We start from the raw sequence: 144,179 nt of genomic DNA, 5'->3' as shown, positions 1-144,179 counted from the left end.
ACCAGAGTAGTGCTGAGGCTGCATGTGCTACAGAAATACCAAAGAGTGCAATTAAGCCACTGTTGCCCTCAGAGAAATACCACAATACCAGAAAACTTTACAACTGCTTCCACCAGCATTTCTGTTTGCATGACTTGTGAGGGAGGTGACGACACATTATTCTGTAGAGGTGGATCGATGGACTGCTGAAGCCTTGGTTTACAGGGAGCAACAGAGGGCTACATTGATCATCTTTTGGGGACACAAACCTTTGTGCGATTCATGTAATGCTTGTTACAATTTTACCCAGAGATTTACATCTTGCCAGATGCCTTCGTGGTGTGTAAGCTTGCGGAGCTTGGTAGAACTAAATGCACAAGTTAGACAGAAAAATGCAAAATTTTATTGATTTTGTATTGTAACTTGTAGTGGTTTGCCATTTTGTTCTCGACATGTTTGTACCATTTGTAAAACTAAACGTAAAACATGGTAGCCCTACACTTGATTATCTTGAAAATGCTTTAGCGAAGTTTGATGATGGGTTATTCTTCTTGGGTAATTTGAGATTTCAGTTTTTTAAGCCATCTAATAATATTGTCATGTGCTTGTTGCGTTGATAACAGAGACATTGCATAAAATTAATGCAAGTTGACCTTGTATATGCGCCTTTTGCTGATAGACACAGATACTCTCATTTGCTTATTTGGCTTGGTTCTCAAATTTATTTTACGAAAATATTTACACAAATCAAATTGTCATCCTAGCGTTCCCTTTTCTAAGGCCAAGGGTGTGCAAGCAAATTCATATCGTGGTTAAAAAATGTCTTCTTTGCAATTTTTTGGTAAAAATCTTTTAATCTGGACCAACGATTTGAAATGATTAGAAATTTGATGCTTTCTGATTTGAAATTCTAACCAAATTGGCATCCGAAGTGATTGATATCTTCTGAATTAGTGTTTTTTGTCCCTAGTAAGTATATGTTTATTCGATTTTGTCATCTGGTATATATGTAACATCTGTTTCTGTACTCATAATTTGCAACTTTAGTTTTTTTCCTATTTACATATGGTGATATTCAACTTCTAGCTGGATAGAATTTTCTTTAATTTCTCGGTTCTTTGAAGCACATATACACTTTGTTCTAAACAAATACTGGTGGTCCAAATGAAAGGGACTATAATTCAAATGAAATATTAAGTGCCTCATCAAACACCTGCCTTGGCCTTCTGATATCATTTTACAATTACAAGTAAAGGTTTGACAAGTCTAGTTTCTGCAATGAAGTAAAAGTATGCATGCATGCCCAGAGTTGAGGAACAAGAATATCCTTGCTTCCCTGGCATGCCACATTAGAACCAAGAATGAACTAGAACCATACATTGAAAATACGAGTCAGAACTCTACAAGCTGTAAGAGGTGAAACAGACTTTTGAAGATTGAGTGTTTGGAATGGGAAGTGTGGAATCTAGAAATTTTGTTGGAATAAACAAAATGCATTAACATGTTTTAACAACATCAACAATGCTTTTTATTGTGAGAACTTAGAAGTCCACTTGAAAATAACTTTTGAGGTCAACAAAAATACCGAGGACAATGCAAACTTGTATCGGCAACTGGTGATTGAAGAGGCTGACAAATGAAGCATATATGCTAATGCACTTACACGAATATTATGCATGTTTGACTTCAACTAGATGTCACTACAATTTTTACAAGTTACGGAGTTCAAAGGAATTTTTAACATTTGCTCTTTGCTCAGAGGAACTTAACTTTTCCCTATAAGTGGGTAAACTTCTGTTTATTTTGTATGGTAGAATCATTTGTTCTGATCAGCGAGGTACCTTTGCAGCTCACCAGATCTGTGCTGCTTTACTTCTATAAAGTAGTGTTCTTTTGAACATCAAACTAATTACCCTTAATCAAAGTTAGTTGAAAATTTTGAACTCACTACAGACTTTACAAGCCATTGAGATTGGAGGAAGTTTCCATCATCTGCTCTTTTGGAGGAAGTTGCCCTTTTAAGTTCTATCAACTTTGCTTGAGATTTTGGCGAATGTGTTTGAATTTCGTGGGAAGATTGGCCAAAGTTTGCATGACGGAAGAAATAATCTCATTTATTCTATTGGAGGGATGTATTCGAAGGTAGGGCTTCATCCAATTCTTTAACAATGACAAGGTCTGGATGTCACAATAAAATCTGTACGGTGAATGAGTACTTGATTTTTTCACGGTTTACTTGAACCTATGCCAAAGATTTTAGAGCCCACAATGTACTCCTGATAATAATTTTGGAGAGCATGAATGAATTTTTGAATTATAGAAAGCAACTAACAACCAAGATGCTTCTATAATGGTCACCACAAGTGACTTGAGAAGAACGAATCAGAATTTGAAATGATCACGAATCAAAAGGAAATTGTCATACGTGCTTGAAGAACAGATCGTAAAATTGGAGTATCAACTATTTATATGGGCGGCTAAAATAATTACCTTTTGGGAATACTTTCATGTGCTAAAACTAAGATGTGGATTTCATGGATTTCCATGGTTGTGAAGGGAAGGGACTTGCAACAATTGATGAATCTGAGCTCATGATTCGAAGGCTTAGATTATTGATGAATCCAAGCTCGTGATTGGAGAGCTCAGATTAGCTTTTATAATAACCAATTTACAAAAGTAATGAAATACTAAACTTGTTTTTACAGAGAAGGTCAACAAAAGTAGAGTTGAAGGTGTTGAAGGGAATCAACCTACTAATTTCCCTCTCTAGGGAAGTATGATCCTCTCTTAAGAAAGTTAATGTAGCAGTTGGGGTACAAAGTTGGGTGATCTTACACAATCTCTTATACTGTAAGCCATAGTTCGCAAACCTGGCTTTGCAAAAACACAACAGCTCCAAATTATAATTATAATTCCATTAAGAACCTCTAGATGCCTGAATATAAACTACATTTAAAACCAATGCGAAAGAACAAAAACCCTTGTATTTCAACAATTTTTTGAGTCTTTGCGCCCAAATGACAGTCATCCCATATATAGTGAGTCTGTATAGCTTTCAAAAGGCAATTTATTTGACAAGAAAACATAAAAATTGTTTTTGTCAGACTAAAGCTACTAATGGTTATACATAACAAATTTTGGGTACATCACAAAGAGTAATTAATTGTACTTATAACTTTACAAATATAGGAATGATTTCTTTTGCTTCCATTATTTGGTAGCAGAGAAATAAAATTGGTAGAGCTGAATAGCCTCGGCAAATAGGAAAGAGAATGCGGAAGAACAATATTGCATTGTTTGTTCAAGTTCATTTGACACAAGTTTTTCAAGAGTAAAAAGGGGGAACCAATATACAGGTTCGAAATATAATACGGCAGACAGCAGTTGTTATGGCATGTTTCTATTCCCTAATAAAAAAATCTTAGAAGAGGTAAAACAAGAAAGAGCAATATGCATGCAACAAATAGAGTAGAGCTGGAGTTCATGTGAATGAAAAGGAATCAGTGAGACTGTATTAGTTGAACATCTCCACATATCAATCCATTTCTTCATTGTTCTTGTTGAAATAAAGGAGAATGTATATTTTAAAAAATAATTAAATTCTTGCCAACTCTCACATTTAGATGTTATCATATATTTGTTTCCGTATTTCTTAAATTTTTATTAGTGTGATGAACATTAGGTGTTTTGCTTATAAGTAATAATTTAAATCTGTATGACAATATATTATTATTACTTTTTTGATAAAAATAGGGAGGGATTATTTTAGTGTGTTTGAACATCCAAGAGCTAGAAAGAGTAAAAACAAGCCTTGTGCTAATAGGAGAAACAACTAAAAAAGCCCAAAAACAAATTCCAATCAAATTGTGATAAAATTTTATTAGGATTCAAGATAAAAGAAACCATGAAACTAGATCTTGGTGACACCTTAGATTCCAACCCTACCACAACCCTCAGGTGAAGCTTGTAGAACAGTAGACATGACATTCAAACCTTGCACTACTGCCACAAGCTATTTAGAAGCAAAACTCATTCCTTTTCCATAATTAGTCAAGGATCCAAGACAAACATTGTCTCTTCCTATTATCAAACAAGATATTCCTTACCAATTGTAAGTGTAAAGTTGTTTGCATCTTGCAACATATTTGTTCTTTTAACTAATAGATTTTTCATAATCATTTGAAGGTCAAGGAAGAAAGATGAAAGATCCTAAATTCTTGCTACAAGGCTCATAGCTCAAGTTGAAGAGCTTTTATGCCTTTCATCACCAATGGGTTTCGAGGATCTTTGAAAGAATCTAGACTCACACTTCCTCATCACCATCCAATAGAAAAACCCTATTGATATTTGCTAGAACCAACAAAGAGAAATCCATGTCCTTAGAAACCAAAACTCACCAAAGACCGTCACTACACAACTCTAATCAGAGATTAAGTCTACACCACAACTCATCAGAGATCACTACAACACCACAACTCATAAGAGATCATTAGATTTGCAACCTAGCTGCTCATCTCATGAGAGGCAATTGCTACATCATGTTTGGGCATAGAGTCAATAAAGATAGCCACCCTAAAATGGTGATCCCCAAAATTCTTAGATTGTTGTGGCGTGAAGCTACTTGGGCGATATTGAACAAAGAAGGGAATGAAAAATGGAGTGTAAATTATGTTTGACACTTACCCATACAATGAGGGATCTTGTGAGATCCTAGAGTAACGCCTAGGATCAATAACATAAGAAGTCATGCATGCAAAATTAGGAGAAACTAAACCATCAGGGCCATGAAAGAAATAGGAGATTGAACGCATGTGACATGCATGGTGGGGTGAAGGGGAGAAGTTGTTCTAATATAAAGGAAATGACAATACCAACCCAAGTGAGAGGAAATGACAAAAGGATAACACAAGGAATATAAGCACTCCTCAAAGAATAGGAGGCAATTCAAGCCGGCCAAAGAATACATTGTGAGTGGTCATGTAATGGTAACCTTTCCAATGATGAACATGTGGCAATTATTCCACTTACTATAGCTAAAAATCGAGCTTGACAAATTCTAGAGTTGGCCATGGTGTTAGTTGAGCAATTACCTCTGCTATAACCATGCATGAAAGAAACACTCCTTTAGAATTCATGACAGTGCTTTTCCATCTAGCTATTTGTTTGAGTGTCTTAGTATTTTCTCAAATGTAGATTTTAGATATAACACCTTTGGGTTCCTTTGGCTTGACCAATGTAATGTCCCCATTTTAGCAGTTGACCAAGTGTGTGCGCGTTAGCCTTGTTCTACATGGTCCCGAGGGCTAACGAAGGGTTTAATGGGATCTTGGAGTGTTTTTGCCTAGTCATTTCTAGTTTGGGCCAAAACGAAGTTGATTTACTTAGTTTCAGGCATACTTACTATTTTTAGTAAGTCGGCAGGACACAGTGCAGGTCAATTTTGGTGATTGGACTCGATACTCCTCGGTGAGAGCTTTCCGATGAGCTATCACTCGCATTATTCGGAGTCCGATTGCTAATACATTTTAATGCCTGAAGTTTTATTAAAGTAACGTCTAATTTAATTGTAAAATATTAAAGTGTTACTTTAATATATATTTTATGGTGATGTGTACCCAAGGGAGACATAAGGGGTATTTTAATATATGTTTTATATTACACATCTTTTATCCCACATTGCCCATATGAGTTGAGGGGACCCGTGGGAATAGAATAAAAGGAAGCATTTGTGGCTTCATTAGACAGGTTGAATATGAGAAGAAATTGGTGTGTGAGTTGCAGCTTTGTTCTTGGCATTTGAGGACGTCTATCCTCTCTTGTAACATTCTAGACGTCATTCCCTTGGGGTTTGGCCTTTGGAATTCTTTCTTATTGGCTTTAGTATCAGGCAGTTTAGTTGCATTTCCGGCTACAGGCAGATTTGATATTTTGCTCATATCTTCTTCACTACTTGTCCGACGCTTATGCCGCTTGGAGGGAATGGTATTATGAAGGTAGTGGACTGATTGGAGGACAAAGTATTGTAGCAGCAAGTTCGTAAGCATGGGCTGGAGTATTATGACAATATTGCTGAAGTAATTAGTGAGTTGATAAATCTGCCATGTATTTGGTTTTATAAATTCTGAAAATAACATTTTATTAGCAGCAGTTCATTTCCACTTTGCATATTGTTGTAGTTTCTCTTTTGTTTATGTTGTATGATACCAATTCCATGCACGAAACACAACAAACAAATAAACGTTTGATTTCCAGAGTTATAAGGGGTTTTAAGAGGTTGCATGCAAACTGTTTGACAAAATTCATTTCAGCAAATTGGTTTAGTTTTATGGGACATCCAAGGGTGTCCATTACAGTGGTATCAGAGCTATAAGTCTTGCCATCCTGTGGAGGTCTTATAGGGAATTTGGAACAGCCGGATAGAGGGAAAAAGTAAGTAAAAAAAAACACAGGCTAAGCATTTATGTTTGAGCATGCGACAGGGGTCTTATAATTTCTGCGATACCAGAGCAAGACAAAATAGGATTTCAGACTTGCAAAGCAAACAGTCTAGTACATCCGTGCAGGGGGACATTGAATTCAACCATACAGACACAGAGGAGGTATTCTGTGATCAGGACAATAATATGGGTGATCGAGATGACAGGAATACAGGATTAGGCGGAGGCAGAAATGCTGGTCCAGATCAAGGGGAGGTACTGTTCCGACAGTTACTGGATACATTAGAGCAGGGGCAGCGTATGCAGCAGGAGCAGAATAGGCGAATGGACATGATGTTGCAGCTCATGGCTAGACAGATGGGTGTCAATATTAATCCAGGTGATGCCAACAACAGAAACAATAACAACGAGGGAAACAATAACAACGGGAGAAACAATAACCATGAAGGCCAAGGCAACAACAATGGTCCTGAGAATAACATTAATGGTAATAATGGACACGGCAACAATGGGAATGAGGCTGATAACTTTAGACACGTTGCACGCCCAGCACGGACTGTGAGCTCGAGACCTCTTCTACCCACTTTTCCACCCAGAGATCCGGTTCATCCAGTAAACGAACCGCAGATTACCGAGTTACAGGATCAATTCAGGAGGGACTGGGAGGCTAGTGGACCAGAGTTTCAGGCAGATATTTCTCTTAGAGATTATATGGACTTGAGGATGAGACACATGCCTAAAGCAGGAGGGAGGAATCAAAACTTTGAGCTGAGGAAGAAAGTTGGAAAACTTTCTTTACCTTATTATGATGCTTCAGGGAAGATGACTGCACGAGCTTGGGTGCAGAAGGTAGATACATACTTGCAGCTTAATCCTATGCCTGAGGAGGAGGCTATCAAGTATGCGGCTATGCACTTGGATGGCGTTGCACATGAATGGTGGCATCATGGCATGGTGACTTTGGGGCATAATCAGATTACATCCTATGAGGAATTCACCGAAACATTGATTGGGAGATTTGACACTAAGGATCCCGAGTTACATTTCAAGGAGCTAGCACAGTTAAAACAGTCAGGTTTTGTGGATGCTTACATTGTCGAGTTTCAGCGCTTGTCTGTACTTGTTACTGATATCTCTCCTAGGAGATTGGTGGTGTTATTTTGTGATGGTCTTGCTGATCCATTACGAGGTTGGGTGAAGGGACATGATCCACTCACGTTAGCTGAAGCAACTAAAAAGGCACGAGATTTAGCCCCTTCGGTATACAAAGGAAAAAACCATTCAACAGATTCTTCCTACCGCAAGGACAAAGACAAAAAATCATTTCAGAAAAAGAGTATAGCAAACCCAAAGAAGGATCAAAAGGACTAGACAATGAAACCTTGAATGAACTTCGAAAGAAGAAGCTGTGCTTCCATTGTAGAGAGCCTTGGGACTTATCTCATAAATGCTCTCTCAAGGCTAAGGCAAATCAAATGGAGTATTTTTCAGCAGAAGAGTCAGAGTCAGAAGGGGAGGATCAGCACTCCGATTCAGATGAGGGTAACACTATAGAGGAGAGCAACATTCCTAAGGATGATAGATCGTTGGCACGCTTGACAGGGGCCCAAAAGGCAATCACATTTAAGGTCAGGGGTACTATCCAAGGGCAGAAAGTGATATCTCTTATTGACACTGGGGCTACACATAACTTCATAGATGCAAAGTTGGTAGCCAGGAGAGGGTTACAGACAGAGGAGCATGATGGGTTTAGAGTCATGGTGGCTAACGGTGATAAGTTATTATGCACTCGGAAGATATCTAATCTTTGCATCAGGTTTGGAGATGGCTACGAGTTGGAAGATGAGTTCTATGTTGTGGACATGGGAGATTATGATGTCATCCTCGGCATAACATGGATGGCTTCACTAGTTGAGTTCACACTCAATCTAGCGAAATTGGAGATGAGATTCCAGCATGAGGGGAGAACTGTGGTACTTAGAGGGCTTTCAGATGGAGGTTGCAGAATAGTGTCCTTGAGGAGAATGCAGAGACTTTTTCGTCATGATGACATAGAGTGGGCAGCAGAGTGCCACATTATGCCAACTTCACCAGAGCCACAAGAAAAGAGTCATCCACTAGATGTCCAGAAGATACTTGATAGACACGCTAAAGTATTTAGCGATATTCCTCATGGGGTTCCTCCTGACAGAGGGATGGAACATGTTATTGAGCTCGAGGAGGGAGCCAAACCAGTTATGATTACTCCCTATCGTCATCCTAAGAAACACAAGGATGAGATAGAGAAGGCGATTAAGGATTTGTTGGAGATGGGGCATATCAGGCCCAGTAAGAGCCCTTTTGCTTCAGCAGTAGTATTGGTAAAGAAGAAGGATGGGACAATGCGCATGTGCATCGATTACAGGGCACTGAATAAGAAAAAAATTAAAAACAGGTATCCCATTCCTAGGATTGATGAGCTGATTGATGAGTTGCATGGGGCATGCTTCTTCACCAAAATTGATTTGCGATCCGAATACCATCAGATCAGGATGAGAGCAAAGGACATTGAGAAAACAGCCTTCCGATGTCACTATGGCCACTTTGAGTTCATGGTTATGCCATTTGGTCTAACCAATGCACCTGCTACATTTCAAAGTTGTATGAACCAGGTATTCAGGAAGCAGCTGAGGAGATTTGTCTTGATCTTCTTTGATGACATCTTGGTCTTCAGTAAGACCTAGGAGGAGCACTTACATCATCTGGAGGAGGTGTTATCTATTCTGGAGAGAGAGTCATTGTATGCCAAGGAATCTAAATGTGAGTTTGGCATGACTGAGCTCCTTTACCTGGGGCATATCATTAGTGCAGATGGCGTTCGGGTTGATCTCGAAAAGATTAGAGCTATTGTAGAGTGGCCTACTCCCACAAACCTTACACAGCTTAAGGGATTCTTTGGTTTATGTGGTTTTTATAGAAGGTTTGTTAAGGGATTCTCACAGATTGCTACACCCTTGACAGATCTTACCAGGAAAGGAGCCTTCGTGTGGACAGGGGCAGCACAGAGGTGTTTTGAGCATTTCAAGCAGGTAATGTCTTCATGTCCAGTTCTAGCTCTACCGGATTTCACAAAGCCTTTTGAGCTTCATTGTGATGCATCAGGTGATGGGATTGGAGCAGTATTGATGCAGGAGAAGCATCCCATTGCATTCGAGAGTAGGAAGCTCCGAGGAGTTGAGAAAAGTTATTCTGTCTATGACTGGGAGATGTTGGCCATAATGCATGCATTAGCCAAATTTTGATCATATTTGGTAGGTGGACATTTTGTGATCAAGACTGATCACAACAGTATTAAATACTTCATGAGCCAGCGTGATCTTAATGACCGGCAACAAAAATGGGTGACTAAATTGCAGGCTTATGAATTTGACATAGAGTTTGTCAAAGGTAAGAAAAATGTGGTGGCTGATGCCTTATCTCGGAGACCTCACTTATGTGCTCTGGCAGAGATTTCAGGAGATTGGAGAGATCGGATTATAGCAGAGTATGTCGGAGATGCTTGGGCTTCTGGATTGATTTTAGGTACCATACAGGATGATCACTATGAGGTGATAGATGGATTGATCAGAGTTCAGGACAGGGTTTATTTGATTCCGTCATCACATTTGAGAGAGGCGATATTGAAGGCATTTTATGATGCACCCACAGCAGGACATCCGGGGGTCTTCAAGACCTACAGGCAGATCCGAGAGCGGTTTTCATGGAAAGGGCTCAAGGATGATGTTCAGAGGTATGTCAGGGAGTGTATGGTTTGTCAACAGAATAAGGGAGAACACACATTTCCTGCAGGTTTATTACAGCCCTTGCCCATTCCTGATAGGAAATGGGAAAGTATTTCGATGGACTTCATCACTGGTTTACCACGAGTGCAGGGAAGGGATTGCATCTATGTGGTGGTGGACCGCTTGACGAAGTTTGCTCACTTCTTTGCTATTCCGTCCACTTACACAGCAGCACAGGTGGCAGATCTTTTCTTTAAAGAGATATTCAGGTTACATGGGCTGCCCAGATTCATTGTCAGCGATCGGGATAGTAAGTTTATGAGTGTTTTTTGGCAAGAGTTGTTTAGGTTGTGTGGTACAGATCTTACACCTAGCACTAGTTATCATCCGCAAACAGATGGGCAAACAGAGATTGTGAATAAATGGGCGGAAGGATATTTGAGGAACTATGTAACTACACAACAAAAGGCTTGGATCAGATGGTTGCATATGGGAGAGTATTGTTATAACACCACTTATCATATGTCCATCAAGATGACTCCTTTCATGGCACTCTATGGTTATGAAGCACCTAGCTTCATGGATTTAGTTTTGGGGGACAGTAGAGTGCCCAAAGCCAAAAACTTATTGCAGGATAGTCAGGACATCCTGAAAGTGCTCAAAGAGAATATACAACAGGCCCAGAATCAACAGAAATTGTATGTTGATCAGCACCGAATAGAGCGTAGCTTCGAGGTAGGGGATATGGTTTACTTGAGGCTACAACCATATAGACAGTCATCGCTCAAGAAGAGCGGAGCTGAAAAGTTGAAACCTAGATTTTATGGTCCCTACAGGGTGATTCGCAAAGTGGGCAAAGTCGCCTATGAGCTTGAGCTTCCAGAGGGCAATCGAGTGCACAATGTGTTTCATGTGTCTAGGCTTAAGAAAGCCATTGGTCAGAGTGTAGTGCCTTCTGCAGATTTACCCCCTTTGGATGAGGAGGGGAAGCTTGTGTTAGTACCTGAGGCTATTGTGGATACCAGAGAGAGGAAGCTTAGAAACAGGATAGTGAAGGAGTATTTGGTCAAATGGAAAGACCTGCCGGAGGAAGATTCTACATGGGAGAGTGAGCAGGTTATTCAGCAGGCTGGACTGAGGTTGCTTGAGGACAAGCAATTTCAAGGGGGGCGGACTGTAATGTCCCCATTTTAGCAGTTGACCAAGTGTGTGCGCGTTAGCCTTGTTCTACATGGTCCCGAGGGCTAACGAAGGGTTTAATGGGATCTTGGAGTGTTTTTGCCTAGTCATTTCCAGTTTGGGCCAAAACGAAGTTGATTTACTTAGTTTCAGGCATACTTACTACTTTTAGTAAGTCGGCAGGACACAGTGCAGGTCAATTTTGGTGATTGGACTCGATACTCCTCGGTGAGAGCTTTCCGATGAGCTATCACTCGCATTATTCGGAGTCCGATTGCTAATACATTTTAATGCCTGAAGTTTTATTAAAGTAACGTCTAATTTAATTGTAAAATATTAAAGTGTTACTTTAATATATATTTTATGGTGATGTGTACCCAAGGGAGACATAAGGGGTATTTTAATATATGTTTTATATTACACATCTTTTATCCCACATTGCCCATATGAGTTGAGGGGACCCGTGGGAATAGAATAAAAGGAAGCATTTGTGGCTTCATTAGACAGGTTGAATATGAGAAGAAATTGGTGTGTGAGTTGCAGCTTTGTTCTTGGCATTTGAGGACGTCTATCCTCTCTTGTAACATTCTAGACGTCATTCCCTTGGGGTTTGGCCTTTGGAATTCTTTCTTATTGGCTTTAGTATCAGGCAGTTTAGTTGCATTTCCGGCTACAGGCATATTTGATATTTTGCTCATATCTTCTTCACTACTTGTCCGACGCTTATGCCGCTTGGAGGGAATGGTATTATGAAGGTAGTGGACTGATTGGAGGACAAAGTATTGTAGCAGCAAGTTCGTAAGCATGGGCTGGAGTATTATGACAATATTGCTGAAGTAATTAGTGAGTTGATAAATCTGCCATGTATTTGGTTTTATAAATTCTGAAAATAACATTTTATTAGCAGCAGTTCATTTCCACTTTGCATATTGTTGTAGTTTCTCTCTTGTTTATGTTGTATGATACCAATTCCATGCACGAAACACAACAAACAAATAAACGTTTGATTTCCAGAGTTATAAGGGGTTTTAAGAGGTTGCATGCAAACTGTTTGACAAAATTCATTTCAGCAAATTGGTTTAGTTTTATGGGACATCCAGGGGTGTCCATTACAACCAATCCACATTGTTCTATTAATAGCTTTGTTCTTTGAATGTTATTGTTCATTGGTTCTTAACATTTTCTTTATAAACATCCATCATATACCTTTACATTATCGATCAAATGAAGATTCTTTCACTCTTGACTTTTCTTGCTCCACTATTAACTTCAACGGTTGTTTATTTGATGGATGGAGGCTAGATTATCAAACAATGTTAAGGGCTTTGGTGGTGTTGGATGCTTATTTAGAATTGTACTTGGAATCAAGTTTCTATACTTTATTTTGACACTTGAGCTAGATTCATGTGGGTTTGTGTTCACTACACTATTGGTCATATCAGAGATCTCTTTATTAAAAGGTTTTTACTCCCCCCTACCTCCTCTTCCTATGTTATTCACAATGGAATTGATGGAGATGCGTGCATTGATCTTTTTTACAATATCTCCCATTTTGCAATTGTAGTGACCTTATTCTCGAGGACTTCAATGGTTGTACCTAGATCAGTTACACTCCACTTCATGAGAAAGTTTATTGTTCTTTGTGTACTGAGGACATTGAGATTGGTGTGTTTATCTTATAAAGATCCTCAAGTGACTTTGTGGTCAATGATCTTTTTGACAACATCTCTCATTTTGCAACCGATACTGACCTTATTCTTGAGGACTTCAATGACCATACCTAGATTAGTCAAACTCCACTTCATGATAGTTTTCATTCTGTGTACTAAGGACATTGAGATTGGTGTGTCCAACCTGCAAAGGTCCTCAATTGACTCTATAGACCTGCTCACCAAGTATGGCAGATATCTTCTTCAAGTTTGTGAGTCCTCCACCCTTGTGACCTATAATTGGCTCCAATTCATCCCAGATCTCTTGCCTTCACCTGTAGACCTCATTGCGGTGGGGCCAATGTTGTTGACTATGTGTTAGCCTCCCAATCCTTGATTCCCTTCATCTCTTGATTCTCTATCACCCCTCTGCCCTTTGGCCAATCACTCTCTCCTTTGCTTCTCCATCTCTCACGCCATTTCCCCCTCACCTCCACCTTCTCCCCCTATCTCCTTGCCTCCTCTTTCCCTTTTCATTCACCCCTCTCTCTATACCCTTCTCCACCTTAAGGATGGTGACCTTGCACTCTTTTCCTTTTATCTTAGATGACTCCTTTCAACAGACACTTCCCCTTCCCATTCCCTAACCTAAGCTCCCATGCCTTTTTCTTCTGCCTCTCCATTATTATTTGGGAGGTTTCCCTATTGTCCTTCCCTCATTTGGTTGTCCCCTTCGACCCTAAGACTACACATTCTTGTCCTATGAACTGTTGGTATGATACAGACCATAAGGCTTTTCATTTACACCTTCACCCACCATCACCCCTCCTTCCCCTCCCCGTGGTTGTACTTTTGTCTCCTCTATGGTAAGAAGCATCGGTTCATTTCCCATCACAACATTGCCCTTCGCTCCTCCTTCCTTCACTTGTTGAACTCCTTGCATACTATATTCCCCAGCCACTCCACTCCTCCTGGGCTCTTGCAAAGAACCTTATTCTCCCATGTTTCCTCTCTACACTATTTCCCTAGCCAACTTACCCCTCCCCTCATCTTCATGTCATTTTTTCAACTGTTCAACTATTTTGGGGGCTATTAGATACATGAGTATTAGCGGAGGTGTTGATGAGGAGAACACTCAAATTGAGTTCTTCAAGCTTGGGGCCACTATCCTTGGTCCCCTTCTCTTAAAGCTCTTCAACTGTGTGGTTTTCTCATTGTTCCCCCCTTCTTGGTCCCATCATGTTATCCACCTAATTCATATAGTGAAACTTGTCTCTGATCCTGGTAACTACAAAACTATTATGGCCATTATCACCTTCATAAAGTTGTATGCTATGACCCTCAATATCCTTCTTTCTATAGGGCTTGATCAACATTAGAGCATGACAAGGGGGCAGGCTAGTTTCAAACAAGATTATCAGACTATGGACCATATTTTGACTCTCTACACTATCATCAAGGAGGCTTAATTGCACTCAATCACACTCCTCAAAGGTCTATTGTTTCTTTGTTGACTTCCTTAAAGCCTTTGACATGGTCCTTCGGTGAGCACTTTTCTAGAGACTTGGGGCATTGACATATCTAAGATGATTATCACTACCATTAGGACTCTGCGAGTTGGTTCTTGGTCATATTAGGACTCCCACTGGCTTCTCTAGCTTCATTAACAACACAATTGGGGTGAAGTAGGGATGTTCGCTTTCCCCTACTCTGTTTGGGATTTATTTTGATGATCTCAAGGACTTTCTTCATGGTTACCTTCCTATGGGTTATGTTGTCCTTCTTCAACGTGTACTGATTCATATATTGCTCTTTGTAGATGATGTGGTTCTTTTGAATTCCTACCTTGAGGGCTTAAAAAGATAATTATCTATGAACTTGGGTAAGACTAAGGCAATGGACTTTAATTGCCTTAAGACTTCCCATCTTTAATTCACTTTTGATGGTTCCAAGATCGAGATTGTTTCAGCTTTTGCCTAATAAGGTGTCATGTTCTTTGGTTCTTGTTTCAACCTAAGGTATGTTACATAGCTGCATCTACAAAGGGTTTGGTTCTCTTTCTCTTCTCGAGAAACAGTGCTTTCGGCATCATTTCTAGGACATTGCACTTCTTGACACTCTTGTACACCCCACGAGCCTATATGGGTTTTTGGTTTGGGGGCCTTCTCTCTTGGTGTCTGATCAGTCCTCTATTAAGCGGGTTTAGATCCTCCTCCTTCAATGGTTTAACAAATGTAGACTGTTCACTCCTCACAATATTGTTCGACATGTGTTGGAGACCGCCCCTTCATTCTTGAGACCATTTTTGACCTCGTTTGGTTTCTACACTCTCTTCCTAGCTTTGCAGATTCTAAGGAGGGTCACTAGAGATATTCCTACCTTGCTTACTATTCGTCGAAGTCACTTGCAATTGTTCCTTCCAGTCACTACCACGGTTGGTTTGTTGAGGTTGCCTCCCTTCTGAGTATATGAGGATCTCGATTGACCATCTTCTCACATTCTAGTACTCTTTGAATGCCTCTTCCGATCTTCTTCCCCCTAGGCAAAATCTAAACAAATGTGTCAAAGATGAAATTTACAAATAATACATTCACACTACCCCCAAGGGGGCCTTCAACTGAAGATGGCATTCTATGTTGAGAACTTCCTAGCGATTAAGGATGGCATCATCGTTTGCCCTTCTTACACTTCTCAGCACTGAAAAACAATCCCTCAAGATTACTCTTTGGTTCACACCATCTCTGTATTGAGATTGACTACTTTTTAGATAGAGGTAACAAGATTCATCATCTGTGTATTATTAGTGAGGTGGAGTCTATGGAGCATTTTATCTTTTGTTGTCCTATTTATTATGAGATTAGAGGAAGGTTATCTATCTCTTCAAAGAGTTTCGCTCCATCTCATCCTTCTACAAGTACATGGACTAATGTTCTGTGGCTCTTTATCTTCAGGAGGTTGCCCTCTTGTGGGACTACACCTCTCAACACCCCTTATCGAATCAACTCATTACCTCTTTTTCCTTGGGAAGGTTGGTGGCACCAAAAGGCACTTGATCTACCTTCCTAACCTAGATCCACGAGACCCAAGAGGATCCTATTTATAGAGATCTAGTTCCAATTCTAGCTCCAACAACTCTTTAGGTGCGAAACACCTCTAGAGACAAGACATCAACACCTTCGATATCGACATCTCTCTACTACCACACCTATGGACTATCCCTCTGTTCGAGTTTTTTTCTTTATCTCTATACACAAAGTAGATTAGTTTGAAGATAACAAGAATGTTAGAAGCATGCAAAATCACTTTTCATGAATATATACATAAATAAGAGAGATCACTTTTCATGAATATAAAGCTCACAAAGCTATCTACAATAATGATGGATGAAAAGAATCAAAATTAGGCATACGTGGGAGATATTTGACAAGATATTTGCAGGACAATAAAAATTTTCTTATTAAAGATATACCTGTGAATTATACAATAGATATTACTTTTCTATTTATAATATATTATGAATTAATGCCTCTTTATTATCATATCAAAAGTAAGTTATTTTAATTTAAAGAGTACTTTATACGTAAAAATTTGACTTGTGTGCAAAATATCTCCTACATATATATTAACGAGCTTAAGGAGTTTGTTAATGAATGGTAAGGCACAACACCTGGTGAAGGTTTTGCAAATGAAGTTGCAAGCAAAGTGGGTTAAACTATGGAGGAAACTTTGTATTAAGTGAGCTCAAGATGGAGTAGTACTGGGATGGGTGACCTCTGAGGAAGTTCCATTCACCTTTGTGAGCATCACCTAGACTCAATGAGTGCTAAGTGTTCCATTTATTCTCATGAGAGATGGATTCATGTGAATCACTATTCATGAAACATGGGTAAATGAGTTTGACTAAAAAACCTACACAATTAAATCTTGATAGCAATATCACAATTTGACTTGTTGTGGAAAATATTTCATAGTTATAAATTGATGAGCTTAAAGGGCTTTCTAGTGAATGGTTCATAAGGCACAACACTTGGTGAAGATTTTGCAAATGGGGTTGCAAGCAGAGTGGGTTTTGTTGGTTTCCAAAATCATAAATTGGAAATCCAAAAGCTTGCCAATTCTCCAATAGGATTCCAAATTAGTTTTGGCCAATGAACGAGAATAATTTAAATTCCCTTACACTTCAAGCTTTGCTACACCTAGTCGAGGTGAACCATTGCTTCAAACCTAATTAGTTGATTCAAAGCTTTTATAGCGAATTTGAACTTTGTGAGTTCACCGGTTGGCAAAATCCTTGAACTCGATCAAGATAAAGTTGAATGTTGAGTGTTTGAACTCATTCAATATTTATGTAAGCTTATCACTAATTAATTAGATTCTTGCAAGAAGGAAGTATATAGATTTTTAACTTCAACTATAAATCCAATATTATATTCCGATGATTTAAATGACCAATGCCTTTTCTCATTTGGGCAACAAATTCACAATGAAAACTATTACATACAACTTAATGAGAGAATATTTATCCAAAATATCATCAATTACTCCTGAGCACTCCAAAAGATAATTTTTATATGCAATTCTATGTTAGCAAAAAGGAATTTAGCTTCTTAGGTGGGAAGTTCGAGTAGCCAGAGACAAGGAAAGATATGTATATTTCACACCATCTCTCTTTGCTGAACATAAAATGTGAAAAATACCCTATGCAAAAGAAATTCTTGTCAGAATAATTCAATAATATCTTTATTAATTATAAAGAATGAATCAACATTCTAATTATAATCTTTTTACATAAAATAAAAGTAAACAAAATGAAATTTTGTTAATCATTAAAATTTAATATTTGATTTTACAGTACAAGTCATATCTTTTACTCCTTATATCTCCTTACAAATCTGCTTCTTCTTATCTTTTTGTTCTCACATCTTTTAAATTCTTTATATCTTCTTTATTTCAACTAAGAATGCTTCTCTTGGTGAAAGAGGACATCTCTCGCAAAGTGCACACACTTTCTTAACTTTATTTTAATTAAACCAATTAATCTGATGTTATCACTGAAGATATGCGGATTTCTTCTGGTTTTCCTCGGAACCTTTACATTTTCTTCCTTGCGATGAGTGTATCATAGAACACATTTGGCAAGCATCACAAATCAGATTTATTGACGGGATTAGCTTCTCCAACGACTTCCTGAGATTATGGTGATCTGGGTGCATAGAGCGGTCCCTCCAAGATTTTTATTTCGCACAATTTCTCCTTCACATGGCATTCATGAATATATCTTCTTCGATAATCTTTGAGGCTCGTTCTCAGTCTGATAGACTTTCCTGCAATTATCTTTCTTGTACCCGTCTATTGGGTTTTCCAGCACTCCTACCGCTGCCCTTCATTTTTTGTGCCATGCTCCGGGTGGTGCTTCTTCGCTTCCTACATAAATCATTGCCTTCTATGGTAACATGGAATTTCATTTTGACGTGGAGCCTCTAATTTTTAGTGCCTTCTCCCGTCTAATATCTTATCTCTCCATGTTATCGTTTGAAGATAGAAGAATGGTGCCAAAAATTTGCTTGATTAGCTTGCAACCATTGTTAATAACTATGAAATTTGATAATTCTGCATTTGCACATAATCACCCGCAAGGAGTATTTATTTATTGTCACATTTCCCGGCGGGAGGCTCCAACATCTGTTCTCCATGTACTCCACTAGTTTGATGCTTGCTTGGCATGTTTGTTCCAATTTGTGTTTTCTTGACATGATAGCTTGCAGGACATATTCTTCCAATGCTAAGCAGGTCTTCTTAAAACCTAGAGGAGAATCAATTTGTAGCAAGCAGTATTCCATGAACAAATTTGAAAGAAATAAGTTGCATGTTCAATGGGGGCACACTATCCAAATTCAGGGGAATCCTCAGACCAGAATTCGCCAGATCATGTATATCTACTCTGGACAATCTACTGGCAATATCTAACAAGATATTCAACAAATTTTCCCCAGATATTAATGGTGAACACATGGATGACGACAAACTAAGTGGTGACTGAGATTAAGATGAGGGAAGTTGTCGCAAGGAACATTTGGAATTTGAAAAGATTGGTCCAAACATATTATTTACTTTATTTATTTCTTATAGTCTATTTTAGAAGTCCTAAAGTTAAGAAGATAGTGTCATAAGTTGCTATGTTGAATCTATGCAATGATTATGGATGTTACTAGCTTGGTGGAAAACTCATATAGAGAGTTAATATTTGGCAGTTTATATTTACGATGGAGTTCACTATTGACAAGTGGTGTGAGTTAGGTGTTGCATATGGAATGGTGACCGTTATGGTTGAGATATTCTGGGAGTTTCTATGTACAATGTGTCATTGTTTTAGCAAGTTGACACCACATGCCTCTTTGGTGATAGAGATGGTTTTGGAAACCATGGATCTTTCCACTTGTGTTGAGCTCTATAAATATGTAGTGTCTTAGTGCATCTTGTATGGTTGTTTGGATATCTTTTAAGGAGTGTTTATGTGCCAGATATTCTCTAGAATTCTCGATCGCTGTAATTTCTCTTGATAAACGTTGGCTCGAGGATTTTATTGTAACTATTGTTATAGTTGATAATACAATTGAGTCTAACTTTTGGAGGGTGGGTTTTCTCCTACAAGGGTTTCTCCATGTATATCTTGTGTTGTGAGTTTATTTGTTGAAATCTATTTTCATATGTGTTTTATCTAGTTTCCAATAGCTTAAGGGTTTATAAGAGCTTTTTAGCATCATCTCTCTTGTTAGATTTAGCATTTGGAAGCGTTTTCACACTTTGGCTTCCTTTTAATTATTATCAGAGCTTGGCCATCTTTGTTATTGTTGTTGGGTAGACAATTTTTTTTGTGTTGATCTCATTTCAGTGAGAGTTTTGCAAAGGAGTTTTTTCACAATCTTATTGCAGGTTAGATATGCCAAGCATGTCTCATATAGTAGAGATGGATAAATTTAATGGCAACAATTTTGAGTTCTGAAAATGCAAAATGGAGGACATGCTCATAGATAGAGATCTACTAGGATGTGGTTTCTTCAACGAAACCTCAAACAACATCAAATAATGATTGAGATAAGATGGATTGAAAAGCCAAGGGGTTAATAAGACTCTTTCTAGATGATTCAATGCTCCTGAATGTCCATGAAGAGAAGATTGTAGTTGTTCTTTGGAAGAACCTTGGTAATATATATCAAGGGAAATCCTTGGTAAATAAGTTATTTCTGAAAAAGTTGTATTTTTTGAGAATGGGGGAAAGAGGTTCTATTGTTGATCACTTGAATGCATTTAACAAGCTAATTACCTAGTTGAATTATGTTGGTGATAAGATTGATGATAAAAATAAATGCATGCTTGTATTATGTTCTTTGCCAAACTCATGGGATTACCTAATTATAGCTATTGGAAGCACAACAACCACTTTCAAATTGGAGGATGTGGTTGGTTCGTTGTTATCCGAAGAGATGTGAAGAAAATCTTCTGAGATGACTAAGAAGACCCTAGTTTCTTGCGGTAGAACAATGAAGAAAGACAAGAAGATGGATAAGAAGGGAAAATCCAAGTCTCCTGGGAGATCTAAGTCTCCTCGTAAAAAGTCCAAGGTGAAACGTTAGAATTGCGGAAAACCTAGTCATCTCTTAAAAGAGTGCAAGGAGGAGAAGAAAAAGAAAGGTACAAATTTAATTTCTGTGATTCTAACTTTAAAAAATCCTCTCAAGATGATGTAAATGCTCTTGTCATAGCCTTGGAACACATGCATCAGAAGATGTGTGTTTGATAGATTCATTTACTTCTTTCCACATGAAATCTCATAGAGATTGGTTTTCAAAGTATGAAGAGTTTGATGGTAGGAAGGTGTATTTGGGAGATAACTTTCATCTAAATATTGTTGATCATAGTAGAGTCAAGATCAGGTTCCCTAATGTTAGAGTGAAGGGGATTGATGGTGTACTGCATATCCCTTGTTTGGCACGAAACCTACTTTCAGTCAACAAGATTGGTGATGCAGATATGCATTTTCTTTCCTCAAGTGGGGGGTGCAAGATGACAAGAGGCTTTATGGTGCTTGCTAAGGGTGTTAGGATTGGCACCTTGTATAGGTTGGATGCATCACAATTCAGTGCAATAGTGCTTCTGTAAGTCTAAGAAAAGGGCTTTGGATTCTTCATCCTTGCCATCAAATCAAGCCAAGAAGAAGATTGTTGTTTCTATATTTGATGGTCATACTTTTTGGGTACTTAAGGGTGCAAATGCTTTGGAGATGAAGCTCCTTGTAATACCCCTCCTTTGCTATCATCATAGACTTAGTTGTTAAATACTTTTATGATGGTGTCATATGATGTTTCTTAGAAAGATGTTTATTATGGTATTATGATAATAAGATACCCATGTTAGAATATGATGTTTTAGATTAAGGTAAAAACAGGTTTTGAAGAGACTCAAAACCCTTTAACAAAAGCTAGAAATAAGCATGAAGCACCACCAAGTTTTACAAGGACCTAAAACTTGAAGTTATAGAAAAAGACATACAAAAATCAAGTTTTACAAGAACTTGAAACCACAAATTTAACCCAAACATAAAAGCATCCAGGTTTTACAAGGACTTGGCACCTAAAGTTTGAACAAAGTTGGAAAATAAAAGGAAAAACTAGGAAAACCACATGGACCAGCGACCACAACTACCACCTACAACATCTCTTTAATGATATTCACCACCTCTTTACCTGCCTTTGTAGTACTCTAGATAATAATAACCATAGGTAAATCAAGAGCCTCTAGAGCCTCAGTGACTTTTTTCCTCATGGTATTCCTAGTTCTCTAACTTGGTCCTCCTGGACTCCCCACCCCAACATTTTCTGGAGACATAATCTCCTCATTTCTCTTCTTACCTAGATTGGTCGCCACTACACACAAACGAGAAGTAACTTGTTCCATTCTTTGCCCACTTTCCTTGATTAAGTAATGGAGTTCCAATTCATACTCTTTAAGTTTGTCAAGAATGTTACCAACTTGTCTTTCCAGATGTGCTCTTATAGCTCATTCATGGTCCAACTCTTTCTAAATAACCTTAACTTTTTTCTTGAGCACCATAATTTCATTGTAAAGCCAAGAATCACCTTGAAGGGATGTCATTGCTTTAAGCTTGATGGTATGAAGGAAGGATAATTTTGTTTCATGAGACTCTTCCCTGCACCCTTCGTCAGCCCTAATCATAGTATCAATAATAAGTGTTTCTATATTAACCTCAATCTTAGTGTTTACATCCTACTTGTCCATAATCTCCTCTTTTTTCTCTTTTCTCAAGTTGTTATCCTTCATAACAAGGACTTTACCCTGTTAGAATATGATGTTATTTATATTTAGGATTTACTATTATACTTACCCCATACTTGCATGTGTGTGTGTGTGTGTCTTACATTTATGTTTGACGTGTCTGATATGATTGAGGGGGGGAGTCGTAGTCACCTACTAGTCAGTATCTACATAATGTATCACTCCCCACCATTGTTTGTTTAGCTTATATATATATATATATATATATATATATATATATATATATATATATATATATATATATATATATATATATATATATATATATATATATATATATATATATATATATATATATATATATATATATATATATATGCTCGTATTTTATATAGATTTGAAGGTATCAGGCACCAACTTTCCTGAATTGTCAGGATGAGTGTGTCCTATCAAAATAACTCAATAGTAAGAATGAGGAGATAATGTTTAGGTCCAATCCCAACCATAACCTAATTACTTATCATAAAAAGGAGGACATGTATCTAACTTTCCACCATTTTTTAACTCGTAAGTCTATCTTTGCTCATGTTGCTCGATTTTGAGTTTTGGTAATGTTGTTTTTATGTAGATTTGTCTGTGATTTATTTGGTAAATGATTTAAATATAACATGTGGGTTAATCATATAATATTGAGAATTATTGAATATTATTTGATTAAAAAGAAAATATTTAAATATGAGAATATTTAATTAATTGAAAATTAATTAAATATGTGCTTTAACTTAAAAGACTTAATTTGGAAGTTGAATTTGGGACATTGGTTAAAGAGAAATTAAAATATGATGATATTTAAATCAATTAGAAATTAATTAAATATGTGATTTAGTTTAAAAGATTTAATTTAAAAATCTAATTTGAAAAGTTGCATTAAAAAGAATTAAAAGATTAAATTTTTTTTTTAGAGGTAATCAGTCAAAGCCTAGATTATTCATTATTTAGTTTATTACTATTGTTAGATTAATTATTATTATGCGTTAATCTTGAGTAGATTCGAACCCTAGACCTCCCTAGTGAGAGACTCACAATTTGTCGATGTGTTGTAGGCTCTTGCCTCCAAATTAAAGATTTAATATGGCTATATTACAATTGTTTAATTAATAATAATTAAATTAGAGTTGCATTTAAATAATAAAATTTAATTATTATTATTAATTTAAATAATAGATTATACTTTAAATAGTGCTTGAACTGATTAATAAAGTGGAGTAAAATAAAATAAAAGAATATTTTAATTAAAAAGTTCTTTTAAGTGTGCATGAAAGGATTAAATAATAAAAGTTTATTTTAAGGAGAGGTCTTTTCATATCTAAAAATCAAAAACCCTAGGTAGAATTAAATTCTTCATTAAGAGACTTGAGCTCATTTCTACACACACAAGTTTTGGGGAGCAAAATTCAGAATTGGAGCAAAAGAATTGTTGAAAGTTTCAGAGGGTTTTGATTTGCATGTGTTCACAGATTGTCTCAGATTTTAGTTGTGTCTTTGGGATAGGGTTTGAAAACCCAATGTAAAATTTTATTGAAAGATTTGTATATTTTGTGTCTTCCTGAGTGCTGGCTAAATGCTTATTAACTTATTGTATTGATTTTTGTATAAAGAATTATGTTGTAGATTTTGAAAAGGAAAACTTATTAATCAATAAAACTTAATTGCGAAAAAACTATAGAAAGTTATTATGACTCTATTCTTTTAAAACCCTTTCTAATATAGGGAAAATTCAATTATAGAAAATTGGAAGAAAACAACAAATTGAACTACTAGGGTTTCAACTTTAAATTTGTCATTAGAACCATGTGATTATCATGAATTTTCTAAATAAATATAAATATTCTTCTTATATCTAAAATAAGTTGGTTGCAAAAGTTATTGGAAAAAACAAAAAAATCAATTGAGAGGAAAGCATGTTGTGTGTGTAAAAACAAATATGTTAACTATAGAAAACTAAGTATATTATGGTTGCATGATTTGAGAGATCAAAGACGTGAAAATATTAATTGCATGCTTTTTTTTATTTTATAAAAATATATTTTAATTTTATAAAAATATATTTTAATTTTATAAAAATATATTTAAAGTTTTAGATTTATTTTATTTATATAAAAAAATAGTTTAGTAAACATTGTATCATAGTAAGTTATTTATCTTGAGTTCCTAAGTGGCGCGTTACGTTCCCAACTGAGAAGACAATGTTATGGCATCAAAGGCTTGGTCACTTTAGTGAGAAGGGTCTTAGAGCTTTGAAAAATGAGTCTTATTGAAGGCCTTGATGATTCTAATCTGGAGTTTGACTTTTGTAAACATTGCATTTGTGGTAAAAAAAATCGTGTTTCCTTTTATTCTAGTTCTCATAAGTCTTTTGGGGTTTTGGATTATATTCATTCTAATGTGTTTGTTCTAGTTAATGTTCCTTCGATATCTAGATCTATAACTGTCTCATTCATAGATGATAATAGTATATTTCCTTAGAAGTAAATCTAAAGTTTTTATTTGGTTTAAGGAATTAAAGTCCTTGGTAAAAAATTAAACTAGTAGAAAAATTAAGTGTTTGAGGATTGACAATGGCGGTGAGTTTTGTTCAACAAAATTTGACAAGTTTTGTAAGGATCATGGAATTGAGAGACATAAGACAACTCCATACACTCCACAACAAAATGAAGTTCTAGAGAGGATGAATATAACATTATTGGAGAGGCTAGGAGTATGTTGAGTGGTGTTGAGCTTGAACAAAAGTTTTGGATTAAAGATGTAGCAACTACATGTTATTTAATTAATAGGTCTCCTACTTTAGCACTTGTTGAGAAGACATCCATGGAAGTGTGGTCTGGCAAGAAACCCTCTTTGAGACAAGACTAGAACCAAGTGAAGGAAAGTTACAAGGCTAGAGTCTTTGGTTGTGAAGCATATGCTCATATGCCTAGTGAGAAAATCTCATAATTGAAGAATACGGTAGTTAAGTGTATCTTTATTGGCTATGGTGTTTGTGTGAAAGGTTAGAAGCTTTGGGATCCAATTGCGGAGAAGCACTCTAGAGTAGAAGTGTGATATTTCATGAGCTGAAACCTTCCATAGTTGATTTACAGCTAGAGAAGGAAGAGAAGTAGAAAAAGTAAGTAGTTTGTATTCCTACTACCCCTTAAGAGGAAGAACTATGAGCTCCTAATGGACCTAATATGAGGAGAGATTAAGTAGCTCTAAAAGTTTTGTAAGAGAGCAAGAATCTCAACCTCAAATTTTGAGGTCTACTCGTGATACGTAGAGATTTGATAGATACGGTTATTCACTTGAAAGGTTTGGATATTCTTTGTTGGATTCTAGTTGTATATTTTCTTTGATTTCTAACACTGATGAACCAAGGACTATTAGAGAGGCTACGAGTGTGAATGATGCAGATTTCTGGATGGAAGCCATGAATGAAGAGATGGCAACATTGAAGAAGAATGGTACATGGGATCTAGTACCTTTGCCTAAAGGACGTAAACCTATTGGATGTAAATGGGTGTTCAAAAAGAAATTGGGTCTAGATGGCAATATTGAGAAGTATAAGGCACAGTTGGTTGCGAAGGGTTATTCACAGGTGGAGGGAATTGATTGTGGTGAAATATTCTCTCCTATAGAGAAGGTGACATCTATTTGATTAGTATTATCACTTGCAACAGTTTATGATTTTGAAGTTGAGCAAATGGATATGAGGACTACATTCCTTCATGGTGATTTGGAGGAGGAAATTTACATGTCACAATCAGAGCATTTCATTTAAGAAGGTAAAGAAAATCTTGTTTGTAAGTTGAAGTCTCTGTATGGTTTGAACCAGTCTCCTAGAATATGGTATCAAAAGTTTGACACCTATGTGTTGTCCTTGAGATTTTTGAGATTTAAATCTAACCATTGTGTATATTATAAATATGAAAATGGTCACATTATTATCATAGTCATTTATGTGGATGATATGTTGTTTATTGGGAATGATAAAAGAATGATTTCAGATTTGAAGTCTTAGTTACAACATAGTTTGAAATGAAAGATCTAAGTGTAGTTAGATATATTCTTGGGATTGAGATCATTAGAGATAGAGATAAAAAATCTTTGGATGAGCCAAAGAGAGTATGTTAAGTGTTGGAAAAATTTAGCATGACAACTTGCAGACAGTTAGTTGTTCCAGTGTTATAGGGAACAAAGCTTTCTATGGATGATTGTCCAAAATCTCCTACTGAGATGGAGGACATGTTGAGAGTACCTTATGCGAGTGTTGTTGGCAGCTTGATGTATGTTACGGTCCATATGAGGCTAGATATTACCCAAGCAATGGGAATCCTTAGTCAGTATATGGCTAATCCTGGAAGGGTGCATTGGGATGTAGTTAAGAGAGTGTTCAAGTATCTAGGGGACACGTCTAAATATTGTTTATGTTTTTATGGTAATCCTATTGTATCTTGACATTCTGTTTGCATTCATGGATATGTGGATTCAAATTGGGCAAGTGACATTGATAAAAGAAGGTCTACCAGTGATATGTTTTTACGATGTTTGGTAGTGCAATTAGTTGAATGAATAAGAAGTAGGATGTAGTTTATTTGTCTATTATGGAAGCAGAGTATATGGAAGCTACTCATGCTTCTAAAGAGGTCATTTGGCTTAAGAGATTGTATTCTAATATTGGTTTTGATGTAGGACATATTACTATCTTTTGTGACAACCATTATGCTATTTTTTTAGCAAAGAATGCTAGTTTCCATGCCAGAACAAAGCATATTGATGTACAATATCATATTGTTTGTGATATGGTGGAAGATAGAAATGTGACATTGGAAAAGGTTGGTACTTTGGAGAATGTTGCAGATGCATTGACGAAGCTAGTAAGCACTAAGAAGTTCCGATGATGTGTTGATTCTACAAGCCTTGGGGCCTTGAGCAAGTGACTAAGTTTTTAACTCTTGAAAAGTCTTCGACAAGTAGGAGAATGTCTGGATAAAGGTGTCTCAACCGTTGAGTCCAAACATATTATTTACTTTATTTATTTCCTATTGCCCATTTTAGAAGTCCTAAATTTAAGGAGCCAGTGTCATAAGTTGCTATGTTGAATCTATGTAATGATTATGGCAGTTACTAGCTTGGTCGAAGAGTCATGTAGAGTTAATATTTGGTAGTTTATATTTATTGTGGAGTTCACTATTGACAAGTGGTGTGAGGTAGGTGTTGCATACGAAATGGTGATTGTTATGGTTGAGATATTCTAGAAGTTTCTATGCGCAACGTGTCATTGGTTTAGCAAGTTGACACCACATACCTCTTTGGTGATAGAGATGGTTTTAGTAACCATTGGCTCTTTCCACTTGTGTTGAGATCTATAAATATGTAGCCCCTTTGTGCATTTTGTATCGTTGTTTGGATACCTTCTAAGGCATGTTTACGTGCCAGATATTCTCTAGAATTATCTCTTGTTGTAATTTCTCCTGATGAACATTGGCTCAAGGATTGTATTGCAACTATTGTTGTTGCTACCGATAATACAATTGAGTATGGCTTTTGGAGGGTGGTTTTTTTCCCGCAAGGGTTTCCTCACATATATCTTGTGTTGTGAGTTTATTTCTTGAAATCTATTTTATACATGTTTATCTAGTTTGCAATAGCTTAAGGTTTGTAAGAGTTTTTCATAATCATCTCTCCTATTAGATTTAGTATTTGGAATCATTTCCACACTATGGCATCCTCTCAATTGCTCAAACAAAGTTTGTTGTCGATCATCAAAAGAATGTTGCAACTTGTGCTACAAAATTTGTTGTGGAGATGAGTTTTTTTGTAACTCCAATACAGAAGAATTAGATCTTTGTTGCATCCAAGGATTCACACTCATTCCTAGGAAATTTAATGCATTAAGAGTGCGCTCTCCATTATTTCCTTGCCTCCACATAAAAGGTGTATTTGTGCAACCATTGTCTTCCTTAATCCATAGTGGACACCTCTTTGAATGTGCTTGGATTGTATGCTTACAATAACATATTGTGGATTGCTCACTTTATCAACATATATGTAAGGTAAGATATAAGATTAGTCATATAATGAAGGATTAGATAGGATGCTTGAATGGAGGCCATAATTTTTGCGAAAATTAGGGCTCCATTGGTGGCTCTTGTTAGGGACATATGATCCTTGTGGGCATCATGAGATTCCAACTATCTCTAGAGAAGCAAATCATTCCAAACTAGATGCAAAGATAAAGTGGGTGGCCCTGGGCCCCCCAAGAGTGAACACTACTCCTTTCCTCTATCGAACGTTGAATTCTAGTTATGTAACACTTTGAACCTTGCTAAATTAGATGTCTCATTCTTATGGATAGCATTTATTGCTTTATTAACACGGTCTAACTTTTCTTCAGCCTTCGAGAAGTCATCAGGTGCACCGTGGTGTTTTCTAGATATAAGATCTTTATTGTCATGCATTTGATCAGTTATACCAGCATCTATATCAATCTTCTTTTCTTGATGGAAATCCTAGAGCTTTGCTAGTTCTCTTATAGGATTTCTCAATCAGTTCTATCCAACGAACAAGAATGATCCAAATTCCTCTGAACTTCAAGCTTTGCTACACCTAAGTGGGTAAACCTTCACCCCAAACCTGATCACCTGGTTCAAAGGTTTTTTTATAGTGAATTTAGTCTTTGTGGATTCTTAGTTGGCAAAATATTTCAAAACTGTTAAAATAAAGTTGTATGAATGCTTTAATATGTGTTTGCGAAATGGATGTTATTTGAATAAAATGAATAGTGTTTATGAATTATGGATATGATTGAATATCGAACTTCAAGACTTTAGACATTAACCAATTTTCTTAATATAAAATGCAAACCAATCCCTTATTCTACCTAGGGTGAATAGAGTCAAACATCTCCAGATTCTTATATACAACACTAAAATGACAATACTTACACCATTCACTACTTTATAGACTGAAGCTTCAATTAGCAATACAAACCTTAGTCTAGTTGAATTTAATTTCTTTGGGAAAACCAACTAGACAAAACTTACATAGACAACATTTCATATGCAATTTCTGATGATTCAAAACTTGTATTGAAATCAATTTTTCAACTTTAGTAGCAATTAATATTAAAATTAAAATTACAAAAGATAAATTTAAGAGAATATTACGAACTTCAATTTTCAAGACGAATAAGCAAATCAAGGTTCTTGGATTAAATTTGTAAAATGAGTACAAATGGTCTTCACTTATTTACAATAATTAGCATGTCCAAAATGCAAATGATATTTTATTCTTCCATTTAATAATATCTCCTTATGCTCCTTTTTAATATTATTCTCTCACTTGTTGCTTCTTCCCAATGTCTTATTTTTTTTTAATTTAATTCTTCAAATTATGCTCCTTTCTAATATTATTTGCTCACTTGTTGCTTCTTCGAAAATGGCTTGTTATTTTTTCAATCTTATTTTTCAAATAAGATAATTCATACTTTTACCCATTTATTGAGGACGTAACTTCTCAAAATGAAAAGTCATATCTGAAAATATAGGCTGCACCTCGTTTGAATTTAATAGACCGGTTCTACTTGCTAGTCTCTTCATCGCACCCCTTTTATGTTGTAATCATTTTAAAAGTGACACGGCTTCCTAAATAAATATGAAATTACCTAACTTGGTTAGTGCTTTTGTTTGGTCTGCATATTGTGCGACCTGTGAAGATATATCACCGACTGCCACATACAATGGTTTGTTTATTAAATCTGCCTGTGTGCGCATAAGACGCCTGGAGATGTTGAACAATTTATTACTGCCACGCTGGATCAGCGTCCACTTTATATTGTTCGACGGTAGATTTGTTGCGACCTTATATTATGTTTATTTTCTTTTTTGGTGCGTACATATGTGATCGCTGTGTATACTCAACTTTCATCTTTGCATATATCCGATGCTTTGCTTTAATTTCTTCTAAATTTCGGAGTATTTTTAATTTTTTTCACTGGCACACTAATAAGCTTCATTGTTTGTCTTCATCTTGTGCCATGCTTCGGTGTTGCAATTTATTGCTTCCTATTGTCTGCGGCAGTTAGACAAGGATGTGAATTCTCTCTTCATGAGGCCCCAAAGCACGATGATTCCCAAGTAATAAACACTTAGACTTCAATTAAGGAAAGAAAGCCTGTGCGGTTTCTCCAATATTTTCAATTTGTCCGCTTTTATATGCCTTAATCTGTGCTCCAAAATCCAATTCTATTCCTTTCTATTTTGGTCACACATGGCCCTGTTACGCTTTAGATCGCTGTTGCACAGTCATCGCTATGATAGCCATTGATTTATCTTTCTTACTCTATATTGTAAGCCAGGGCTCTACTTGTTACCGTCGGTCCGGTCAAGAAGTCCACGTTCCATCATGTCGGGGTTGGAAAGCCAAAAGAAATAAGTTTCCACTTGTGGCTCACCATTTTTTAAGTTTTGACCTGTGACTATATGAGTCATGATGTTCAAGGAACTCTTCAACATCAGTTTGACATCCTAAAGGTGAAATTTCATCAAGAAACTTTACCGTGGCTATATTTTCATAGCCGGCTGGTCTCAATTATTGATCCAGCACTTGCAGGCATATTTTGAATTTCTTGGTTTTTCTGTTCTATAGGAAGAGAAACTTCACGAGAAGCAATCTGGAAAAACAACTCAAGGTTTTGATCATCAAACACTGATATTCTGCGTTAAACAAAGAGAGCAAGTAAATGGTAACCCCTACAAGCTTGCATATTATGAATATTTTGTGGATTCAATGCGAGGCACAAACAAGCAACGGCAAAGCCATATGCAATATCTCTTTACTTTCTGCTGCCTCAACCAGTGCAAGAACTGATGCAACACCACCAACTGCACAGATGCTCTTTATTGACTTCTAAACTCATTCGCAAATTCTTGTCTCCATATAACGCTGAGAACCTTTCTGCAACCCAAATATCACGTGGAGAACGAAGAATTTTCTCATATCAGGCCGATTATACATCATTGCCATGGTATAATCTGAAAACACCATAACATTTGTTGTTGATTCATCGTGAAATATGCTAGCATTGGGAACATTGAATGCAGTTTGCTGAGATATGCTTTGGATCCTAAGTGAAAATGTGTATAAATCAACCAGGTTTAACCATTAATGGGAACTTTGCAGTTAAGTGCGCTTAAGCTGGAGTAGTATTGGGATGGGTGACCTCCCAGAAAATCCAGGTGTTTCACCTCTGCACGCATCACCTAAATTAAATGAGTGCGAGGTGTTCCATTTATTCTCATAAGAGATGGATTCGTGTGAATCACTACTCATGAAACACAGGTCAATGAGTTTGACTCAAAAACTGCACAGTTGAATCTTGATAGCAATATCACAATTTGACTTGCTGTGAAAAATATCTCTTACTTATCAATTGATGAGCTTAAGGAGCATTCTAATGAATGGTTCATAAGGCACAAATTTGGTCAAGGTTTTTGCAAACAGGGTTGCAAGTAGAGTGGATATAGCCATGGGGGAAACTCTGCAATTTAGCACGTTCAAGTTGGACTAGTACTGGGATGGGTGACCTCCCGAGAAATCTTGGTGCATCACCTCTATGAGCATCACCTAGATCCAATGAATGTTAAGTGTTCCATTTATTCTCGTGAAAGATGGATTCGTGTGAATCACTACTCATGAAACATGGATCAATGAGTTTGACTAAAAAAACTATACAATTAAATCTTGATAGCACAATACTAAGTATAATTTAAATTTCTGAACTTATGTGTCTAATTTTATTTAAATTTTTGCTATAAATTTCTAAACAACTTTAAGTTTTCCTAATTTAATTTTAAATATAAGAATGATGTAACTAGTCTTTTAAAATTTAAATTTCAATTGACTTTTGATTTTTTTTAAATTTAAGATTAATTGTCTTTTAGTTTCTATAATTTAAGATTTACAGGAATTTATTTAAATTGTTTGTATACTAAAATGTTTTTCGTTTCATTTTCTCTCTCTTCCTAGTTGATCTAAAATGTCAATACACAAATCACATACACAATTATCATAGAAATGCTCTCTATCGTATAAGAACAATGTGTAAACAATATTTGATGCCTAGTTAACATGTGAAAAGGAGCTGACCTATTGTAAAGTATTCTACTTGAGTGACATTGATGTCAAATAACAGGACCATCCTTAACAATCATAATCTTTCCCTTTATAATAGATTGAAAGTAGAAAAGAGTACTTAAATACAACGGTGTCTATTAAAAAATAAGATCTGAGTCATCCTTTCACATGGATCATTCTAAACTGGTATAAATATAGGGTTCTTTAAAATTGTGCTACCTTCTGTATGCATAAAATATTGATGAAATTGAAAAAGAATGTTTCATGTATGCTCATTTCATGGTCCTGAAATTTTCTTCGTCAAACCGTTGCTCCAATACACTCTTCATGAATAACAAGTTCTAAAGAAACAAATGCATTACAAAAGTGAGAAAATTGTGAGTACATAAATATTATTCTTCTGATATTGACCATAAATTTCAGCATGTACAAAAATTATAAAACTAAAAGAATCGGTCTTAAAATTAGTTTATGCCAACTACTTAGAAACCCAAAAAGCACAACCTATGAATTCTAGCTTGCTTATTTTTTAACTTCTCCATCCCACAAGTTTCAAACCAAGTACTCTGACAATGTCAATCACGTTTGCATACATAGAGCTCAGAGCTCATGTCTTTAAGGCAATTACTTACAAACACCACATCTGATTTGGTAGTTTAGCTTGTTGAAATGTTAATAAGACACCTAACAAAAATTAAAACAACCAAGTCCACAAAACAGCTAACAATAGGCAACCTTATAGCCAGAAAAGCTATAAAGGTCTGGTCAGATACGAAAGCAAGCTTCATTAATCTCAGTCTACAATACATTCTTAGCTTATAAATCTACTAGAATGAATTTAATAGAAGCTATTGGAGCAGGTAATGTAAAACTATTAGTTTGTCACAGGATAAGACCTTAAAAGTGAATGCAAGCTTATGATTTTTGAGATTTTACTGTTATAAATTTCTCCAAAAGATTGCCTACCTAACTCTCAATGTTGGACAGAATTTTAAAAATACAGAATACTAAGGCGTATACACCATTGTTTTTTCATCCATTGTATCTAAAGTTTATAAATACGTTTTTCTTGATCACACTAAAAAGAAAAACCACTTGATTTGACACTCATGTGGGACCAAGTTCCAACACGAGAAAATTGTTAGTCAACGCTGAAATGAATTAATTTCCTCCTCTTCTACATATTGCCAACTAGACTCTGAATCTGTGCTTGAACTTTCCATATCACAGGAAAACATACCATGACCAATGTCATTCTGGCATTCTGAAATGCAACTAAGCTCCTGACTGAGATATTCAGCATCAGCACTGACCGTATTGCTGCAATTTCGGTTCTGCATTATATCCTTTTTGCCTAAGTCCAGTCTTGGCATTGAAGTGTAGCCAGCAGACAATATTTGGCTGTGGCATTCCGTTATAAAGTCAGTGTCACTTTCACTTTCTATACCATAAGATTCAGCAGTAAAACTATCGTTGATATCGTGATATGGATTGGATGTTGGTTGAGATATATCAATTGATTGACTGGGCATTGAAACATCAGGTACTGAAACCAAACTGAGCATTTCTAATCGAGACAGGATACTTGGATTTCTTATCAGGGTATTTTCTTCAGAGCAAGATTCTGTTGCAGGAACAATGCATGGAAACTCCTCGTCAAATGTCATATAGCTTTTCAGTCCTAAATGTAAATTGGGAAGATATTCAGTGCCATAAGCAGAGTTTACAATGTCATGGATGTCTTCTGATGCAAGCATACGTGATGCCTGTTTTTCAAAGTAGTTGGACATGACAACAGTTTGATAGTCTTCCATTTCACCCCCCAAAGCATCTCTGCAATGAAGAACACCAAGGCAGTCTTGAAATTGATCTGTATTTGGATAAACACTTTGGTTGCTAAGTTGTCCACCCTGTATGGCTTGGCTAATATCTTGATTAGACTTGTAACACTCTGAATTCATATCATCCCTGACATTCTCCTCTACCAGAAAACAGTTATATGTACCAGACTCATGAAAATTGGTCTCAACAAATTGCTTCCAAGAATCTCCTGCTGTTATGTTTGAATGATGACTACATTCTTGTAGAGCTTTGAATCTGCAAAGAATTTTTATTCTTTCCACTCTATCCTGATTGGATGTAATCAAATTACTGCTCCTATTAGATTCTCCAGGACATTCCTGAGAAGAAAACATAATAGCTGCCTGTTTCCATATTTCATCACATTCTTGAGGTACAACATTCCTTAGACAATTCATGTTTTTCTTTGTTAAAGGACTCTCACAAACATTTTGATGAGAAAGTATTGGTGTTTGGTCAATGACATTTAATTTTGGATTAGATTCATTTTTTATAGAACATTCAGAATTTGATTTGCCCCTGGTCTCAGAAGTTACACTTTCTCTCTGCATTTTCTCCTGAGAAAGCAACAGACTTGCCCAATCCTCAAAGGTTCCATCCCATTGGCCAGCTCGGACATGATTTGACTTGCAGCTCTCTGGATTCAGATCATTGGCTATAACCTCCCCTACATGAAGAGAGTTGTTCAATGAACCAGAAACATCAAAAGTGGCCTCAACTTGCTTCCCAGAATCTCTTCCCACCATATGTGATTGTTTATATTCTTGTAAAACTTCACCAAAAATTCTAAAATCTTCTATTTTAGGACTTACCTCCTGTATATCATGGTCAAAATAGCATTCATTTCTGCTTACTCCAGATATTCCAAGACTTTTCTCACGAGAAAACAAACTAGCTGCCCGTTCCCAATGGCTATCTTCATAATCTACTTGTGACGTAACATTGATTAGAGAATTCAAATTTGCCTTTGTTTGAGACTCCTCACTATGTTTTCTGAATAATGGTAGTATTGTAGACTGTTCTGTGACATTGCTGTCTAGATTGAAATCATGTTTTTCTGTGATCTTATAAGTTTCCCTAGAACCTTCCTCACGAGAAATCAGAACAGCTGCTTGTTCCCAAAAGGCCCTTTCATCAGATGCTTTAGAAATGATATCTGTTGGAGTGATGAAGCTTGTATTCATATCAGGTTCCTCGTAATATTTTCCCTGATGCATTGATGTCTGGCCTGTGACATTTCTTTCTTGATTCAAATAATCCTCCACACGACATACAGAGCTTGTTTTCTCTTCGAACATACAAGTCTCCCTAAGACCTTCCTCACGAGAAATCAGAAAAGCTGCTCGTTCCCAAAAGTCCCTTTCATTATATGATTTAGAAATGATATCTGTTGAAGAGATCAAGCTTGTGTCGATATCAGGTTCCTTATGATCTTTTCCCTGGTACATTGCAGTCTGGTCTGTGACATTTCTTTCTAGATCCAAATCATCCTCCACGTAACATATAGAACCTGTTTTTTCTTCGATCTTATATATGTCCCTAAGACCTTCCTCACGAGAAATCAGAACTTCTGCTCGTTCCCAAAAGGCCCTTTCATCATATGCTTTAGAATTGATATCCGTTGGAGAGATCAAGTTTGCATTCATATCGGGTTCCATATGATCCTTTCCCTGGTACACTGCAGCCTGACCTGTGACATTTCTTTTTGGATTCAGATCATCCTCCACAGGACACATAGAGATTGTTTTTACTTTAATCTTACTAGTTTCCCTAAGACCTTCCTCACGAGAAATCAGAACAGCTGCCCGATCCCAGAAGGCCCTTTCATCATTTGCTTTAGAAATGATATCTTTTGGAGAGATGAAGCTAGTATTCATATCAGGTTCCTTACAATATTTTCCCTGGTACATTGCAACCTCGTCCATGGCATTTTCTTTTTTATTAAAACTATCCTCCGGATAAGTTCCCAAGCTTGTCTTCTCTCTGATATTGCAAGTTTCTCCTCCGATAACATCTAGAACATTAAAGGGGAGAGATGGTAAGAGTTATTTAGATAAGATACATGATGACATAATTTGTAAGATTCAAATCTAGAAAGGAAAGAAACCTTCCCACAAAATGCAATAAAGGCCAATTGCTGTGGCAAAGTGAAATTTTTGACACACAAAATAGGGAATAGAGTATTTTCAAAACACAACCAATCTAAATAAAGAGATTATATATTTTCAATCTTAATAAAAATTATTTCAGAGGAAAAAAGATTAAATTCTTTTTCATCTCAAATGACAGTTCACACATTTTTGAGTGGTTCAGCATAGAAGGAAGTCATACCACTAATATATGTTAATTAGACCTACCTTTGTTAAACTTTTTTTGCTTTAGCACCTCAACCTCTGTTTTGATGTGCTTCATTTCACTCTTTGTGGTAGACAAAGCTGCATGAGCTTCACTCCACAAATTCTTGTAAAGAAGAATTGCAGCGTCCCTTTCCTTGATTTCAAACTCAAAGTCATCTCTCAACTTCTTCACGAGTTCATGCAATTCAGAGATTGCCCTTTTCGACTCACTCTCTTTTTCCAGATCAGAAAGCTTTGCTTTTTTGTAATTAGTCCCCTGCAACTGATCATATTCAGAAATAACGTCAGTCATATATGAACCATCTTCTGCAACATGAGTGCCTCTCAATGCAGAACAAATGTCAGACAACTTTGACACTTGTGTTTCATAATCTGCAGCATCAATTTCTCTATAATAGCATTCGGCCAACTTTGAAACCTGGAGAGTCAATCACAAATCCTATCATCAATAAATACATATGTGAATCCAAAGGGCAAGCTGTAGTACATATAAGATCAAAACCAGATGCAAAACTGTGGCACATCCTGGGGAATGAATTTCAATTCCTATCATTAATAAATGTATATGTGAATCCAAAGGGCATCTTCAGGCAAGCTATAGTACAAATAACATTAAAACCAGATGCAAACCTGTGGCATGTGATTTTTCTTAACAGATTGGCATTTGGTGTTTGGAAGTAAAACTATATGAATCAAATAACTCTGCAATTTCTTTTTTAGACAGAACTATCAATGGATAGAGGAAATGAAGAATCAACAAGTTCAGAAATAAAGGAAAATGCCAATTAGGATTTAGAAGGCGATAAATCAATCTAATCTGATGTCCAAAGAAGCAAAATAATGATGCATAAAATTTCATTTTTCATTCCTCCTTTTCTTCTCATGTATTCACTTCTAATTTCTAAACAATATTATATTTTGCAATTTCTCAGAACCCTCTTGGCTCCATTTTTTAATGCTTTACTCCTCTGCTATGCTTTCTGATTATCCTATAGAAGATGCCTTCTTACACATCCATGCAATATAACAAAGGCTGCAATAAATGACATGAGGAGATAAATCCAACCAATTTGATGTCTAGACTAAAGAAGCAAAATAATGATGCATAAATTTCATTTTTCCTTACTCTCCTCTATTCATTTCTCAAGCCTGTTATATTCTGACTGAAACCTCTTTATTCCATTTTTTTTATGGTTTGCTCCTATGAAAGATGAGTGTTTGGGTATTCGTGCAATCTAACAAAGCTTGGAGCCATAAGGGTGCAATAAATGACATTGTTCAATACTTGATGAATGGCATGGGTGGATACCTGGTAATTCATCAGATAAGGAAAGTGAGTCCTAGTAAGAAGGGAATATATAAAGATGTTGTAAAGGTGTTGTGGTTAGTATGGAGAATGGAATGAAAAGGGTGGAGTTTGTCAGGCAAAATATCCAAAACCTGTGGATAAGATAGGGAAGAGGGGTTCTGTTAAGAGCAGTGAGGGTACAAACCAAGAAACCCCTAAGATTAATGAGGTGTGAGACAAATGAAAAGGGGATTGGAAATGTTTTAAGGCCTTCTCCAAACCATCAGTGAGGCCTTCCCTGAAGTAAGAGATCCCTACCCCCTGCTCCCAAAGGATTTTGCATTACATCAATCTAACTCTGCTTCCTTAGAAGAGCTGGTTGAGTATCTTAATCTTCTTGCTCAAAATGTTGACTCTCCACCAGGCCTTTGAGGGTCACCATAATCTCATCAAGAAGTTCAATGTTCAGATTAATAGGCTTAAAAACAAGAAAAAGATATTGACAAGAAACAGGAAGGGGGTATTAACCTCTCTTCCTTGCAGGTTGCTGAAAACTTCCAGAATTGGGATGCTATCCTCTAATTAATAAGTAGGATAAAGCCTTTACAAGATAAACTGAAGAGAATGGCTAAAGATTATGTACACATTTCCAAGGTGGCTGGAAAAGATGATAAAGCAGACCCTAGCTCTAGAACTAGGAGCCATAGAGAAAAATGCCATGAGGAGAAGATTGCACTTGAGGGAATTGTTTATCTCAATGAGAGCTTCTACGTGTCGGAATTGGAAGCTAATTATACTCTGAACAATTTGTAATTTTCTGTTCTAATCCTTTGATTTGTTTTCTGGTCTCTGATGCTTCTCAACTCTTGTTATGTTGCTGGCCGACTGTTAGTTTGCTGTTATTTTCCTTTTTGTAAAGGGTTTCAGGATCCCTTCAAAACCTGTTTTTAACCCCTTTTATCAATAACTAAAATTTGCAGCAGGCCAAGAATAGACCACAGAGTTGGCTGGATAGATAGCAAGTGGGTCAAGGTTATAAGTCTGAAACAAAATTTTATTGTTGGTTTTGAGTGTGATCCTTTTCTCAACGGTTATGGCCTAAGTTGCTGGTTTGGATTCTGGTACGGATGCAGGTTCAAGATTCAGTTTCAAAATTCATCCAAATTTTTTGCGGGTTGCATTTGGAATCGTTTTGGGTTCATCCCTGCAAAAAATATTTTTTTCCAAAAATTATGTATGTGTGTGTATATATATGCAACAACAACTAAGTCCATACGTCACTATGCTATTAGTAAAGCAACATAGCAAAATGCACCACCATATCTATGTTTCAGTTCAACAGGATATTGATTGCATCATTTAGCCATACATACAACATGATACACTTGCTTGGTCACATGCATGGAACATATTTCCATATCAAGGGGACAGGTGACAATGAAAGTAACTTTCAAAAGATACGTGCAGTTATCTGAAATCTTATTTTGTATTGGTTAGAGGATTTCTAACCAGGCTAGATCAGAAGTTGAGATTCAAATTTTAAGCCATGCATTCAAAGATGTCATATCTTTTTTAAAGACATTCCTCTATAATCATTGATATGGATGTCACCTATTATCAATTTGGATTTCCTCTATAAGAAAGTTTTCATTTTCATTCACAAATGCATAAATGACATAGAAACCATCTTTTTTGGTCTTTTTAGTGGTCAGTTTAGGGTTAGGAGGACCGAATAGACCAAATTAGGCGAAAAAAACACTTCAAAAAAGTCTAAAAAATGATTTGAGATCTAATTCAGCCCAGGTTTGGCCGCTGGGCAGAAAATTCTTCAAAATTCACTGCAAATTCTGCCCAGGTTCCTCTGACGGAATTTGCAGCAAATTTGTAGCTCTGCAAGAGAATTTGACAAGGACCAGACTTTGTACAGAATCGAACCAGACTTTGAGGATTGCTGGAGAGAATCTGGTAACTTGGGTCATGGCCCAAATAGTTAATATTCCACACCTTTTTTATTTTGCCAAGTAAACTAAAGCTTGATAATATGCTTTTTGTAAACTTCAGAAGTTAGTAGACTCAAAAATGTTGGAAGCAAGAAATAACAATGGCAGAATCTGCAGTTTAGGATCCATACTTCATCCATATTCTTCTGTTCAAATACACTATATATTAGCATGTTACAACCTACAATTCCCAAGCACCAAAAGGATACAAAATAACAAATCTTGCATCAAAGCGAGAGGACCTTGTTGCTGATACTCGAATCATTGTCACAATGAGATTTGTCAGGCTGAGAAGCAGCTTGGATACATTTAGCTGAAACACCAGCTCTATGTGTGAGATACTTGGAGAGACTGTGAATGACAGAAAGCAATATTTCAACATCAGACTCTGCCAATCTATCCGAATCGCATGAATGACCAGCAAACAGCATGAGAGAAGAATTCCAAATGTTTTCTACAAGCATGTGACAGTCTGTGACAGACTCCAACTGATCTAGTCCACTTTGATCCAGTTCTGGGTTCAGTAAACAATGCTTGGAGTTTGCAACAGAACACTGGGCATCCATCAATTTTCTAACAGCTGAAATATCATCAGATCTGTCCTCTTGCGTGTGCATTTTCTGTGAATAACCAAAACCAATACATGAAGTCTGTCCAGCTGGATTTGAAGCCCTAGAAACTATTTCATCAATTTTTCTTTGAGACCACCAATCTACACTGTCAAACTGACAACAATCATCATGGCTGATCGTAGCATGAATACCACATGGTAAGCAGTCACACTTTCTTTTCCCACATTTATTCTTGCTCTCTATAAGAACACCTGTGACCTGAGGTATAGAGACACTTCCTGTGTTTTCATAAAAAGGATAAGAGGACATTTTACTTCTAGGTAAGAAGGAATCTTCTGTCAAACTGCCCTGATGTGGAAAAAAAGCAGTGTCAGCGGAAAAATCGCCTTGGACAGGACTACACCAATCGTCAGTAGCTCCTTCAGAAGACAACTCAGAGACCTGAATGGATGCCTGAAGTTGATTGTGAGGCACCTTGCAATTCATTTTTAAATTTTCCTGGTGGCTGTTGCTGGAGGTACTCCTACAAGTCGAGCATGTGAATCCCCAGTTGTTTTCTGAACCAGAAACCGTCGTGGAGCTCTCCAAGGAATCTAAAGCCATGACCATACAGGACAAATATTTAAATAATGATAAAAAATAATAAGACATACCTGACACAGAGATATTTAGTTTTAAATTTTTAATACAACCCCGCATTTAATAATACAAACTTGAATAGTATTGTATGCCAATTCAATAGAGGATATAAGAATTTTATTAGTATAAAGAAGCACAGAGTACAATCACTTTAGAATTCATCAACTGATTTAAACTTCTGCATATTCTAAACCTGGAGTAGCAGGCATCAATGAAGGAAGAAATCACAATGACTTTAGCCTGGAGTAACAAGCATGTAAAATTATTCCTTATGCTTCTTACCAATCATTTGTATTCTTGATCTGTACTCAGAAATGGAATAAGCCAAGGCAGAATGCTATTCGTCTTTGCAATTATGTTAAAGGTATAAACAAAAAAGATTCAGACAATGGTTAGAGATTTATTTACATCCTAGAGATAAAATTGGTATGTAAGCCTAGAATTTTTGCTGCCTTACATATTTACGCCGCATGATCTGCAAAATTTTGAATTGCAGATTTCAAATAACTGTGGTTTTTAGCACCAAATAATACATTTCAGAACAAATCCAGCCCTAGATGCAGGTTACTTTAAATACAAGAGGACATGCAATATGTTGGCGATTTCAAAGATGAAAGCTACTGTGAAATATCTGTGCCAAAGTGAGAAGTTAGATTCCATTAAGGAAAGATAAACTTTATGCTCACTGCAATTCCATTATTCTGATTATTCGTTATTCAGGAAAAAGTTAAAAACTAACAAAAGACACTGAAATCTAAGTAGAATAAATTTTGGGGATGTCAAATATCAGCAATTGTATTGCCTTAGCATTGGCATTCAAAGCTTTCTCTGATTGAAGAGATGATCTGCTAAGGAATGCAGATGACATAGAGTGAATAAATTTCAATTCAAATTGTTCTACTGATAATCCTGCTGTATGCAATGAATTCAAACTTGCCTTGGATAACTGGTGATACTATCCTTAGATTGCTCTGTGTTGCTATTATTACTGATTAAGAACAATCCTTATACTGATTATATGACTGATAGAGTGATTGCACGTATGACAGTGATTAAGATCACATATATAGCAGATAGTATAAGCTGGTACTATGAAGCTACTGTGTATTAACCTGTGATCACGAAGGGACTAATCTGATATCATTGAGATTGATATTCCCTGAGGTAATGATATTTTTTCTGTTTGATACTTTCCCACAGCAATATCATCAACATATATATATAGATGCTGAACAGACACCCCACATAGGGGCATGACACTACGTGGCTTCATGATCCTACGTGGCCTTGTTTGACAATATAGTAAACATTGCTTAGAAAAGCCCATGGGTAATTGGGTCTTAACCAAATCATAGTTATGAGATGTCAATGAGGTTGATTGACTTGTTATATTTAAATCATAATGATATTCTCTCTCTCACACACACAGACAGATATATATGTTATATTTAAATCATAATGATATTCTCTCTCTCTCTCTCACACACACACACATATATATATATGATTTAAAGTATAAATCAATATGACAGATGCTATATCATTTAAGAAACTCTAATAAAAATGGAACTTAGCAATCATTACATACATTAAAACACTATTATATCGGAATAATAGTATCCAAACACAATTAAGGATATTCATATAACTAGGGACAAAGAACCCAAGTTAATACATACTAAATCATGTTAACAGGAATCTTTGGAGACTAACATCATTTGTGAGCTTGAAATGTATTTGAAGCTGCAGGGATACCGCAAGCTGATGAAAAGCAAAAACATTAAGTAGACAATCTATACCAGAAAGAGGCTCTGACTAAGAAGCATCAACACTTTGATGAAAGCAATTCAGAATACATTAGCCTCTCTTGTTAATCCATGTGAAGGAACCATCACATGTATGACATTCAACTCTGTAAATGGAAGGCATGCCTTTCCTAGACCCCAAATATCAAGGGGCGCCTGTATGTTTTCTAAATTTTTGTTAGAAAGGAAAAGTTGTAAAGATAGTCATTAACTAATTTAAATGTAAGGGAGGATATGCCCTCTCAAAGACCTTTGTTAAGACTCAAAGGCGAATGTATTAGCATGTAACCAGGACATAAAATGTCTGGGGCTGCAGTAAGGGTTTTCTTCCCTATTATTTTTCCCCCGTGCCTTCCCTTTAAACAGGGTTAATCCTTTTGAATATAATATATAGGGCACTTTGCCTTTTACCAATCAAAATAATAATAATAATATATATAAGATGATGTGATTACTGATAAATAAAATCTAATCATTGTTATGAAGAGGATCAATTAATATGAGTTGCGTCTCATCTATTATGAAGGGTTGCAATCCTTTCTAATAGCAATATATAAGAAGACGTTCTCTGTCATTCAATTCATCATGGAATAGGAAAGGAATATAATTATTTTATCTGATATTCAGCATATGTATTAACAGTGCCTATTATAATAAGATTATTTTTATTAAATGGCTGGAAAGTATCATATGACAACATAGTGACATGCTGTGATTTATACATAAATCAAAGATGAATTGCAGAACATTATATCCGCATTCTATTAGGATCAGAGATCCTTATTTATCCTGATATATATTAGATATATATCTATTAATAAGAATATGTGTGTGTGTGTGTTCAAGATTTATTATTAAACGTTAATAATTTTATACAGAAATTATATTTCAGTCCTACTACTATTTGATAAATAAAAGGGATGTTTCTGATGTTACAAAGGAAGGGCTTGTATAAATCCAAGCAAATATATCTTATCCCAAGAGAGGGTAGAGGTTAGCGCTCCGTAAGCCTCCATGATACGGACATGGACCTATAAACTTGAGAGAATCCACTATTGGTTTCTAGGCAACTTGGATAACACCTACACCTTCCATCCTTGAATTGAAATAGTAATAAGGTTGGATATAAGCGTTAAAGATACTTTCAGTCAAATAAGATAAATAACTAATCCTATCAAGGAACACCCCAATTAAAACACTAATTGAGAAATTTAGGATAAATTAAGTGAAGTCCCAACAAGGAACACTACAAATGGTACCAGAGCTATGATCTTGCCATCCTACCAGGCAAACATGAACAAAATAAATCATTCTAGTAAAGCAAGAAAAAAAGAAATCTTATAGTGTGTGTATTATGTGTACTTTGTGTGTGCTCTTGTGCCTTCATGCATTAATGTGTATACTTTGTGTTTTCATTCATTTCATATTTTCAAGTGCATATCCCATGTGTGGTTCTTCTTTGATTTATCTAGTGTAATAGAATAACTAGAGAGGGACGAATCAGAGACATACTATCATGCAAATAAGATTTTGGCCAAATTCGAATGACACCATTATAAGATGGTCTAACATCATCTCTCTGAAAAATGAGAGAAAACTCAAGTCACCAAATATTACTATCAAATTAGGAGAGAGACATATAATTGCTTGAGGACAAACAATTTTGGGGAGGGAAGGATTCTGATGTCCCTATTGAGAAATAGAATTTAACTATATAAACAAATATTTATAAGAATTTTATAAAATAATAATAATAATAAATAATAAATATATATAAAATGGTGTGATTAGTGACTAATAAAATCTAATCGTTGCTATGAAGAGGATCAGTTAGGAGGAGATGTTTCCCATCTATAATGAAGGGTTACAATCCTTTCTAATAGCAGTATATAAGAAGACGTTCTCCATCATTCAATTCATCATGGAATAGGAAAGAAAAATAATTATTTTTATCTGATATTCAAAATGCATATTAATAGGACCTAATGAGACTAGAGTATGGTCTATTTTATCATTTCATTTTCAATTGAATTTGTAAACTTTCTAAAAACTGTGATGTTTACGAACATGATGTTTACAATAATTTCAAACAAATGTCTGCATAATTACTTTCCAGGACTAAAATGAATATGCTATGAAATGATATGTCATTTGATTACAAAATAGTGAGAATGATGTTTTTCTTCCTTAACTAGGTTGGGTAGTTCTCCTACAGCAATGTGACATAGGGTAAACTAATTTAGATGACATATTTTGAATTAGTCTTGATGTATGTTATTACTTTGGAGGCACTAATATTTTGCAGATTCAAAGGTAAATTCAACTCAGCTAAGCAGAGTCAGCAGCCCGAGCAAATGGTGGTAAATTTCATTAATGACCGTCCACATCACCAACCGTTTCATCCATAACAGCCAGTGCCCATTTTCAAGAAAGTGTGAGTCAAAGCGGGAAATCCAGGGGTCGCAAGCTCCTAAATTCATGTTTCATTTGGTGCCAAAGTTAATACATCTCTTGTAATATTCAATGCCGTCCATTGTTTCGGTAGTTGATGAAGTCTAAAATCTAGGAATTCTGTTCCTAGTTTGTGTTTAAATAACTAGAAGTTTGTGTTCCAAAAGGAGGATTTTAGTTAGTAGTTTATAGTAGAAGGAAGAAGTTTTCTAAGTTTTGAGTACTGAATGTAATCTTTCTGTTTATCAGTACGTATGTTTACTATTGTTATGAATAAAAAAATCATTTCAGATTTCCATCTTTGAGTAGTTCTACTTCACTTCTCTGTGGGGGCCCACACAGGAAGTGAACTAATTAATTAACATAGGATTTACCTTCAGTTCGTAGAACTAGCATAGACTCTGCTGTTCCTGCAGCCATTGATAGTAGAATTAGTGGCATAGGCAGTTGAAGTAGTTCTCAGCTGTATTGTCATGCTTTGTTGAAATAGATTTAATTCTCAGCTTTAGCGTAGATTTCCTATAGAATAATCATTTGAATTTCCATAGAATTTCTTAAGTTGAGAGAAGTTTTCTAAGTTTTGAGTACTGAATGTAATCCTGCTGTTTATCAGTATGTATGTTTACTGTTGTTATAAATAAAAAGATCATTTCAGATTTCCATCTTTGAGTAGTTCTACTTCACTTCTCTGTGGGGGCCCACACAGGAAGTGAACTAATTAATTAGCATAGGATTTACCTTCAGTTCGTAGAACTAGTGTAAACTCTGCTGTTGCTGCAGCCATTGATAGCAGAATTAGTGGACTGTTCCTACAGCATAGGCAGTTGAAGTAGTTCTCAGCTGTATTGTCATGCTTTGTTGAAATAGATTTAATTCTCAGCTTTAGCGTAGATTTGTAGAATAATCATTTGAATTTCTGTAGAATAATTCTTAAGTTGAGAGAAGTTTGTAGCATATACTTTGCAGACACCATTTCAAGTTTATGTCCCTAGTTGATAAATTAGAAGAGTCCAAATGAGTTGGGTTAAAAACATTCGGGATGTCCAGTCCTAGATTAAGCAGTCCATTGCTGTAGTATTTTGATCCCTTTCTTTGGCCAAGCAGCACCTATTAAAAGAAGATTCTTTTTATTAAATGACTAGCAAATATCATATGACAACATAGTGATATGTTCTAATTTATCAATAAATCAATGATAAATTGCATAATCTTATATCTACACTCTATAAGGACCTGAGATCCTTATTTATCCTGATGTATATTAGATACATACCCTAGGTTACGATATTCGCTCAGAGAGGGTCAAATTCGAAAATAGGCTTGTCGTAAAGTTTGGTGCAGTGCAAAAATGGTCGAAAGTTGTTAACAGTAAGAAATTCATGGCAAACTCACTCAACGGGACCATGGATGTATTTGCCACGAATTGTAAGTAATTTGTTTTGTTTATTTTGGTAAGCCCAAAACAACTTTGATTAGACATGTACAAATTTACACTGACTCTGACTTTTCCCCAATGTTTTTAAACTTTTCAAATATTATTCTTGCTATGTCAGTCCTAAAATCATGGCATAACACAGGAAAAAAATGATGGCATAAAACTTATAAACGCATAACTTATAAATTCAGAATCACAACGACATAATGATAAAAGTTTAAAATGCATACCACTCAAATTGTGATCACGCACGAAAAAGTTGGAAGCATTCACGACAAAGTTGCATTCATTGGCAAAGTTGGAAATTGCATTTGCACACTCACAACAACAACACACTCACGACATCAGCATTCAAACAACACACTCACAACACCAGTAGTGCATTTATATTGCATTCACTAACATTCACATGCCCATCAAGGACTCATGGATCGAAATAGGTGTGACCATAGTATCTAATGGATAGAAAGATGCGAGAAATCATCCTTTGGTCAATGTTATTGCAATGTCCACAAGATATGCAATGTTTCTAAAAGTTGTGGATTGTGGAGAGGTGACGGACAATCCTTTCATTGCAAACATTCTCATCCAAGCCATTGAGCATGTTGGCCCCAAAATGATGTTCATGTAATAACCAACAATGCTAAGAATTGTAGGGCTACCAACTCATTGATCGAGGAGCACTTCAAACACACCTTTTGGACACCTTGTGTTGTGCACTTACTCAACCTAATGCTCCAAAAAATTGGTACTAAAATTGAGTGGATTAAAAAAATGTATGAATATGCACAAGATATCTAAATGTTCGTCACAAACCACCATAACACACAAGCCATATTTACACAATTCTCGAAATTGGAGCTCTTGAAGGTAACTTCAATTGTTTAAAATTTAAACATTTTTTTGAAATAGTCACTTTAAACAAGTGAACTTTCTATGTTTTTAAATTTTAATTTTAATTTATTATTCTTTTGATCTTAAAATAAGTTGTTGAGACCCGCTTTGCCTCCCACACTATTGTTTTGCCTCCCACACTAACGCTTTGTCAAGGTTAAAGAGGCATTGTCTAGAATGGTAACCGGAGCTGATTGGAGCCTATGGAGGCAATCAAATAGTGTTAGGGCAGCTGCCATTAAGTCATTAATACTAGATGACTCTTGGTGGCATCATTTTGGGTACCTTTTGAAGTTCATTGAGCCTATATTGAGCATGATCTAATACACTAACATGGATAGGCCTTGCTTGGGTGAGGAATATGATGGCATTGACTCCATGATTGAGGATATTAGAAATATCCTAAATGACAAAGAGGAAGATCCTAATGAAAAGTTCTTCAAGGAGCTACAAGTAATCATGGTAGAGAGATGGAACAAAATGACTACCCTATTGCATCTACTTGCCTTTGCATTTACCCCCAAGTTCTATAGCCAATTGCTGCTCAAGGGGAGTACCAATAGAGTTGCCCCATATACAGATCTTGAAGTTGCTCAAGGGTACAAGGAATCCCTTTGAAGACTCTTTCTCGGGCATCTACGATCTGCAATGAGATCCGAATTCCTAAGTTTGGCAAGAACTGATGATCGTGATCTTAAAGCTCTTGAAGACAAGAACAATATTGATGCTCATAAATAGTGGTACTTCCATGGACAAATGTAGGAGCAACTGCAACCCATTGCCATCAAAATTTTATCAAAAATTCTTTACTCTTAAAATTCTAATTTCTAAATTTTTGTTGATGAGTACTGAATTTATATTTTAAAATTTGTTATTCAAATTCTTAACTCTCTAATTTTAAAATTGTAAATCTTGATAGGTTGCTAGTTCATCATCATTTGAGAGGAATTGGAGCACATACTCTTTTATCCACTCAATAAACACAATAGACTAAACTTCAAGAAGGCAAATAACTTGGTCTTTGTGCATTCAAACTTGACGCTTACAACACACAAAGAGAATACTTACAAAAAAGGGAAGGCAAAGCATTAGGATGTTGAACCATTGTCTGCAAAGTTGGAAGCCCACTTTGATGCACTTGAGATTGATGATGGTGATTGCGAGCTACTTAGTGATGTCGAGGCTGATCCTAATGCTGCTAGTATTGATGCTAGTTGCACTATTTGGGCAACGACTATGCAGCCACAAAAAACGTCAGTCATACCAAGGGGAAACACTTACGATTTTTTCAAAAAGTTGAAAAATGTTTATGTAAGAAAACCAATCTTGTGGCTATTACAATTTTTTCAAAAAGTTGTAAAATGTTTATATAAGAAAACCAATCTCGTGGCTAGATAGCTACTAAAAGTTGAAAAATGTTTATGTAAGAAAACAAATCTTGTGGCTATTACGATTTTTTCAAAAAGTTGTAAAATGTTTATATAAGCAAACCAATCTCGTGGCTAGATAGCTACTATTTATGCTTTTAATCTGCAATAACAGAATGAAAATAATATTTGATCACTAATGATTGATTATTAGTTTTTGTGAACCAAAACATTGATATGGTATTGTATTTTGGCATTTTTGTTGTCATCTGAACTAAAACATTAATATATGGACAATGTAGGGGTGTGATTCGCTAAGTTGCTTTAAAATTAGCATAGTGGTGTACGAACTTACTGTTAAATTTCTAATAGTGATATTCATACCGGTCTGAGAGTGCAGACCGCACATTAATCTTCTCCCTTTGTATACCATTCAAAAGCATTATATACATTACACTTGGCAAATAGGATGGGCGTGTTGGATACAATTGTTCAATTGTGTGTTGTCTTTGATGTCACACAAATGTCATATCAATCATCAGACAGAGTCTACCGAGCTCAGTTGGTCAGCAAGGCAAAGGACAGGGTCTATCGAGCTCAGCTGGTCAGCAAGGCAAAGGACAGAGTCTACCGAGCTCAGAAGGTTAGTAAAGAAAGTAGACAGTTGTTACCGAGCTTTCAAGGAATTTAGTTGTTATCGAGCTCACTCAGTCATCAAAGGGAAATATGGAAGAAACAGTTTTTACCGAGCTCTCTCGGACAAAGAAGGAATTTAGTTCTTACCGAGTCAACTCGATAACCAAAGGATTTTGCAGAAGTTGTAATGTTAACCGAGTCAAGACGGTTAACTCAAGAAATTTTTGGAAGTAGTATCTACCAAGCAGGGTCGGCCAGTGAAGGATTTCATTGAAATAACGTCTATTTGTCTAAAATAATATTTGTAGCCGACTGATATGTGAATGAGCCGACTTCATAATCTGAATGGTATAAATAAGAAGTCAAGTTGCGAATTCTAAGTGTGAGTGATGGACTTGATGAGAGATGAAGACTGATTATTGTGGAAGCAAATTTTGAAGAATGATCAGAGATCATTTAGGAACAACAAAGCTATACTTGATCAAGGAGGATATAATGATGATGAACAGAGACCTGTAATCAGCAAAACCAGTTGCATCTTAATTTAGGTCAATTCATTGTTACTTTCTAACAATTGTAGCAGTGATTTCAAATCTCTTAACAGAGTTGGTTTAACAGCCATTTTGTAAATCCTCTAACAAGGTGACAGTTCAGTTGAATTGTTCTAAAGACCTCTAGCAAGGCCACTCCTAACAGGGTGATCAAATCCTCTAACAGGGTCACACCTAACAGTGTGTATTGTAACCTTTAACAAAGTTGGCTTCTAACAGGGCTCACTTCAGAAGAGTGAAAAATTGGTAGCTAGTTACTTGGTGGTTTTTCCCATATTGGGTTTCCACGTTAAATCCGGTGTCTCTTGTGTTCATTTTATTTAACTTTTGCATGCATATTAATAATTATGAATGCTAGATGATCAGTAACTAGTTAATCTACCGAGTTACAGCATTCTTACAATGTTTACCGAGTATCAGCAATAAATAAGTATTAAAGACATCTAAGGGATCTGTGGATTTGTTTTTGTAGTAACTGATTCACCCCCCCTCTCAGTTACTCCATCTATAATTCCAACAAGGCGACGATCCTTGGCAATAACCTTGTTATGCACTAACTATAACTAAATAGTTATGTTAGTTAATACATGTGTTATCTCCTTCTTGGGTGCCAATTTCTATAAGTATGGGCCGACCTAGAGAGGGTCATGTGGACATGCCCTTTGATCATGGTATAAGAGGTGGGTGTTATTGTAGTTTAAGGACACATAATACATTGAAGTCTACTCCTTAAAACAATACTACCCTATACGAATAATTGCAAAGACAAACAAGTTTCAAAATAGCATTGACTATTCTGAAAATTACTTTCTACATTTTGAAGAAGAAGAAGATCAAAACAACAACAAAGAAGAAAGATATTATCTCAGATCTGAACCTATAGAATTTGCAAAAACTTTACATGGTATCAGAGCTCTGGTAGTCGAACCTAGGCTCTGCAAATTAATTAATCAGACTTGATATATATCTAGCATCATTCTCCTATCTTTAATGGCATACACAATCAGACCCGAGGACAGGTTTGATGGAAAAGAACACTTTGATGCTTTGAAATTCAAAATCATGATGATTCTTGAAGAAAATGATGTAAAACAATTTGTTGATTCAGCATCCAGACAACCTATTGTTGAACCTCATAAAAGTATCTGGAGTAAAGAAAATAGAAAAGTTATTCAGATCATATAAGATGGAGTGAAAAATGATATAGTACCCATGCTAACAAAACATCAAACAACATTTGTTATGATGAATGCACTACTAAATGCATGAGGTCAACAATGCAACTAGAGTTCTCGCACTAAAAAGGCAACTAAATCACATACAAATAAAGAAGGGAGAATCGATGATTTCTTACTTCCTAAGGGTTGCCAACCTAAGAGATGAACTTACAAGTATAAGAACCATCATTAATGACATGGAACTAACATTGATGACTATAGATGGATTACCAGATTCATGGGAAACATTCGCACAAGGAGTAAGTGCTAGAGATAATCTTCCTAACTTCAATAGACTCAAGGGGGATTGTCTTCAAGAAGAATCTAGAAAACTAAAGAAAGGAGGAAAATTGAAAACAGAAGATGAAGAACTTCATGATCTTAATACAAATTCCTATAAAAGCAAGAAGAAGCATTTCAAGAAGAAAGGGGGTAATCAAAAGAATGACAAACCTAAAAAAGATCTATCCAAAATAAAATGCTTCAAATGTGAAAAATTTGGACACTACAGATCTAATTGCCCTGAGAATTCTAAACAACAAGTGAACTGTACAAATATTAGTAGGGAAGAAGATAACTATGATCCTGAGAATCGAGTATTGTATTTGACACTATCAAATGAAGTCTCAAGTAAAGCATGGGTCATTGATAGTGGATCTTCTCGACATATTACAGGATACAAAGAAGCACTAGACTCTGTCAGAAAAGGTTAATGGTGAAGTCACCATCAGTGATAATTCAGCACATTCCGTCAAAGGAATTAGAAATTGCACCTTGAAACTAAAGTCGGGTAGTTTTCTTCTTCTCAAAGGAGTACTCTATGTACCCGGAATAAAAAGGAATCTAATCTTAGTTACACAACTTGAAGATGACGGACATAATGTTGCATTCATGGACGGTAAAGTCATAACCTAGGCTAAGAACTCCTCAATTAAGAAAGCAAAATTGATTGGTCAAAGAAAAGGGTATTTGTATGAAATAAATTCAGAAACTAGTCGACCTATTCAAGTCTTAATTCATGAAGTTGTTGATATAAATGAAATATAACACAAAATGTTAGGAGTCAGGACATCTAAATTTCAAAACTTTATCAACTATGGAGAAGATGGTTACTGGTTTACCTAAATTGAATAAAAATCACTCAAGCATATGCAAAGGATGCGCTCTGGATAAGAACACCAAAAGTCCATTTCATGATAGCACTAACAAAACTAACAATGTTTTGGAATTAATCCACTCAAATTCTGTGGACCTATGTTTGCTCCTTCTCTTGAAGGATTCTGGTACTATATACTTTTTATAGATGACTTTTCTAGGAAAACTTTGATTTACTTCTTAAAGTGCAAAGAATCAAAAGAAATGCTCAAGAGATTTAAAGAATCTAAAAACCTTAACTAAAAACTTATCAGGACATAAAATTAAAATTCTTAGGATTGATAATGGGGGGGAATATACCTCAAATTTTTTTTAAAGATTTTGTAAAGAAACAGGAATTAAGAGGGAGTATATCATTCCTTATAACCCACAACAAAATGGGGTACTAGAAAGGAAGAATAGAACAATTATAGAAGCTGCAAGAGCTATGATATTTGATCAAAATCTAGACTATTATCTTCGGGCAAAAGCCTCTTGTAATGGTGTCTATATTCAAAACAGAAGTCCTCACTCCTACCTTAGAGATAAAACTCCTAAAGAAGTCTTTACTAAGGTTAAACCCAATATAAGTCATCTTAGGATTTTTGGATGCCCTATATATATCCATCTTCCAAAAGAAAAAAGAACTAAGTTAGAACCCTCCAGGAGGAAAGGTATTTTTGTAGGGTATGGTAAAACATCTAAAGGATATAGGATTTTCATACCTGGTCAGAAAAATATTGAACTTAGTAGGGATGTAATTTTTGAAGAAAATTTAGCATTCAAAAGAGCCCTAAGTTTTGAAGAACCCTCTCTTGTACCTAGTTCTAAAAGAAATACTGAGATTGAGTCTCAAAGGGAGAACATTGAAGAAATTGAAGATGAAATTCAAAATCTTAATCTAGAAGAAACTCAAAATTCTAAGAAAAAACCACTTTGGGCCATTAAGACAGTAGAGGAAGCACGAGGCTTTGTTGCACCATTCAGAACAATTAGAGATAGCAAAAGACCCAAAAGATTTTCTAGTTATATAGCAAACATGAATGATTTGTCTAAATAAGAACCAACCAATGTTTCAAATGCTATTAAACATATAGCTTGGGTAGATGCTATGACAAAAGAATACCAATCTATTATGACAAATGATGTTTGGGAAATTGTTCCAAGACCTTAAAGAAAATCTGTTGTTTCTTTCAAGTGGATATTTAAAATAATGCATGTGACTGACAGTAGTATTAAAAAATATAAAGCTAGATTTGTAGCCAAGGGATTCTCTCAGAAAGAGGGGATTGATTATGAAGAAATCTTTGCTCCTGTTGCCAGACACACCTTTGTAAGAGTAGTTTTAGCCATTGCAGCATTGAAGGGATGGAAAGTACATTAGATAGGTGTAAAAACAACATTCTTGAATGGAAAGATTATAGAAGAGGTATATTTGGAGCAACCTAAAGGTTTTGAAACTCATGATCCTAAAGTTTTTGTTTGCAGGCTCAAGAAAGCTCTCTATTGGCTTAAACAGGCTCCAAGGGCTTGATACAAAAGAATTGATAAGTATCTCACCGGCTTAGGATTCTCCAAGAACGAAGCTAATCCAAATCTATATTATAAAAGGGATAAAGATGATATAGCAATTTTGATTCTGTATGTTGATGATTTACTAATAACGGGTGATGATTAACTCATAGATCAATGCAAGAAAGATCTAATCAAAGAATTCGAGATGAAAGATTTGGGACGCCTTCATTATTTCCTAGGATTGGAAGTACGGCAGAATTTTGACAGCACCATACTTAATCAAGGGAAGCATACGTTAGATATCTTGAATAGATTTGGAATGTGGAACTACAAGTCTGTCTTCTCCAATGGAGACTAATCTACATAAACTTAAATAAGTAGCAGTAGAATCACCTTCCATAGATTCTACTCTCTATAGAGAGATGATTGGGTCCCTTATGTACTTGGTAAATAAGGGACTTGATATTTGCTATGTTGTTAATGCCTTAAGTCAGTTTATGTGTGAACCAAAGGAGATTCACCTAGTTGCAGTCAAACACATTATGAGATACAAGGCACTCTTAGTCTTGGACTCAAATATGAGAAAGTTGACTTAGATTTACATGGATTCACTAACTCAAATTGGGGTGGAAGTGTTAAAGATAGAAAAAGTACTTCAGGATGCTATTTCAGTTTAGGATCAGCAATAATATCTCGGATATGCAAAAACAGTCTTCAGTAGCACAAAGTTCCACAGAAGCCGAATACACTGCAGCATTGATGGCCTCTCGGGAAGCAGTTTGGCTTAGAAAGTTACTTATGGGATTATTTGGTCAAGCCATGAATCCTACGATTATTCATTGTGATAATCAAAGTTCCATCAAGCTTTCGGTGAATCCAGTTTTTCATGATAGGTCCAAGCATATCGAAATTCCTTACCATTAGGTAAGAGATATGGTAGACAGGAATACTATAAAATTAGAATACATTTACACTACACATCAGACATCAAATATTCTCACCAAACCCCTCTTTCGAGTGAAGATAGATCACTTCAAGAAAAGACTTGGTATGGTTGAATTGTAATTCATTTGTATTCTTTAAATTATTAATAGAATAATTTTATTATCAGGCTATTGACTGTTATGGACTCCACCATTTGTATTCATTATTTTAGAGGTGACAAGTCCTGAGGTAATGAATACTTGTATAAAAGACATTATGAGAGATGACGATCTCTCAGATAATGTGTTGAATAGTAGAGAACTACTATTAGATCTAGGTGAGTTCAAGATCATTTGTGAACATAAGTATTTCTATGCCTATGAATCACAACTTGGATAAAGGAAGAATTTATTCTTCAGACTTTATCCTGTGTTCTAGTAGATCTTAACTCGAGATCAAGTTGTGATATAGGATTGCCAGTTCCTATGAATCACAACCTGGATAAATGAAGAATTTAATCATTCTTCGGATTTTATCCTGTGTGTATTACATTACATGCAATATTGACATCGCTAGTATAAGTGATAAGTCATATCACAAGATGGTTATATGACTCAGTATCATGTGTTCCATGATACCATTTGCTCAGAAGATTCAAATAGATATAGAGTATTAATCTATGCTTATTCATCGTAATTGATGATGCTAGATATGTTCTCTCAGTATGATTATCAAGTTAAGAGGGAGTTTTAAATTTCTAATAGTGATATTCATACTAGTCTGAGAGTGCAGACTGCACATTAATCTTCTCCCCTTGTATACCATTCAAAAGTATTATAAACATTACACTTGACAAATAGGATGGGCGGCAATCCTTGGCAATAACCTTATTATGCACTTACTATAACTAAATACTTTATGTTAGTTAATACATGTGTTATCTCCTTCTTGGACACCGATTTCTATAAGTATGGGCCGACCTAGAGAGGGTCATGTCCCTTTAAGGAACATGCCCTTTGGTCATGGTATATGAGGTGGGTGTTATTGTAGTTTAAGGACACACAATACATTGAAGTCTGCTCCTTAAAACAATACTGCCCTATACGAATTATTGCAGAGACAAACAAGTTTCAGAATAGCATTTAATATTCTGAAAATTACCTTCTACATTCTGAAGAAGATCAGAACAGCAACAAAGAAGAAAAGTATTATCTCAGATATGAACCTATAGAATTTGCAGAAACTTTACACTTATATATAAACTTGCACGTACGAACAAAAACCTAACCCAAATAAATTTTGGACAAATTTTGAACCCGCATCCATACCAAAATCCGAAGCAGCAACTTAGTATATATCTATTAATAAGAATATATATATAAATTAAACAATAGCAATTGCACCTTAGAGTGCAACAAGTACACCAAAGATATATTAAGATAAATTAAGAAAATATTTAGTCCATTTTTTGTAAATGAGAATGATACATGTCATTTAACAAATGATTTTGTTTGTAACAAAAGTCTTATGACAAATTGATAGCTTTAGAACAATACTATGTTCACTTAGAAGGATCTAAATAGGTCTAAAACGAAAAACCTTCGTAATGGAAAGATAAGAAAAGATAAATGAAGAGATAGAGCTAGACTTACAAGGAGATATTAAATTAATTCTTCTAACTTTTAATTATTCTTTGTAAATCAAAAAGACAAAATGTAAATTACAATTAAAATAGAATAAATTAAATGTAAAATATAATACATCAAAATCTAAAAATTAAAACATGAGAATTTAAACTTTTTTATAAATTAAATAATGAATTTATTAAGCCAATAAATTATTCAATAAAAATACAACTGTTATTTTACTCCAACTATAAATAAAATATGTGCTTACAAATTTTTATCAATATATTCCAAACATTGCTAACATTAATCAGACTTCTAAAATTGTTACTTGCCTAATTGTTTTTGACACTGTCACTCTCAATTGATGCCATTGTTGTTGTTTAAACTAATGACTTGCCACTACAATTGTTTAAACAAACAATAACATATTTACAACTATACTATTAGATTTAACATTTTTCATAAACAAAATGCAGAAATATAACATTTTTCTCCCAACACTAGGTCAGAACTATGTTGCAACCCTAGTTTTAAAAATGGACCTATATTATATGGAATATAATAATAATAATTTAAAAATTTAAATAAAATATTTAATTTTATAAAATTTAATTAATAGAAAGAAAAATGGTTTTTTCAGATATACTTTTTAATCTATTGCAACTATTATTGTATAAATAAATTAAAAAACCTAAGTGACATTACACTTTGTGAATACTTATAAATCATTAAAGATTTTATGTTTTGAGAGAGACTAATAATTTCCTATGAGATTTTATGTTATTGCCTATGATATGAAAAATGTCGATGACATTTTTCAAAGCAAGTTAAATTGTGATATTGCTATTTGGATTTAGCTATGTAGTTTTTGAGTCAAACTAATTGACCCATGTTTTATGAGTAGTGGTTCACAAGATCCCATCTCTCATGAGAATGAATGGAACGCTTCACACTCATTCCATCTAGGTGATGCTCACAAAGGTGAAGCATAGGGGTTTCTCAGGAGGCCACCCCATCCTAGTACAACTCCATCTCAATCATGTGTAACTATGGAGTTTCCTCCATATTTAAGTCCACTTTGCTTGCAATTCCATTTCCAAGACCTTTAACAATTGTTGTGCCTTATGAGCCATTTATTAGTAAGTCCCTTAGGCTCATCAATTGATAAGTAGGAGACATTAAGTCGAATTGTGATATTGCTATTAGCATTCAACGTCTAGCTTTTAAGTCAAACTCATTGACCATTGTTTCACAAGTAGCAATTCACAAGAACATCTCTTTCATGAGAATAAACAGAACACTTAACACTCATCGGATCTAATTGAAGCTCACAGATGTAACTTCCAATATTAATAATATTAAATAATGAAGCTTGATCCCTATTAACACCATGGAGCTCTTTGATTTGCAAGAAAAAAAAGGTGAGTCATTTGTCCTCCAATGGTTTGCCTGTAAAACTCCACCATTTATTAAAATGACATTATTTAAGGATTCATAATACAATGCTAGCTTTATTCCATTGACAGTCCACCTCATTCTATCCACTCACAGTTGTCTTACTACCTAATAGAAAAAACGTGTGAACATGAACATTCATCGTTTTGCATCGGTGCAATGGATTTTTAGCCATTGATGTGTTAAGGCAGATCGATTCATTCCAAATAAGAATGTGTACCACATAATCACCCATTTCAGATTAATGTATTCATATGGCTGCAATAAAAAATTTATGGCTATGAAATTGTACAACAAAATGTACTAACCTAGGGGATAGTAAATTGGTGAGACAAGGTGCTATGAAAAAAGATGACAAGGCTCAAGGGATATTTTATTTTGTATGAAATATGACCAAATACTTCTAACTCTACAAAATGCATTGATTGAATTGACCCTTCACATAAACTATTAATTCCGGCAAAGAAAAATGGTGTTATGCTTGGTCAATAGATGGCCTTCAACTTTAAGCACTAACAAAAAATTGACATATGATGAATGAACAAGAATTGTTCATCATAAGAGAATAAAAATTGGTGGAATAGACCTGGTGACTATTGATAGTATTCACATGTATTCAATCAAAGAGTATTTGAGGAAAATGTAAATGTTAAGACATCTTGGAGGAAATGATGACAAGGTAGTATGTTGTCAATTGTAACGTTTGAGTGTCAACAAGTTACCATTCAATAATGGGCTTAAATTCAGCAAAGCAATGGAGGGAAAAAAGTGTGGAAATCCAACAGTGCAAGATATTTTAATCGGCTTGCATGTCTCTACTATGTCCTAAACCAATATTGGATCACAAAACCAGCTCTTTCATTTCATAAATGAAATGCCTTCAGCATAAATAATAAGTATATACAAAAATTATATTTCAAGTTTCAACCCTATTACTATATGATTAATAGAAGGGGAATCTATGATGTTACCAAGGAGGGGCTTGTATAAATCCAAGGAAATGGTTTTTATCCCAAGAGAGGGTAGGGGTCAATGCTTTGAAATCCTTTGTAATAGACTTGGACCTGTAAACTTTAGAAGAATCCATTATTGGTTTCTAGGAAAATTGAATAACACCTACAGCTTCCATCATCGAGTTGGAATAGTAATAAGGTTGGATATGAGCATTAAAGATAGCTTAAATATAATAAGATAAATAACTAATCCTATCAAGGAACACTCAATTCAAACCCTAATTGAGAAATTTCAGGTAAATTAAGTCCCCCAACAAGGGACATTATGCAACAAGTTTAAAACAAATTTGTGAACAAAGGACTGCATTATGAGACAATGATGCAAAGAGAAAATAGGTTTAGTCAAGTTGCCATGAATAGAATTTTCAAACTCCAGCTAAGATAAATTAAGAACCATCTCTAATCAGCTACCCAAAGTTTGAAAGGGGGAATCTAGTGTAGTACACTATTCCTTTTTAAGAATACTATTTAGAAGTGGGATTCGTGTTGATAACTCCACAGACAGACACACAGAGAGAGAGAGAGAGAGAGAGAGAGAACCTATCAAGATCAATCAAAAAGCAGTTGTGTCACCAAACAAAAATCCCTTTAATGTTAACTTTCGAAAAGTTACAAATGATCTATGGCTACTAACAATATGATCAAAGATGCAACATCAGTCTAGAAGGATAAACTTTTATTTGAAGTTTTTATTTTATTATCATATTACATTACTACACATTAAGCATTTGATGAGTTATCAAGGAATTGTAACCTATAATGACCAACTGATCCCAACCTATTCAATTATTTAGATCACACAATGGAACCTCCTCAAAAAGCTCTCTCAGCAATTGAGAAGTTCAAGGTTAAACTGAAAAAAAAGGTTTAAAATATTAATATCAAACTTGTTTGTGAGAAGATGACTCAAACATACCTTGCAAAGAAAATTCATGGGTACCAGGAAGGATAGATCCATATGCAAGATAGGAATCATCTGAGTCTACATCTTGGTGCAGCAGCTTTTGAAAATTCAAGGGAACATCTTCTTTGAGAACTTGACAGCTTCCATTGATATATTTATTGCAGCCATTCCCAGCTAATAAATCATTAGCTACATCAGCCACAAGTATAATCAATTTCAAATTGAGTTGGAAATGCTATAAACTATTTATTCATGTTACAAAGATATTCACTATTACAGTATAAAAGAAAGGATCACATTCTAGGTTTTCTCATCTATCTAATTGCAATTTTAACCATAAATGAAAGGGGGAAAAAACGGTATCTTTACATATCACTACATTAGAAAATACTTGGAAGACAAACCTTTCACAAGAAATATAGGTAAAAATGAAAACATATTAAAAATGCACACATTTTCAAGGGTTACTTCAAAAAGCCTCAATGGGCTAACTGAAGAGTAGAATAAAGTATGCGACTGAAAATTTTAATGGATTAACAAAACATCAACATAAAAGTGTAAAACCTCACTATAAGCCATTGCATGAGTGATTGTTTCGAGAAAACTTTGGAAAACAAAATTAAGAGCTGGTTTTTATGTTTTTTACATTTTTTATAATTTAAAATAAAAAGAAAAAGGAAAAAATTAGAAGAGTTAAAGACAAACTTGGGCACCAAAATCAAGCTAATTCAATCAGCCAACCATTTGTGACTAAATACACTCCATGTAATCATTAAATAACTGAGTTGATGGTTTAGTACATATCCTAGTTCAGGTTTGTGGATCCATCATCTTGTAAGCCTTAAATAGCAGAGTTGCCAGTTTTAGTACAGATCCTGGTTCAGGTTTGTGGATCCAACAAAAAAAATAAGGGATTGAGTTCATCTGGGTTCCTCCATACAAGTGTGTGTGCGTGTGTGTGGGCCTCTGCATGCTTTTGTGTGTGTGCATGTAGCCGAAAAGCAGGAATTAAATCTAGAGAACAACGTAGCATCATATAAACAACATTACAACCATAAAATGAAATGTCAATTAAAACATAATGATGAATGTTATGATATATTCATTGTTCAAATTTCAATCAAACTTCAAGCTCAATATTTACAATTTAAATAATAACATTGAGTTCAACAGTAATTTTTTCAACATCAAATGAATTTTCTAAATCATCAATATCATTATCGTTATTGACATTAAATAGTGTAGGAGAGTTTGAACCATACACTAAAAGTGTGCTCACTTTCAGACTCCTGAAGTGCAACATGTGAAGTAGAAGCATCCAAGTTAGGATGCTTTGGCTCAATATCCTACAACTCCATGTCTCCTTCCTTGCAGCCATTATGTTTGGGCGAAAGAAGGCACAAGTTGGACTACACATTGTTGTCTCATTTTTCCCAGCCAAAGAAAAAATGGTGTCTTTTTCATCCTTCAAATTTCCTGTCTTAGAAATTTTGTCGGATTGTCATTAATATCTATGTATGGTTCTGGAACTAGTGTTGGAATCTGACCCTGTCATTGGAACTGTCCTTTTCTTCAGTCTTCCTTTGGTCAGTCTTATCCTTTGTTTAGTCCAAATCAAGTCCTATTATTATGTTATCTTTGAAAGTAAGCTTTAGAGTTAGCAGTTACTACTCGAAGTGTTGTTGGGACTCAGAAGGAAATGGAACCAGCGAAGGAGGGAGGGCATCATTCTAGAACAATCATTGGAACCTGACAAAGGAGATAGAACTGATGATAGATCCAAGGAAGTTTAAAAGGCACAAAATAAAAAAAAGTACAAAGAAGACCTTGTTCTGGAACACCCGTTGAAATCTGTCAAGCTAAATGGAACCTTACAAACAAGAAAGGAAAGTAGCCTATGTTGAAGTTTCAATACGTATTTTGGAGTCCGATGACATAACAGGAACAAGTCAAACAAGGAGAAGAAAGGCAGGCATGAAACTTAAAGGTTGAAATTCAAAGAAGCAAAAGTAGGTTTGAGTTCTGGAAACATTACAGAAACCCAAAACCCAAAATGGATTAGTTAAAATAAAGAAAAAGATTGTTCTTCCAAGGGAATGATAGGAGAGATTGGAGGTAAAAGGAACTTCCACAAAAAAAGTCAAAATCTTAAGCTAGAAATAAAACTCAAATGAAAAGAGAAATAAAGTAAAGTTATACCATCATTGGGGAGTTCCATCCATCACCATCATTTTCGATAATATTCAAAAAGGGTGGTTATTTCAAATAAAAGAGGTTGACATGTTCCAATGGATGGAAAGCAAATGGAGCATTAAATTTTAAAAAGATTGGCATTGATGGCACTGTGGAAGGCGATTAAGTGACTTTTTCCTGAAGGTTTGAGAACACATTCTTTAATCATTCTTTTTATTTAAGTGGCTTGGATGAGTGGATCTTCTTCTTTGTAAAAATGATGTGTGTTGAGTTTGGATTCCTGGATTGGGTTGAAATAACCAGTGATCAGATATGCCAGTTAATTAAAGCATTTAGACTTGCTCAGTTTTTCTGTCTTCTTATTTGATTTATGCCCTAACATGTACCTAGATTTGGTTGGGCCTAGAACATGTACAAGAATTTGATGAGAATGTGCAGATTTATGGTTTTTACCCTAGCTTGCAGTTACAGAATAGCTATGTGAATTTTTGAAGGGTAAACGATGCGTTCACCATGAAGCTAGTACGGAAGCTATATGAGTGCCCAGAAAGGAGAATTTCTTTAGAGGTTATTGTAAAGGAATATAGTATCTCTGATAGAGTAACATAATGTAGGATTATATAGATGTTCAACTGAAGATCTGATATGTATAACTTTATATACAAATCTGATATTGACTGTGACTGATATATATCTAATTTAAATGATCAAATCTGATATATAGTAGTGCAGGTAATAACTTTAGACTGAATGTCTGCAGATGTGATAAGAGATAAATTGCTGCTGAAGTTACTTAGCATTGCCGTTGAGTGATGTCTTTCCCTACAGCAGCGAACATGTTAAATATGGGAACCAATGGTCATGCTCACGTAGAGACATGACTCTACATGGCTATAGCCACGAAGCGTCATGTCCCTGCGTGGACATGACTTCCCACTTAAACATAACAAACACCCATAATTAAGTGCCGATGGAATTCATAAACCACCCAATAACTCTTTGTTTGTTGCCCGAACATTATAGGGACATTATCGGGTGAGATCAAGATTTTAAGGAAGAGACCAATCTGTTGTGAAATAGTATTAGTAAATCATATTAATTTAATCACCAATTACGTAGGTATATATATATACTCTCACACACAATGCAAAATATACACATATAAAAAATAAAAATTTAAAATTTTAAAAAAAAAAAATATATATATATATATATATATATACACACACCATTTTGATTTACTTTATGCTTCAATTTGACTGAAGCTACAACTTTAAGACTCCCTCTTAGCGAGGGAGAAATGAATCATCAATATTCTCTCATTGAAGTAATATTCGCTTGATATGTGTACTGACATCAACCTCATTGATGCCTATCACGAGAATAGGTTATCTGATTTCCGACACTCCGGGACATCAACTTAATATAGTCTAGCAGATAACAAGTAATTGGAATGTCATGATCTTGATCATGACAAGTATCATGATCCCTGACACTTCGAGACAACAATTTAATGTAGTCTATCATGAGACATTCGTTATCATGGCTTCCGATACTCTGGGCCAACAACTTAATGAGTTTGTCATGATAATAGGTCAAACTATTGTTAAGATGTCACCTTACAATAGCAACCTTACAAATAATCATTACCTTTCATGACATAAACCACATATGAAAGATAGTAACTCTTTTGACATCCAAATTTAAATGAATATGTATAATTAAATATAACTGAGATTCATCCTCAAAAGTTACAATCACATTTTAATCATACCAAGCTTACCTCTAAAAAGCTCCACTTTTGGTTTAGAGAGAGGTTTAGTGAATATATCGACATTTTGCTCATTAGTGCCGATGTAAACTAGTTTGATGACGTTTTTGTCCACCATATCTCTGATTTAGTGATAGGGAATCTCAACGTGCTTTGGTCGGTTGTGAAAAACTGGATTTATTGATAGATTTATACAACTCTGATTGTCACAATACACAAGTGTAGGATTCAGAGATTTCGCAAATAATCCAAATAGTAACTTTCTTCATCATACTACTTCTCTGACTCCCATAGAGGCTACTATATATTCAGCTTCAATGGAACTTTGAGCTACTATTGACTACTTCCTGCTAAACCAAGATATCATAGCAGATCCAAGACTTAAACAACATCCTGTACTACTTTTACGATCGATGGAACTGTCGGCCTAGTCAAAATATGAATACCCTTGTAGTTTAATATCCACATGATCATCAAGTCCAATGGTACCACGCAAGTATCTCAAGATGTGCCTAGCTTCCATGAGATCAATCTTTTTAGGTTCACACACGAATTGACTTAATGCATTCATTGCATAACAAATACCAGGACGTGTATTCACCAAATACATTAGAGATCTGATTATTTGTCTATAGTATGTAGGATCTGTAGGTTCAAATTCAATTGCGTCACTTTTGAGCTTATGAAGATTTATTTCCATAGGTGTGGATAATGGCTTTCAGTCCATCATTCCAAATTTGGTCAAGATGTCAATAGTATATTTTCCTTGATTTAGGAAAATGTAGTTCTCCTTTGCCATACTTCTAGACCTAGAAAATAGTGCAGAAGTCCAAGACCTTTATATCAAATTCAGATGCAAGATCTTGTTTGCATTTTACAATAAAATGATCTTTTCCCTGTTATTAGTAAGTCATCAACATATAAAACAAGAATTAGCATATCATCATTTGATATTTTGAATTATATATTAGGATCAACTTCAATTTTGGAGTATCCTAGTTTGGTAAGATAACAATCAATCCTTTCGTACCATGTGTTGGGGGCTTGTTTATGGCATAGAGGGCCTTCTTTAATTTACACACATAGTTAGTTGTCATGAGTGACAAAACTTTCTAGTTGTTCTAGATATACTTCCTCATCAATAGCACCATTCAAAAAGGCAATCTTAACATCCATTTGATGAATCTTCCATCCTTTGGCTGCTACAATAGCAGTAATGATTCTAACAAAGGTGTATCGAGCAACCGGAGCAAGTACCTCTTCATAATCAATTCCAGTCTTTTGAGAAAATCTTCTAGCTATGAATCTGGCTTTGTGTTTTTCAATACTCCATCTGGTGCATGTTTAATTTTGAGTAAACATTTAGAGGAGAAAACCAATTTGTCCTTAGGTCTAGGAGCGGCATCCCAAACATCATTTTTCATATGGATTCATATTCTTCAATCATTGCATCTTTCTGAGCATGACATGATAAAGCCTCTTCAACACTTGATGGTTCAGATATGATGAGTTCAGCTAGTTGAGCATGAATGACTTCTAGTTTTCTTACTTTCTCTAAAGATTTCATCAAATTCTACATTGTTTTCTTCAATCATCTTTCTTGCCCATAGGAGCCTCTTCTTGTTCTTAGGGATTTCAACATTTCCAGTATTTGATATAAGGGTTCATGATCTTCTAGGTAGATCTCCCTCTGATTCTCAACTATAGGATTTCATCTAATTCTATAGTTGATTCCTTGTTTGATTCTTCAATGGTTTTAGGGAGATTATACGCAGTCTCTTCTTCAAATTTAACATCTTTGCTGATTTCAATAGTTCTTTGTCCTAGAATGTAACCTTTGGAGGATTCACTATACCTAATAAATAAGCCGTTTTTCCCTAATAAATCTCTTTTCTTTAGGGAAATGAATATATACAAGACACCCAAAGATTCTCAAGCGACTTAAATCTGGCTTGTTTCCCATGAAGGCTTCTTTAGAGGTAATATTTTCTAAGATTGAATAAGAACATCTAATTTGGATGTATACTCCTATATTTGAGGCTTCAGCCCAAAATGAGATGTGAAGATTTTGATCATGCATCATGGCTTTAGCGGATTGAATGATAATTTTGCTTTTCCTTTCTGTTACTCCATTCTGTTGTGGATTATAAGGCATTGTACACTCCCTCTTAATCCCAATAGAAGTACAAAGTTTAAAATTCTCATAAATGTATTCACCCCCATTGTCAGATCTTAAGAGTCTTAATTTTCTTCCCAGTTTGATTTTCAACTAATGCTTTAAACTCTTTGAACTTTGATAGTACTTCATTTGATTCCTTAAGTTTTAGGAAATAAATCCAAGTTTTCCTAGAGAAGTCATCAATAAATATTACATAATACAAGAAACCTCCTAGTGAAGGTACAAACATAGGACCACACAAGTCGGTGTGAATAAGTTCAAGCGCAGTTTTTTATTTATGTTCGCTATGAGGAAAAGATCGTTTGGTATTTTTTCCTAAACCTCATCCCTTGCAGGTTCCAACATGATCAGATTTTAGACTAGGTAAGCTTGTGACAATCTTTTCTACAGAGAGTAGAGCATGAAAATGAAGATGGCCTAAACTTTTTGTGCCAAATTATTAGAGTTTGAAACTTCATGATTTAAGGCTAGGTTTTGAGGGTTACACAGTTTATATAGACTTCTATCTCTAAAACCTATAGTGATTGCATTCTTAAGATTGGAATTTTTTGGCCAGGATAGATCTTTATCTTCTTGAAAGGTGACACCATATCTTTGGTGTTCTAGACCAAAAATGGAGACCAAATTCTTTTTAATGCCAGGTACAAATAGTACATCTTTTAGTTGCAGAGTAACTTTAGTTTTCAATTGTATTGAACAAGTCCTAATTCCTTTCACTGGATAGGTGGAGTTATCCCCTATTGTAACTTCTTCAATAGAGTGACCTTCAAAGGTTTCAAATTGGCCTCTAAATCCAGTTATGTGTCGAGATGCTCCACTATCTATTATCCAAGCATTCTTGTTAGTGTTTAGCTCACTTGATAACGCTAAAAAGAATAGTGAGTTTTCTTCCTTGACTTCAGCTAGGGCAGCTTGATTTTTCTTTCTTTCCACGTAGTATTTGTCAGTGTGACCAAATTTATCACATTTGTAGCATTGAACTTTCGACATCTCTCTTTTCTTGTATGTTTGATTACTCTTTCCCCTTTTTCGTTTGAAATGTCTTTTCTTTCCTTTATTATTTGTGTTAGCTTGAAGGCCTTGTATTTCTCCCTCTTGATTTGGACTGATTCTTCTTGTAATCAGTCTTAATTCCTCTTGTGTACACTCATTCTTAAGCTGGTCAAAATCTGGCAATTCAGGTTGAGCACTAATTCCTTGGATAAAGGACTCCAACGACATAGGTAACCCTTTAAGAGCTATTAGGGATAATTCCTTGTCATCTACCTTATTTCCAATGGTTGAAAGTTGATCTTTTAACTCTGCAGTTCTCATGAAATAAGATGTAATAGTCTCTCCTTTATTCATCTTGATATATAGTAGTTGTTGTTTCAAGGTGAGCAATTTGTTGGCATTATTGATTTCAAATGTGTTTTGAATAGTCATGAACATCTCACAGGTGGTTTTTAGATTTGATATGGATGCAAGTATGTGATCTTTAACAGAATCTATAATAATTTTCATAGCTTTATTATTATGCCTTTTCCAAATTGTTTTATCTAGTTCATTTTCAAGCATTGTTTTATTTTCTTCTATGTGTCCTAATTCAAGTTGTCAGAGGATGATCATTATTCGAATTTTCCATGACACGAAGTTTGAAGCACCTTTGAGTCTGTCCTCAAGCCTTACATGGTTCACCATGATTGCAACTTAGAATTTATTTAAATGGGTTTGAATTTGAGTTGTAGACAATTATTTCAACTATATCAGTTAGGCTTTGATACCATGTAAAGGAATATAGGATCTCTAACAGAGTAACAAAATGTAGGATTCTACAGATGTTCAACTTTAGATTTGATATGTATAACTGTATATACAAATCTTATATTGACTGTGACTGATATATATATCTAATTTAAATGACCAAACCTGATATATAGTACTTCTGATATTATAGTAGTGCAGGGAAATAACTTTAGACTGAATGACTACAAATGTGATAATAGATAAATCGCTGCTGAAGATGCTCAACATTGTCGTCGATTGATGTCTTTCCCTACAGCAGCGAACATGTTAAATATGGGAACCAATGGTCATGCTCACGTAGAGACATGGCCTTACGTAACGACATGACTCTACATAGCTATAGGCACGTAGGGTCATGTCCCTACGTGGACATGACTTCCCAGTTAAACATAACAAACACACCCATAATTAAGTGTCAATGAAATTCATAAACCACCCGATAACTCTTTGTTTGGTGCCCGAACATTATAGGGACATTGTCAGGTAAGATCGGGATTATAAGGTACAGACCGATTTGTTGTGAAATGGTATTAGTAAATCATATTATTTTAATCACGAATTATGTGTGTGTGTGTGTGTGTGTGTGTGTGTGTGTTCACACACACACACACAATGCAAATATACATTTATTAATATATATACCATTCTGATTTACTATATGCTTCAATTTGACTGAAGCTACAATAGTTGTCGCATTGATCAAGACATTGTCGATGTTATGAAATTGGTAGATATCTTTGTTTCCTAATTTTGAAATATATACATGATCTATTTTTTGTTAAAGACAACGAAGGGTCCTCACTTCAAAGGGACAAGACATTGAAGAGTCAAGACAATAAAAAGTCAAGAAAATAAAGGGTCAAGACAATAGAGGGTCTTCGCTTTGTAACAACAAGACAATTTTATTCTTCAAGGAGGAATACGCAGATATATGCAGATTGATATTTCATGTTTCAAAATATTTAATAAAAGAGTAGTATTTGGGTAAATTGTGTTTCAAACTTTTGCTTATTCATCAATAAAGTGATATTTTACGACTCGGTTTTTTCCCCTCAAGTTGGAGGGTTTTCCCATAATCAGTTGTGTCTTTTGACCATTTATTTTCTTTGTTGTTTATCTTCATTTCTGATATGAAAAATCAACATGGTATTAGAGCAAGATTAGTTCCACGAGAGAAGACCGGTAGTGTTGCAGAGGAAGATTGTAGCTCAAATTGGGCTTGTCTTCTTTCTTTTGGCAATGGGGGTCTTAATCCTTTTTGGAAGAAAGCTTTGGGTTGTTAAGGGTTGTTATTTAAGGGGATTGTTTGAGAGCTCCCTTGACATGTGTTTGTAAGGCTTTACTATTGTGGTTTGTGGCACAAGATCTTGAAAGGAAATAGTAGTTGGTATCTAAATAGCAGTGAAACCATAAGACTCACACCCCACCCCAAAAATCCTCAAAGTACCCATTCCCAGGACATCCCCACACCGAGTACTTGGAGTACCCGAGTCCCCCCTAAAGAGCACATGATTATACTGGGGATGGGGGGTCAGTATAATAACAATTTTGCCAATTTAAACTTTAATCAAATGGTAACTTCAACACTTATGCACATTAACACAATGACATAATGATTTATGTTAATTTTAGAGATCTCTAATAGATAAAATTATTATAACAGATTTGAATAACAATGAATATCCTTACTTGGTCGATTGCAAAAACTGAGGGCAGATCTTCGTCTTTGAATGGCAACTGATATATCTTGATCTTCAAATTATAATATCAATGGAGAATCAACAATTCTTAATGTGTTAACCTACAGAGAGAAGAATGCAGATTGTTGGGACTTGTATTGACGTGGATTGACAATTGTCCCACGATCTGATCGCATATATATAACATAGTGGAGGGCCACGTAGAGTCATGCCTCTATGGGTGCATGATTAACATTAGATTGTTTAACTTTCACATGTAATCCTTTTGTGATTGGTGTAGACTATCAAGTCCCTCGATAATAATAATAGCCGATAACTATACAATTTTTAATGTGAGCATTTCAATGTATCTACACACACACATATATATATGTATATATGTGTGTGTGTGTGTGTATAATATCTATAGAACAAAACTCATATTACCATTTACATTACTTCAACCAACACTATACATTAACACTCTCGCTTAGCAAGGGAGAAGTAATAAACCTTTTAATAGATATCAAAATAGGATATCTAAACACATTATCTGACTTTAACACTTCGAAATAGTGACTTGTCAAATAATTAAAATCACCATGTTATGATCTCTAATTGTCCGAAACAATATCTAGAGTAATCATAATGCATTCGTTATCAATGATCTCTAATTGTCCAAAACAATATCTAGAATTTTCATGACAACAGGCCTATCATTTGCAAGATCGTCACCTCACAAACAATTACCTTCTAGATATATATGTTGATGAAATATCGTCACCTTTCATTACATATCTGATGTAACTAAACAATAATAGAAACATAAACACATAAATTGAAAATTTAAATTCAATATTCAATATTACAATTTCATCATACCAAGTTTTCCTCTGAAGTATTCCAACTTCACTTTAGCAAGAGGCTTAGTAAAGATAACTGTTGTCTGCTCATTAGTACTAATGTACTCCAATTGAATAACTCCTCGATCCACCATATCTCTAATGTAGTGATAAGGAATATCAATATGCTTAGAACAATTGTGAAAGACTGGATTAGCTAAGAGCTTGATACAACTTTGATTATCGCAATGAATCACAGTGGGCTTCAAAGGTCTTTTGAACAAATCAACTAGCAACTTTCGTAACCATACAACTTCTCTAGCTCCCAAAGAAGAGGCAATGTATTTTGCTTTGATAGAACTTAATGCAACTAAAGACTATTTTCTGTTGAACCAAGAAACCATTCCAGATCCAAGACTAAAGCAACATCCAGAAGTAATCTTACGTTCAGAAGAGCTGCCTGCCCAATCAAAATCAGAATATCCATGAAGATTGATGTTTACTTGATCATATATGACTCCCTTGCCAATAGTGTCTTTTAGATATCTCAAGATGTATTTAGCTACATGTAGATGTATCTTCTTCGGTGCACACATAAACTAGCTTAAGGTGTTAGTCGCAGAACATATGTCAGGATGAGTATTCACTAAGTACATTAAGGATCCAATAATTTGCCTGTAGTAAATAGGATCTGTAGATTCAAATTTGATCATATCATCTTTCAACTTGTGTAGATTGACTTCTATAGGAGTAGTAGCTAGTTTACATTCCATCATCCCAAATTTTGTTAAAATATCAACGGTATATTTCCCTGATTCAGAAAAATGTAGTTACCCTTTTGCCAGACTTTCAGTCCTAGGAAGTAGAGTAGAAGACCTAAATCTTTCATATCAAACTCTGTTGTTAGTTCTTGTTTGCACTTCTTTATGAGATGTTCTTCACCTGTTATCAACAAATCATCAACATATAACACAAGAATAATCATATCATCACCATCTATCTTGAAGTATAAGTTAGGATCAGCTTGATTTTTAGACTATCCTAACTTTGTTAGAGAGTTGTCTATTCTTTCATACCATGCTCTGGGAGCCTGTTTGAGACCATATGGTGCTTTCTTTAACTTAAATACGTGAGATTTATTCTCATGAGTGTAGAACCCTTCCAGTTGCTCGATATAAACTTCTTCAATTTTACCATTTAGGAATGTTGTTTTAACATCCATTTGATGAACTTTCCATCCTTTAGATGCTGGAATAGCCAAGATAGTTCTAACTGAAGTGTATCTAGCAACTGGAGCAAATGTTTCTTCATAATCGATACCTTCTTTCTGTGAGAAACCTCGTGCTACAAATATGGCTTTGTACTTTTCAATACTGTCGTCAAGTACATGCTTAATTTTGAACAACCACTTATTAGAAGAAACAACTGATTTGTCTTTAGGTCTAGGTACAATATCCCATACATCATTTTTTAGTATGGAATTATATTCTTCAATCATTGCTTCTTTCCAAGGTTGGCTTGACAGTGCTTCTTTAACATTTGAAGGTTTTGTTTTTATAAGTTCAATTAATAATGCTACATAGCATGACTGGTTTCTAATTCTTTTTTTTTTTCTCGAATCACTTCATTAGGTTCAACATGATTCTCTTCTATCATTTTCCTAGGCCAAAGTGGCCTCTTTTTATTGTTAATATTCTCAGAATCTTCATGCCTTTATGTATAGGTAGAAGATGGTTCAATATCATTCTTCCTCTCAATTTTTGTTGTGTGATTTTCATCTATTTCAGGAGCAGGTTCTGTAAATGATTTATCACTGTTTTTAGAAATATTGAAGGCAATATCTTCTTCAAATTTCACATGTCTACTAATCTCAATTGTTCTTTGACCCGGAACAAAAAACATTGTAGCCTTTGGTTGTTTCACTGTATCAAATGAGTTTCCCCTTCTTTCTGAATGGTTCTAGTTTTGTTCTTTTCTCTTTAGGAATGTGAATATAAACAGGACACCCAAATATTCTTAGGTGACTTAGATCTGGTTTAATACCCGTAAATACTTCTTTAGGAGTGGTGTTCTCTAATACTGAGTGTGGACATCTATTTTGAATGTAGACTGCAGTGTTAGATGCTTCAGCCCAGAAGGAAGCATGAAGGTTTTGATCATGCATCATTGCTCTAGTTGATTCAACAATTGATCTATTTTTACATTATGCAACTCTATTCTATTAAGGATTATATCATACAGAAAACTCCCTCTTAATCCCAACAATAATGCAAAAGTTTTTTAAAATTCCAGAGATGTATCACCTCCATTGTCTGACCTTAGTATTTTTATTTTCTCTCCTAACTAGTTTTCAACTAGAGCTTTGAATTCCTTGAATTTTGATAATACTTCAGCTGATTCCTTCTGTTTTAGAAAGTAGATCCAAGTTCTTCTAGAATAGTCATCAATAAAAATTACATAAAAGAGACACTCGTTTAGTGAAAGTACAGACATAGGACAACAAAGGTCAGTGTGGATAAGTTCAAGAATAGATTTTGATTTGTGAACACTTTTAGGAAATGATTGCTTTGTGTTTTTGCTTAGGGCACATCCTTTGCAGATGCTTAAGTGATCAGTTTTGAGACTAGGTAATCTTTTTACAATTTTTCCTATCGATGATAATGCACGATAGTGACGATGACCTAGCCTCCTATGCCAAATTTCGGTAGAATTTGATGTTTCAAGACTTAGGGCTAAGTTTTGATTATCACAATGTTTATATAGACTTCCATCTCTAAATCCAATAGAAATAGCTTTCTTGATATTAGAGTTATTTGGCCAAGATAGAACTTTGTCCTCTTGAAAAGTGACTATGAAACCTTGATCAGCAAGACCAGAAATAGAGACCAAATTTCTTTTTAGACCAGGTACATATAACACATTTTTGAGTTGGAGAGTAATTCCTGAATTTAGGTGAATTGAGCAAGAGCCAATACCTTTGATAGGATGAGTAGAATTATCTCCAACTGTGACTTCTTTTGAGGAGTATTTTGAGAAACTTTCAAATATTGTCTCTAAAACCTGTTATATGTCGAGATGCTCCACTATCTATAAGCCAAGTATTTTTGTTTGAGTTTAATTTACTTGAAAGAGCTAAATAAAATGCATAGCTTACTTTTTCCTCTTTCTCTGCTTTCTCTTCTTTCATTTCTGCTAAGGCTACTTGAATTCTCTTTCGTTCGGGGCAGAAGTTATGAGAATGACCAATTTTATCACATTTGAAACATCTTACTTTGGACCAATTGCATTTCTTATATGATTTGTCATATTCTCTTTTATTATGATTGAATTTTCTTTTCTTGTTTGAATTTGCATGAAGAGCTTGAATGTCTCTCTCTCTTGATTTATACTTAGTCCTCTTGAGACTAATCTTGATTCTTCTTGTGTGCATTCATTTTTTAGTAATTCAAATTTAGGAAGCTCAGATCAGGAACTTAGACCTCGAATAAATGTTTCCCAAGATAAAGGAAGTCCTCTTAATGCTTTCATATTAAGTTCTTTGTCGTCAACTCGATTTTCCATTGTTGCAAGTTGATCATTTAATTCAGAAATTTTTAAAAGTTTGGATGTAATTGACTCCCCATTATTCATTTTTATGTATAGTAGCTCTTGTTTCAGGGTTAGTAGTCTACTAGTATTGTTGATTTCAAATGTGTCTTTAATAGTAGAGAACATCTCAAATGTAGTCTTAAGACTCGATATAGAGGGCAGAATATAATTTTCATGGCCTTGTTATTCTGTCTTTTCAATGTCATTTTATCTGGATCATTTTCAGGCATGGATTTGTTTGTTTCTATGTATTCCTCTAATTTCATTTCTCTTAATATTATCATGACTCGAATCTTCCATGATGAAAAATTTGATGCTCCCTCAAGTCTATCCTCAACCTTACGTGATCCACCATTTTGATTTTGAGGATATAATTTTAAATTTTATAGCTCTAAGTTTTTTGATTTAATTATGAATAATAGAGTTTCTTATCATAATGGCTCTGATACCATGTTAATTTTAGAGATCTCTAATAGATAAAACTATTATAACAGATTTGAATAACAATGAATATCCTTACTTGGTCGATTGCAGAAACTGAGGAGCAGATCTTCGTCTTTGACTGGCAACTAATATATCTTGATCTTCAGATTATAATATCAAAGGAGAATCAACAATTTTGATGTGTTAACCTGTAGAGAGAAGAATGCAGATCGTTGGGACTTGTATTGTCATGGATTGATATTTGTCCCATCAATCTGATCACATATATATAACATAGTGGAGAGTCATGTCTTCGTAGAGTCATGCCTCTTCAGGTGCATCATTAACATTAGTTTGTTTAGCTTTCACATGTAATCCTTTTGTGATCGGTGGTAGACTATCAAGTTCCCCAATAATAATAATAGTCAATAATTGTACAGTTTGTAATGTGAGCATTTCAATGTATCTACACACACACACGTGTGTGTGTGTGTATGTGTATAATATTTGTAGAAAAAAATTCACATAACCATTTACATTACTTCAACTGATGCTATATGTTAACAATTTACATAGAAACCCAATGTGGGAGAACTCTGATCTTCCACCTTTTTCTTTGTTGCTCTTACAAGTGATGATGGATATTTATTTTCTTTGTTGGATATATATATCAGTTTTATATATATATATATATATATATATATATATATATATATATAGAGAGAGAGAGAGAGAGAGAGAGAGAGAGATTTACACCTTACTTATCCTGCTTCTTCTCAATCGTTGACTTACAAATGTTTCAATGACATATTCCTTTTTATATCTTACCCATAAGAGGGTGTGACCTTTCAAACATGACAAGTCATTTCCTTTAAATAATTGTTTATTCTTAATCATTCTAATTATGAATTAATATTCAGGTCTTCCAAAAATACCATATTCTTCATTGCACCTTAACTATAATTATTTTTAAGTTTGCAAAACAATTTAGCTTCTCTCGATGCAAAATATCATCCTTCTAAAATCTTTATACCATCTGACTTCAAAACAACGGTACTCCGTTATCTGCTCCTGTCAACATTGTGCAAAGGACTGTATATATATCGCTTCATCACTACTGTTGTTGTCGAAAACTTCATTTATAAGGCCCAACTGGATACGATGATTTTGATGCTTATTTCTTGTTTTTATCTGACCTTCACCAATGTATTGCCTGCCACTAGACAATCTTTATTCCATCAATGGACTAAAGTTTTGATAGTCTTATTTCCATAAATTTCCATCGCTGACCATTAATACTTTGACATGCTCTCTATGTTTATTTATGATCTTCAAATTCTACATTGACTCCTGGAATACATATTGTTTAATTAGGAGTCACGATGCATCATATCATTGCCAAAAGTCAACTTCATACTCAAAAACGATGTTATTCATGTTTTGTAATGATTGTTGCTTTGTCATGTTTGGGGATTGACTTCAACATAGTTGTTATTGTTGTATCGTTCATCAAATTGCTTTGTCTATTCTCCTTATTAATACTAACGATGTATAAACATAGGATTCCTATCCAATATGAATTAAACATGATCATTTCTCTTGCAGGAACCACTGGCTTAAGACAGAACATTATCTGAATAGTGTTCATCTTTGTCAAACATGTTTTGAAAAACATATCGCTGTGTTGTATTACTTCATACTAAAATATCAATGATGAATATCGTTGTTGTATATATTGTTGTCTTAATAATATAAATTGTTGCACATTTCATTGTCTTTCATGACTTATTTTGCATACTTTCTTCTAAATTTGCATACTCTCATTATTTTGATGTCTTCAAATATCAATAACTTGACATCAATGACAATTTCTCATCAATCTCTCCCTTTGTCATTGATGGCAACTTGTTAAGATGTGGCCTTGATTTTGCTAGGCTTCCCCTTAGTTCGTTGCTCCCCCTTTCTACATCTCTCCTCCTTTAACATTAATGGCAAAGGGTTTCCAGGGCTAGAGACATGCTCCCCTTTAACTCATGCTTCTCATGAAACTTTTAGGGAATGGATGAGAGTGGTGCTACTCCCAATTTGTTCCTTAGGTACTCAAAAGTCTCCTTTGGAAGGGGTTCTATGAAGATATTTTCTATTTGGTTCTTTGTCCTAATGTATTCCAACTTGACTTGTTTTTCAAGTACTTTTTCTCTTAGGAAGTGATATTTGATTGAAATATGCTTCGTTTTAAAGTGCATGACTGGATTCTTTGATACGTTGATTGCACTTGTATTGTCGCAAAAGATGGCAATAGGATGCTCAAATTCAATCTTGATGACTCTTAGAGTTTGCTTCATCTAAAGCACTTGTGTACAACTTGCTACTTTTGCAACATGCTCGAATTCTGTGGTAGATAAATTTACTGATACTTGTTGCTTGCTTAGCCATGATACTAGACTGTTACCAAGAAAGAGTGTTGCTTCGCATGTACTTCTCTTGTCATCAATATTGCTTCCCAAATATGCATCTATATAGGCTGTGAGATTAAAGTCCTTTCCTCTTGTATACCATAAACCAAGATCCATAGTGCCTTTTAGGTACTTATATATTCTTTTAACTACAGGAACATGAGATTCCTTTGGCATTGCTTGAAATCAGGCAACAACTATAACTACTTGTAAGATATCAGGTCTTGTGGTTGTTTAGGACAACAGATTTCCAATCATAAATCTATATTCAGCTTGATTTACATCAGGGGATTCAGCCTTTTTGCTAAACTTGCATCATGTAATCATGGAAGTGCTGACAGGATTACAATCTTTCATTCCAAATCTCTTCAATATTTCTTTGATATATTTACCTTGAGAAATGAATATTCCCTTACCTGATTGCTCAATTTGCAATGCAAGAGAGAAAGATAATTCTCCAAGAATGGACATCTCAATTTCTTGTTGCATATTCAAGGAAAATTCTTTACACATTTTGTCACTACCTCCTCCAAATGTTATGTCATCCACATATACTACTACTACTAAAAGTTTGTCATTTTCTGACTTAATGTATAGATTACTATCTACCATTCCTCTTTTGAAACCTTGATCTTGAAGATACTTATCCAATCTTGAGTACCAAGCTCTTGAAAGTACTTTTCTTAGTCTACACACTTGATCTTCCTTTTCTGAAAATGTAAATCCTTTAGGTAATTCAACATACACTTCTTCTAAGTCTCCCTTTAGGAAAGCTGATTTTACATCCATTTGGTAGACCTTAAATGTTTTGTGGCTTGCAAATGCTAAGAACATCTAGATTGCTTCCAATCTTGCAATTGGTACAAATGTCTCTTCAAAGTCCACTCCTCCTACTTGAGCATAGCCTTTACAAACAAGACTTTCATTGTTCCTTATGACCTCTCCATTTTCATTCATTTTATTTCAAAACACCCATTTGGTTCCAAAGACATTTTTATTTTTTGGTCTTGGAACAATTTCCCAATATTATTCTTTTCAATTTGGTCTAACTCGTCCTCCATTGCCTTTACCCAATGCTTGTCTGCACTTGCTTCTTTGAAGTTCTTTGGTTCTATTTTTTATTAAAGACAAAAGTGTGCATGCTCAATGGTGTTAGCGAGTCTCTTTCTTGTTTGGACTTCCTTTTTGGGGTCTCCAATTACCAAGTCTCCAAAATGATTTCTTTGAACAAATTTTGATGGAGTCTTTGCTAGTGTCTTCAAGGGGCTTTTTGCTTCACAAGGGTTTTGGAGCTTTCTTGTCCTAGTGCTTCATCATCATCTTTTGGATCTTCTTCTTCACCTATACTTGGTATTTCAGCATTCTCTTTTACTTTTTTAAATTGTTTTTCCTTCATCAATCCTTACATTTGCACTTTTTACAATCTTGTGGAGTCTTTTGTTGTAACATCTAAATGCTTTAAGCTTGGATGAAGATTCTCCGATTCTCATTTCATAAACAATAAGAGTCCCATGTAATTCATCTTTTGTTAGTGTGTCTAGGTCTTTTCTTTCTTTGATTGCAGATACCTTAGAATCAAATCTCATAGGTAACGATTTTAAAATCTTTCCACTACAAACTATTAGTCTACATCTTCACCAAGGGTCTTCATTGAATTGACAATTTCATCAACTCATGAAAGGAAAGAGGTTACGTCTTCATCATCCTCTATCTCACGGCTTTCAAATGTGCTTCGATGAGTTTGGAGTTTACTTTTTGTACATTGTCGGCTCCTTCATAAATGTTTTTCAACTTGTCCCATATCTCCTTTGTGGATTTACAATGAATGACTTTTGTAAACTCTAAGTCAGCTAGATTGCATAGAATAGCATGTTTTGCATTGGCATTCTTTCCACTTCTCTTTCTGATTGAATCTGTTGGTGGTGTTGTGTGAGGTGTATAGCCATCTAACACTGATTACCAAACATCAAATCCAAATAGCATTTAAATAGGCTTCCATCTTTATACTCCAAAATGTGTAATTTGTCCCATCCAAAGTTGATGCCTTGTTTTGAAAACTTTCGGCCATTTGTGCTCTTTAGATCTACCTTCAAGCGGTTAAACTTTATAGAAGGAATTTGCTCTGACACCAATAGAAGAGCACACAATTATATTAAGAGGAGGAGTGAATCTGGATAATAACAAGTTTGCCAATTTAAACTTTAATCAAACAATAAATTCAACACTTATACACTTAACACAATGACAATGATTTACGTGGAACCCAAATGTAGGAGAAAACCACAGCAAAAATATTTTTTTAATTATATGAAATCTTTTTACAAATTTGTAGGCATCAACCTACTAGAGGCTGCAACCTCTATGATTTATAAGCACCAACTCAGTGGAAGCACAAACTCCCTCTCTTTTGCAGGCACCAACCTGCTGGAAGCACCAACTCCCACCACAAAAAATAACTCTAGTCCTCCACCTCTTACGATTGATGATACTGTGTTGCTCTTGTTACTTTGAAGTCAGCCAATAACACTTCACTTTTCTTCTTACTCTTCCTTTAATATATATATATATATATGATTAAAAATCTGATTATATTATATTTCTATTTTGTTCTGCTCTTCTTTGCTGTATATATATATATATATATATATATATATATATATATATATATATATAAGATTATAATCTGAGTGTGTGTGTGTGTACCTTACTTCTCATTTGTTCACTTACAAATGTCTCAAATGACATATTCCTTTTTATATCTTACCCATAAAAGGGTGTGACCTTTCAAACATGAAAAGTCATTTCCTTTCATAAATTGCATTTTCTTAATCATTCTAATTTTGAATTAATATTCAGGTCTTCTGAAAAAACCATATTCTTAATCACACCTTGTTGATTTTCATGGATCGCTGCAAATGTGATAGCACTGCCATTATGTTTTGATATATGTTTTCCAAATGGCAACAATATCTTATTTATATTGAGAATAAGCCATGAAGAGACATGTCTCTTCATGGGACACGTCTATTCGTTAATTTAATAATAATTATAATAACAAATATATATATATAAAAACTTCTCTCATACTTATATCTCAAATATAATGAGCACACATATATAAATTATATCTCATATGTAATTATATATATAGATTTATCCGACAAAAGCTACCAAACATCAACACTCACTTTTAGCCAAGGAAGATAAACACAAGACATATATTACACCATTGGTAATATTAGAAATGGAAAACTGTAAGGATATCTTTGATCTAAAGATATCCACCATTTTGATATCACATTTGATATCATGAGTATTGGCCTCCGAAATATCAACATATGATATTAACCAAATACTTTGAGTAATATTTTGATATGGCCTCCAGAATATCAACATATGATATTCACGAAATACTCTAAGCAATGTTTTGATATCATGAGTATGGGCCTCCAAAATATCAACATATGATATTTACCAAATACTCTGAGTAATGGCCTGCATAACATATGATATTCACCAAGTACTCAATAAGTTTTGATATCATGAGTATTGGTCTCAAAAATATCAACACATGATATTCACTAAGTACTCAAAAAGGTAATGGCTTGCAGAATATCAATACATGATATTCACCAAATAACTATTATATATCTATACAAACAACTCATTGATCGTCAAGTGAATGACATCTAACACTTAGTTGTTGATTGACAAGATATAATCCATCATGATCAGTTTCAACATTTAAATAAAATGTATATCATGACTTAAGTTATTGTAAGATCGCCACCTTTGTAGCACGTAATAAAGCAATGTTGCAATTAAGCATTAGTTTGGCTTTGTTGGGATGGGTAGTTAGGAAGCGAGGGGATGTATCGATTAGTTCTCCCAACCAACTAACCATTATATAAGAACTTAAGATTATGGTTGATGTACTCACGTTTTTGGTATCAATAAAGAAATAACATTCCCACACCATTCTGATTTTTTGGTACACATAATGAATGCTCTATTAGTACTACTGAGTCTATGTTATATTGTCTGAATTAAGCATTAGTTTGGCTTTGTTGGGATGGGTAGTTAGGAAGCGAGGGGATGCATCGTTTGGTTCTCCCAACCAATTGACCATTATATAAGAGCTTTGGATTATGGTTGATGTATTCATGTTTTTGGTATCAATAAAGAACTAACATTCCCACGTCATCCTAGTATTTTGGTACAAATAATGAATGCTCTATTGGTACTATGGATTCTCTGTTATACTATTTGAATCTATGTTACATTGTTCTATGCATTGTGCTTTGATAACCATTCTACAACCTTCCAATAACTTCTGCAAATACATGTGATGATCATTTAGAAGTCGTCACCTCCTCGTGATGTACATAGGGGGCAAGCCCATAAAATCATGCAGTCATACACATGATACCAAAACTCTACATGAAGTCGAAACTCCCCCTGATTCTGATATGATCAAGATCTTCAAAGATCAACTAAAACATATCCTCTATCCGCTCCTTCAAATGGATGTGTCAAACTCCCTCTAAACATCAATCTTCTAAGCTCTTTACCTTTGAAGAAGTGACAAACTCCCTTTGAATCTGATATCAATTTTCCCTTTTCGTGCAATAACATTCTTGGAGGAAAAGATCAAGGCAAATAGCTCTTATAGTACTTATTAAAAAATAGAAATGAGATTACTATAATACTCAAGAATAATAATAACATTAGGAATAATCTAATATTAGTTGTGTTTCCCGAGGACGCGTCCCTGTCCAAAAAGCCCAAGTTTTCGAGACAGGGGGACGAGTATGGGATGTCCCCCTGTCGTCCCCATTTTGCAAAAAAACATTGGAGACATCCCCGGTACTCAGGGATGTCTGGCAAATTAAAAGGGGATGTATGGACATCCCCAGTACGGAAGGGGACACCACAGACATCCCTCGACCATATCGGGGATGGCTGGTTGTCCCAACTTTTTATTAACCTCAAACTAAAAACATATTCCAGTGAGCCCCACCCCTCCAAATGCCCTTAAAGGTCAAAAATGATCACATTATGGTTGTTTTGACATTTGTTTGGGTTTTTGCTATGAAGTTGGAGGGTGTTGCAGCTGATTGGGGTTTCATTTTGCAAGAAGAGGAGGTGATTTTTTTGCTTCCAAGAGCTTGAGCAGGAGTTTGAGTTTCCTCTATTGTGCATCAAGTGAATATGAAACTCTTTATGCTTCCATTTTCCATTTTTTAAATAGATTTGCAGCTTGAAAAGTCTGGTTTATTTTTATTTTTTCACTGTTTCAGCTCATATTTTCATTGCATATTTAAATCTCAAAACAAAGCACGACATAACGCACAAGAGACTAATAGAAAAATTCTACATGAGGATAGAGGTAATGAAGGGATTTTGGATAGCAACAAAAAGATTTATGGTCAAGGCAAAATTGTCTCAATTATACAAAGTCAATGGAATAAAATTTCACGTGGGCAAGGCGATTTTGCTTCATTGGGGCTTTATATCATATGTGATCAAAGAAAGACTGCTTGGAGTGGTGGTGGAACCATAGACATGAAACAGCTAAATTGCAATCACATTGGAGGACACTGGTGGGGTAAAGAGCAGTATTTGGCTTGCTCTTTTTCTTCTATTCCAGGGGTCTCGGACCTTGTGAGACTCCTTTAAGGGATGAGGATGTTGTATGTTACTAAATGACAAAACTTCGGAGCTCAAAATTTGTTTTGGTCTGATCTACTGGGAGTTTAATTGTCAGTGCTTAGATGAGACAAGACCATGAAGTTTTGTGTCTATTTTGGACCTGATAAGCTAAGAGTTTTCAGCTTGCTTCCTCCTTTGTCAAGGTCGGTGATGTGGTCGCTAACACAAGGGTTTCCCTAAGGAGGGCCATGGTTATAGTATTTTGTTGGCTTTTCTCTGCCCAGCTGGAGTGCTTGTCCGGTGGATCTAGCTCTTTGTCATACTTGAGAGGAGTGGTAGTTAATTTTCTTTTGGTGAGGTGGCATATGGTTATGGGGGTTTGCACCCTATTCTTTCAGAGCAACCCTATCCTAGGGGTTTTTGAAGTTGTGGAGATGCCACCTTCGGTTTGTTGTCAGTGCTCTTCCTTATGGTGCTGCATGTGGGGTTTGGTGCTCCCTGCATTGTTGGAGGTGTTGAAGTGCTACCAAAGGGGTTGGTGTTTCTCCTTCGTCGATTTACTTTGGCCTCTCCCAAAGTTTGTTGGACTTTTGTGCTGACGAAAAGAATGCTTTTGTGGTGACTGGAGGTGTGATGGGATGTGTTTTGTTTGGTGGAAAGGTGATGCTCTAGCTTATTGTGGAGCAAGAGGATATTTGTGCTCTTCCTTATGGTGCTACCTATGGGTTTGGTGTTTCCTGCATGCTTTGAGGTGTTGAAGTGCTACCAAAGGGGTTTGGTGTTTCTCCTTTGTGTATTTATTTTTGGCCTCTCTCAAGCTCTATTGGACTTTTGTGCTAATGAAAAGGATGCTTTTGTAGTGACTGGAGGTGTGATGAGATGTGTTTTGTTTGCTGGAAAGGTGATGCTCTAGCTTATTGCAGGGCTCGAGGATATTTATGGGTCTTCTTTGCTTCTCTCTATCATGAGCCTAAAGATGGTGCCTACTAGTTTCTAGGGTTGAGTTTATTCACCCTATGTAGGTAGGTCGGGATGGAAATTATTGGTAATATAGGTTTCTTTTTCATTTTTAATGTGTTTCTTTGTTACAATTGTCCATCTTTGGTAGTATGAACGGTGGTCTTGTTTTTTCTGGTGGACAGTTGATTGCTAATAGTTTTCAAGGGTGCATCCTAGTCTTTGGTTGAAATTTGTAGCTGATTTTGGGGCTATGATAGAACCAGTTGTGGGGTGTTCTTTGCTGGCCATGGTAAGGACTTGGCACACTCAGTGTGTTTCTTCCTCTTTCACGATTCCTATAGAGGTCGGTATTTTCTCTGCAAAGGAGGAGATTTATAACTTTGGGTGGTATTTTCCTCTCTGTGGTTGCTTGGACAGGAGATGGATTTTGGTTGGCTCTTCGATGTGATTATTTTTTCCCTTTCTACCCCTATTGAGGTGGGCTCGTAGTCTACTGCAATGGGATGGGGTTTTGCAAATGGCAGGAGATGCTCTAATTGGAGGGGTTTGATCTTTATTGCAAGGTAATATCTGATACCACTTTGCTTCCATGTGTGAAGGCTTGGGGAAACTTTCAAAATCCCTCAGGCCCGCTAGTATAGGCATTGGTTGTGTACTGCAAATGCCATCATTTTGCCAATGTACTATTTGTGGTCAGTCACCTGTATCTGTGGTCAGTCACCTATATCCTATGGCATTTTCCTAAGCCTATTCCTCTCTTATGTAAAAATGAGAAGATAAGCTAATAACTTGTCATGATTCAAACTTGTTATATTTAAATAATTGTTCCTATTGAGGCCTTCCATTTTGTGATCACCTACATAATTGACATCAATGGGCACCACGACATGGCACTCTAAATGCCCAATCAGAGCTTGAAAACTTAAAAATGCATTGTTCTAACACAATCCTGACATATAATAAAGCAGTCACACTATCTCAATTCCTTTAACTTCCCCAATAGAGGCCCCTAGCAAGTTCATCTTCCCTTGTATGTGCAGCAAGATGCTTGGATTATTAATAATGTTCCTCAGAAGAATTGAAAATTCAGATGCTATCAAAGACCTTTTCATGCAACTTTTCAGGTAATTGCAGAAATGCATTAAAGATGACGGCAAACTATCCATAACTAGGGTGTCAATTTAGGCAGCTTAAATCTTTAGTATAGTATATTTTTCCTTTCAATCTCCCTAATAGAACTTCTGACAGAAATACAGAATGTACCAACCCATAAACTAAATCAGCTTACAGAAATACATTTAATTCTAGAGTTTACATCAACCATAGGACTCAACTTTAGCTTTTGAATGCCCAATGCATTTTGGGACACATCCCTGTGAGTCCTAGTCATGCCACCATACCATAAACATTCACAGGGTTTACGCACTCAATTTTCATTACTAAAACTCCACTTCTTTGTTCCCAAAATTATATCAGTTAGCCGGTTTTTTAATGCTGCGTTCTACTCGTACAAGGTTCAGTTATGGAACTTTCGTTCTCAGGACGACGTTGGTCCACTCTGAATTTTTCATTGATAATCATTGTCAATCCCCAGCCTCATGATTCAACATGTAGAATGCTACACACTAATAACCATTAGGTTCATGTGCGATAGTAGTATGACTTCGCTGACAAACATTTTGTCGATCCTGCATGCTCATTTATCTACACAAGCTGCATCAATAATCGTTAGTTACACACTCAAAGAATAAGCATTTTATGCAGTGATGGAGGTATTCACCTTTCCAGTAAAGCAAAGAAATGAAGATTTTTGAATTGCATATTTTAATCCTCAAAACTGTCCTGAATTGCATCACTATATGATTCTTGCAAAGATGGTGTGCTCTAAACTAATTGCAACTGAAAATAATATCAATAAGTTCAGGAATGTTTTCTAAAGCATTTACGATAAAAGAACTCAAGGCATACCTTGATCACAGACTGTGAATAACTGTGGCAGCTTGGACGCTTGATCGCCAAAGCATGCACCGCAGTTGAAATTGACACATTGGTTCCCCGTGCACAATGCGAGTCCGCAGATCCCATCGCAATAAGGGGTATCTGTTGTTTCTGTAACATCTGGCTTCTGGGTCACATGAAAACAATCTGACAGATCCTCTTCTAAGAGGTCATTCTTCTTTATATCACCAAGGATGTCATCAGGATGAGATACATGAGTTGTTTTAAGATTATCCTGCCTGCCAGAAGGGCATGGCCACGATAACGGCGTAATTGACCAGTATGTAGACCTCATCAATGGGGAAGAGAGAGGATGGTCACAGCCATCCTGGGTATCAAATGAAGCCAGTGAATTTTGACAATCCAGACGATGAAACGGATAGCCTACACCCCCTGAAGACGGAGGCCGCAAATTTAGCCAGTCTTTGGGGAAAGTACATAAAAGATCGTTTCTTTCACTGAAACTAGATTTATCCATTCAAAGCGAAAAGGAAAGGATGTTGAATTTGAGTTCTGTGACCACCAATTCGAGTATGTTTCTAACCTAAAAACAAGATAATTGAACTATCTTCGGCGTTCAGGAAGAATGACCTGAATTAGTACCTGATTTGATCTCCAATGTTTGGTTGGCCCAATCTCTGAGCTCAATCAAAAGCCTCGTTTGAAGACTCGGCAAAATTGCGACAAGACTCGGCAAATCCCTCCACCATTTAACCACACAAGGGACGTCCACGTGCCCTTGCTACACCATCGAATACTCCGAATTACATGAACTTGGGAATCATAAAATGCGTAGCAGCACCAAAAACAACTCAGAAATTAACACCGAAGACCCCTGAGTTAGACACAAGGGAAAATCAATCGACGATTACCCCACATAATTACTATTCCAAGATTATTCTGAATAATTGAAGGTTTCGTCACGCATTTCACGCCGTGTTTTTTAACTTATGTCTAATTAATTTTAATATTAAATATAATTATTTAATAAAATAAAAATAGAATAAAATATAAAGTATGAAAAAATACATATGATAATTATACGAATAGAAAGATTATTTACTATTTCTTATATAATCTTATTTTTTAAATCATTATTTATTTATTTATTTATTTATTAAATAATTATATTTCTTTTTTTAAAAGAAGGGTGAAAATTTATTTAATCAAATCCAAAATATAGAGCAAAGTAATGAAGGTACGCTCTGATATCATTGATGAAGGTACGTTCTGATACCACTGACAAAGGGCCACACCACTCTTACCAACTCACAACCAAGAATGCAACAATATGAAGACAGTTTTATTATACTTGAAAATCCAATAGTAATTACAATAACATTTTTGCAAGATCTCTCAAGATCCAACCCAAACCCAAGCTAGTCCAGATCCACACTCTGGTAGAAACCTCTGAAATCTCAACTTGTGCTTGCAAGCCACCAAGCAACCTCCTTGTTTCTAAACCGCAGTCACTAGCGCTTCTCCAACCTTATCCAAGATCCAAGTGTAAACTGCCTCACATTCGGCGCTCTGTCTACACACTCACAAGTCCATCACAATCCTGTTGTAAACTACCTCACATTCGGCGCTCTGTCCACAGACTCAAGAAAATTCACTCTTCACTTTCTCCTCTCTTTCACACCTTCCAACTTTCACACATTCAAGCTTTTCCTTCCAAAGCTTCCACTTCTCAAGTTTCTCCTTCTCGAGCTTCTCCTCTTCGAGCTTCTACTCCTCGAGCTTCTCCTTGAGCTTCTACTCCTCGAGCTTCCCCTTGAGCTTCTCTTTGAGCTTGATTTGAAATGCTCATATGCCTTGCTTAAATAGGCACTTACCACCCCATGCATGGCTTATCCACAACCTTCTAGAATTCCTCCACAACCTTCTACAACTTTCATAACCTTCTACAATATCCACAACTTTCTACACTATTCATAACTTTCTAGAATTCTACCCACACACCTCGATAAATAGAATGACAACCATTTATTTTTTATTTTTTCTATTATGCCACCTATGCACCTCGAAAATAAAAATCCTCTTTTCTTTTCTTTTCTCCTTTTTCCCCTTTTTTATTTTTTTAAATTATTTCTCCTCTAATTTTCGTCACTTTCTCTCTCCTCCACAATTTTTTTTTTTTTTCAATTTTTTTTTTTTTTTTTTTCAATAATTTTCTCATGCAAGATGCTCCTGCATCACAAAGGCTAAAGGCTCACAACAACACTACATATTCATGTCTTCCAATTCAACAATCTCATGTCAAAAGGTAACTCATCCCTGCCACTAATATGCCAACCATCCACATTCTCTAAAGCCCACTTCACCAAACAATCAGCCACTCTGTTCCATTATCTAGGGATATGACAAAAGGAGACAGAGTCCAAAGAACTACAAAGACTTTGAGTTTGTCTGACTAAAGAGGTTAATTGCCAACTAACATCCTCCAAACTCTGGTTATTCAACATATCCACAACAATCTAAGAATCAAACTCACAAATGATCATCTTTCGACCTAAAGAGCATCCTCTCTCAATAACAATCTTAATTGCAAGGACCTCCATAAGATTATTAGAGTGTTGACCTTTCTAAATAGAGAAGAGAAAAATTGTACCACCATCATTACCTATATCATTAAATAATTATAATTATTATTGAAGATATCTTATATATATATATATATATATATATATATATAAATATAGAGTTAATTTTTTAATTTTTATTAGTTTTTTTTTTTTTTTTTCAATACAATTATTAAAATATATTTTATTTAATTTTAAAAATATAATTAGACTATCATGTGTGTATATATGTGTATATATATGTATATATCTATGTACATATATACGTATGTATATACATATGTATGTATGTATATATACATATAATATATACGTATGTATGTTATGCACGTGTGTGTGTATAAAATAATAAATAGTCATATGATTCTCTAATTTATTCTTATCATTGAATGTTGGATAGTAAATTCTTGCATAGTGGAATATATATATAATAAATGGTCATATCACTCTCTAATTTATTCTTATCGTTGAATGTTGGATAATAAGTACTTGCATAGTGGGATGTGTGTGTGTGTGTGTGTGTGTGTGTGTGTTGAATGTTGGATAGTAAGTACTTGCATAGTGGGATATATATATATATATATATATATATATATATATATATATATATATATATAATGACTCTTAATTTATTAATTTTATATATATATATATATATATATATATATATATATATATATAAAATTAATAAATTAAGAGTCATTATATATATATATATATATATAATATATATATATATATATATATATATATATATATATATATATATATATATAAAATTAATAAATTAAGAGTCATTATATATATATATATATATATATATATATATATATATATATATATAAAATTAATAAATTAAGAGTCATTATATATATATATATATATATATATATATATATATATATATATATATATATATATATATATATATATATATATATATATATATATATAGTCATATGACTCTTAATTTATTAATTTATTCTTATCATTGAAAGTTGGATAGTAAGTACTTGCATAGTGGGAATGCTAAAGATAAATATATTTCATGAATAATATTTTTAATTCTTTTATTTAATATATTTGAATATTTCACATTTAGATTTATAACTCATTATTGATTAAAAATTATCAGCTCAAAGTTGCTTGCAAGAAGTGTTTAATAATAAAATTATTTTTTAAATATAATTTAATATGAATAAATACAACTATAATTAATTAAGTAAAAATTAAATATCTACTAGAAATATATTATTTATTTATATTTAATTGATTACATATAAATAAAATATATAGTTTTTACTACAATAATACCCATCGCTAAATTTGAAATGTTAGGGGCACTCATAGATTTTTATTAAAAAATAAATAAAATTATGGAGATAACAACTTAAAGAAAAGGGGAATTTTATGTGAATAAATAAAATTATAAATAAATAATTTTCAGTTTAAGTGAAAAATAAAAAAATAAAAAATCAACAAAAATAATATTATTTATTTTTACTTAATTCATCACACACACACACACACACACACACACACACATATAATCAATAAAAGGTTGAAGCCAATAATTTTATTAATCATTAATAAAAAAATTACATTGTTACTCCATTGAAAACCTCCAATTTTGTCAGTAGACTTTCATCCACTAAAAGTACAAATAATATGTAATGCCCTGCTAAGGGATCCAAAAGAACTAACCTAAAGTTTCACTAAGTTTGCCAAACATTTTTTTCTGTTAAAGATAATAACTTAACAACAACAATTATAGAACAACGGAAGCAATAACATACATTCATACACAAGCAACACATAAATAGATTACATTCCTTACAGATCCCATGACGTTGAATCACATCTAATTTTAATTAACACTAAATCCAATATATAATAAATCCACATCAAATAATAATTTACAAGTATGAATCCATTTAAATAATATACAATTACAGGATACCACTTGATAATAAATAGAATGCACAATCATCCACTATACATGTCAGAGGTATGAAGGGTTGAAAGAATATACAACATAAAAATAGGTTACAACAACATCTCATAAGATTCATGAAATCAAACACAATACAAAAGGTATAACCATCCATCATAGTACACAAGAATAGAATGAAAGGAATACAGAATAGGGAACTTCAACCATGATGTTGAACTGTTGGATCTCAGTGGTATAAGAAAAAGCACTACCACCCGACCTCGTGGAACCCAAAAAGGTCTACTCCCACCATGCTGAGGAGGTAAACTCAAGCCCCAAACAGGATAACAAATGCAAAAGTCAAAATCAACATCTAGGTTCAAGTAATCATCTCAAAGCAAACTATCTCAAGGATACCAAGATACAAGTATCAACTAATCCAAAGGCAACACAGACATGTAGGTAATCTAGTATGCATGTGGGCAAGTGTCATCACACGAGCCAACTCTAAGGTTACTTGACTAGTCTTTTAATCCTTCGAGCCCCTAGTGACTCTATGTGGCACTACTATCCTTTCAGATTGACAAGGCATGCTAACGAGTCAGCTCTAAGGTTACCCGACTAGTCTTTTCATCCTCCAGCCCCCTAGTGACTTTTTGTAGTACCAATATTTTGTTAATTCATTTTAAACTCATTTAATGAAATGTTATCACTTTTTAAATTACCTACAATGGGTTACCCATCAACCTCTTAAGGGCCTCGACCTCCATTGCAAGTCACTTCCCAACATGTCATATAGATAACCTACCCTAAGCTCAGTAAAATCAAAAGGTCGCATACGATCATAAACCACACATCAGTTCTTAAATAAGCAGCTGACAAGTATTGAAACATCACTGATCAAAATCCAAGCATTACTAAAATGATCATCCTAACAAGATTGATCCAAGTGTAAGAATTTGCCTTGGGCAAAATTCACCCAAGAACTGAGAACTCAAACACAAGCACAATTGTAAGCCAAAAAGGAGTATGATCATAATAACAATGTATTTGATTCAATATGCCTTAAAAGTACACTAGGAGTACCTGTATATAAAGGGCTCTGAGATGCATTTAGAATGCCTCAGAATCAACATCATGATAAGTCATACAACCAGGCGCATGTTCACCAGATATGGGTTATCCTCCATTAAGCACGAAAGTAAGTGCGATGATGAGAGGATAAGCCTGTAGGATTTGAGCAAAAGCGCACAACAAATCCACAGAGCCTAAGAAAACCTGCATGCAGAAAACCTGTCACAGAGAAGAAAAAGACAAGAAGAGGCAAAGGTTTGATCTGAAAAACTCAGACGAACAAAATATTATTCAACGGATCTTCATAATGAAAAATACAAAAAGATCAATCCTTATAAAGGAGATTGAAACCCGAAAAGGGTAACCTAAAGCCTAAAAAAGCTAGGTTGCACAATATAATTAATAAAATATTAATTATATGCACCTACAAGATAGCTTAAGCAAACTAGAGTAATAGACAACTTAATTAATTAAATCAAAGTGATTCAATTAATAAGTGAAAACAACTAATTACTCTAACACCCCCCCTTAAGCGAAGCTCAGGAGGTAAGCTAACCTAGCACAGCTATGAAAGCAGGAAAATTGGGTCCCGGCAACAAGGCCTAATCAAGTACCCAATCACAACGAAATCTCTATAAAGAGGAGAAATAGAGAAAATCACATGGGAAAAACCCTACTCCAAAAAGAGATAGCAAAGAATGTTATAGAAGAAGGAACAAAGAGATTAGAAGAGAATCACTGAAGCATGAAGAACCACAAAACTCTATCAAAATGTTGATCTGTAGAACCTCCATGGAAATAGAAGGCACGAACCGAGCGTGTCTATATGGTAGATGATCCATCTCACCAAAATGCATAGGTAGCCAGCCACTGCAATCGCCTAGTATGTAGGATCAAGTACTAAATACATAGCTCACACCAACAAACCATCAAACCAAGGAAGAATAGAACAACAATATAACCCCCCCTTAATGCAGATGGGGTGAGGTGACAGGCAACTAAAAAGATGGGCCAAAAATCTCCAACAACACAAGAACCAAACACATCGAGAGTGAGGTACAAACACCAATAAAGGCACGTGTCATCGACACAGCATGAGAAAAATGAGAAAGAGGGCCTATAAGCAACAAACAACTATCCCCCCCATGGCACTTTATAAAATAGTGCAAGTACAATGAATCACAATGATGAAAAGGATCCTAAAACACAAGAGTGGCATTTTATCTTAATGCGTTGAATAAAGATGCTTACAATGAATATCAACAATGATTCAGCGCATTGAATAAAGATGCTTACAATGAATATCAACAATGATCAGGAAAAACATAAGGCTGAAACAATAGAAGGTAGAGCCCAAAATGAAGTATCTAAAGCAACAAAATCGGTCCTCAAACCTGAAACAAATAGGATATCCACCAGAATGCTAAAACGCAAAAGATTGAATAGGATGTGTTTGGAACAAAATCTGGAACAACAACTAGCATCACTAGAAAGAGCACATAAAGAGCTTTCCAATGATATAAAGAAGTCTAAAATCGGAGATTAGATGCTCAAGATACGCCTCTCGGAGTGCAAAACAAAACATCTGGCTTTGACTGCCAAACAAGCAACCAAACTACATCAAAAATCAAAAACACCTATACTAGCATCTCTATCTCGGAACCACCTTTTTGGCACATTTTTCAAATCAAAAAAATACGTCTATATGCTCAAGTTACGGAGAAAAAACCAACAGGGCCTCTGAAAATGCATGAATTTATTTTTTTAAATAAAAAAATAATTAAAAAAAAAAAAAAACTTTACAAAATCGCGCCATCGCAATGAGCGGCAGCTAAGCGGCGTAGGGGTGGAGCTTTCGGTGGCTGCGGTGGTGGGCGGGAGGCGCCACCGATGGTGAGGCCATTGAGTGGTGGTGGTCACCAGAGCCACTGCGGTCAGCGGACAGCCGACAGTTTTACCACAAGCGATTACCGCTAACTACTAGCGGTCGCGGTGATTGCAGGTAGTTTTTTAAACTGTTGTGGCAAAACAAGTCACTTTTAATTTTTTTTTTGCGATTTTTAGTAATTTTCTGCCTTGATCCGCATGCCAGGGGCCGTACGGGCCCGCGAGCAAAAATCTTTTTGCCTCCCAGATCAATGTTGTCCAAATCGGACAAATTTTATATCAAAACAAGGGTTTTGATGCCTTCTGAATCCATCTGTGATGTCCATTTAGCCTCAAACTGCTCCAAAAATTGATGACCCCTATTTTCTCAGAAAAACTCGAAAAAATATCAGATCTGATATGCCAAACCCTTGTTCTCCCTTTTTCTTGAAACACCGAACAAGCTACAGTAGATCTAGCTCTGATATCATGTAGGATTTGAGCAAAAGTGCACAACAAATCCACGAAGCCCAAGAAAACCTGCATGCAAAAAACCTGTCACGGAGAAGAAAAAGACAAGAAGAGGCAAGGGTTTGATCTGAAAAACTCAGACGAAGAAAATATTATTCAACGGATCTTCATAATGAAAAATACAAAGAGATCAATCCTTATAAAGGAGATCGAAACCCGAAAAGGGTAACCTAAAGCCTAAAAAAGCTAGGTTGCACAATATAATTAATAAAATATTATTTATATGCACCTACAAGATAGCTTAAGCAAACTAGAGTAATAGGCAACTTAATTAATTAAATCAAAGTGATTTAATTAATAAGTGAAAACAACTAATTACTCTAACAAAGCCCACAAGGGTGTAACACGCAAATCAGTGTTGTAGACAATATGTGCTAAAATAGAGTTACGTACTTCTGTGCTGTCAACATGACAACTCAAAAAGGTACACAAACTTCTAAGTGTCTCACAAAATAAAATAATAAAATAATGCAAAATAATAAAAGAATGTAAAATAATAAAATAATGCATTAACCTAAGTAAACTTAAGTAAGTGTAAATAGTAAATACGTATTTACACCAACACCCCCCCTTAAGTGCAACTTAGGGGAATGCCCTTAAGCTTATGAAAACTAGAATGAAATGCATGATGGGTCCTGGCTACTAGGCCATGTTAGGTACCAACGTACATAATGAAATGCAATCTCTCATAAAGCAGAGAAAGAGGGAAAACCTCATGGGAAAAACCCTCCCCCAAAAAGAGAGATGAAAAGACGAGATGCATAGATGAATGGAGTAATCAAGACCCCCCCATTACGACATACATCCAATATATACAAAAGTGAAGAAGGAGAAGAACAAGACCTCATAAGAGGAAAAAGTCCCCCCTATAAGAAAGAAGATGAAGAGAGACAAGGTAGTCCTCCCCCCCCCCCCCCCGCCCCCCCCAATGAAGAATGTTGACCAGTGAGTGCTACTCCAAGGAAGAAGTTGGTCCAAGAGTATTTTATGATGTTCCTCCCCTTTGGAAGAAACAATGGCAAAGGTACAATCTTGAAGATGTATGGTGGCTCTGAAATCTGCTCAAGTGTCCCTATGTCGATGATGATGTTCACCCCTTCCAACTATGTTGAAAAGAACGAATTCAAATCTGGAAAGGATGTCTTTTGAACCTATTCCAATGAACCATATGTCTCCTCAACTGATAAAGAGAACACGACAACTATTGTTCATAAGGATCCACAATCACGCCAACCTGTAAAGATTGATCATGTAGAGAATGGACATGAGGGTTAGAGTGAACCCTTGCAACAACTATAAGAGGATCATCTTCATTAAAGAGAAGATGTAAATCATCAAGGTTGTCTTCCAAATTTGTGGTGTGCGACTCCATGAACAAACCTAGAATGTTTGCCATGTAGTCATCTACCGAAGTTGGAGCTGGAAGACAACATGTACCCTATTGTGTTGGACCTATCACTATGTCAATATATGCATGTGGACTATACTGATGATGTGACCTCTCACTGCAACTATCAATAGAACCCTACATGTCTGAATCTATTGAAGCACTATCGTTGGTGTCACTATCAATCTCCACAACATATGAGGTGCAAAGAGGAGTAGAGGATAAGTTGGGTGAACTTTCCTCAATGTGAACATCCTTCTCCGCAAAAATCTCATGAGTCTTAGGATCCATAAGTCTGTATGCCTTTACATTGTCTTCATATCTGATGAAGGTACAAGGCCTAGGTGTCAGTGCCTTGCATCCCCTAGAAGATAGGTTTGCCAATGTTGGACAACCAAAGACTCTTAAGTGGCTCACAACTGGTTTTCTGTCACACCATGCCTCAAAAGGAGTCTTCCCATCTAAGGCATTATGAGGAGACATGTTAAGAATGTGAGTAGCACTACTAATGGCTTCAACTTCAAATGTAGGATTGAGAGACTTGGCTTTTATCATGCAACTTGTCATGGTCTTAAGAGTTCTAATCCTCAATGCTGCAACATCTGTCTTGTGTGGACTGAATGCTGGTGGATTCTAAAGATCAATTCTCTCAAGCTTGCAAAAGTCTCTAAGTCTTCTGTCCACATATCTACTTTCTTTGTCCATCCTTAGAACCTTGATGGCTTTCTTGGATTTTTGTTCAACATGACTCTTAAAGTCTTGAAGCTTATCAACCACTTCATTCTTGTGATGAAGGAAGTAGACCCATGTGAATCATGAAAAGTCATCAACAAAAAGAAGGATGGAGCAACCTTGGCTGATTGATGTCACTACAAAAGGTCTTGCTAAAACCATGTAAACCAACTAGAGAACAATTGGTGCTCTTGAAGACACTTCCCTTTATCATACTTCTCCTTAAGATGCATATCCACTTAACATGATGAACACTCACCCTTAGAAAAGTTGATGTTAGGTAGACCTTTGACCATGTGTTTTGAGCAAAGTTGTTAAACATGGCAGAAGGCAAGATAACCAAACTACTCATGCCATAAGTTGATTTGTGAAGTAGAGCGAGTCAACAAGGCTTGAGAAGGAGACTTAGGCATAAAGTGGGAGAAGAAATAAATCCTCTTGTCATGATTGAATTTCCCCACTACAACTAATGAATCATCTCTAAGACTACACACCATCATTGAATCTGGAAGGAACTCAACTTTTTTACTATCTCAAGGTGAGTGATTTGGTAAACTGAGAGGAGATTGGAGCTAAGGTTTGGAATGTAGAGAACATCTTCAAATTCCCCATTTTCCATTTCCACATGTCCTTTTTCTTCAACTTCCATTTTGGTATCATCTCCCACGAAGATGTGCAGTACCTTTGACTGCTTCAATGAAGAAAAGTCTCCCTTTGAAGAACCCATATGATAGGAGGTACCTGAGTCAAGTATCCATTCCAAAGAAGAACTTGAATTTGCCATAAGTCCTTGCCCCTTTCCCTTTGAAGAGGTTGGAGTTGAATCCTTAAAAGTACCTAGCACTTGAATTTTGTTCTTCTTGAGTAGGTTTTCCAACTCATCAATTCTTTTTCTTGCAATTATGCTCATCATGATTTGGGCTTTTGCAATATGCATAAACAAGTATGTCTTTCTTTTCATTACTTCCCTTCTTGTTGGAAGAAGAATTACCTTGCTGTGAGGAGGATTGTTGTGTCTCAGATTGTAATTTCTACTTCCACTGCTTCTTGTTGTTGTTGCTAGAACTTTTCCCTCCTTGACTTGATTGGTGCTCATCACTAGCCACCAAGGCTTTGGTCTTTGACGTTGTGAGAATTCCTACATCCATCAAGTGAGATTGTTCAACAATCAACGTCTCTACAAATGCATCAAATGAAGGCTTCTAGTAAGTAGTTCCCATGGTCAACCTATGAGTATTATAACTTGAAACACAAGAAGCATACTCTGAAGGTAGCCTCTTTAGGATGTGATGAATCAACTTGTCATCCTTCATGGGATTACCACAATCTTTAAGTACTGCTCTATACTCATTGGCTTTGTTAATGTAATCTTGAATTTTGTCAAAAAAAATTGGATCCAAGAGAAGTAGATTGTCCTCAATCTAAAATCCCTTTTCTTCATCCACCTTACTATACAATGTTGCAAGTTTATCCCAAGCCGGTTTGGATTTTGTACAACTAGCAATGTGAAAGAAGAGATCTCTATGTACACAATTCCTAATAGCTCCTAAAGCCTATTGGTCTTGTTGTTTCCAATTAATGAGTTCTTTAGCATCAGTGGATTTTAGAATAGTTCCATCAACATACAAACTATAACCTTTTTCCATTAATCTACTCCATGAAATATCTTTTCATGTAGAATAATTATGTGAAGTTAGAAGTGGACATTTAGGTGAACCCATGATGCAGAAAAGTAAAAGAGCACAAGAGTGAGACACAAAACATAGTACACACCCCCACTTTTCATTCAATCAAAAGACCCCCCTAAAAAAAGATTCGTTTGGCACTTTATAAGTAGTGTGTGTACAATGGGCCACTTGTCAAAATGTACAAAGTGAACTTCTGATTTTGCTTTTTACAACTTTCTTTTGAGGCCCAAATCTAACACTAAGCACTGTAGCTCAGATGTACAACAATTCTGAAAAGTAATCAAAGCATTATAATGCAAAAAAAAGCCATAGTTCTAAAAGTGAGATTTTTGTCCACACAACGCTAGAATTTGATTGTAGATTTGGAAAGTAGATGAAAAACATTGCACTTTCAAAAAAAATGGAACCTATTTTCATGTCCAGATGAGCCCGTACAGAGTGTTTCAAGTTGTAAAATGTATGATTGAACAGGTACAGTTGCCAAAAAATATAATTTTTGAAAAATCATTGAACCAAAACTAGAAAATAACACCACTACTATAAAGTTTATGAAATTTTACCCAATTTCAAAAAAAATTGCACCTGAATTGGAGTTTGGATGACCGAGTTATGACCTTGCAAAGTCAAGCTACCAATTCAAAAAGCAATCTGGAGAGGGGTCTGGAAGGAAAACTGAGTGCTTAAATTTGATAGTCAAATGGTCATTGCAATAGTAAAAAATGTCTAGTTTTGACGACCAAATGATTGTAAATTTAGGCTCACTATTTGCTGACATTAGCACAAATGTAGGTCCCTACTGACGTGGAGATGACGTCACTTATACAAATGATGACATCAACACGTACGAATTCATACAAACATGTACGACACTATGTGGTAAAATTTTAGTTAGATTTTTGTACGAAGGCTTACATGGCATGTTAACTATTTCTTCATACGCTTATGTGGTGAACAACTATCTACGCAGGTGGCTGACTTGGATTTGCATCACGGGTACCAACTCAGACGACACGTGTCTTCAACTGTCTCGACTAGTTGATGTGGCTTCGACCATGTGTTCAATGACAGTGGTGTGTGTGGCTTGTGAGCAAATGCTAGCAATTTGTTCAGCTATGGTCAAACTGTTTTGGGGCTATCAGAACCTATTTCCGTTGTCGTGTTTTTCACTATGTCGCTGGAATGTTAAAATCGGGGGCCAGGGAACTTTTTATATATCCCACATTCATGGGAAATCCACCTTTAACAATGTGTAAAAGTGGGCTGCGACAATGCTAACACAAACAACGAGCAGCCCGCCAATTTGAAATGTCAATGCTAGATGGTGTGGTCTTCGGTTGCCAAAATATTCTGGGGTGATGTTGACGGTTGATTATGGTATGAACCACCAGTTTGTTTAGTCTAATGCTAAATAAATTGTGATGTATTTACCAGAATTTACAGAGGTATATACCTGTCAATGATTGAATATTCCTCCAAATTGCAGGGCTGAGGTGTGACTGCTTAGTTTTGCAAAAAAAATTCTCTACTAGCCTGACTAGGCAAAAAAATTCTGAAAATACCTAATTTGAAATTTTTTTGCAAAGATTAATTGAAAATTAGATCTGAATAAAAGTAAATTATAGAGCTAAAAGATCATTCCTGAATTGCAAATTGGGGCCTCTAGGTATCGATTTGCAAAAAAAAATTGCCTCACGATCAACTTTGGGCTAAGGTAGTCAAATTTATAGTCGATCTTCACCAAATCAGTGTTTTGGATGTAATTGTAAGGTTAGATCTGGCTCAAGACACTCCCAATTTCTGTAGTACTCTAGATTTGGGCCAAGGCAATGAAGCAACAATGGTCTCGAATGACTATGTGATCAGAAAATCTCCTAGCTCTGGTACCATGTAAGAATTTTCCTTAGGGCAAAATTCACCCAAGAACTAAGAACTCAAACACAAGCATAGTTGTAGATCAGAAAGGAGTATGATCAGAGTAACAATGTATTTGATTCAATATACCTTAAAAGTACACTAGGAGTGCCTGTATATAAAGGCCTCTAAGATGCATCTGGAATGCCTCAGAATCAACATCATGATAAGTCCTACAACCAGGCACATGTCCACCAGATATGGGTTATCCTCCATTAAGCACAGAAGTAAGTGCGATGATGAGAGGACAAGCCTATAAGGGTGTAATACACAAATCAGTGTTGTAGACAACATGTGTTAAAATAGAGTTGCGTACTTCTGTGTTGCCAATGTGACAACTCAAAAAGGTACACAAACTCCTAAGTGTCTCACAAAATAAAATAATGCATTAACCTAAGTAAACTTAAGTAAGTGTAAATAGTAAATGCATATTTACACCAACACCAAGAAAGTACACAAAAACCAATCCATGTCATAACATAACATCACCAAGAACAATTCATACAAACACCTCAGTCCTATGTAATGCCTACTCCTACTTGACTTTTCTTATTTGTTTTGACTGGATTCTTTTAGGCATGTGTTATGATTATGTTCGATGATGATATATATGTTTATTTTGTGATTTTTAGTTATTTACTTATGTTAGTTAGATGAATGATTTTTAGTGGTTTCTATGGATACTTACCCTATACTTGCATGTGTATAGTGTGCGTGTATGTTTTCTTTACATTTGGCGTTTCTAACGTGGTTGAGGAAGGGAGTTGTAGTCACTTGCCAGTTGGGATCTACATGATGAACCACTTCCTGCCATTGTCTATTTAGTTTAGAATATTGTGTTTGTACATGCACAAATTTTATGCAGACTACAGGTAATGGGTATTGACTTCCCTAATTGCCAGGATGAGCGTACCCTATCGTAGTATTTCAATGGTATAAGTGGACAGATAACTCTTGAGTCCAAATCCCAAACCCTAAGCCAATTTTCCTAGAAAATATGACAAGTATCTAAGTTAGTTTCACCTTTCTAAATTCGTTAAGTGACGTGAATTCGTGATTCTAACCCTTGAGTTTGATTATTTTCTTTGTCTTCAGTTAAGTCATCTTTTTTTTTTTGTGGGTATGTGATATTTTTTGTTATAATTAAATCAAATTAAAAGATAATTTAATGATTTGATTTAATGGATATTTTATAAAGAAATTTGATATCTAATCATATTTAATTAAATGATAAATTAATTAAATAAAAGAATTAAATTTAAATGATTTGATTAAAGTTATAATTTAGGCATATTTATATTTATTTAATTTAATAATAATTTATTTAAGAGTTTTATTTTTAATAAACTCTAAATAATATTATTAGTTAAATTAATAAATATTATATTAAAAACGTCGAATGATTTAATAAAGGAGAGAAAGCTTTGATTTAATAAAGTTTATTTTAATTAAATTGCATAAAGTGTGTGCATGAAAATTAAAATATAGTAATTAAAGACAAAGAGTTTTTGCATGATTGCATGATCAAAGCCTTGATTTAGGGGAAAAACCCTTTATTAAGGAAATTAGAGCTCACTTCTAGATACACATGTTTAGAGGAGCCAATTTTCAAATAGAGGATTTTCGAAGGAAAAAGAAGATTCTTGCATGTTTGTGTGTTCATTGTTTTAGCATCAGATCCAAGTAGGATCTTGTGGGTTTGTGCAGTAATTGCTTGTTCTTCGAATTCATGTCTTCTTTTGTGTCTATTGTGTTTATGTTTTCAGAAGTTCTCTGGGTTGAAACTCTTGTTTGAGATAATTGATTTTCATTATAGAGTTGTCTGTGATTTAATCTAAAAACCTTTAGTAGATTTTGAACTTTAGGGTTTTCAAAACCTAATGAATTATGAAAGTCACTTTTGTATGTACTTTATGTGACGTGTGATTTACTAGTGTTGATGTTTTTGGGTTTGTCTTAGCTTTGGCCAGTCATGATGTTTAACAGAGGCTTGGGGGTTTGTTCTATGATGTCATGATGATGTTTGTATATGATCTTTTATACTCAATGATGGTAATGTGTCTTGTATGCTCTATGAGGTGTTTTGATCTATTGATTGTTATTATTTTTTAGTGTTCTTATGTGAAACTGAGGTGAGTGGTGTGACCTATCTGATATAACCTTTGAGTCTTTGATCAGTTGTTTTTGGATTGCTTTCTAGTCCTTTTATAAGACTAAGGTGTTTGTATGATTTGTTCTCAATGATATCATGTTATGACATGGATTGGTTTATGTGTACTTTTTTTTCAATCAGTCCTATTACAATGATTATATTGGTGGAATCCGTGATCATGATCAGTGTTTTTCAATATTTGTCAGTTGCTTGTTTAAGAACTAATGTATGGTATGTGGTCTTTTGTGATCTTTTAATTTTTCTTAGCTTAGGGTAGGTTATTTATATGTTAAGTTGGGAAGTGGTTTGCAATGGGGGTCAGGGCCCAAAGTGGATGCTAGTGTAACCCATTGTAGGTTGTTTAATAAGTGATAATATTTCATCAAATGGGTTTAAAATGAATTAACAAGATATTGGTACCAAAGAAAGTCACTAAGGGACCAGAGGATTAAAAGACTAGTTAGGTAACCTTAGAGTTGACTCGTTAGTATGCCTTGCCAGTACGAAAGGATACTAGTACCGCATAAAATCACTAGGGGGCCAAAGGATTAAAAGACTAGCCTAGTAACCCTAGAGTTGGTTTGTGTGATGACACTTGCCCACTTGCATAGTAGATTTCCTACGTGTTTGTGTTGCCTTTGGGATTAGTTGATACATGTGCCTTGGTACCCTTTGAGATAATTTGCCTTCAGGTGATTCCTTGAACCTAGATGTTGGTTTTGAATTTTGAGTTTGTTATCATGTTTGGGACTTGAGTTTATCTCCTCAGCATGGTGGGAGTGAATCATTTAGGTTCTACGAGGTCGGGTGGTAGTGATTTTTCTTATACCATTGAGATTTGACCATTAGATGTTGTTGTTGGATGTGTTTGTGTAGATGTTCCTTTCTATTTGTTGTATTTATATGATGGATGGTTGTACTATTGTATTGTATTTGATTTCATAATATCTTAAGAGATGATGTAATTTATTTCATGATGTATATTATTTCAACCTTTCATACCCTATGACCTATTGAGTGGATGATTGTGTATTCTGATTATTGCCAAGTGGCATTCAGGATAATTGTATATTATTTAAATGAAATTTTTACTTGTAGTTATTATTTAATATGGATGTGTTATATATTGGTGTTAGTATTAATTAAACTTAAATGTGATTCAACCTCATGGGACCCTTAAGAATTGTAATATGTTTTATGGTATGTGCTTATGTGAATGTTGATTGCTTCTGCTATGTTATAACTATTGTTGTTAAGTTATTATCTTGAACTTATATATATATATATATATATATATATATATATATATATATATATATATATATATATATATATATATATATATATATATATATATATATATATATATATATATATATATATATATATATATGTTTGACAAACTTAGTAAAATTTAGGTTAACTTCTTTTGGGTCACATGGTAGGGCGTTACATCTGGTATTAAAGCCTGAGTTTCTACATTGAGAGCTCTAGGTATATTGGAACGCCACTAGTTGATAACTAGTTTAACTAAAACAAAACTTAAATTTTTATTTGTGTCTTTTACAAACATGAACACTTGAATAAGTTGAATTGAAATAAAATGTAAACAATGTTACGTATCTTTTGCAACTTGAACACTTGGAAACTTCAAACTTGAAACTTGAAACTTTAGACTTGATACTTGAAATATAGTAAAAGGCAAAACTTGTGAGTTGAATTTCAGACATGTTTTCTTATGATTGTGCTTTAAGGTAGCATGCCTTTGATTATTTTTGTGAATATTATGTTGTTCTTGTTTGTATGTCTTTAGTAGAGTTACAAACTTGAACCTAAATAGTTTGAACACAAAAATCAGAAGTAGTGGAACTTTTGAACTTGAAATTTGGAAACTACTAACGTTTAGTTCTTGACTTTTGATTTATGTCCATACATTATAACTTTTGTGTTTTTGATGGAATTAGAGATGTTGATCTTTTGCTTGGAGTGTTTTAGGGGATCTATTTTAGTATTTGTTAAAAAGATGAATGTTGGATCAATATGGCTTTCAGTTTATTATTAAACCAAAATCATATTTCTCTAAGTGACTAAAAGTGTATACATGGTTAACTTATTTGTATTAGTTTCTTAATTGAGCTTTTGTTTGACATTGTAGATTGTACTCTAACTTTTATTTACCGTAGTCATTGTAGTGGGCTTCCAGGAGTAAGCCTAAGTCTAGGGGGAGTGGATGTAATGCCTACCCCTAGTTTAGTTTTATCTTTCTTATAGGCTTCCAGGAGTAAGCCTAATTCTAGGGGGACTGGATGTAATGCCTACCCGTACTTGACTTTTTTGATTTGTTTGACCAAATTCTTTTAGGCATGTGCTATGATTATGTTTGATGATGATACATATGTTCGTTTCATGATTTTTAGTTATTTAATGATGTTAATTAGATGAATGATTTTTATGTGGTTTCTATGGATACTTACCTCATACTTACATGTGTATTGTGTGCATGTATGTTTTCTTTATGTTTGACATTTTCAATGTGGTTGAGGAAGGGAGTCGTAGTCACCTGCTAGTTGGGATCTACATGATGAACCACTTCCTACCATTGCCTATTTAGTTTATAATATTGTGTTTGTACATGTGTGGATTTTATGCAGTTTGCAAGTACCGGATATCAACTTCCCTAAATTGCCAGGATGATCGTACCCTATCATAGTATTTCAATGGTATAAGTGGGGAGATAACTCTTGAGTCCAAATCCTAAACCCTAAGCTAATTGTCCTAGAAAATAGGCCAAGTATTTGAGTTAATTTCACCTTTCTGAATTCGTCAAGTGACGTGAATTCATGATTCTAACCCTTGAGTTTGATTATGTTCTTTGTCTTCAGTTAAGTTGTCATTTTTTGTTTTTTGGGTATGTGATGATCTTCTATTATTATTAAATCAAATTAAAAGATAATTTAATGGAAATTTTATAAAGAAATTTGATATTTAATCATATTTAATTAATTGAGAAATTAATTAAATAAAAGAATTAAATTAAAATTTTTTTTTATTAAAGTTCTAATTTAGGCATATTTATATTTATTTAATTTAATAATAATTTATTTAAGAGTTATTTTTTAATAAACTCTAAATATTATTATTATTTAAATTAATAAATATTATATTAAAAATGTCGCATGATTTAATACAGGAAAGAAAACTTTAATTTAATAAAGTTTATTTAAATTAAATTGCATAAAGTGTGTGCATGAAAATTAAAATATAGTAATTAAAGACAAAGGGTTTTTGCATGATTGCATGATCAAAGACTTGATTTGGGGGAAAACTCTTTATTAAGAAAATTAGAACTCATTTCTAGATACACAGGTTTGTAGGAGGCAACTTTTGAAAAGAGGGTCTTTGACGGAAAAGGAAGATTCTTGCATGTTTGTGCATTGATTGTTTTAACATCAAATCCAGGTAAGATCTTGTGGGTTTGTGCAGTAGTTGCTCATTCTTTGAATTCTTGTCTTCTTCGTGTCTATTGTGTTTCTATTTTCAAAAGTTCTTTGGGCTGAAATTCTTGTTTGAGAAAATCGATTTCCATTATAGAATCGTCTGTGATTTAATCTAAAAACCTTTAGTAAATATTGAACTTTAGGGTTTTCAAAACTTAATGAATTATGAAATTCACTTTTGTATGTACTTTATGTGACGTGTGATTTACTGGTGTTGGGGTTTTTGGGTTTGTCTTAGCTTTGGCCAGTCAAGATGTTTACTAGAGGCTTGGGGGTTTGTTCTATGATGTCATGATGATGTTTGTATATGATCTTTTAAACTCAACCATGGTAATGTGTCGTGTATGCTCTATGAGGTGTTTTGATCTATTAGTTGTTATTACTTTTCACTGTTCTTGTGTGAAACTAAGGTGAATGGTGTGATCTATCTGATATAACCTTTGAGTCTTCGATCAGTTGTTTTTGGATTGCTTTCCAATCACTTTTATAGGACTGAGGTGTTTGTATGATTTGTTCTTGGTGATGTCATGTTATGACGTGGATTGGTTTATGTGTGCTTGTTTTTCAATTAGTCCTGTTAGGATGATCGTATTGGTGGAATCAGTGATTATGATAAGTATTTTTCAATACTTGTCAGTTGTTTGTTTAAGAACTAATGTATGGTATGTGGTCTTTTGTGATCTTTTGATTTTATTGAGCTTTAGGTAGGTTATCTAAATGTTAAGTTGGGAAATGGCTTGCAATGGAGGCTAGGGCCCAAAGTGGCTGCCAGGGTAACCCATTGTAGGCTATTTAATAAGTGATAACATTTCATTAAATGGGTTCAAAATGAATTAACAAGATATTGGTACCATAAAAAGTCACTAAGGGGCTAGAGGATTAAAAAAAAATTTCCCTTTTCGGCCGTACAGTCCGTACGACAGTGCCCTAGAGGCCTTAAAAAATCTCCAAAAATGCCCTGTGTCCGAAATCAAAAAATTTTATATGATTCTGACTGTAAACGGCCTTCCAGATTCAATGGTGGCATCCGTTTGGCCTGAAAATGCTCCGAAAAATTGCTCTACCCCTGATTTGAAAAAAAATTCACAAACAAACTAGGGTTTGTGACATCAAATCATGGCTTAAAAAACCTTCGAACAAGAAGTAGCAGGGAGGCTCTGATACCATGTAGGAGTTGAGAATCTGACTCCGATAATGCACCAAGATCACCTACAGTGCAAATAACTTGCTGAAGAAAAGCCTAGGGAGCAAAGAGCTTGAAGCAAAAAATGCACAAGAATGTTTCACAATAGAAAATTAGAATTGCTATGTGAAAATGGAATTTATTACAATGAGAGAGAGACCATTTAAAAAGGCCTCATGAAAGCTTGTAGAACAAGCTGGAAGGAGGTAGAGGACAAAAATGACAACTCAGCACATATCCACAAAAAGTGGAATATGCTAAAAAAGGAGCAAACTCCCGAGTTGTCAACAACTAACCACTACATGCATTAAATACTAAATATTAAATAAATGCATTAACCTAAGTAAGCTTAAGTAATAGAATAAATAATTAATTATTAATTATTTACTCTAACAGGTAACCCTAGAGTTGGTTCATGCGATGACACTTGCCCACTTGCATAGTAGATTTCCTATGTGTATGTGTTGCCTCTGGGATTAGTTGATACATGTGTCTTGGTACCCTTTGAGATAGTTTGTCGTCAGGTGATTCCTTGAACCTAGATGTTGGTTTTGACTTTTGAGTTTGTTATCTTGTTTGGGACTTGAGTTTATCTCCTCAGCACGGTGGGAGTGGACCATTTAGGTTCCAAAAGGTCGGGTGGTAGTTCTTTTTCTTATACCAATGAGATCTGACAATCAGATGTCATTGTTGGATGTGTTTGTACAAATGTTCCTTTCTATTTGTTCTTGTATTTCTATGATGGATGGTTGTACTATTGTATTGTATTTGATTTCATAAGATCTTAAGAGATGATGTAATTTATTTCATGATGTATATTATTTCAGCCTTTCATACGCTATGACTTGTACAATGGATGATTGTGCATTCTGATTATTGCCAAGTGACATTCGAGATAATTGTATGTTGTTTAAATGGAATTTGTACTTGAATTTATTCTTTAGTATGAATGTGTTATATATTGGTGTTAGTATTAATTAAACTTAAGTGCGATTCAATGTCATGGGACCCTTAAGAATTGTAATATGTTTTATGGTATGTGTTTATGTGGATGTTAATTGCTTTCACTATGTTATAACTATTGTTGTTAAGTTATTATCTTTAACTTTTAAAAAAAATGTTTGAAAAACTTAGTAAAACTTTAGGTTAACTTTTTTTGGGTCACATGGCGGGGCATTACATCCTATACAAATGACTAAAAAGCAATCCCAATACAACTGATCGAAGACTCAAAGGTTATATCAGATAGGTCACACCATTCACCTCAATTCCACACAAGAACACTGGAAAGAAATAAAAATCAATAGATCATAACGCCTCATAGAGTATACAAAACACATTACCTGGTCGAGTATAAAAGATTGTGATCAAAACATCATCATGACATCATAGACAAAACTCCCAAGCCTCTAGTAAACATCTTGACTAGTCAAACCTAAGTCAACCGAAAAACTCAACATCAATAAAATTACATGGCATAAAAAGGAGTACATACAAAAGTAACTTTCACAAAATATTAGGTTTAGAAAACACACTAGTTCCATTTTCACTTATAGGTTTTCAAATTTTTAGTTTTGTTATCAAGCATATCAGTTAATAATATTTTTTGATCTCAATCCAAGTTTTAATTTTCATTTCTCTAATTGCCAGATTTACTAAGGTTTTCTGAGCTCACTAGAATTCTAAACGATTCAAAAAATCATATAAAGTTACTTAAAGATAGTTTTATAGTTTAATTCGTTATCAAAACATAAGAGTTCAGTGAACATACACATCAAAGTTTTTATCTTTTTAAAGTATGTTTTTGATTTGGAAAACAGGTTTTACAGGGATCCTGAAACCCAAAGTTTTACAACAATAAACAACTTAAAAGTATAAAAGTCAGAAAAAACAAAAACAACCTCAAAAGGCCAGAAACAAAAAGGCCTGAAACCAGGGAAGCAAAGGCCAGAAACAGAGCCTGGCGGGCAGACTAGTGCCCCTTCTTCTCCATTGCCTGCAGAATTTCTGCAGCGTCGCTTTCCTTCTAGATGGCTTCCTCCTCCTGGGTTGTGGGGGGGAGATGCTTCTGGTCCCCCTGGCTTTCCTGGATTCCAGTCTCTTTCTGAGGATCCTCCCGGCTAGTTCCGTTCTCTATACTCTACTCCATGTTCCCGACAAGACCGACATTGGTCAGATAGTCCCCCAGATTGACAATGTTTTCATTCAAGGTGTGGAGGGTATCCACAATCTGTTTAGTCACAACCTGGTGAACAAAATCCAGCCTTTGGACCTTTTGCTCTAGCCGGGTGATTCTGTCCTCCTGATTGTCACTGGGGTCCTTGCTTCTATCTTTTTCCTGGCTGCCCACCTGGTCTTTACTGCCTCTGGCCTCATGATCCTTGACTTCCCCCCTGTTGTTGGTCTGGTTGGACCTGTCCTTCAGAGTCTCAATTTCCTGAAAAAGCCACTTTATGGATCGAAAAATTGTCAATCAGGCTGTTCTTTGCATTGTTGAGGAAGTTGAAACCTGTTTCACGGGCATTGTCAGAGAGAACTAGAAGGGTCTGGTCAAGGAGCTCTTCATAGTGGGTGCTACAGTCGAGATCCCCCAACACCTAGATTTTAGCAGGTTCTCTAACAATGCCCAAACTAACACTATCCATATTGAAATTTCGCCAGGCTCTTCTCTTATTTTTCCTGATGGCCTCCCCTCCCTTTTCAAGCATAATTTCTATCATATCTTCTGGGGGCGAAATGGGGATCTCCAGGGGGAGGTGGGTGTAATGGGGCTGGGGGGCGAATCAACGTTATCGCTGAGATGATCATGGGTAGGGGTTTGGTCCAATTTTCTTTTCTTGGGGTTATCCTGGGTTACCAAGGGGGTCGCCTCCATCTTGTCAGTATCTTTTTCCTTGTCATCTTCCAACTCACTTTCCTTCTCTGCCACCGAATCCACTTCCTCCGACTCCTCACTAGACTCCTTAGGATGAGGGGTAGGGGGGTTAGAGGGAGGGCATCTAGGGCTCTTCCTGCTAGGGAAGCGGGGAGAGGGTTTGGCTTTTGGGGTTTCAAACTTGACAGATTTCACAACGCGCACTTCCCCAGATTCAGAGCTAGTGGTGTCCTCCGAGGAGCCACCCGAAGCCCCAATGGGCTTGACTCTTGTTTGGGTTTTCAGAAACTCAAAAATGAGGAGCAGGAGACCTTCATGAAGGGCGGGGTTCTTGACAGGACATTTTTTGTAACTCTCTATATTCTTAGTCATGGAAGTAAAAATATAGAAAGGAAAGGAGATTTTCACTTTATGTCTAAAATGATTAAGCAGAACAAAATGATGGGTTCTGACTCTATCAAACCTGGGCTCCAGAGTGACATACTCTATGATGATCCTCAGAACTAGCCCCCAAAACTTCTTAATGGACTCAATTTCGTAGAAGGTGTCAATCTTTACCAGTTTGCTTTTCTCCTTGTCATTCTTGACGAAAGCGTTGACAACATTGGCGGACATCTTCTTATCCCTAAAGAAGCTGATGCCTTCCTGGGAGAAGCCTGTCACCTTCACAATGAGACCTTCAGTGATTTGGTGTGAGACACCATCAATTATGACCTTTCCGTTATGCCAGGTTTCAACCATTATCTTGGTAACCCCCGCATCGAAGCCATGGAGCCTCTCCATGAAGCTGGTTATGCCGCCCTTCTGGAGTTTTTTCCAGACCTTCCCTTTTTCTTTCCAGCTCTCCGTTTCTCCCCATGGCTCTCTTCTAATCCTTTCTCCCACCATAGCGATTTTATGCCACTCTAACCCTAAAGCCTGAACAAAATTGTAGAGCTCAAAGATGGACAAATCGCTAAGGACGAGAGCATTAATGCACGTGTTTTTGGGTTTAACTCTGGCTTTCTTCTACTCGTGTAATCCGTACACGTTATTATGAAACGGTGGGGGTTTCGCATAACTCCTTTTGATTCCCTTTTTAAAACATGATTTAGCATGTGTCACCATCATAAAAAGATTTAGAGTTGGTACCTTGAATTTTTCAAAGTATGTTAATTACTAAGGTTTTTGAATAAGAAATTTTTTTTAGCAATATAAATCATTTTCATATAAAATCAAATCATCAAGCACAACCCAAGTTTACTAAAGATAACCATTAATTCTCCCAATTAATTTCTTTGATTTTCAATTTATTGTAGAATTATATTTAAATAATAAAGTAATAAGTCAAATTTTCAAATAATTAATTTAAAATTTTAACAATACTTATTAAAATTATTAATAATTATTATCAATTATTGCTATAATAATTTTAAATTAATTAAACTTTGGAAAACAAATTCCCAAAAAGGAAACCTACTAAAAATAGAGACTTTCTCGAAATGGAAACTTGCTAAAAATAGAAACTTTCCCGAAATAGAAACCTACTAAAAAATAGAAACTTTCCCAAAATAGAAACCTGTTGAAAATAGAAACTTTCTTGAAATAGAAACGTATTAAAAATAGAGACTTTCTCAAAATGGAAACCTACTAAAAATAGAAACTTTACTAAAATAGAAACTTTCTCGAAATATAAACCTGCTAAAAATAGAGACTTCCTGAAATGAAAAATTTCCAAAATAGAAACTTAATAAAAATGGAAACTTTCAAAAAATGAAAACTTACTAAAAACATAAACTTTCCCAAAAATGGAAACTTACTAAAAACAAAACTTTCCAAAAATGGAAACTTACTAAAAATGGGAACTTTCTACAAATAGAAACTTACTAAAAATGAGAACTTTCTAAAATGGAAAAATACGGTTAACTAATCGAATATTGCATTTTTTAATTTCAAGTTACTTTCCAAACCCTCATCTCGATTTTAACAATTCCTGATTTTAACAATTCCAATATGAATCACCTAGTTCATCAAACAAGGGTTTCAATTCTAAATTAACAAACAATGATTTCAAAAGAATGACATTCATTCAAAGATGTCTTCGAAAATGAAGAACAATAAATATACAAACAAGGGTTTCAACCCATAAGAATTCTAAAAATAGAAATACAACAAACACGAAGAAGACAAAAATTTGAAGGACGGAAAACTATTGTACAAATAGACCACAAGATCCTACTTGGATTTGATGCTAAACTGACAGTCACATGAAGCACACAAAACAATCCCCTTTCTCTAAAAAATTCCTTCTTCGAAATTGCTCCTCCAAAACCTATGTAATTGCATAATGATCTCTAGATCTCTGATAAAGAGTTCTCCCCTAGATTTGGAGCTCTGATTATGCAATCACGAGAGGGAACTCATTGATCAATTATTGTTTATTACTTTATTACCTTTTTACCTGTTCATTTACAACTCTTTTAGATATTTAATTACAAAATATATTAATTTAAATAATTAGCTTTCTCTCTTTAATTAATTTATTATATTTTAATTTCATATATATGCTTTATGCAATTTAATTAAAATAACTTTATTAAATTTATGTTTTCTCTCTCTAGTTAATTATGAAACGTTTTAATAATATATTTATTAATTCAACTAATAATATTGTTTAGAGTTTATTATTTAAAATAAAATTCCTAAATAAAAATTATTAAATTAAATAAATATAATTACGCCTAAATTAGAATCATAACTTTATCTTAAAATTTCATTCTTTTATTTAAATAATTCACGAGACATTTTTAATCATATATTTATTAACTTAATTAATAACATTATTTAGAGTTTATTATTAAAATAAAACTCCTAAATAATTATCATTAAATTAAATAAATATAAATATATAAAAAATAGAACTTTAATATAATCTTTTAAATTTAATTTATTTATTTAATTAATTGAATATAATTAAATATTGAATTTTCTTTATTATATTTTTAGTAAATTAAATCATTACATTATCTTTTAATTTGATTTAATTATAACAGAAAATCATCTACACCCACAAAATTGAATACGAAAACCCATTATACAGAACATAAAACTAAATCAAACACCAGGATCAAAATTATGAATTCACGTCACTTGACGCATTCAGATGGGTAAACTAACTCAAATACTTGTCCTACTTTCTAGGACAATTGGCTAAGGGTTTAGGATTCAGACTCAAGAGTTATCTCTCCACTTACATCATTGAAATATTGTAATAGGGTATGCTCATCTTGGCAATTCAAGGAAGTTGATACCTAGATCCTGCAATCTGCATAAAATCTACACATGTACAAACATGATATTCTAAACTAAATAGGCAATGGTAGGAAGTGGTTCATTATCTAGATCACGTCTAGCAGGTGACTATGACTTTCTTCCTCAACCACATCAAAAATATCAATCATAAAGAAAAACATACATGTACACCATACACATTCAAGTATGGGGTAAGTAACTATAGAAACTACATATAAATCATTACTCTAACTAATTATGAAATCACTGAAATCATTGTATGAACATACATATATCATCATTGAAATAATCATGAACCTATGAAATAATTGAATAACTCAAGTAGCTCATCACATAAATCAATTGAGTATAAAATAACATTTAATCAAATCTGGTAACCAAGTACTGATAATCATTAAACACAATAAAAAAGGTCAATTAGGGGTAGGCATTAGACAATAATAAAGGGGCATTCCCCTACTTACAAATGTAAGAAATTATGAGGATTATTCGTCTCTTTACAATATTTATATCTTAATATGTCCTCTTTGGTATTAATTAGTATTCTTCTTCCCCCCATGCCTTCTTGCTAGAATCTTTGTTTAATTTAACCTCTAAACATATACCTCTTGACCAACATCATTATTAGATCGATAAGATTGAATTAAATAAAATTTCATATTTATGTTCCATACAAGTTCTTTAACTATTCACGATGATTTGTTACTATTAGGAATAACCACGGATAGAGCAATAGTTACATGCAAATATAACCACTATCAGAAAAAATTAATCGCATAGAAGAGAACACAAGACTCCAAGATTTAACGAAGTTTACCTTATGCCCAGGCTACATCCACCAAATAGTGAGTCCAATATTATTACTATCTAGAGATTATAGCCTGATTACAATTCATAATCCCTTGTAGCTCAATACCGTTGCAAGAAGCAATTATCGCATTACACCTTATGAAAATCACTAACGCTAAGCCATTTTATATAGGTATTTTTTCCACTTTAGGGTTAAAATTAGTTACAACATATCGGCCCAAAAATGCTGATAAAATAGCCCCAAAACAAAATTTCCTGAACCTTTTCGAGGAATTATGGAGTATGTACAATACTTCCCTAATCAGTCACCAAAAACTAATAGTTATCTTCAACAAGAATACTATACACTCTTTATCTTGAGCCTTAGATTATAGCTTATTTGACTTGAGTAGATGAGTAAATTAGGGTGTTAGCTTAAATCAATTAATAACAATTAATGTAAATAAATTCAAAGATGAGATATTCCTTATATTTCAATTAATTATACAGCTAATATTAATTAACTTTTTTAGAATTCTTAGTATTTTTGTCAAATTTGTAGTGTTATGAATAATCTAGATTCTAGCTTAGGTGATTCTTAGTTATCTTAGCTTCAGTTATGAAGAAAACCCATACATTATGTTTAAGAAAATGGTTAATATATCTTTATGAATAATCTATGACTCCCTAATTGTCTTAATAATGATGCTTCCAATAATCAATATACCATGTTGAAAAATGACAAGGTTTTACACAATGTCATTTTCTCTTAAACATTACTGCCTTAACCCTCTGTTACCCAATATTTGCATAATCAAAATTGGAGAATGTTATCAATATAGTAATGGAGAAGTTATTTGTTTCATTTATATAGAAGGTTTTTAGATTTATTAAAGAGATGATAAGTATTAGTTTTAAACATACCAAAGATGTATAAATTAGGCCAACTTAGCTAAGTCATGTTTGTCAAATACTCTTACCATTACCTAGTAATTTCCTTATATGGTTAAATTTCAAGCACTCTATTTGTATATTAGATTAACATGGATGCTTTCATCATCCCATAGTTATGTTATTGTGATGAACTTATTTGATTTGGTTCAATAATCTATTGTGTAAACCATGATTATGGGGTTTGTAGCCATATGCTTACTATATCGAAGGTATTCTATATTATAATTATTAAGGAGAATTCTTACCCAATTTTTGTTAATTTATTGCCCTAGAGCCTAGCCATATTCCATTATGAGTATGTTAGTAATATAGGTTTTACTAATTTGATTCTATAAGTGTTATTGACAAACAATTTTATTCTTACATCTAAGGTAGTAAATTTGGCTTGTTTTATGATTCAATCATGAAGTTTTATTAGTTATTATCTTTAGGTTGATATAATGTTAGTCAGTTTTTTGTATATCCAACATGATTTAACTTAACAGGTAATAGAGTTGCTATGATTCAAGCCAAATTTCCATTAAAATGTTATGTTTAAACCTAGTGAAAAACTAGGTACTTGGAAGATTTAATTTACCATAGTCAAATTTGAGGTGGATCGAGCAGACAAACAATAATGTTTTAAATTGATTCAAATAAATGTATACCACTATCCTTATTATGAAATATGTTGAGATTAATGCTTGAATATTAAGGGTTAGGATATCCATAACATTTCCTCCCTTATTATTGAGCACTTACTTATTGGGTTTGCATCTTGATGGGTATCATTTGAGTCAGGCATGAACTTGTAGAAAAATGGCAACATTTTTACACTATATTTATATTAAGATCGTTTACATATTGGGTACTCCTTAAGAGAAACAATTACAACTAATTTAAGCTCCTTACAAGTAATCACACTAGGAACAACAATTGGAGCGGGGAAGAATTTTGAATAGGATTTCAAGTGAGAATACTGCCAAGCTAGGGTAGGGTAACTAGTCTATAGGTCTCAAGTAGAAAAAGGATGAGGGAAAGGGGGATGCAATAGAATATGGGGACCCAGGGGCTTGGGGGAGATGGAATAATCTATTTGGAGTCAAACTATAGAAAAAGGCTTTATGTCTTTTGAGTTCTCTTGCCCAAAAGATTACTCCAGGATTCTTTGTGTGGGTAACTAGATGATGGGAAAATCTACTCTTATACTTCAAAAGTGGACTTCCAACCTAGACTCGAATAATGACTTTCTAACCCAGGCCCTATTTGGATTAGGTTGTCAGAGCTTCCTTAGAATACTAGCATGAAGATGTTTTTGATGGCATCACCAACTCTTTTGGGGAACTGCTATCTATTGATCCTGTCACTGCAGCTAAGAAAAGACTCACGTATGCTAGAATTTGTGTTGAAGTGGTTAAAGCCTAGGATATGCCTCAAGTGATCGAGTTTCAATCTCGTATGGGTAGATGAGTGCAACAGATCAACCATGAGAATGTTCTTTTTTCTTGCTTCCATTGCAAAAAGGCAAGGCACAAAGCGAAGGCTTGCCCAATATTTAGAGAGAAGGAAAAGGCTTGTAAAGCTCAAAATAAACAAGTGAAGGACAAAGACAACCAACACAAATCCCTGAACCAAGTTGATGCACCCATAAAGGTGTGGAAGAAAAAAGCTAAAGAAGGAAATACCCCAAGGGGAGAAGTTATTGGAGAAAATGACAAGAGGGAACCCCCACTGGAAGATAACACTCTAGAAGGAAACAAAGAATCTGAGAAGGAGGAACAACAAAAGGCTTCACTAACAAATAGCAACAGGGTCTTGATAGATGTTGAGCCAAGTCCCAAAATCACCTTGCAGGAGAATGGAGGGAAGGATGTGGTTGGTAATACAATGGGTGTAGGGAAGAAGTTCATTGAGGAAACCACAGAGGTGGATACCAATGATGCCACTTGTGTTCCAGATTCTCAGGATGGGGCTTTGTGGAGGTGCTGAGACAACCTCTTTCATAGGATTCCAACTTTAGCACAAACAAAGGGGTCTCCCCTTCAATGGTCAACAGATTCCTTGAAAGGGTTTCAACCACCACTCCTAGTCACCTTTCTTAGTTGGAGACCCTCTTTGATAGTTGCAAGGAAGAAAATAAGGGTCCATGGACATCAATCAAGCATAAGAAAAAGAAAAATAGTAGGGACCCTTCGTCGGTCTCACTTGCAACCACGAGGAGTAGGGTGAAAGCTGATACTGGAAGCAAATCTATCACCCTATGTAGGAAGAACAAGAATCAAATAAGAAAGGAAAAAAACAAGGAGGAATATTCTGGATGGGACCCAAAGAACCATCTAGGAATCATGCAGCCAAAATAAAGCATGAAGGTCATTTCCTGGAACATTTGTGAACTCAATGGACTCCACAAATAGGAAATTGTTAGGAATATGATTAGGGATCATAGGCCATTTTTTTTTAAAATTCAAGAAACTAAAATGAAGAAGGAGAAAGTTGAAAATATTTCCTTTAGTAAAGGAATGAGGAACATGGATATTGACTCGGATGGAGCTTCGGGTGGTCTGCTATTAATATGGAAGGAAACCTTTGAAGCCAACATCATCTTTGACAAAGGTAATATTTTTCTCATGAATTTTTTTAATCCCAAGACTCAGGGTAGATGATTTCTTTTGAACATCTATGCCCCCAATACTAAGAATAGTAGAAGAATTTTTTGGAATTTTTTTTTTGATTTGGTAGCCCAAATGGATGAATCAAAGGGTATTGTTATGGGGGATTTGAATACCCCTCTCTTGGCTTCTGAGAAGATAGGTGGGTTATTGCCTGACGTGTATATCAGGAAACACTTGGCCGACTTGATAAGGGACTTGGCTTTGGTGGATGTTGATCTTGGACGATGTAAATTTACCTGGTCCAATAGGAGAATTGGTCTAGAGTGCATCCAAGTGAGATTGGATAGAGCCCTTATAACTTTGGATTGGATGAGTTAAATTCAGTGCAAGCTTTCATCTTTGGTGCATCTTGGATTAGTCCATTCCCCTATCTCTCTTATCTTGACAAAGTTAATAGGAAGAAGGCTTTCCCCTTTAGATTTGAGAAGATGTGGTCGGCGCACCCAGGCCTGTTTAACAAAATCAAGGAGTGGTGGGGTATAGAGGTTGATGGAATAGTCATGTATAAGGTAGCCAAGAAACTTAGATTCATTAAGTTAGAAATTTGAAAATGGAACAAAATGGACTTTGGCAATATTTGTCATGCTAAAAAGAGGATTTTGGAGGAACTTGCTGAGGTGCAGAAAGAGATCCAGACTTGGGGTTATGATGATGTTAAGATGAATTTTGAGAAGTAAATCCTTGCTAATCTTCACAACATAGTAGGGAAGGAGGAAATATTTTAGAGGCAGTGGTCTAGGTTGGTTTGGCTAAAGGAAGGGGACAAAAACTCTACATTCTTCCACCTATCCATTATGAAACATAGGGCTGCCAATAAAATTTGTGAGATTAAAAAGGGGAATGACACTATTAGGGAAGATAATGAGATAGTGGAGGAGGCTATCAGGTACTTCTCTTCAATTCTTACTAAAGACCTTAACTTGGAAGAAGAGGACCAGAATGTTATTCTTAACACCATTCCTAGTGTTATTAGTGATGCTCAGAATTGAACCCTAGGGGCTATCCCAAAGCTTGAAAAAGTTAAAGAGGCATTTTTTCCTTTGCTTGCTGAGGAGGCCCCTGGCCTTGATGGTTTCCCAACCTTTTTCTTCTAGATGTATTGGTAAATTATTCAATTTGATATTGTCAAAGTTGTTCAGGAATTTTTTGGTGCCAAGAACCTGCTAAAAGAAATCAATGTATTTTTTTTGGTTTTGATCCCTAAAGTCACTGGTGCATATTCTTTTGGCTCTTTCAGACTGATTAGCCTCTACAATTTTTTTTATAATATTTTTACAAAATTATTAACTAACAGAGTTATCAAATTACTTCTGGAGACTATTGCGCCTCAACAATTAGGTTTTGTCCCTAGTAGACAAATTCTAGACTCCATTATTGCAGTTCATGAAGTTATTCATTCCCTTGAAGTTGGAAAACAAGAGGGCTTTCTACTCAAACTTGATCTATCTAAGGCCTATAACAGGGTGGATTGGGGGCTTTTGGACAAAATTCTTGAAGCTCTTGGTTTCAATGCTAGAGTGAGAATGATTATCTCTTAATTAGTTTCTACCCCTTCCTTTGCGGTCATGGTTAATGGGACCTCCTCTGACTTCTTCAAATCCTCTATGGGTCTTCGTTAGGGTGATCCTTTATCCCCTATCCTCTTCACCATTTTGGCTGAAGCTTTGTGTAGGCTCATACATTTCTAAAGGAGTAGAGGGGATTTAGTGGGCCTGAAACCTTCTTCTGGTCTCTTGGTTTTCACTCACCAACAATTCATGGATGATACCATTTTGGGGATGAAGCCTCAGTGAGAGAAGCTAGGATTGTGAAAAGCATCCTCAATACTTACTCCAAGGCCTCTAGGTAGCTCATCAACTAGGACAAGAGTTTGGTGTTCTTCTTCAACACCCCTTTAGATAGATAGAAGAAAATTGATGGCATTTTGGGTTGTAATATTGGAGCCTTTCCTTCCATTTATTTGGGCCTCCCCTTGGGAACTAAACCTCCTAACAGCTTTTGGGACAATCTCATTGATAGATTCAATAGGAAGCTGGTGGGATGGAAAGGCATCAGTCTAAGTTAGGCTACCAAAGTATTGCTAATTAAATCCACCTTGTAGAACTTACCCACTTATGCTCTTAGCCTCTTCTCTATCCCTTCTAAGGTGGCTGATCATCTTGAAGCTATTTGGAGAAATTTCATGTGGTCAGGCATTGATGAGAACAAGAAATACCCTTTGATGGCTTGGGAGAACATCTGTAGACCAAAGAAGAAAGGGGGACTGGGGATTAGCAAGCTGAAATAATTCAACTATGCTCTACAAGTGAAACATATTTGGAGACTCTTCAATACCAATGGTGAATGGAGAGATATATTGAAGTTAAAGTATGCTACTAATCTCAATCTCAAATAGATCATTAGCAGGGATCTTGACCCTAGGGGCTCTAATATCTAGAATGGCCTCCTAAGGTCAAAGAGTTTATTTTTTGAGAAAGAGAAATGACATCTAGGTAATGGTGAACATATTTATTTCTGGCATGATGAATTGCTTAGATCTAGACCTCTTTGGGACATAAAGCCTTTTAACAGATGGGCTAATATTTGTATAGAAAGATTTGGGAGCAAGGTAAGTGACTATAGGATCCATAATGAGTGGATTGATTTGGCTAAGATGTCCTAGGAGCTCAAGCCGTTGATGGACATGGTTAGGCATATTCCTTTATCACATAACAAAGATTCCATTATCTTGGGGGAGATTGTGAATGGCATTTATACTATGGCCTCTCACTATGAGACTTTGCAATACTTTGGCTTGAACCCTATGTGGGCCAAAGCCTGGTACCTAGGGCTCATCCCAAAAATTAATATTTTTCTTCTAGATTATGCTCCAAAATCGTATTCTTATGGTGGAAAACCTCACCAAGAGGGGAAATATGATGCCCAATAGATGCATTTTATGCAAAAATCACTATGAGAGTGTTGAGCATATTTTTATCCATTATCCTTTCATCAGCACTATCTGGTATCTTTTCCTACCTTTTTTCAACATGTCTTGGTGCTTCCTATCCAACATTTTGGGGCTCTTTGAACAATGACACCTTGGGATGTTAGGGAGTGACACCATGGCTTTTTGGAACTAGACCTTACCTTATGTATGCTGGGGGGTTTGGAAAGAGTGAAACAACAAAATTTTTAGGGATAAGGAAACAAAGGCAAACATTGTTTTTCACAAATGCCTTGATGCCTTGATGGAAAACTACACCAAACTCAAAGATCCTATCCCCTCTCTCGCTACAAAGGGTAGGGACAATAAAAAGAGTGATGGATGCAGATGGACTCTTCTACCTGAGGGATGGAATAAGGCTAATTTTGATGGGGCAGCCAAAGGCAGCCTAGGAAAGGCTGGGGTGAGAGGCATCATTAGAAATGCTTTTGGTAAAGGGATTGTTGTGGTTGCTGCCCCCCTTGGAATACAAACTAATCATTATGTGGAGGCTACTGCAGCTCACCATACTATTAAACTAGCAATAGAAATGGGAGTGAAATATCTTTGGCTCGAAGGAGATTCAAAAAATATTATTGATTGCCTAAATGAGAAGAATAAGCCAACATGGATGACTAAGAAAATCATTGATGAATGCATTCAACATCTCAAGACCTTCAAAAAAACCTATGTGGCACATGAGTACTGAGAAGCCAACCAAATGGTAGACCAGATGGCTAACTAGGTAGTCAAGTATAATGAAGTGGCTAAGTGGACAGATGGATATAATTTCCTATTAGAAAATTAATGATTTGATTGAAAGGGAAAGGATCCCAGGTAGATTGGGTATCATAAAAAGTCCATTATGATTGTTAATGAGTTACAAGGAGTGGTAAAAAATATAGTGTGGAGATTTATTATGATTGTTAGTGATTTATGGGGAATGTGCAAAAATGTGATGTGGAAGTACGATAACAACTCATACTTCTCACATCAACCATATCTATCAACTTATTTCAAGGATCAATTTTAGGTAGAAAATTCTTAAGGTAGAAAAAAGGTCCAAGAAAATGAGGAGCGCCAAAGTTTTCCTTGATTTGAAGGGCTTCAATACTAGATATAGAGCTTGAATAGAGGAAGATATCATGGTAGGGGAAAGACATAGGAGGGAACCACAAGATGAAGCCTAGAAGTGGTGTAGATGCTCCAAGGTGTGGAACATTCTAAAAAAAGGGGAAATCAAAAATTTTATTGAATGACTCCATGGTTCAAAACCCTCTATTACTAGGATTATGGTAAAGAGCTAGAATGAGGGAATAGTTAAAATTGATGGGATGGATTTCACAGTGATGGATGATGTCATATCTGTTGTTACTGGCATTCCCATCATGGGAAAGAAATTCTACAGAGATAGAAAAATCTTGGGGCAAGTGGTAGTGGAATTCACAAAGGATCAAGAGGTAAAAAAGGTGCTAGTGAAGAAAGGAACTCATTATCTTTCAAGCTCCATCAAGCTGTTGTGGAGGTTTGTGTTGTGGGTTATCATCAAATATATCTCCCTCGACACTAGATTTGACCACCTTTGCACCCACTACTTAGTGTTACTTAACCACTTCAGGTATGGGGTGAAGATTTCTATTCCCTTCTACCTCTAATCTTCTATGAATGAGAACATTAATGATTATCAAGAGCAGCATACTAGGAATCTAACACTCAATGAGGGGCTTTTACTGTTAATCTATGAATTCTTTAAGGCTAGGGAAATGGGAAAACAAATTAAGAATAAGAAAGAGGGCAAGAAGGGTAGAGGGGACTCTGAAGAGTCAAAAGCAGACTATTTTCCTTCTAATATAAAGGACAACCTTGAGATGCATATTGACTCAGAGAGGGATGATTCCCCATAGCGTCGTTCTAGTAAAAAAAAATCAAAATGGAAAGGAAGGAGAATTTTTTTTTCCTAAACCCAAGTAGGGCCTTGACACCTTCTCAAACAAGGACTATAATGAAATGGATGAAGGCACGGATACACAAGAAGAAAGTGTACAAGGAGAGGAGGATCTTAGAGAAGGGGAGGGTTTGGAGAGGAAGAGGGGCAAGAGAATCATCACCATCAAAATGCTAACAAACAAAGAGGACGATCTCTAGAAATCCTGGGGCCGAAAAAGGAAACTCTCTGTGGCCAAGGAGGATAAACAAGGGGTGGAGGACGCAGTGGAAGGGGACCTTAATCAAAGTGAAAGGGAAGATTAGGAGCAGGGCTATGAGGAATTTGGAACAAAAAAATATAGAAGCTTGATCACGGGAAAGGATAGGAATGTGGTGTGACAGAATTTCAACATAACATTCTTCTAAAATGGGGATCAATTGAGAGTTGATCAGAACTCTGGTCAAAGAGAATGAAGAGGGTCAAATCCAAATGAAGAGTTGATCAACCCTGCCTTGGTTATTTTTAGTGACATCACTAAGGAAAACCTAGAAATGGATGTCCTCAACAATGCCAAAAACAACACAGTGGACAACTTTTGCACCACCAAGTGGATTTTTCATGAAATCCAAGAGCTCAAATATAGGGTGAGCATCTTGGAAAGGGAGAATTACAGCTTGAAGAATAAGATAACAGAGGAAGAAAAGAGCATGGACAACATAGCGGAGGAGGTCAAGAACAAGGTTCAAATGATGGAGAGCTCAATGTCGATTATAGTGGAACAAAGCTATAATATTCTTAAAGAGGCCAATGAGAATATTAAGTTGCTCATTAACAAAACGGATAGGACCCTTGATGGTAGCTCAAGGAGGCATACTAAATCCAACATGAGGAAGAAGGACACCCTAGAACATGACTAGGTGTACACTTGATTTGTGTCACACTCTAAACCATTCTATCCAAATGATTCCATGAGTTGGAATGCTTGGATGCCGGCTTAGAGCTCCCTATCCACGGAGTGCAAGAAGTTAGTATTCAAGCATGAAGGCTCTCAGCCAAGCCTTAGAAATGTACTTCTTGCTAGTAAACCATGCAACGAGAGGTTCTTTGAGACAAGAGCAAGAGTGCCAATATAATCCCTCAAGAATGCAATGCAAGTATGGAAACTAAGCTAAGATGATAATGCAAAATGCAGCTATGCTAAGCATGAATGAGAGTATTACAAAACCAAATATTAAGCTATGTGAGATTATTGCAAGAATGAAAGCTAAACTAACATGCAAGTATGCTAAGAATGCCATATGATCCTATGCTAATATGATGGAATGAGATAATGAGACAATAAATGAGAAGTTCTCCACAAAGCTCCAAGGAAACCTGTTAGAAAACCTACAGCATAACAATATTCAAAAGATGGATCTTTGAGGGGGAAAGATCTCTCCCTTTTAAAGATGTACGGACGGTGGAGATCAAGATGAAGATGGTGGATGATCAACGGTTGAATTCGAAAATAGGAGTGATCCATGTGCACACACAAGTCAACCAATAGAATATAAGTTGACTTGTCACATAAGACAAAAGTCTCACAAGCCTTTTCTTTTAATTGTAAAATAGAAAAAGGACTTTGTGTGTGCACTTTAAGTGGGTTAGAAGAATGGGGTCTTTTATTTAATTAAAAGGGGACATGTTCTTTTAATCAAATAATGAACTTAGGATAGCATAGTCAAACTATAGGTTATAATCAAATAAATTGATTATTAGCAATTTGGTCTAGATAAATGATTAAATTAATTTAGCCAAAATGCTGAGAAGGGGGCTAATAGTCTAGATGACCATTTTTAGGTGATTACACTCGCCCCTCTTTGACTAATGCATGATCGATCTAGGAACACATTATGTCAAAGAAAATCGAAGCCAAGTAGGCGATGATAGATATAGATATCTGATTTCAAAGAATGAAATGCAAAAATAGATAGCAAGTCCTGAATGCACAGCTTGATAGCGGTAGTACTGAACATTAGGAAGATGATGTTAGGATCCGAAAAGAATTCTAACATCTAGCAAAGCGAATAGATCGAGAGCAAGTGATAAGGTCAAACAAATGCTCCTAAGAAATAGATAGCTGTAACAATTAGCAATAGAGTATTTCTGCCCCCTCGGGATTGAAATCGAAATGAGGTAAGAGGAAGTAGAAAGTAGCTAGACATAAGAAAATTAGAATAGAGCAATGTCCAGGATGACAGATAGATGATTAGAACCCAAGAATGACTATAAGAAACTGATAAAATGCCCCATTTTGACCAATGTTGACCGTGAAAGATAAATCATAAAAATTAGGTCAAATTGAGTAGAAAGAGGATTTAGATGTGAAAAGGTGAATAGAAGGAGATATGAAGCATAGAAATGATGAAGTCATGAAGATGCCCTAGCGATGATTCAAAGATTAGACCTCAAAAGGTCAGCTAACTGCTCAGAAGAAGGTAAAATTTTAAAATGCAATTTTGACCATCAAGATGAACTCGGATTTCAATTTCAATTTTGAAAATGGATCCAAGACGTCGAAATTAGCTAGGGGTTCAATTTTCACGCAATTTCGAGGAGTTTAAAAATTAGGTCAGAATGAGGTTGGAGGCTATAAAAGGGGTCCAAGTGTCATTTTCACTATTCATTTGTCTTTTTGTGATTTGAGAGATTTTGTGTGGTCTACATAGCATCATGGCTCAGGTGAACATTCCTCTTCATCGACACCGTTTCGAGCGCAGCTGGTTACACAACCGGCCAGAGCGATATGGGGCATTGATAAGTGACTACCTTTTTGTTGCTTTTTCGAGCTTTTTGTGAGTTTTTTGCATGTTTTTAAGTTTTTTGAAAAAAATTCGTGCAATACTTTTAAAGTATCGCACGGGCTTAGAAATATTGTCACGCGACACTTTTTTTCGAAAAAAGTGTCGCACCGTTCACGAAAAAGTGTCACGCGGGCCATACCCAAATGTCGCACGACACGGTGCGAAATGTCGCACGACATAAAAATGTCACACTACTATTTAAAAAAGTGTCGCGTGACACTGTTTCAAAAAATGTGTCACACTCTCTTTGTAAAAAGTGTCGCACAGCTAGTTTTGTTATTTTTCTGAATGCTTTTTTTCATCATGTGACTATTACTGATGATTGCTTGTTTTACCTGGACAGGAGGTATTCTCGGCATTACAGATTAGAGCTCCCAAGGTGGTTGGTTTGCGCATTATGGAGCATTTGAGCGATGAGGAGTAGACTATGCTAGTGGCTATGGGCTTGCGTTGGGTTGTACGGATGCCCCATATTTGGGCAAACCACGGTTTATTGTCTGCGCTGGCAGAGAGGTGGCATAGCAAGCATAACACCTTTCACTTACCGACCGGCGAGGCGTCGATTACCTTGGAGGAGGTATATTGCATTTTGTGAGTGCCATGCCACGGTGAGCCGGTAAGTTACTTGGTTAGTAGTTTGTTGATTTAGCCATTTCAATGTTGGATGCCAGGTGTACTGATGTTAATTTTTGGTGATGGCATAGGTGTACTATGATATGACCTTGACAGAGGGGCGAGTGCGAGTGCAGGAGATTTTCCAGGATGTGACCATTCTGGACCATCACCTGAGTTGGGAGAGATTGATGACTGAGTATGGATATGATTATCCTTTGCCTAGCTGTTATGCTCTTTGGTAGCCTAGGCCCTGGTGACAGATCAAGGCCAGAAGGGCTTTCCACTAGGATGGGGTCGACGGGTATATGATCTAATCTCCCAACCACGTAGGATGGCATGGGGGCTTGCGATACTGGCAGAGATGTACCATGAGGTTCATGAGATAGTATACCATGAGGGTGGGTCATGGGCATGCAGAGCAGTGCTAGCGCAAATCTAGGCTTGAGAGCACATCGCTGTGATCCGACCACGGGTACAGCCACGAGAGCATAGCTAGCCGTACATCTTTTTCTATAGAGATTTCATCCCACAGAGGCATAGTGGAGATGTGACCTATTACTGATGCTTGTTTGATGAGCTGACAGCATTCACATGGCGACCATATCGGGAGTGTCAACGGTGGTTAGATTCATGGGAGCTAGACTACATGCGGTATAGCAGACCACTGGTGGGTCGGAGCACAGACATTGTGGAGTAGTTTGTGATCAGTCACGTATGGTGGTAGTTTGTAGAGCGATAGATGGTGTCAGTGGAGACCACTACCTATGCCCAGATGCGCATAGATGAGGGATTTGGATGGCTACCGATGCTGGACTATTAGACAACAGTTCGGGATACCGCAGCACTAGTGGCGACTCCTTGGGATTATTGCCCAGATGTGGCATATGTAGGGGCTGATCTGGGGTATCTTTATGAGATGCAGAGACACTCGTTCCCCCGGTTCACACACCCAGATGCAACACCTGCAGGAGTTGGAGGTGGAGGTGGCGACAAAGGAGGAGGAGGTGGAGGGAGAGGGAGGGGGAGAGGTGGTAGGCAGATGGAGGGGGAGAGTTCTCGAGCAGGGCAGAGGAGGATGCGAGCGTAGGCAATGTGGGAGGGGGAGGAGTCATCAGAGTCTGATGGTGATGATGGTGGAGAGGAGGAGGTGCCCATGAGGAGACGACGAGCGGTTAGGGTAGAGGCACCTGCAGAGCAGCCAGAAGGAGGAGAGGAGCAGGGTGCGAGGATCCGTTCCTTGGAGGCAAAGCTGCAGGCAGCTCGAGTGACCATTGTAGTACGGGATCAGTAGCTAATGGATGAGCGAGCACGAGTAGATGAGCTACGCTGAGAGTGAGATACTGCGAGGCGAGAGGCAGCGCATCATGGTGCCCAAGTTGCATATTATTGTGTTTCCTATAGGAGTGTGGTACCACCAGGACAGGGTCTTCCTGATTATTCGGAGGGTGTAGTGCAAGCACCGGATAGGAGACAGGCTCCTCCACCAGGGCCAGCACCAGCCGCAGAGGGTGGCAGTCAAACATGACATTGTGTTTTGATTTGTACCTCATGTATTTTTGAGACATATATACAGATTTTGGATCTTGCATTTATATATGTACCATGACACATTTGATATATATATGAGATACTAGGTTTATCGATATTCTTGTGTACTTGTCTCAAAATGTATGTTTCAGCTTTCATGTGATGTTTCAGTTTTTGTTTTCAGCTCATTTATGTGTATATGCTTATGTGTATTAATTTTGATCTCTCATATGGGTGGTATAGACTTAAATGTTTTTGTGAAAATGTGACACTTGGATAGATCGTATGTGATAATCTTTGGATTAACCCCTTGTGATGACAGGTTAGCAAAGAAATGTAGCAAAAGATTAAGAAGGTGAAAAGACAAGTAGAAGTGAAAGATAAAAGCAACTAGCTGATATGTCCATGAAAAAAAGATGAAGAGAGAGAGCTCTTCCCACATGTAGGAATGCGCAACTAGAAAAAATGACATGAACCTAAAATGCAAGCTACTATGCAAAGTGGTTTACCAGCAAGAAACTCATAACATTTAGACTCTTAGTTTCATCATTGAGCATTTATTAGGGACATCATGAGATCATACAACCATCACTAGTATAACTATGAGGATATGAATATGATCGATATTAGATAGGTATGTGGAAATCCAATCTAAGCATCATAGACATGTAAGTCAAGATAACTACGCGATTAGATTCCCTAAGTTTAATTTAGCAAGATTACACCTTTATTAAGGCATAAGCGCGAGGATAAACCCTAAGTGCGGTCTTGCAAAATAGTCAAAGATGATACATTTGTAAGTCAATATGTTGAATAGGACCAGCATAAATGCTTACAACACTATAGACAAACAAAAGTATACCCACAAGCAGAAATCAAGAAAATATGTCCCATGCCCCCAGTCTTCTAGTCAATGACATCCTCGAAAGACTATTAGGGAGGGAACACATGGCAAAGAAATCATCATAGACAACACACAAAGTAGATAAAAATCAGCATAGCTCAGTCATTTAAGTGTTCAAGTGCGTGTGTGCAAGTCACTCGACCATTTCTTCAAGACTTGATTCTGATAGGGAGAAATATTGTGACATCAGAGACCGTAGGTAAACTATCTGTAAAGTGTTGAAAAACACTTGATGTCAAAGTGGGTGGGGGTAGTGTTGAGAAACAATATTTTGTGAGTTGTCAAAGAAACCCTAATGCACAAGAATACCTCAATAGGCTAAGTAGCTATGCCCCCGAGACGAGAACAAGAAACAATTTCAAGCCAGGAAATGTGTAGCGAAGTGGATGATTGAGACTGATAGACATAGGTGTGTGGGTTTCAAGTAGCGCCTATTTCCAGGTTTTCACCACTTGACAGATTTTTTTTTTAATTTTAAAATTTTTTTTTTTTTTTGGGTGATACATCAAAGTGCCTATTGCTAGGTTTTCACTAAGATCTTTTTTTTCATGACATTTTCTGATTTTTAGGATTTTTTCAGGATCATAGATATATACAAGATAGCTGAGCGACAAGCCTCTAAGTATAGAACTTCTTCAAGTGTAGGATGTTGATAGGCTCTGCAAATTCTTCTCCCTTTGAAGTAGACAACTAGTAAGCACCAGACCCAAATGCTACTGTGATAATGTAAGGACCTGACCAGTTAGGTTCAAATTTCCCTTTTTGTTCTCAATTTTGCTGATTTTTGGGATTCTCTCTAAGCACAAGTTCACCAACCTGGAACTCACGGGGGTGAACCTTCTTGTTATATTGTGTAGACATGCGCTTTTGATAAGCTCTCATGTGATCAAAAGCAACCTTGCGACATTCATCCAGAGTCTCTAATTCCTGTACTCGCATAGCTCTATGATCTTCATTAGTTATTAACCCATGTAAGGAGACGCGCAAAGAAGGTATCTCGACTTCTAATGGGAGAACAACCTCAGAGCCATAGACTAGAGAAAAGGGTGTAGCCCCTATAGGAGTACGAATAGAGGTTCTATAGGCCCAAAGTGCCAAATTTATTTGCAAGTGCCAATCTTTCCCAGACTTGTGAACTGTGCGGTGTAGGATTTTCAGCAGTATTTTATTAGAGGCCTCAGCTTGGCCATTCCCTTGGGGATAGTAAATGGAGGACCAGTGTTGCTTAATTCGAAACTTTTTGCACAACTGTTTTAAGTCCTTATTTTTGAACTGCCCTCCATTATCCGTAACAATAGAGGATGGGATACCATATCGGCAAATGATGTGATTCAATATAAATAGGGCAACATGTTTGCCTGTAGCAGCAGATAATGGTATAGCTTCAACCCATTTAGTGAAATACTCCATTTCTGTGATGATGAATTTATGACCGCTGGATGAGCTTGGATGAATCTTTCCTACCAAGTCAAAGGCCCATTGTTGAAATGGCCAATATGTCATAGAAGGAATTAACTCTCGCCCGGGAGCATGTATCAAGTTGCCATGGAGCTGACATTTCTGGTAGGACTTTGCATAGCGCACATCATCAGCTGGCATGGTGGGCTAGTAATAACCTGTCCTAAGCAATTTTTGAGCAAGTGCAAGGCCATTAGAATGTGCCCCACAAATGCCATCGTGGACTTCGAAAAGTGCCTTCTCGGACTCTTCCAGTTCTAAACACCTAAGCAATGTTCTGTCTAGACCTTTCCTATACAAGTCACCAGAGACCAAAGTGCAGTGTGAGGCATTACGAAGGAGTTGGCATTTTTTGTTGCATGTGAGGGTTTCAGGAATAACCTGATCACATAGGTAGGAGAAAATAGCCGCATAGCGGGAGGAATCGTGACCTACAATAGTGTAGATCACTTGGTTATCTGAGGAATCATAGGCTGGATGACGCAATTCTTCCACCAGGAACTCAAATCACGATTCATGTTCTTGTAATTGGAGGATAGATGCTATGGTGGCCATAGCATCAGCAGCCTTGTTTTCTACTCTAGGAATCTGTTGGAATGTTACAAAGGTAAAATAATTCCTTAGAGTGTCTATCAACTTTTTCTAAGGGATCAACTTGTCATCCTTTGTTTGATATTCATTATTCACTTGGTTCACAACCAGTTGAGAATCTCCTTAGATGTGTAGCTCAGTTATTCACCATTCAAGGGCCATTTTGATCCCATTTGTTAATGCTTCATACTCTGCAATGTTGTTTGTACATGGGAACAATAGTTTGTAGGACTTTGGAATTGTATAACCATGAGGGGAAACAAACAAAATCCCTACTCCAGCTCCATTCTGTGTGTAGGATCCATCAAAAAACATCTTCCATGTTCTGTTAGTAATGTACATGATCGAGGTATTTTTAAAACTCAATTTGCATAGGTGCTACATCTTCAAGTGGGAAGTCAGCCAACTGGTCAGCTATGGCCTGTCCTTTGATTGCCTTACGTTCAACATACTGAATGTCAAATTTGGAAAGAATCATCATCCATTTAGCAAGGCGACCAATAAGTGCAGCTTTACTTAATAGATATTTCAAAGGGTCTATCTTGGCAATCAAGTGAACTGTATGGGTCAACATATAATGCCGGAGTTTTTGGGAAGCAAAAACTACAGCAAGGCATGCCTTCTCTATACTTGTATAATTTAGTTCATAAGCCACCAAAGTTTGACTGATATAGTATATGGCTCTTTCTTTACCCTTGTCATCACTTTGGGCTAAGACTGCTCCTAGAGAAGAATCCGTAGCTGAAATGTATATAATCAAAGGTTTTCCCAAAATGGGTGGCATCAAAACTGGTGGTTTTGCCAAGTAGCCTTTGATTTGATCTAAGCTTTGTTGACAATCACTACTCCAAACATGGGTAGATCCTTTATGCAGATTTTTATTGAAAGGTTGAGCCTTATCAGCTAATTGAGAGATAAATCTTCTTATGGATTGTAGTCGTCCTTGTAGACCTCTAAGCTGACTGATAGTCTTTGGTGGAGGCATTTTTCTCAACTTTTGTTTGATAGGCTTGACATCTAGTGAGATTGATAAGTGATGCATGATGAGATCTGTATCAAGCCCTGGCATGTTAGAGTATGTCCATGCGAAGTTGACCTTCTTGTCTTGAAAGAATTGAGCAAACTGTGTCTTTTCTTCATCTGACAAAGATTGAGCTACATGGATAATCTGAGGACATTCTTCTGTTCCCAAGTTGATAGGCTATGTAGGTTCAACTAGAACCGAAGATCTATCCTAAAAATAGCTTGGCAGACTACCAAGTACCTCATCCGCAGGTGCCTTAGAGAGGTTTTCACCATTAGATACGCCTTTATTTTTACTTTTTTGAGGATTAGACATCGCCACAATGTGGTTTTCGCCATCTGATCGCTTATTTTTCCTTTTAATTTTTTGACTGAGGTACTTGATATTTGATTCCGTCATGTTAACCACGGGTTCGCTGGTGGAAGAACTGACAGGTTCAATTGCGTTCAAATAACAAGTGATCTCATAGTCATTTTGGAAAGGCCGTATTTCAGGTGTTTGATTTTGGATAGACCAATCTATGAGATCTGGGTGAATTAGCGAGAGTGAGGGAGAAGTTTCAATGTGATTGATATGGAAGGAGTCATCTCTAGTGACTTGTGAAGTTGAGCTTATAGAAAATGTCGCAAAGGAGTCCAGCTCAGGAATAGTCCTGGAGGAACTAGCGTGATCCATTGAGACATGTTGTGAGTCAAACTCATCCAACCCCCTACTAGACCATTCAACTACATTGGGTTGGGTTGCATAGGCATGAATGACATCCACCCCTAGCTTGCAAGATTCATCAGAGAGGCTTTCCCACTCATACTCATGAGAATCTGTACTTTGACCCCTAGCTATGAGATGAGCAATATTCTGCCTAATTTGTCCTCTATTTATGTCCTCAGAAGTAGACCCTTCTTGTTCCTATTGTTGGGAGGTAGAAGCTTCTTCATTATTAGCAGTCACCATTTCTTCTCCCCAAAGGAGGGAAGTGAGAGGAACAATGTCTTCATCTTGTGTAGTAGTAGCAATTATGGGAGAGTCATCATCCTCCGATTCACTAGACATGAGCAATCTTCGATCACAGGTTGGTGTATTATTGTTTAGCCCAAAGCCTAGACCAGCAGTGTCTCGAGCATCACGACCTTGAGTGTGACTTAAAGGTTCAACTAGAGCATTCTTACAACCAGTTAAGGACCCATGGCCCTGGTAGCCCATTTTGTCAGAAATTTATAGCCTTTTCCATATTTTTTGGGAGAAATAGGGGTAGTCATTGTAACCTCCTCATCTTCCTCTTCTTTGTAGATCCAGTCCCTAATGGCCCGTTCTTCCTTCTCTGCTTCTAGTGGTATGGAAGATTGCAAAAAAGCGCCAAAAAGTGTCATAGCAGAAGCAGAAGACTTCTTTGCAATAGTTGGTTTCCCATAGGACCGAGGGGTAATTGGTAAGGCATCAATAGAGTCCAAAGTGTACTCGCCCATACCAAGGCTCATCATTTTCAGTTTTTGTTCACATTCTATGAAAGATGGTGCTAGCTCATGAGAAGAGTGATTGTGCGGGACTAGCGTTTCAGCAGCAGATAATGTGTTGATAGACATAGAGTTGTCTCCGGGGACAACTACTTCAGTACCATTAAAAGGGAACTTAATGCACTGATGGTATGTAGAGGGTACTGCTTGCATATCATGAATCCATGGCCGTCCCAACAACAAGTTCTATGCAAGTGGTTTGTCTAAGACTTGGAAAATGACATTCTTCTCAATTGGACCAACTCTGATTGGAAGTACGATTAGACCTTTAGAAGGCCTTTCAACCTCATCATAGGCCTTTATAGTGATCTTGCGCTTAGGATCGATGGCAAATTCAGACATGCCCAATTGTTGGATTACATTGAACGAAATGATATTTAACCTTGCACCATTGTTTATCAGGACTCGACAGACGCGAGTACGAAAGATTTGAACTTCGGCACGAAGAGCAAGGTTATGGGGATGACTGAGAGCTCTATCATCTTTTTCAGAAAAGGTAAGATAATGAGGTGAGGAGATGTGGTTCACCATAGCTTGGAATTGTTTTGCATCAATATCGGTGGGAACATTGGTAGAACGTAAAGCTTTCTCAAGGATATCCCTGTGCAAAGGAGATAACTCTAGCAATTTGAAAATGGAGATTTGTGCTTGTGTGTGTTGCAGTTGGCTAACAAGATCATAGTTGGAGATCTTGGAAGTAATTGGTTGCTTAGATGATGAAGCATTTTTAGGATCATTAGCAACTTTTAGGACAACCTTAGATTGCCCCCTAACGACAGCGTTAAGTGGTTCACCTTGAGAAGATGAAGACTCAGCCACTCAGAGTACCACCTTAGGTCTAGTATCAGTATGATCTTGAGGAGTGGATCGTGTCCTTAAGACCTCTCTTGGTTGTTCATCTTCAGTGTCATAATTTGGCCAGTTGTCATTGTTGGAGCTCACCATACATATGTATTCAACGGGCTCAAGCATGCTTATAACATTACCAGTGTTAGCGTAAGCATAACTAATTTTGGCGTCATGATTCTTTTTGGTAGCTACCCTTGAGGTCTCACCCTTTTCATATTCAGGTAATGGTTTTTGGAAAGCCTTATGATCAATATTCTTAACAAGGCCATCTGTAACAACTTTTCCAGCTTCGATGAGGTCTTGAATTACATCTTTGAGTTTGAAGCAATTCTCTGTGTTATGTCCTTTACTTCAGTGATAGCTGCAAGTATGATCTTCTCTCCACCATGGAGATCTAACGGGTGGATTGTAAGGACGTGAGTTGTCTGGAAAGGTAACCAATTTGTTTGCAATTAAGGTTTTTAAAACCACTTCATAAGGTTCGACCATAGGTGTGTAAACACGTCGCTTCTTTGCAAATTTAGAGCCTTTGTCAAAGGTTTGTGGTTTTGAACCTTCTTGTTGCTTTGCTGCATAGATAGCATTGGAAAGGTTAAATGCAGGTTCCTTAGTCTTAGGAGTGTCCACTACTCTGTCATTGACAACATACTTGTTTTTGTTCCAAGGTTTGCCTTTGTCTTTACCGTTTCCATTGTTAACTCTATCCTTGTTTATGGCAATATCACCTCTTTTGATAGCAACATCCTCAATGCAATATGCACTTTCTACCATGCGTTGAAGGATGTGAATAACTATTTTCTTAGATCAAAGTATAATTCGGGTACAAGCGTATTGACAAAAATGTCAATTTTTTTAGCCTCAGGCACTTGCCGAGGATATCGAGAGTATAAAGATCTCCATCGTTGAAGGTATATTGCAAAAGATTCTCCTAGTTTTTGTTTGATGTTGCATAAGTCTAGCACAGTCACAGGATGTTGAATGTTGTATGAATATTGCTGGATGAAGCGTTGTGCAAGTTCGCCAAATGTTTTAAGAGGAGGACTTAATTTTGTGAACCATTCCATAGCTTGTCCTCTTAGACTTCTAGGAAACAAACGCATAAGAAAGGTGTCTTCATGCATAAAGTCCATGCTAATAGCATAGAAATGTTTCACATGGTCATGAGGGTCACGATTTCCATCGTATTTGTCATACTTAGGAACCTCTATATCCTTAGGAAATGGCAGCATGTATAGACTCCAATCAAATGGAAGAGCATAAATTGATTCAACAAATGATGTCTTAGGTGGCTCTTTTGAAGTTTGCAGTTGTGCAAATTGTTTCCTTAGTTCCTGTATTTCTTCCCTTAAGATTTCAGCCTCAGTGGGCTCTTGTTTTGGAATAATATGTTCAACATTAAAACCTTGAGGGAGTTTCCATCCCCCAGTTGTCATGTATCGGAAGTATTGGTCTCCATTTTCCTCTAAAGCTCTGAGCATTAGTTTTTGGGCAAAGCCATCTTGTTGAAATTTGATCACGTCTTTGCTAGTTACTTCTTCATCACTATCATGATGAGATGGTTTAGGTGAAGGACATGCCCCAGCGGCAGCTCTAGGAGTCCTTGGAGGCATGTGATTACCATCATTGTTCTCAAAAGGATTTCGAGGACAAGTTCCTTTATATCCTTCATAGCGTGCATGATTGTCAGTTTCGGCTTGTTGATTTTCTCTCTCCATAGCGTATATAGCCTCCAAAGTCTTTTGGGTTTCACGTGCTTGTTCTTCTAAGTGACGTTTAATTTCATCAAGGTGCACCATAGTGACTATACCACTTGTATCCTCAAGTGTCTCAAAGGGTGTACCAAATGGATTTTCAAAACTATAAAGTGGGTTGTGCCGAACGTTAGCTATTTGTGTTTGAGAAAATTCAAGATTCTTATCACAAGGTTGTTTGTGAGGATGTTTGGGTGGTGTTTCCAATTGCTTGAAAATGAAAGGCGTGTGGCTACTGTTACCAACTTGATATCTAGTTGTGACTGGCATGTAAAGAGTTGTCTTTGTTTAGTAGGACAAGAAAAGTGAGCCGAATTTGAAGCTTTTACGATTAGGACTAGTCACTTGTCAAAATGTGATAGATGGCTTGTCAAACAGTGCTCAAGATCTTACGGCATGGGTGACTCGAGCTGAGCGGACGAGCAAGAAGCTCAATAGCAGATAGCTAGAATAAAATAATAGCTGAATTTTGACAAGTGATTCGTCAAGACGTTTCAAGACTTACATTCGACGGAATAAACCCATCTTTTCAACCTAGGACAAATTCTTCACACACTGATACGTAGCTAGGATCAAGGGTGACCAGCGTGATGCTCCTTAGACCAAATAAATCTAACTCCAAACTCTGTTTTTGACCCAAAATGACTCTAAGTGATACTTTCTCAAAAGGAGGGCAACATAAGTTTAGCAAGAAGTGTCGCGCGACAGAATTTCAGGAATGGTGCGACACATTTTGTTCAGGCGATAGATATTTGAACTAAGTGCGATAGAATCTTGCACACAGTGCGATAGAATTGTAGGGCCCATTTGTCGTTGCACCAAAAGCCATGACTGTTAGTGAACATGGAACACCACATAATTAACCACCTGTGGGTAGGGGAGCGTGTCGCATCACCCAACAATCTCCCCCTCGACGTGCATACCAGGCGCTTACGCAGGTCGGGAAGGCACCGGGGAGATTTGAACCCATGACCAAGCCAAAACCAGGCTCTGATACCAATTGTAGGGCCCATTTGCCATTGCACCAAAAGACATGACTGTTAGTGAACATGGAACACCACATAATTAACCACCTGTGGGCAGGGGAGTGCATCGCATCACCCAACAAGAATTTACTATTGACATGTGACAATTTTTTTTGAAAAAAATGTCGCACGATATTTCTCCTGAAAGCGTACGATAGAGTGTCAATTTTGTGCAAAAAAAAGTCAATTTTTGGTTTGAAGTTTGTTTCAATTTGTCAATCAGACAGTCGTTTTAATCAGACAGCGTTTCATTCAGTTTGTATCAGTAAACAATAAGGTTTGCAAACAGTAAGTGTTGTAACATATCTCAAACAATTGATCAAGGGTAAAAACAACCTTGTCAATACGCATTTGGGATATCAGGATGGCCTTCCCAACAACTTTTTATCAGAATGTTTATGTTGCAAGAACGTTAACACTGGTCAAAACATCAAAAACAATAGCCAAGCAATCTACCTTAGAGTCACGGTTCATTACTCAACAACTTGGCCCATGCTTGATGCTCCTTTGCCTCACACCAAGTGGTTTCCCACAAGAGATATTGGCTTTGTCATAGAAGTTCCATAAGCACAACCAAGGGAACACATATGGTGAGTGTAAATCTTGGGGTGATCTGGGTAGTCCACTAGGATCGATCCTTGCACCAAGAAGTTGAGTGGCTAAAAAGGGTAGTTACTAACTTAGGGTTTTTAGATTGGGCTTCCGTTCATAGTGTTCCTCTTGCTCCCAATTATGGGACACCTCACCTTGCGATGAGTAACCGATCTTGCGATCACAAGAGTACCGTAAGCATTCTTGCCTAGTGATCTCCCTATGGTCAAAATCCCATATGCAATCACACTAGGCGAAGACAAACACAACGTCTACCAAAGTTTTGTGTCCTTGGTAGCCTTGAGTTTATAGTGGGTTGGAAGAGTTAGGTAATCGGCTTGTCCCCACTTGGGTCGTTCCTCTCAGGTTGTCCGAGAGCAGGCCCTCTAAAGGATTCTAACTACACAAAGAGGATCAACTTTCGGAAGTCAAGATTTTTGGTTCACCACAAGGGTGAAGAGCATACTCTCCTATTCCAATCGTTTTCTCCCAAACACGCCAAGAAGATTCAGTTACCCCTTGCTTTTGAAGCCAAATGGCAAGTCAAGATTTCTGATTCACCACGAGGGTGAAGAGCATACTCTCCTATTACCAAAAGACTCCAATCACAAGTTTTATGTGCCTATAAAATGAACAATTATTCAATGCCGCACATGGAAATAAAAATAAGCAAGTTTGGGTTTTTATGCTTTGGGTAGCCCTGCAAACAATGTTAGTAGCCCTTGCGCATTTGAAGCTTTGAAATGTGTTCTTTTGTATGCAAGGTTTCAATTTTTTTCTTCACAAAGAGGGTAACCTGCAATCACAACTCGTTAGCCCACAAGTTAGCACAAAATAATCACAAAAACTGTGAATTAAACCTCTGTAAAACAGGCTAGAACTTTGCTTAAAAACAACAGTCATCCAGCTAAGAAGAAATTTGATCAAAACCCTCAAGGAACGAGCAAAAAAATGTCAGGTGATACTTTTTGCTGAACAAATGTCGCGCGATACTTCACAGTATAGTGGGGCGACAATTTTTGTTTAGGCGATACATTTCCTTCAGCCATGCGATAGACTTTTGCAAAGAGGCGATAGTATGCAGGCTACAAGTGCGACACTATTCCCAAAAAATGTGTCGCACAACAGTACTGTGAACTGTCATGCGATACTGGAAAAATGTTGCCCAACACTGCGACTGTAAAAAAAGAAAAAATGTAGAGCAGTAAGGGAAATGCAAGCAAAAATAAGAAAATGTAGGGCAAAACGTACAGTCCAGCCCCACGGTGGGCGCCAAAAATGTACACTTGATTTGTGTCACACTCTAAACCATTCTATCCAAACGATTTCATGAGTTGAAATGCTTGGATGCCGGCTTAGAGCTCCCTATCCACAGAGTGCAAGAAGTTAGTATTCAAGCATGAAGGCTCTCAGCCAAGCCTTAGAAATGTACTTCTTGCTAGTAAACCATGCAACGGGAGGTTCTTTGAGACAAGAGCAAGAGTGCCAATATCTTCAAGGAATCCATCAAGAATGCAATGCAAGTATGGAAACTAAGCTAAGATGATAATGCAAAATGCAGCTATGCTAGGCATGAATGAGAGTATTACAAAACCAAATATTAAGCTATGTGAGATTATTGCAAGAATGAAAGTTAAACTAACATGCAACTATGCTAAGAATGCCATATGATCCTATGCTAATATGATGGAATGAGAGAATGAGACAAGAAATGAGAAGTTCTCCACAAAGCTCCAAGGAAACCTATTAGAAAACCTCTAGCATAACAATATTCAAAAGATGGATCTTTGAGGGGGAAAGCTCTCTCCCTTTTAAAGATGTACGGACGGTGGAGATCAAGATGAAGATGGTGGATGATCAACGGTTGAATTCGAAAATAGGAGTGATCCATGTGCACACACAAGTCAACCAATAGAATATAAGTTGACTTGTCACATAAGACAAAAGTCTCACAAGCCTTTTCTTTTAATTGTAAAATAGAAAAAGGACTTTGTGTGTGCACTTTAAGTGGGTTAGAAGAATGGGGTCTTTTATTTAATTAAAAGGGGACATGTTCTTTTAATCAAATAATGAACTTAGGATAGCATAGTCAAACTATAGGTTATAATCAAATAAATTGATTATTAGCAATTTGGTCTAGATAAATGATTAAATTAATTTAGCCAAAATGCTGAGAAGGGGGCTAATAGTCTAGATGACCATTTTTAGGTGAATACACTAGGAACTCTCAGACATGAAGGAGGCACCTAGTAGATTGTCTGAGCTAGAAATCAGTGTAACATAAATGTTGAGAGATATCTCCTGAGCAATCCTAGCTTTTCTTGGCTTGTCTTGGTTTTTTATCTTGACTCCCTAGCTTTTTACTGGTTTTATCCTTTAGTGTGGGGAGTTGTTTTAGCTAGTTTCTTTTAGTTTCTTTTGATACTTTAAGCATTCCTTTTTTGTTAGTTCTATGTAATGTATGGGTTTCATGGCCCTATTAAAATTTGTTTTCCTTAATCAAAAACAATTGGAAGACTAAGAGTCGCAACTTAGAATCCACTTTTTATAATGACACAAATACAACCAATAGAAGACCAAGAGTCACAACTTAGAATTCCACAAAGATGTCCCTCTTGGGATTTGAACCAAGGTGTTCACAATGAGAACTCATTACTTCAATCAACTAAGCTAAACCCCTTGGAGCATTTTTACACTATATTACAAATCAATCATAAGAAAATAGAAATGAACAAATGGAAACAATATTATACTATTGTGATAATTTAATTTTATTAATACTTCTTGAGTAGTTACATTGAGTGTTTCAAGCTTATGACTCAGATCATTATGCACAAAATTGGAAGTACCCTACCTCATTTGAAATCAATCTAGAAGACAAAAGATTCCTTGATTGATTAAAAACTTTAATAGAATATCCTCCATGTCTGTACCTTTGTTAGCAATATTGTTTGCTTCACTATTCCCTTCTCGATATATATGCCTAGTGTTAACCTCTTTAAAATTATCTACTATTGATCTAACATGTTCTAGTTTAAAGTTTAAAAATCTAGTTTGGAGTGATCATCTTCCTGAGTACATTTAATACAATTTGTGAGTCACCTTCAATAATTAGTTTCCTTATACCTAACTCTTTACTGAGGATTAGACCTTCGATCAATGCCTTTAGCTCTTCTATATTATTAGATAATACTCCAAGGGGCTTAGCCCATTTTAGTAAGCAAGAGCCTTTACTTGAATGAAAGATGCATCCTAGAATGGATGGTCCTAGGTATCCCCTAAAGGCTCTATCAAAGTTTAGCTTGGCCCAACCTGGGGGGGGGGGGGGGGGGGGGTGGGGGGCTCCCATTTACATTCAACCCTAGCCAGTTTGTTTGATTTTTAGTAGATCATAGGAGAGTTTATTAAGTTGAACCAATTATTTCTCATTTCCATGTCCTAATCAAAGGACCCTTCTTCCTTATTATTATTTCTGATATTATTATTTGCCACTTCTATAATACACACCTTCAATCTATTCAAGAAAGTTTTCATTTTTGTCTTTTCATTACAAAAAAACATCCAATTCATTTCCTTCCATAGTTCCCAAAGGAGTATGGATGGAGAAATCCTCCATAGATTACTGTAACCATTTGAATTGTCATTTTTGGAACAACTTTTAAGATTATCTAAGAGGGTGTTTGGTAGTTTCATTTTCCAATTTAGGTGCTAACAAACCAATGCTGATATTTCCTAGCATATTGATAGTTAAATAACAAATGATCAACTGGCTCTTATTTATTTTCACATAATGAGAATCATGTTGGGCCTTCAAAGCCCATCTTAGTAAATATATTTGTTGTGAGTATTATGTTTTGAATAGCTCTCCAAAGGAAGATACCTACCTTGGGTAGGCATGATGGGTCCCAACATAAGTTAAGGGCAATGTTGATCTTTTCGTATTGTTGGGAATCAACAATATTGGCATAACCTAATTTGACTTTATAGTATCCATAATTAGAGGCTCCCCAGATTAATATATCTTTCTTATATTTGTGGTTAATATGTCTTTGATTTAAAAATTGATCAAAAATGTATTTCTCTTGAGATGAAAATGACATATTTTGAAGAGATTTTCATTGGCAACCCCCATACTGGTTATCGTTTACATTAATTTTATAATAATTTATTCTTTGTCCCCATAGAAGAGTAAGAGTATTTTTAATGTTATCCAGGAGGTTTTCCTTATCTCATGGGGGAAGCTCCTCCCATGAATCTTCTCAAAATAAAGTATCCTGACCACAACCAATATCCCATGTGAAATTGTTTTCTATTAAGGGGTGACAACTTAACATAAAGTTCCAAATACTTAATCATTTTGGATGGTTTCTAGTTCAAAATAAAGATGTTGAATTGACATTATTAAAAAAAATTGATATAGATTTTTTTCCCATTTTCTATCATGCTCTTTATATATTCTCTAGAAATGTTTTGCTCTTAAAGGCTCATTTTGCCAACTCCAAATTGTTACCCCTAGACCACCAAATTCTTTTGGTCTACATATATTGTCCCATTCAATTGAAGATTGTTTGTTTTTCCTTTTCTATGGTATCTTGCCAGAAAAAGTTTCTTTTTTTGCAATCAAGTTTCATTTAAGTCTTTTGGGAAGTAGGAGATAGGACATTTGGTAAGTAGAGATGGTCGGCAATATTGCTTTGATCATTGTTGTCGTACCTTCTTTTGTTAACCATTTCCTTTTTTAGTTTTCCATATTCTTCTCTAGATTTTCAAAGATAAGGTTTCATGTTTTACCATTTCTAATGTCTTTTCTAATTGGATACCAAGATATTTGCATGAAGAGGACCTTTTCTTATACCTTATAATATTACAGATGCTTGTCTCTAGTGAGGGGCTTGTGTTAATGAAGAAAATATCTAATTTATTAGCACTAACCCTTTGGTTGGATGCCTCCATATAAGTTTTTTTTATTAGTTAAAACTTTTGGGCTTCACTCACTGAACACTCGCCTAGTAGGATAGTATCATCAATGAATTTTTGGAGTTACTTTAGGGAATTCCTTAGTGATGTTAATACCTTTGATCCTAACTTTTATCTAAGCCTTCTTGATTGCCCTACCAAAGGCTTTTGCCATTATTATAAAAAGTATGGGAAAAATTAGGTTCCCTTGTTTAATTCCTCTAGAGATGTTAAAGAGACCTTCATGAGTGTCATTTATTAGGAGGGATGTCTTGGGTATCAAGATACAATTAAAAATTAAATTAATCCATTGATGCGAGAAGAAAAAAGCTTCAGGGGTTTTGCATAAAAACCTCCAATCTACTTTATCGTGGGCTTTTTGGATGTCTAATTTCATCAACATGCATGATTCCTTATTGATATGTGCTAAGTGTATTCATTCTTGAATAATGATGATTCCATAAAAAATTGACCTAATCAGGACAAAACCTGTTAGTTCTTCTGAGATGAGCTTAGGTGACACTTTTAAAAATATATTGGATAGTGCTTTAGAACGAATCTTGTATATAGTGTTGTGTAGAGTGATATGTCTAAAGTCTCTTAGGTCCTCATCATTCAATGTTTTCGAATTAGTTCCAAAAACATGTGGTGGTTTCAGTTAATAAGGATGTGGAGTTCTTAGTTGCCTCAATAGCCTAACATAGATCATGTCCTAATATGTCCCAACATTTTTGAAAGAAGAATGCTTAAAAGCCATCCAGACCTAGTGATTTTTCTGGGTTCCTCTAAATTGAGCTTCTTTTATTTCTTATTTAGCGAATTTTTTATTTAAACTTTTGTTGTCCTCTGTGATTATTAATTTGGGGATTGATTCAATCATCTTATTTTGTGAAGTTAAATTTGTGGAGTCATAATTGTTAAATATATTAGTGAAATATTTAAAATATGTTCTTGCAATCATATTTGGATTTTTCTTGACATTTCCTATAGAATCTTTGATTTTAACTATCCCGTTAATATTTCTTCTATTAATAGTGTTGTTGTGAAAATATTTAGTGTTTCTATCACCTTCTAGAAACTATGTTTCTCTAGATTTTTGCTTCCAGAATATATCCTCTTTTGCTAAGATGTTTTCCTGTTTAGCTAACAATTATTTTTCTCTAATATTATTTTTCATTGTCCATTCCTACTCTTATGATTTCTTCATTAAGGTTTTTCAAATTTTCTTCATTGTCTAGTTTTTCTTCAAAATATATTATTAAAGTGATCTTTGTTCCATTTTTTAATTGTATCTTTTAAATATTTCAGTTCTATTGTAAAAAAAATTACCCTTCAAATACCTCTTCTTTCCACCATTTCTTGATTTTGTTTACAAATTCTTTATCTAAAAACCATATTTTCACATTTAAATGGGCTCCTTGTCAGGTTTGAAGTTCATTAATCTCTAGCATAATTGGGAAATCATGTGATCCTACATTTGGGAGAATAAAGAGCTAAAATGATAGTTAAAAGTGGTTAAGTCCCCTCTAAATATAAATTTGTCTAGTCTTTCAACTATATTGCAGACCAATTCATCTATTATTCCAAATGTATACCCCATTAGTACTTAGAATATCTAAAAAGTTATCCTTAACATACCACTCTTGGAAATCTATCATAACATGCATCATAGTTTAGTCCACCTGGTTTCTCTTTAGGATTCATAATAGCATTAAAGTATCCCCCTATTGAAAATATTCTCTATGGGGCAATCCTTTATAAACTTACTAACTTTATTCCATACTACCTTTTTGTTTATTAATTGTATAGGGCTATACACATTAATTATTAGAAACTTAATTTCACTTCTAAAGCTACTTATTTTTCCGCCATCAAATTATTTTTAGATATTAGAGGCATAAATACCACTTTTCTTGGCTCCCATAAGATACCTATATTCTTCTCAAGGCCCCTATAGAATCCACTAATTTAGCTTTCCAAGTTCCCAATTTTCTTTAGAATAATTCTCCTTCTTCTCTGCTTAGTTTCATTTCTTATATTAATATTAATTCAAATTCAAATGTTGTAAGATTGTGCTTAATTAAGAATTTTTTGCTAGGGGTGTTTAATCCCCTAACATTCCATGTCGTTAGCTTCATGGATCAGTAGGAAGGAACTTCACCTTCCCTACATTAAGAATATCATTAATCTTTGTTTCATTGCCCACCTTTCTAGAAGATGCTCTAAATTCAACTAGGGACTTCCTTCCTTGTTTTTGTTGGAAATACAATAGGAAAGATAAACTTCTTGGGGGGGGGGGGGGGGTGTTGAATTAGTAGTTTAACCTTGGTCCCATAAAATTTCCACCACATATCTATCTCATGCATTCAATGAGTAAACTGATATAACATGTAAAGCATATGTATCTAAATTACATAAACATGTAAACATTCACACACATAACACCAGATATGATTACCTAGAAACCCTCCAAGTGAGAAGGTAAAACTGGGGTGGGGATGAAACCCACAAATCTTCATTATTGCAGCAATAAAGTGTATCCAATGAAGGTTACAATATTTTGACCATGAAACATGATCTACCCTGTGAAAGGTTTGCCCTATTAAAGGCTTACAAAGACTGTTAGGTCTCACCTTGTTAGGGGATTTCAACACCTTGTTAGAAGTGTGCCTTGTTAAAGGACTTTAACTTACAACTAAGTAAGCACCCTATTAAAGGATTTCATACAACCTGTTAAGACTACTTTGTTAAGAGATTTGACTAAAATCACCTATTAGAATGTGTCAGCATAGATCCTATAGTTGGCACTTGCTCACTTGATGACAGACCACCTCTAAATAATATCTTCTTGATCCTTCTTGATCAAATGTCTCAATGTTGTATACTCTTCTCTATCCTCTATT

The 144,179-nt window shown here is 35.6% G+C and overlaps 1 protein-coding gene across 3 annotated transcripts; it reads right to left on the bottom strand.

The window, feature by feature from the left end:
• Nucleotides 1-33,364: 33,364 nt before the first annotated feature.
• Nucleotides 33,365-86,502, bottom strand: LOC149534912 (uncharacterized). 3 transcript variants are annotated; one of them, XM_089806873.1, is made up of 6 exons: nt 86,247-86,502; nt 85,614-86,036; nt 60,130-60,306; nt 40,220-41,142; nt 36,690-37,107; nt 33,365-36,346 (listed from the first exon to the last, which is right to left on the bottom strand). In XM_089806873.1, the coding sequence occupies exons 2-6, from the start codon at nt 85,936-85,938 to the stop codon at nt 33,618-33,620; spliced, it is 4,572 nt and encodes a 1,523-aa protein (XP_089662999.1). In that variant the 5' UTR covers nt 85,939-86,036; nt 86,247-86,502; the 3' UTR covers nt 33,365-33,617. The 3 variants fall into 3 exon arrangements, with proteins under 3 accessions (XP_089662999.1, XP_089662997.1, XP_089662998.1); XM_089806871.1 differs by having other exon boundaries at nt 85,614-86,271; XM_089806872.1 differs by having other exon boundaries at nt 60,130-60,291; nt 85,614-86,271.
• Nucleotides 86,503-144,179: the final 57,677 nt, after the last annotated feature.

Source organism: Cupressus sempervirens, chromosome 10 (assembly GCF_028749045.1).
Source record: "Cupressus sempervirens isolate cs-2001-9-10 chromosome 10, ASM2874904v1, whole genome shotgun sequence".
In the NCBI taxonomy this organism is placed as follows: Eukaryota; Viridiplantae; Streptophyta; class Pinopsida; order Cupressales; family Cupressaceae; genus Cupressus; species Cupressus sempervirens.
This window is presented reverse-complemented; position numbering and strand designations above follow the sequence as displayed.

Coding starts and splice junctions, on each gene's coding strand:
- LOC149534912 (XM_089806871.1), bottom strand. CDS start 86,121: ATGGATAAATCTAGTTTCAGTGAAAGAAACGATCTTTTATGTACTTTC. Junction 60,307..85,613: donor ATTCACAGTCTGTGATCAAG/GTATGCCTTGAG, acceptor TGGCTGATGTAG/CTAATGATTTATTAGCTGGG. Junction 41,143..60,129: donor CCATGAATTTTCTTTGCAAG/GTATGTTTGAGT, acceptor TCATGGCTTTAG/ATTCCTTGGAGAGCTCCACG.